Genomic DNA, 144,179 nt, shown 5'->3' with positions numbered 1-144,179 from the left:
CTGAAGCACACCTGGTTTGTGCAAGGGATTACTGGTTAACCACACACACCTAAGAATTGCCCTTGCTGATAACCAAACAGGAACTCTACTTATTACACTTCACTGCTCAGCCAACAGAACATCAATTTCTTTCCCTATAGTCCATGAATAATTTATTGGAAGCAGGAGGATCTTTGTTCTACCATTATTGATTGTAGGCTAGCTAAATAAAAGTAGTAGGATTCCTTAGATTGCTCGTTTATGGAAGATCAGGCTAGAAGAAGTCAGTGAGTTTTAAGAATGTTGGCAGCATGAAACATCCACTAGTGTATGCATGATATATTTTTTCATTATTTTTTATATGCTGTAATCGAGTATTTGGTGAATATATTACTTTTTGTCCACCATGTAGGGTTAACAGATTCTATGTGGAGTGCTTTGTGAGGTAAAACAAATCAGACAGGAAATAATAATAATAATAATAATAATAATAATAATAATAATAATTTGCCTCTAGTACCACCTGCCAGCGGTAAAGAACTGGTGGGATCACAAACCTGCAAAAGTATTGGAGATTGAGCACGCAAAGATACTGTGGGACTTCCGAATCCAGACTGACAAAGTTCTGGAACACAACACACCAGACATCACAGTTGTGGAGAAGAAAAAGGTTTGGATCATTGATGTTGCCATCCCAGGTGACAGTCGCATTGACGAAAAACAAAAGGAAAAACTCGGCCGCTATCAGGACCTCAAAATTGAACTTCAAAGACTCTAGCAGAAACCAGTGCAGGTGGTCCTGGTGGTGATCGGCACATTGGGTGCTGTGCCAAAAGATCTCAGCCGGCATTTGGAAACAATAGACATTGACAAAATTACAATCTGCCAACTGCAAAAGGCCACCCTACTGGGATCTGCGCACATCATCCAAAAATACATCACACAGTCCTAGACACTTGGGAAGTGTTCGACTTGTGATTTTGTGATACGAAATCCAGCATATCTATGTTGTTTGCTGTGTTATAATAAAATAACAACAACAACAACAACAACAATTTTATTTCTTGACACTACTTTAACTGCTATGATTCAGTGCTATGGAATCACCGAAGTTGTAGCCTGGTGAGGCATCAAATTTGACAGATAAGTTAAAGACCTTGTAAAATGACAACTATGCTTCCATAACATTGAAGTATAGTAGTTCTGAAATGTTGATACACCCTAAAACCCAGAGCCAAGTCACCATCTCACTGATGTGGAAGTGAACAGTCCTATGAGTTTTTATACCATGAGAGCAGCAGTTTTTCTGGTGCAATTTTCACAGCCCTAAACAGGTAATTTTAAACATTGCTATTGAACAGTCATCTCAAAAGAGAGAGGGGAAAAAGCTCTAGTTTCATATTAAATTATAAAGCAAGGTGGCAGTCTATAGATCAGCAGACAAAGAATTATTCAGCGATTAAATTTGCAAACAATTTAGTTTTGTTTACAGATGCTGCACAAACAGAAAGAGATTCAATTTGTTGAATAAATGATTCTGGTGAATTATTCACTTGACTGTAATCACAAGTAATAATATTAGGCTTGCCAAAAGTGGCAGTGGAGAGAGGAGGAAGAATCTACAAGCACAACTTGCAGAAATTTCATTAAGCACATTTCAAGGCAATTGAAAGAACAACAAGGCTTTGCTGAGGAATTCACTCGTGAAGAGCTGATTTGGCAAACAGATTATCAAGGGATCATTACAAATTGGCTGAATCAATAACACCAATACCAATGTGGGCCATGCTAATACTTCATTTCTGGTGTCACAACTATGTCACCATGGCAACTGTATATATCTTTTTCTCCAATCCTGTTATACCATACTTCTGTTTTATTCCTGAGTATTGTAGTATCAAATGTTAACATTTAGATTAATAATAATCTTAAATTAAATTAACTCAAACAGTGAGCTCTTTCATTACTTGTGTTCACAGCTTCAAAGTGTGGTATTGTCTCCAAAATGCTAGAAAAGTTCAGTTATTAATAAGCTAATTTGGGCAATATAGATATGGCATGCTACCTTATTCTGTGATTACTTCCAGCATCTCACTTTTTTTTTCGTGTCAGGAGCAACCGGAGTTGCTTCTGGAGTGAGAGAATTGGCCGTCTGCAAGGACATTGCCCAGGGGATGCCCGGATGTTTTGATGTTTTACCATCCTTGTGGGAGGCTTCTCTCATGTCCCCGCATGGAGCTGGAGCTGATAGAGGGAGCTCATCCGCGCTCTCCCCGGGTGGGATTCGAACCTGGCAGACTTCAGGTCAGCAACCCAACCTTCAAGTCACAAGGCTTTTATCCCCTAGGCCACCGGAGGCTCCAGCATCTCACTAACTTGGAGCTCAATGTTTGTGGTGGATTTAAGCAAGTAAAACACAAAAAGTCCTTTAAACATGTACAGAGTAATCTTTACAAATAAATCATCTGAATGCTTTGGTGGGTTTTTTTTGCATTAGAGTTTATACTTTCTATGCAAGCTTTTGATCCAATAGACCAGTAGTTCTCAACCTGTGGGTCCCCAGGTGTTTTGGCTTATAACTCCCAGAAATCCTAGCCAGTTTACCAGCTGTTAGGATTTCTGGGAGCTGAAGGCCAAAACATCTGGGGACCCACAGGTTGAGAACCCCACTGCAATAGACATTTATTTTTCTTTCAATAAGAGGAGGAAAAAAGAGGGATCACCCCCAACCTTTCCCCTCTCTCCTCTGAGTTGCACTGGCACTTTTTTGCAAGTGTTGGTAAAGGCAACAAATCGCTATGATGACACAAGATGACAACAGTAAGTGCTGTCCTCTGTCCCTGGGCTGCAGTGGTGGTTGGTTCCAGATCAGAATTGGTCTAACTTTTTACACTGCCTTAAAAGGGCATTCCCCAACTTCAGTTACCAAGGGACAAGTCTGTATTAAATATCCTTGGCCAGCATGGAGGGCAAATTGGCTGAATGCATCACATTGATGGATGCCCCGGTGATGAAGTGTGTTAAAGCACTGAGCTGCTGAACTTGCAGACTGAATGGTCCCAGGTTCAAATCCCAGGAGCGGAGTGAGCGCCCGCTGTTGCTCCAGCTTCTGCCAACCTAGCAGTTCGAAAACATGCCAATGTGAGTAGATGAATAGGTACCGCTCTGGCAGGAAGGTAACGGCGCTCCATGCAGTCATGCCGGCCACATGACCTTGGAGGTGTCTACAGACAATGCCGGCTCTTTGGCTTAGAAATGGAGATGAGCACCAACCCCCAGAGTCAGACATGACTGGACTTAACGTCAGGTGAAACCTTTACCTTTACCTTATCACATAGATGCCATAGAGTCCATTCACTCCTACCATAAATTGTTTGGCCCCAAGGAGACTTCATGATGGCAATTAGAATGTATAGCAACAGTTTATATATCCAGTAGTTTTAAGTCCTTTACATGCAAAGCCCTACCTAATTTCATCAAATGCATAACTTTTCACTCCTTAGCAAATTTTATTAAGATTGCAATGCTAAGGAGAGAGTCTGTATTCTAAGCCCTTACAGATTGTTTATATTTGATCACATATACATATAATCATGCAGCTTTTCAACCTATGGAATCTAAAATCTGAATTTTTTAATGTGCCATGAATTCAAAAATCATTTAAAACTTTCCCTCTGACTCATCTTTTTCATTTGCTTGTTCATTCTGCACTATTCAGAAACACAAACAGCTTGTATTAGATCATTGTTTGAGGATTATGGAAAGATAGCTTGATTATCAAAAACACAATTGACTAGGAAAACATTCATTGAACTTAAAAATGACCAAAGTAATTACTCAGAACTTTTAAATACCCCCTCCCCCAAAAAGCCATACTTAATTTTCAAAATTTGTGAAGCAAGAACAATTGGTGGATTGGAGTCAGTGAAGCACAGCAATTGCTTGAATTATTATGTGCTAGCAGTGCTAAAATTAATTTAAAATTATATTTTAATGAGCTGTCTTTCTTTTTCAGGCAATTTTTGTTTTTTACCTTGTTAACAACCAAGTGAAATAGTTTTAGAGCATGTACGAATAATCAAGGGGAGCAGATATATTCAAGGTCTTTCTCTAGAAGCCCAACCTTCCTGGAAGTACCAGTTATGGCAACATTACACTCCTTTCTTTCCCTTTCATCACCTCTCTTTGAAGAAAAGATTTGACTATCTATTTTTAGTGCATTGGGAAGGGTCTTGAAGAAAGAGTAAAGCTTACAAGCTTCTGAAGAACTTCATTTCCGGGATACATGATCAGTAACATTTATCTTAAGGAAATAAGCCTAGGTTAGACCCATCTTTAAGATCTGCAGTGTCTTCAGCTGTGTATCATTCAACTGTGTATTGACTAGGTGGGGGGGATAAAGACATTTGGTTTCTTAGTCTAAGTCAGTAGGAAAGGATTGGAAACCTAAATATTTGAATCTGTTTGGATTGCCTAATGTCTTATTGCAATCACATTAGTTAAAGGAACAGAAACATCCAGGGAAGATATGTTCATTATGGCACTGAATGAAAACATTCCAGGAGATATATCTCATTTTTTTCATGGTAGCCATATAGTACTAGTTTGGTGAGCTGTGGTCATGCTTTGTAGTCTGCACCACCTTTATAATCCCACCTTACTGCCCTATGCCCTATTCATTATGCATTTAAGTTTTTTATTTTTATTTTTAGTTCAGTTTTGTTGTTTTGGTAATACAGGGAGATTTTAAAAAACACAGAAAAATAGGAGAGTGGGAGGGGAGGTAACCAGTTTGGAACAGTGAAAAGATGGGAGAAAAGGGGGGAGAGGAGGATATCAGCACAGAATGGAAGGGATCTATCACAATGAGGTAAGTAATGGGAAGGCGGCATTATTAGGAGACACTGATGAGCTTTATCCAATATCCATCAGTGAAAAGGATTGCTACATTCACAAAAGGTTGTCAAATCATCAGAAACATGCAAATTATGTCAAAAAGTTGAGGAAATATGTTTCCCAATCTTGTTCAAGGTGGATGAGTTCTGTGATGTGATAGAAAGCAGTTCCTTATGTTCCCATAAGAAGTGGAAAACTAAATCTTCTCTAGTAATTGTAAAATTACAATTCTAATTTCTCCTGTAAAACTATGCTGCAAATGAACATCAATAAACATCTTCTGACTTTACCTTCTTCCTTTTTTAAAGGAAAACTAAAATGGCTATATGATGCAACATGTGACTGTAAGCTTCATTTCATGTTTAGATTGACCCTTTTATGTAGACATCATTCCTGAAGCAGATTTCTGGGCCCATTTGAAACATGGCTATTAAATCTATCAACTAATCTTGGCTGCCTAATCATCTGCCCTTGCCTAGCTGGTAATAAACCTGTCAGTACACACAACATTAAGCAGATTTAGGATCAAGGAAATGACCTATACTTTGCCAACATTGACAGACGCTTTGGACTCCCCCCCCCCTTTTTATTTTTATTAATTAGCTATTGGTTTATTGCTGTTCAGACAACATTCTTTCCTATTTTCTTTTTTAAAAATACTATCTTTTCTACCACCACTATTAACTACAGCAACAATTAGGACTAAGTTAATCTCTTCTACACTTTCTTCCCCTCTTCCTATAGCCTCTTCTACACTTGCAGAATGTTAGGGGTCCTCGAAAAGGCAGAATTCCCCTGAATTCTACTCTTTTTTCCCAGCCCTTTAGAAAACTGGGATTTTTTATTTCAGAGAGAGACAGGGATCAGCAATTATCAATGATAGTTCCCCCCCTTTTACAACCTTATCACATTGAAAAATTTACCAGTCGTAGGACACTTCAGCACATGAGTTAAACTACTTCTGGCTGTTATGCATAGCTCTCCATGGTTGAAAAGAAGAAGTGTCCATAAAGGAAGGAACTCTGGCAATCTGACCTCATCACATTGAGAATTTTTCCCATTGTAGGACACTTCAGCCTTTTTTCTAGCATGGAGTGGCATGGAGCTCATCACATGTTCCAGGGTTGAAAAGAGGCTAAAATGTCCTGAAAAGAGGGAACTCTGAACATGGTCTAGCTGTTGTGTTCAGAACTCCTATCTCTTATCTCACATTATTCCTATGTTTATACAGTAACTGAAAAAACAGGTGGGATGGGAACCAGCAAACTTTTCCCGCCCTGTTCATTGCCAAACTGCCAGCAGTCTCTTGTATCCTATGAGGTTTGATGCAGAACCATATGATCCCATGGAAAGCAATGGTTTTAATATGCATTATTGTCTCTTGTATCCTATGGAGTGTGATGCAGAACAATAGGATACCATAGAAAGCAATTGTTTTAACTTGGAGCACTGTCTCTTGTACCATATGGGATTTGGAGCAGAACAATAGGATCCCTTTGGAAATAAATAGTTTTAAACTGGTGTCAGTCTCCTCTAATGTAATGGGCTTTGGGCAGGGCAAGGATTCCTTTGGTTTTCAGATATTGTTAATCCTAATTTTTAAAAAGGAATACTGGTCTTGTGATGAATTTAAAAGATGAATGTATTACCAGCTCTTAAGTTTTCACAGGTGAGCATGAATGTGAAAGTGATGGTGAGGCAGAATTCGAAAAGGGACTGCTGACAACATGAGAGAGGTGATCCTCTACTCTTAAAGGGAAGGTCACCCATGCCTTACACCCTTAATGTGATGAGGTGGTAACATGAACAAATGATTTAAAGTGAAACTGAATTCATCCAGATGAAAACGAATTTATTCAGATGAGATATTTGACCACACCCAAATTCAAATACTACCGCAAAATTAATTAAGGAATTATCTGGTTTACATCTCCAGTACTGAACATGGAAAAGGGTAAAAACTTGAAGATGAGGTGGGAGGAGAAGTAAATCCAAGGTAACAAAGAGAGCTTCTTTTCCCCAACCACCATGTCTTCTACATTCCTCTGGTAAGTAGTTTGAAATGAATTATGTACATAAATTCCTGTACTGAAAGGTGCAGCGACATTCAAATCTACAAATGGTGCTGCATTTGGTTATTTTCTGGCTCATATATTTTTTGTATCAATCATGGGTAATGTGATTGCCCCATTCAATGATCTGGGGACATACCTACACCTACTGAGGATCATACTGAACCCTGTCTGTGTGTTAGGACTCAAGATCTTATGTCTTCTCTTTCAGAGAAGAACACAAAATTATTTTTATACAACAACAAACACCCCCTCCCTCCAGTGCCCCTATGTTCACAGAACTCCTGGCTTTCTTTTTTTGGCTAAGATGGCGGAGAGGTAGCAGGAACTATACAGCAGCTCGGTAAGAGAAAACATAATCCAAGTTAATCCTCCCATCTGAGTCTACCCTTGCTAGCTAGAGCTCTTGTTTGGTCATCCAGGGTCTTGGAGGAGGCCTTGGGGGCTAATTCGCGTGGCTCAGCAGGAAGAAAGGGGAAAGAGAAGATCGGGAGAGAAGAGGTAGAGGGCTACTGCAGCCGCCATTACAACAGGGCTGGAACGCTCTCCCTCATTCTGCCTCTCTATACTAAACAACTGCTGCTGCTGTTGCTGCTGTTTGGAACTGACTTTTCTGTTACTAGGGCCACTGCTGGTCTCTAACCTCTCCATCACTAATGACCAGCTTGGGAGGAGGGTTTACACTGCTCCCGCTGCTTTGAATTCTTCGGAGCCGATCATTGCTCTGCAGCTGGCCGCTGTGTTGCCTAACACTGCCTACCTGTTTGACTTGTGACAGCGAGCTTTCTTCCCGAGGCAGCTCTCCATCTGGGACTGGGACTGGCTGTTTCCGAAGCCATTAACACCCAATTATCAGTGCTAGCTGCTTCAAAGGCTCAAAGGCTGCAGAGACTTCTACTTCTGCTGCTGCTGTTGTTAGAGACCTTCCCCCCTGGAGGCATTCTTGTTATTGCAGCTGCTATTCACCATCCGCTGCAGTCACTGCTTATTCTCACTGCCCAGTGCTTCCCGGACTGCTCAGCTGTCTGCATCTCGGCATTGCTGCTGCCCCGACTGCCCTGGTACCCTCCAGCATTTCCACCTTGCTGCTGTGGGGAGTATTGTGACCACTGGAGCATTGCTATTGTCCACCATTGCAAGAATTTTGTTGTGGCCTTTAAGAACTACAGCTTACCATTGCTGTTGGCAGCACTGGGGTTTTCTACATTGCCTATCCTCCTAAAGGACACAGGAAGCAGCGCTGTGGAGTGTACCATCTTGCTCCTTGGGACTTGCCTGGGCTTGGCCGACCTCTCCATCTGCCCCTGCCCTGTTGGAATCAACAGCTAGGGCCAGTGCCGCGTGATGAAGGGTTTTCCTGTACCGAACTCCAGCTATATTAAGGCCGCCTAGCTGGATTGGGGGGGCAGCCTGTATTGAGCTGCATCCAATCTGCCATCTGTTTTTTTGACACCATCAAGCCTTTTCTTTTTTTTTTCTTTTTTTTCTTTTTTTTCTTTTTTAATTAGAGAGTTTAATTTTACTGGTTGAGACTGAATCAATGAGGAAGTTCTAGATAGGAATAGCTTGGATCATTTCTTCAGTGCTGCAGCCTGCCATCTATTTTATTTTATTTCTTTTTATTTTATTTTATTTTATTATTATTATTATTATTATTAATTTTTTTTCCTCTTTTCCTTTTGAGTGTGTATATGTGTGTGTGTGTGTATTATAGATAGGAGTGAGAAAGTCTTTATCTAATTTCAGGGAGACTCTGATAGGAAGCAGGTTTGAGAACCTGGTACTTAGGTCATAGGAAGTGATCACATAGGATTCGAGAGTTCGTGAGTTTTATCGATTGGTAAATTGATGGTCCCAGAATGTGAATGAAGGTATGTGTATGTTGGACGAGATACTGTTGAGCTGAAAGAGATAGTAGAAACGAGGGGTAATTTTGAAAGATTAGAGAGGTATATTATAGGAAGGTTTTTGAAAGGTAATAGGAATGAGTTGGCAGGAAACATCGAGGGAAAACGAACTCTTTTACTTATGTGATCTACTGGGAAAATCGTTCAGTACTGTTTTACAACAGTTGGAGACACTGAACATTGACCATCTTTTCAAAGGAATTTCCCTAATGGTGAAGAATCCCTCTCCTATAGACATTATATAAACTGTACCAACCAGCTTTATTAATATTAATGAGGAATTAAATGCTCTGGAAAGCCAGGGAAGAAAAAAGCTAGAGGTGCAGAAGGAAGGCAATAGGTCAGGCTTGGAAGGGGCCAGGGATGGGGTGGAGTCTTTATCTGGGGAAGAGAGTCAGAGTCAGGGGAGGGACGGCCGGAAGGAAACTAATAGAGTCTCTCAGAGGACAAACAACACGCTGTCCCCAGAACTGTTTGGACACTCCCTGGACACTTACTGCAATTCCCAACATCTGTTGCGAACTAATAAGGTGGCAGTGGAAGTGCAAGACTCACTATTGAACAGAGGAAGGTGGACATCTAAGCGAGCGGTCCGGACATCTCTCTCACAAATTCTATCTTTAAGCTGGTCGAAAGTGAAGATCAAGACTATCGACTGGCTTCGTAGAGACTATCAGTCCTGGAACCGCTCCATTTGTCTTCTCATTGGATTGGAAGACAGAACGCTGATGGAGGAATTGTTTTTGTATAGGCCCAAACTACAACAGTGGGGCATTACTCTCAGGAGGGTACTAGTAGACCCATTGATTCGCCCCCTGGACATCAGGCGGAATCTTGGTAGACAAGATCCCCCAGTTTTAGGCCATGTCTATGTTACCTCTCAGTCCCGTTCTCAGACATCATTAGTGCCTAGCCCCCTTCCCACGCTAGATGATGATCTGTTAGATTACTCCTTTCCTCCTACACCAGCAGAGATAGGCCCCTCCTTTAAACAACCAAGTATTGCTGGTGATTTTCTATCTCAGGACAGCTGACTATCCCCTTCAATGGGCAACCTCAATCAGTCATCTCTCCAGGGGGAAGAGGGTTTCCACGGGCAGGGTCTCATTGAGGTGGTTTGGGGGAGAAGGAAGAACGGTCACTTTCGACCCAGGGAGAAGCGCAACAGAGTTTTTGCGACCCTGGAGAGGAATAGGTGTGGTAGTCTTCAGGACAGACCTCCCAGCCTTAAGGTCCTGCTTTTGAACGCCAGATCCGTCAACGGTAAAACAGCTGTTATCCAGGATTTGATCCTGGATGAGGGGGCGGATCTGGCATGCATCACCGAGACGTGGTTGGACGAGCAGGGTGGAGTGAATCTCACTCAGCTGTGCCCACCAGGTTTCGGGGTGCATCAGCAGGCCAGGGCTGGGGGGCGGGGAGGAGGAGTCGCGATGATTGCTCGGCAGTCCATCGCCCTGATCAGATGCGCCGTTCCGCAGTCTTCGAGGTTTGAGTGTGTCTTCCTGAAGGTGGGAGCCCGAGACAGCTTGGGGATTCTGCTGGTGTACCGTCCACCCCGCGACCCAGCAGTCTCCCTGTCTGAGCTAGTAGAAGTGGTCTCCAATTCGGCCCTGGTTTCCCAACAACTCATAGTTTTGGGGGACTTTAATATTCATGCCGAGACCACTTTGACAGGTGCAGCTCAGGATTTCATGGTTGCCATGACGACCATGGGGCTGACTCAAGTTATATCTGGGCCCACACATCAAGCGGGACACACGCTGGACCTCGTCTTCATTGTGGACGGTGGGACAGTCAGAGTGGAAGAGCAAAATATTCTTCCATTGTCATGGTCTGACCATCATCTGATCTGTTTGAGTTTCGCCGTGTCTTCTAACCTCCGCAGGGGTGGTGGACCCATTAAGATGGTCCGCCCCAGGAGGCTGATGGATCCGGATGGACTCCTGAGGTCTCTTGGGGATCTTCCTGTTCTGGAGACTGGCGATCCTGTTGATGTCCTGGCTGATCGTTATAACAGCCAGTTGGCAAGGGCACTTGACACGATCGCTCCCGAACGTCCCCTTTCGCTGCGTAGAGTCATGTCGACTCCTTGGTTCACTGAGGAGCTGGCCGTGATGAAGCGTGCGAGGAGGGGACTAGAGTGCATCTGGAGGAAATCTCGGGATGTGTCTGACCAAGCACGGGCTAAAGCCGCTATTAAGGCTTACTCCGTGGCTCTGCGAGCAGCCAGGAAAGCTTTCACGACTGCCCGCATAGCGTCTGCGGCCAACAGGCCATCGGAGTTGTTCCGAGTTGTTGGGGAGCTCCTGCGGCCTCCTGAGACCCAGGGGCTTCCTGATGACTTGGCAACTAGGTGCAGCGATTTTGCGCACCACTTTGCAGGCAAAGTTGCTCAGATACGCCATGAGTTGGACTCCAGCTTAATTGTAGTTCCAGCGGAGGTAACCGAGGCACCTGTCTGTCCGATTTTGTGGGATTCTTTCCGGCTTGTTCTTCCGGATGACGTGGAGGGGATTCTTGGGTCTGTGAGGGCGACCACTTGTGCTCTGGATCCTTGTCCCTCTTGGCTGGTTAAGCAGGCCAAAGAGGGGTTGTTGGATTGGTTTGTGGCTATAATAAATGCCTCCCTGGGTCAGGGGTCATTTCCATCTTGTTTTAAGCAAGCGGTGGTAAAACCGTTACTAAAAAAGACCTCGCTAGACCCATCTGTATGTAACAACTACAGACCAATTTCCAACCTCCCGTTTTTGGGCAAGGTTCTGGAGCGGGTGGTGGCCACGCAGCTCCAGGAGTTCCTCGATGACACTGATTTTCTGGACCGCTCGCAGTCTGGCTTCAGGCCTGGGCACAGCACTGAGACGGCTTTAGTCGCCTTGGTGGATGACCTCCGCAGGGAACTGGACAGGGGGAGTGTGACCCTGCTGGTTCTCCTGGACATCTCTGCGGCTTTCGATACCATCGACCATGGTATCCTTCTGGGGAGGCTCTCCGGGATGGGACTCGGTGGCACTGTTTTGCAGTGGCTCCAGTCCTTCCTGGAGGGCCGTTCCCAGATGGTGAAGCTGGGGGACACCTGCTCGGACCCCTGGCCTTTGACCTGTGGGGTCCCACAAGGGTCTATTTTATCCCCCATGCTTTTTAACATCTACATGAAACCGCTGGGAGAGGTCATCCGGAGTTTTGGAGGGTGTTGCCATCTCTACGCAGATGACACACAAATCCACTACTCATTCCCACCTGACTCCAAGGAAGCCCCTCGGGTGCTGAACCAGTGCCTGGCCGCTGTGGCGGACTGGATGAGGAGAAACAAGCTGAGGATCAATCCTGACAAGACAGAGGCCCTCCTGGTCAGTCGCTCGTCGGATCGGGGTATTGGGTGGCAACCTGTGCTGCACGGGGTTGCACTCCCCCTGAAATCACAGGTCCGCAGTTTGGGGGTCCTCCTGGATTCAGCACTGACGCTTGAAGCGCAGGTGTCGGCGGTGGCCGGGAGGGCTTTTGCACAACTCAAACTTGTGCGCCAACTGCGACCATACCTCGTGAAGTCTGACTTGACCACGGTGGTGCATGCCTTAGTTACCTCTAGACTGGACTACTGTAATGCGCTCTACGTGGGGCTTCCCTTGAAGACGGCCCGGAAGTTACAGCTGGTCCAACGTTCGGCCGCCAGACTAATAACGGGGGCGAGTTACAGGGAGAGATCTACTCCCCTGTTTAAGGAGCTCCACTGGCTGCCGTTCATCTTCCGGTCCCAATTCAAGGTGCAGACCATCATTTATAAAGCCCTAAACGGTTTGGGACCCACCTACCTTCGTGACCGTATCTCCTACCATAAACCTGCCCGACCTCTCCGATCATCAGGGGAGGCCCTCCTGTCGCCACTACCTATATCTCAGGCTCGCCTTGTAGGAACAAGGGAGAGGGCCTTTTCTGCTGTGGCCCCTCGCTTGTGGAACTCGCTGCCCATTGAAATCAGGCAAGCCCCCACCCTTTTAGCCTTCAGGAAAGATTTAAAAACATGGCTCTTCCGGTGTGCTTTTGGAGAGTAAATGTTCTATGCTACTCCCCCCCGATATTTATCCTCTAGTTCACTATCTGATGTCCCGTCCCTCGAGGTTTTATTCTGATCCCTTTCTCACCCAGAGTTTTAATTTTTAATCTAGTTTTTAAATGTAGTATTCATGCGGCCCGCTCGTGTTATATTGCTGTTTTGATCTTATGTTGTACTGTTTATTTTATGTAATGTATTATTTTATTGTATTATGTTATGGTTTATTGTATTGTCTTGGGCATGGCCCCATGTAAGCCGCCCCGAGTCCCCATTGGGGAGATGGTGGCGGGGTATAAATAAAGTTTTTTTATTATTATTATTATTTCTTCTCATTCAGAAGATCAAGAACAATTTAATCTGTTTCAAGTCTGTTGCATTCAGAAGGCAAAGAGTCTAGTACTTGGAAGGGACAGCCAATCAGCCTGGCAGAATGCAACACCCCTTTTGAAACTTAGTCTAGATCTGAGCCCCTTCATGCTATACTTCTATAATTCCACTTTACCTGCCATGGTTCTATCCAATGGAATCCTGGGATTTGAATATTACATTTTCAGACAGTGACCTCTAAAACATCACCAAACTACAAACACCAGCATTCCATAGATTACAGTGGAATCACAGTGACAAATGGTCCATGGTCTATAGAGACAACTGATCTCAAGAGAAATTACTTTTTGTTGTTAATGAAATTGGCATTTTGTTAGCTGTCTCTTTGCCTTCAGTCCTAAGAAAAAGGGGCCAGTGAGGGGGATGGTCTATGCCTGTATCAAAATCCTTCAATCAATACCATCTTAACTGAAATCATATCATACACAATGAGCCTACTGACTATAACATCATCACCTTGTTTTTCCTGTAGGGTTTTTAACATATTTGCCAGATAAAGAAGTTAGTGATGTTATGACAGATGACATAACGTATTTTATGCTTTTTAATTGTGCCCCTCCCCAAATGTATAACTGCTTTTGGATCTTGTATTTATCATATTTTGATCTTTGATGGGCAACATATGATGCCTAGCTTTGAGACTCCATAACCACTTGGAGCTATCCAAGGTGTTGAACATTCTGTATCACTTCCCTGTAAACTCTGGCCTGACCTAAAATTGTCACAGACTTTGACACCTGGGTCAGTACAGATTGTTTAATATTGATGTGCTGTTGTATCTCCTCCAGAGAGAGGGAGGGAGGGAGAGAGAGAGATTGTAAGAGCTGAGACATACTTTTTGACTATAATGGTAAAGACTGGGATAAAACTCTGTGACTCAGATAAGTACAATGTGCTAAGCAGTTTTCAAGATGTGGCATCAGTTTCTATTGTAATGACACTAGGGGCCTTATAAAAAAAGAAGTAAGCATTTACCACAATTATGTGATTTTGAGATAAAAATAACAATAAGTATTATATTTTGATCAGTGCTTGTACTTTTCAGTAATACTGAAAACTGTGAGATACTTCTGGTGGGGTTAGGCAACATTGTATCTGTATTTATTTCTAGTTTAAAACTTTTTTCTTCCAGGGTGGTGATGGATCACACTGTGATTCTGTAAGGATCAGAAAACCATTCAGCAGGCTTCTATTACTGGTGACCAACCAGGAAAAACACAGCTCACCCGTTAATTTAGTAGCTTGAGTTTGCAATTTCCCAAAGAACAAAAATACACAATTCATAGAGTTCAGAAGAAGAGAACACTTTCCCTTTTTTCAGTAAACAGAGTGAAAATAACAGAGAAGGGAGAGAGAGAAAAACGACACTGCCATCTCATCTGATAGCTTCATTTTAGAATTACCTTTAGCATTGAGAGTATCTTTTTACCTTCTTTGAGACACTTTCTGATAAACAAAACAACTTTTTGATCAGAAAAGGAATCTATACTTTGCTATTTAGAGTGATTAATGGTGGGGAGAAGAAATTGTGAAATTATATTTTGTATTATGTCCCTTCAAGTTGATTATCACTAATAGAAATGCTGCCATAGGGATTTCACTGTATATACTTCTTCGAATGTAAAGAAAAAATAGATGCCAACATTTTTGTGAACTTTTTTTTTTTGCAAGTTAGAGCTCCCTCCCCTCAATTTCCCATAGTTAATACAATTAAGATCAAAAAATAAATAAGGCCTCCCACTACCAAACAGAGGACAATGAAGGGAAGCTGGCATGTGGTGATAAAACTGGTTTCAATTTGTGTTATTAAGACACAAAGTGTATTCTATGAATTTAGGAGTTTGAATCCCATTTGGCAGAACACAGTAATTGAAGTGGTCACAAGACACAACTTTTTTTGCTGTTAAGGAAATGTAGAGAAACACAATTTATTATATGATGAATGAAATGCTGTCATGTCTTCCATACCTCTGGAGCAGCTATCTCCTTCTCATCCATCAAGCCACCTCCCCATGCACTGAATATATTGTCTCAATCTATCTGCTACCTTTGCAATTGTTCGTGGATCATAGTGGTCAGAATATGATAAATTAATTCCCATACTGTTCTATACAGCAGTGACTTTGTCAAATCTTGTCAAGTCACTTTTCCAACTTTATCCTGCTCAACTTACTAGCAAGTGATTTAGGAATGGTACTTTCCCCAAAGAACTCACTATGTATTTTGGGTTAGAAATAACTCTCATGAAAAAATAATTTTTTGAATATTCATTTCATGCTTGTGAGAAGAAAATAGTTAGCAGTTATATAGTGCTGTGTGCTGATGAAGTCAAATGCATAGAATGGGGAAGATTGATGCAACAAAATTAGTTATCTGAGTAATATCTTAGTATCTTGGAAACAATGCACCTTGTCATTAGGATGCAACAGCCCATTACTCTGAAAAATAGCAGACAAATTAGGACTCTATCAAGAAACAATAGGAATGTTTATAGGACCAGCAGTGCTAGTCTGTTGCCAAAAGCAAGGAAGAGTCTTGAAATAGCTTAATAATATGTTTCACGTTGCATAGGATTTTTATCGCTATAAGCCTACTTCAGCAGGTGCAGAAAGTAATGTCTCAGTCCATTCTTTGACAAATGCTAAAATGGATGGACAAAAGTCTTAGGACTACAATCCCTGTAGAAGTTAAGAGCTAAAATGCATATAGCCTAATAGGCACTACATTATGATCCCCATAGCCATGAGGGATATATTCCCAAACTTTGTGTGGATATATGAAACTGCAAATAATAGTAAACATTATTATTTTCAATAGGATGAACAGGATGAAATGAATAACCAAATAAATGAAACTATAGATTAGTGAAACCATGTATATCAGACCCATGGATATAGGGATACAGGGGCCATAACTTAATAGGACTAGTCATTAAAAACTATGTAGTTGAGTGGTAATATTAATATCCTTGCATTGATGACCCCACACATATAATGCTGCTTCCAATGTCAGATTTGTGTCATCATTCTTTTATATAGAGCACGGTTGCAAAAGGTATAACCTTGAGCTACATAGAATCTCAGATTCTTTTTGTGCCTACAGGTTCCTCCTGAATCCTCCAAAATGTCACCAGGTTATCTTTAAGCACCCCAATCTCCAAAGTGTATTTATCTAATTTTTAGCTCAGAATGTGGTCAAAGGACTCTTTATGTAGGGGTAAACATTGGGTGTCATCTCTTCAATACTTGTCCACCTCTCACTGTTTGTCATGATTAAAATGTAGTAGGATATCAAGGGGAGATATGGCATACTTAAAATGAGACGTGATAATGAGCCAGTCAGTATTTTAGCCAGGAAAAACTGTGAATGACTGCACTGAAATTTTTAATCATCAGGCTTGGAATACCAATTTCTACAGTTTGTAATGCTTGATAGTGGTACAAATAAACCACTATTGGCCTCAGAAGTTCTCAACTGCCTTTTAATCCTGTCTTCCCTCCACATCCATGAATTTTGCATCCCCAGATTGCACCATCCACAGCTTAATTTGAAAAAAAGTAGTAAACTTTGCCATATTTATATAAGAGGTCCCATTTTACTACACCATTGTATATAATAGGACTTGAGCAACCAGAGATTTTGGTATCCATAGTGTGGTGGTGGTAGTCCTGAACTGAACGCCAGTGGACAGCAAAAGTCCACTGTATTACATAATAAGTTGCATTGCTGCAGTAATTTTTCAGAGACCCAATGTCAATCGAATGTAAGAAAAAGTACTTTCAAAAGAATAGCATTGGAAGAAAGGGCTTAACTTGATGTGGAACAAATAAATTAGTGGGTAGATAAACATCCTCCACCTACGATAAAGGCACCAGATCCCATTTGATTTTGGAAGCTAAACAGAGTCAGCTCTGGTTAGAACTTGAATGGGAGTGCGCCAACAAAATACCATATGCATGACAGAGAAATAAACTGGCAAAAACCACCTATGAGTATTCATTGCCTAAGAAAACCCAACAAAATTGATGAGGTCATTGTAAGTCAAGAAAACACTTGAAGGCATGTCCACAATTAAACACCCAAGAAATGTAATGATATTCATTCACATGACATCATTAATTGGCATTTAGCAGACAGATGAGATATCTCCAAATGCTTGCCTATAAATACTGAGCTAATTTTAAGTTAAGAAAGGAAAACTTATCCACTGTGTCATTTTGGCAAAGCAGATATATCTGTAGAAATAATGGACAAGGACCATACCTGCCTAATGTTATTTCAATATACTAAACTCTTTCTAAAGCATTGCTAAATAAATGCTAATAGTTTCAGTAATAGGACAAGGGAATGAATAATTGTTCTCTTCTATGCTTGAAGATACTGCAACCAGGGCCGGCCGGAGATAATTTAAAATATTAAGCGGGGGTGGGGAAAAGCGCCCCCCCCTGCCGGCGCCGCGGGAGGCGTGGCCATGTGCCGCAGGAGGCACATGGCCACGCCTCCCGCGGCGGCGCCGGGCCCCGCCTCCCGCACCCTGGCCCTGCCTCCCGCGCTGCTTGCCCTGACCCCGCCTCTCACGCAGCCACGATCACGGTCTGGAGGGACCTCCGCTGCAGTCTGGCCAGCTGGAAAAGGCCAGACGGGTGAGGGTGAGTAGCGCGGGAGGCGGGGCCAGGGTTGGGAGGCGGGGCCCGGCGCCGCCGCGGGCGCTGCTCGCCCTGACCCCGCCTCCCACGCTGCGTGAGAGGCAGGGCCAGGGCACGCTGGGCGGGAGGCGTGGCACCGCCCTGACGGTGCCCCGCCTCCCGCCCAGTGCACCCTGGCCTGGCTGGCCTTGCCCAGCCGGCAGCAGCCATGTGGAGCTTGCTCGTCGCTGAACAGGCCTTCCTGTTCACCGGCGAGTGAGCCCATGGTCCCCGCTGGGGCGGGGGAAGCCTGATGGCGCCCCCTGGGGACCTGCGCCCGAGGCGGGCGCCTCACGTGGCCTCTATGGTGGGGCCGGCCCTGACTGCAACCAATATCATAACTAAAGACTGAAGATATTTAGATAGTGCCCATTCATAACCAATCATTTCTAATTTCCAAATTATTTGACTTATTCACCCTCACAAGGCTGTTTCTCATATTTTATAAATGGGTTAATTGGGACAAGGGATCCATGGTTCAGATGGATCTTGAATATAATCTATTTAAAAAGCTTTGTCTCTTTATTGCACCAGCTTATGAAACAGAAAGGCATCAGTCATACATTGGCCTGCATTCTAACCAATGTCAAGGAAAGGGAGCTAACATCAGTGTTAACATGTTTGGAGGAGATCTAATATCTAGAAAGTAATTCTAAAAAGTAGGATGACCCAGAAACTCTGAACATGTATTTGAATATTATTGGAGTAGCCCAACACAATAGTAAAAAGTAAACTGTTCTAGACATGTTGGAGTCAACATGTATATGCCCCTTGAATATTCTCCTTGATAAAAACAGGAGGAGCAAGTGCATAAAAATTGCAGCACCCATCACACAAATGAGAGAAAAAGGGTATAAAAATGGATAAAGCACGATTGAAGTACTGATTGATTCCAGCTTTGGCTATATCAGCATCATGTTACAGCTGGTATGTCCTTTTGTTGTCTGATTATTCCAGTACAAACACAGGAATTTTGTACAACCTTTTATTTTTACTCTCTTCCAAGTTTTAAACATTCAAGACTATCTGATAGATCCTACTTCACTTTATGAGTCTGTTCAAACACTAATAACACTAGAAGTGTCTCTCCCATTATCTTCCTATGCACATTTGATAGGAATGAGGAGAGGGTTTGATGGCTGCTCCCAGATTTTGGAATTACCTGCTAAGGAAGTTTTGGATGAGTCCCCTCTTCAGCGGACAGAGGGAAACTTTGCCATTCCATCCAGGTTTCAGGAACTGACCACAATGGGCTGTTAATTGTGTGCTATTTTCTTGATTTTCATATTTTATCATCTAATGAATTTTAAATAGTTTCAACTCTAGAGAAAAAGAAAAAGGGAGAGGAGGAGGAAGAAGAAGCTCCTGTATCAATGCAGGATACATTATACACTTCAATACTGTGCATGGATATATGAAATCAAGGGTAATAGTGAAGTTTGCTGAAATGAAGGATTTCTTGTCAAGCACCACAGAATTGCACTGGAAGATTTAGAAAATGCCTAGAGATTACAAGTGCCACACCATAATAATAATATAAAAATAACCACCACAATAACAATAACAATGTGTTTTCCCAATGTATAATACCAAAGGCAGATAAATAGATATTATAAAGAACCACAGCTACCACATAAAATCACCCTGGGTTTCTCCATAATGTCTAGTCCTACAGCAGGTATGACGCTGTGGATCTTCTTCAAAATTATAACAGTAGAGCTCTGGGTTTACTGTTTTGGAGAAAAGCTCTCTCAGGCACTCACTTTCACAGAACCTTACAGTTTAGGTCCAAAAAGGAAAATAATTCAGGCTGAGTACAAGCTGAGTCTGAAGCAACTATTTATTTATGAAAATACAGTAGGAACTTAGCAGTACAAGGTTTTTTCCTCAAAGGAAGAAGGTGCTAAAAACCCTATTCCTGATCAATTTAAGGGGGCAACGAAGGGCACAGCTAATTTGAAAGGAATATAAATTACAGTATTTACCTGAGCCTAATTTGCCCCTTAATTTTCAAAACTCTGAAACCTAAAAAAAAAAAAAGTATTTACTGCTGAATGTAATGAGCAGTGGCAAAAAGTGCACTCTTTGGAATTTGGCCAAAAAAGTGTGCATTACAGTGGCTGCCTGCTTAGGATTCCTTCTTTAAAAACAAAAGTGTTGGGACACCAAAGCTTTCAGCAATGAAAAGGAAAACCTTAGGGTGCATCTATTCTGTTGAATGAATCCACTTTAACTGCTCTGGATCAATGCTATGGGTTCATGGGGGCTCTAGTTCAAGATCATGAGGGCTGCCTCACCAAATAACAAATTCCAGCATTGCACAGCATCCAGTCATGGCAAATAAATTAGAGAAAGGGCTACTCAAAAAGGAGCTCCATGTGCAGTTCCTAAAGTAGTGGCTTTGGCTCAGCACTCAGATTACCATATTACACAAACCTTATGTGCGCCCCAATTTTGGGAATGTAATTTAGTCAAAAAAGGTGAGCATTTGATTCGAGTAAATACAGTATCACACACAGAGACTTTTTAAGCTGGATCGCTGAAAATGCAGCAGCAGCACTATCAACTGAGGTAGCAAGGAAGTAGATTCTTGAGGAAGGGGACCATGTACAAAGCAGTTCCTCTGAAGGCTCTCTCTCTCCTCTCTCTTCTTCTTCCTCTCTCTCTCTCTCTGTCTCTTCCTTGAAATCCTTTGGAAACTTCTCTCTGTGTGTGTCTTTCTCAGAGGATTATCTTTTCCTCTAAGGACCCTTCTGGAGACTTTGCATCTCTCTGGGAAGTCTTAAAGATTCTTTCTTGCTTTTACTCTTTGGAAATTTCCTTGTGTGTCTGAGTGGGCCCTTTGGAGATTCTGCCTCTCTCTGTGGAATCTTTGCAAAATCCAGCCTTGCTTTCCCTTTGGAGCAGTGGTTCTCAAAATGTGGTTCCCCATGTGTTTTGGCCTATAACTCCCAGAAATCCCAGCCAGTTTGCCAGCTGGGAGCTGAAGGCCAAAACATCTGGGGACCCACTGCTTTAGAACCACTGCTTTGGAAGTTGTCTTGTCTTTCCTCCCTCTTGCTTATATTTAACTCATTTATAACTTTATAGCTCTCACCTGGAGTGAAGGACACTTCTGGAGGGAGCAAAAAATGACTTTAATGCTATTCTATGAGGAGTTAAAAACTAAAGACTCCACTTGCTTAAAAAATGGCAAGTACAAAGGTTATGCCTCATACAAAAAATAGATGTGAACATGGCTTCTGCCTGTCATCCTCTGGGCTCTGGAAATGGTTCTTTGATGGTCAGAAGAGATGGAAACAATGAAGTCGTATACAAGGGACAAAGCCAATCAAATACAGACCATTGCTCTCTTTCAAATACAAATATAATTGCTCAGCATCTGCAAACTTCACAATATCTTAGAATGGGAGAGAAGAGGAGGTGCACCAATCTGATCTAGTTTGTTTAGATCCCCATTCAGTAGAATAAACAAGGTAGTGAAACACAGGTTGTTTTCCTGAATACAGCAGTGAGACCATTTCCTTGTCAGCAAAAGCAAGGTGGGGGGGGAGGGGGGGTCAAGAAAAAAATCCAGTTTGTACTTTAAAATGAGGCTTGACTTCTTCCAAAATAAGCATGGATCCAGGATCTCATCCCAACCTGTCAGCATTCCTCTTACGCTGAATTAATATTCTGGCAAGGGACAACTCCCTGCCAAATACATCAAAGTCTGTTTACAATTCATATTTATTGAGCATAACACATAACAACATTAGCCAACAGCTGTGTAGTTGAGAAACCAGATCACAAAGACATAACCTGACCTGTTTGGTATAACAAGGTAGTATGACCATGTCAATGGTATCACTGGGCAAATGCATACTCCAGTAGGAGGCTAGTAGTATATCTCCAGAGTCTTTTGACTTTCCTTTTCTCACTCTTTTTCCTTGTTGCTCTTGCCTGTTTATTGTCTTACTTCAAGTGTTAGAACAGTTACAAGAACCAGAATTGCCTACAAAGAATCCTGATCTTAAACACAAGATACATTAGCAAGAAGATAACAGTAATTTGCACTACTTTGGCTTTTAAAATATTCAGTGATTTGAATCTTTTTCGATATTACCCTTTCCTGCTAATTCACTATAATTCCTCTTGTTGTATCTTGAGAAGAAGAGGTAGAATAGACCACCAATAAAATTAAATCAGGGAAAATGCTTACGGTGTTAAAACATAATGATAGTTTCCAATAGTGCAGTGAATTAAAGCCATTATGCATTTTCAGCTTCCTTTTTGATAATAAATGTAATGGAGATGAGAAGTGGTACAAATAAAATTGGTGCAGTGAAAAGTGTGAAAATTACCAGTGAAATTAAACTATGAATGTGTTAACTCCCTATGTGATAGAATTTCTCCTATGGGGCTGCTTCTCACATGTGAGTAGAGTGGGATGAGTAAAATGCCATTGCATGACTTTTTGTGGCTCCCAAGGTTCCCACTTTTACTTCTGTTGACATACCAACACTGCATGTGAAAGCATTGTCAAATATCGAAACTCAAAAAGGAATACTCTGGAATACTCGGAGAATAATCCTTCACCTTTGTCAGTCTCATGCACCAACAATTGAAACAAGATTATACATTTTACTCTGTTTGAAAAAGAGCTATACTGTGTTCCCTCACTACTTCATGGTTCACTTTTCGCGGATTCGCGGTTTTGCGGTTTTTCAATAAACTCTCAAATACTATTATAAATCATAAAAAATTACAATTTACAGCCTAAGGAAGGGAGGAAGGAGAAGCCAAAGGGAGAGAAAATGTGCCCAAGTAGCAATGGGAGGAGAAGGAGTAGATTTATCAATACATCAATTGGTTGATAAAGACTTAAAATAGTGTATAACTACTAAAATAATGTATAAATATTAAAATAAATATAGTGCCCCTACTTTGTGGATTTTCACTTATTGCGGGTGGTCCTGGAACCTAACTCCAGTGATAAGTGAGGGAACATTGTAGCCTGCTTTTGTAAGTCAGTGATTACATGAAGCTACACTGGGATTATTCTTATTCTTTGAATACAAGACATACATTGCAGAAAGATCTGAGACATGTAAACATAGACTGAAGTAGTAGCCCATTTGGATGTTTCCACCAGTAGAAGATGGTTATTTCAATGTCAGCAGGGCAGTAAGCCTGTTCAAGATTTTAATGAAAGTTTAAAGTAGCTACTAAATATACTAACCTGTTCTGAACAGGCTGGCTATGGGATTCTTTCCCATCTTAAATATTAAAAATACAAATATAATAGAATCAAATAGTTGGAAGAGACCACAATCTAGCCCAACTCCCTGCTGTGCAAGAACCCACAATCACTCTTAACAGGTGGCCATACAGTTTCTGTTTAAAAGCCTCCATAGAAAGGGACTCCACTATACTTTGAGGCAGCATATTAAACTATCTTGCTTTTGATCAATTTGGTGACGAGTTGGGGGGGGTGTACTTAGGCCATTAACACAGTAATATGTTTTATGGCTTCCCTTCCTATGTGCCCCAGACACCTTAAATTCTAAGGATTTATTGTAGTTCCTGAAAATATTTATTGTCATATGCTGTCAGGGAAATAAATATCAGAGTATACCACTGGATTCCTCTTACCTTTCCCCTATTCCCTAGCCAAAGAAAAAGTTACCAAGTCTTCTAGCATAATAATGGCCATATGGAGTAATTTATCAGGTTTTAAACTAGGGCAAAATAATTAGGAGTAGAAAAGCATTCAAGTTCATTTAAGCATGCAGTGTGATAGATATCAGATTTTATAGCTGTCATGGGGGCCTTCATTTTCATTCTGTCAGTCGATAATGAAAATCTGGTCTCATTATATAACCTTTTGATTGCACACTTTTCTCAGATGATGTGGATCACACAGAAAGGGGGTGGACCGGAATGGTTATTGGTAAAATAAATTGAAGAAATGTCCCAGAATACAGAATTATAGGTTATCTTGGATTATGGCCTTCTTAAGAGCATGTAGATCGTTAAACAAACTGATACCTTGACTTGCTGAAATGTAGATACTTTGGTAAACACAATCAAATAGATTCTGGTAACTGGTTAAGCTGGTCAAAATGTTGATATTTATGGAATGAAGGAAATCTCACAGTTACTTAATACTGTTTCTTTTAAGGGAGACAGACACTGATGTAACAATGAAAGCAGACAGACATCTAGTGAGAAATGGAAGAACCAGACTAGAGATTAATAAAGCAAAAGCATTTTTTCTTTTTCTTAAACGTAGGAAATTGTCTCATAGTGAGTTAGAGTATTTGTCCATCTGACTATGGACCTGATCACATGTAGACTTTCCCCTGTTTGTAGACACTTTGAAAACAGAGTCCCACGGAAGTAATCAAACAATGCAAGACTACTTCCAGAGGTTGCTCATTGAACTCTGGTTTTAAAATGTCTAGAAACTGTTGTTTTTGGAGTTGGATGCTTCTTGACTTTAATGTGTGATGACAATAGGCAGATGTCTCTGTTGTATCAGTTTATGACAACAAATGAAGCAGTGATTGCTGTTGAAATGGTACATATGATGGGGGAAACAGCAATTCTCCCTTCATTAGGCTTGTATATGTCGGGTGAATCCATTTCTCCTTGCCAGAATGGGTTTTTTTATTCAGCATCCACAAAAAACGGACATTTTCAGTCCATTTGGTTGCAATGGGGACCTTTAGAGGCTCCCCTTTCCCCTGGGAGCCTTCCATTTCTTCCTTTCAAGGGAGCCTGGGTGTCAGCAATGGGATTAAGAAAGCACCATATCCAGCCCTTTATGGGGGGGGGGGGACTTCCCGCAGGGTCCCCTTCCATATCTTTCATTAAGACTTGGACTTAATAAAGGGTCATAGTTACCACTCTTAAGTTTCTGGATCCTTTTCCTTCTGTTTGTAGAGGAGGAGAATGGGTTTACTGCTTCTTAAAGCTGTTCTACTCTAGAGGAGAGACAGATGCACATGCTTTCTTCTCTCTCAGAACCAGCAGCTTATCAAAGCATTTTAAGGAGGCCCAGGGAAGGAAGAGTGATAATCTGCAGCTCAGTAGAGCTATCCTGCAAGGCTGCAATCTCCTTTCTACTTGGGGTTTTGTTTTCTTAAAGCTGTTTCTACTTTCTACTCTAGAGGAGAGGTAGGTTTTTCTTTTTGTTTGCCAGGATTACTATTATTAATAATAATTTTAAGAAGTATTTCCTGAAGGAGAAAAGAAGTGAAAAGGGCAAAAGCTCCCAAACGTGTGTGCACGCACCCCACCCACCATTCCTCAGGTCCCAAACTCCCAGTCAGTCCTACTAAGTAAAATAATCAGGAAAATAAAGGAAATACAAAAAAGAGTAAACTGTGATGCTCCTGCTTGTTTTCGGGCAAGTTTTTGTACCTGGCGGGGGGGGGGGGGGCTTGCTGTTACGAGCTCCCAAATTACTGAAGGTACCGAAGGAAATTGAGGAAATGAAACTACGCACAAGCCTACCATACATGGAAAGGCACAAAAGGCAATGATAAAAGATGGCTCCCCTACTCACATTTTTTCTGGCCCCATCCATAAGATAATGTCCATAATATTGTCTATGCTGGCTGGTAACAGATCTTCACTCTTAGACTGCATCTACATTTACTAAAATAATTCAGAGTTCTGCGCTCAAGGAACTGCTTAGGATGCAGCAGGAGAGTTTTCTTTCCCATGAATATACTACCTACAGACCATAATCAACACTGTCATTCCCTCATAGCTGTACTTCTCTAGAACAAGTGCCAACATTGTAGAATTCATTCATCTAATGCAATCTGTAGTCCCCTCAGTCTATACATTTAAGTACTATGAGAAATTGCCTTTTCTGAGTCTTCTTCTCTATCCTCATCTTGGCTGATTGCAGTATTTTATGCTATTTATGTTTATGGTGTCGTGCTGCCATTTGAGTATTTCTGTTTTATCATTTATCATAGTCACACAACTGATGCTTTAAATTTTTTTAACCTGAGGTCAAGGTCAAGATCTGGGATATAAATAACTATGTAACTAATCAATGAATGACCCCATTGGAGTGGAGGGGTCATTCACATTGTTCAAACACGCTCAAGTCCAGCTGACATGAATCAAAACATAAAAGAAGCTCAACTTGGAGAATTTGGGGAGAATGAACAACTCAGCGATCCCTACTGGTTTAGGTAATTGGCTTCTACAGCTTACTATTGACCTCAGATGTTTGCTAGGTCAATGGAAAGAAATATTACACAATAATTTCTTTGCCTTTTTGTTGACCTAGTGCATAACACAGTTTAGCCAGGACCCTTTTTTGCACAATTCCTTCATGGATTAAGGAGCTTCAGAGTTTACGCAGGGTTATGCTGAAATCATATCAGGTGTTCCCTGTTTTAACATTATCTAGGTTGCAAATTGCAAAAAAGACCCTAAGCATATGGATTTTATGGACCCGGATTTTAAGCATATGTTTTATGTTTTATATTTTATACAGTATTTAACTGGTTGTAATACATTTTTATATGTTGTTTTAATGATTGTCGGCATTGAATTGTTGCCAATTGTATGCCGCCCTGAGTCCCTTCGGGTGAGAAGGGCAGGATAGAAATATTGGAAATAAATAAATAAGTTTAGAAATGATAAATTAAAAGATTATATTTGTGATATGGCCTAAGGGCTAAACAATAAAAAATATTAATTAAAAGATTAAAACACAAACATACCTATGTTTCTTAGATGGAAATGTTTGTATCCATTGGAAATGTGCCAAATGGAGAAAAGATTTTGGTGATTATGAAATGCTACCATCACCACCAACAAATGAAACCCTTCTCTGAAGTTTAATGTTGGATTATTTGCAAGTTTGTAGCTGTTTCTTAACTAGCTCATCACCTTTGTGCCACCCCCTCTTCTGACTTTTTACCTGCCCTTTTATGTCATGCTAAAAGTATTAACCTCTTTCTCTATTTACCATCTTTCTGCCATAAAGTCTCATTCTGATTTTAAACCCCTTCCCCAATGATTCTGCTACTCAGCTCACTCCTTCTGCTAGCACTCCATCTTTCCTTTCATGCCCTATGAAAAGTACCAGCCTCCCACACCATTTGTCACCATTTCACAATGCAAACTCTCATGATGCTGCCAAATTTTATACCACTTTTCCAAATGATCTACCCTTTTCCTTTTTTTCCCCTTCTGCTGCCCCTCTGCCTGTCCTTCCATGTCTTGCCAACAATGCCACTCACTCATTCACTACCCTTTCAGCTCCCTCCTACTGCTGCATAAAAAAGGTTTAAAATATGGCAACAGAAGGCATGAGGTGAGAAGGTGGCTTGTTGGGAAAGAGATTTAAAATCTGTCAGCAGAGGAAAATAGGCTGAAATGGATTGCTGGATCATTAGACGTACCTAGTTTCCCCGAAAATAAGACATCCCCTGAATATAAGAACTAGTAGAGGTTTTGCTGACTTGCTAAATATAAGGTAAGTAAGACCTAGAAATTTTTTTGTTTGGAAGCATGCCCACCAAACAGAACACCAGAGCATGCCGGATTGGTAAATGTATGTACCATAGACTGTATGAGCAGTACATGAAAATAATGGTAGTAACAAGAAATTCTTGATAGGATTCACAGTTTGTCTGGTTATGCTGGTTTGTGATGACAACTACTTTACAGTATATAGTAAATGTTTATTTATTTATTTACAACATTTATACCCCTCCCTTCTCACTTGAGGGGACTCAGGGCAGCTTACAAAAATTGGCAAAATTGAATGCCCCAAAATGCAATATAAAAACAAAACAATACATACAGATCCATTAATAACATTCTTAAAACACATTATAAAATTCACAAATGTGAATTCTTTTTCATGGAAAAATAAGACATCCCCTGAAAATATGACCTAGTACATCTTTGGGAACAAAAAATAATATAAGACACTGTCTTATTTTCAGGGAAACATGGTATCTTTCATTTGCAGGTTTTTATGAGTGGCTGAGTCCATTGGCTTTGAAATTTATTTCCATGGCCATTGGTATGGCACTAAATAGTGGACTCTGGCATATTTGCTTTCAAACCTCATGTTTTAGAGGTATTTTTCTCTATTGTTATAACTGTTCAGATTTGGTTGGATGGATTTGCTAACTCCTCTGTTCATTTCTGGTGTGATAATATAGCTACAGTCCAGGTTATTAACTCCATCTAGGTCCTCAAGGGTTATGTGGTTGTTCAGGGCATTTGTTCAGCAATTATTTTGTTCACAGATATCCATAAGGCTGAAATTGATAATGGGATAGTTGATAGTCTGTCGCACCAACACATAAGTATTTCAGACAAGTAGCCCAGGGGTAGATGTCTTCTTGTAGAGCTTGGAGGGTGTGATCAAAAGGACCATCAGTTGTTTTTTTTTGTTAGCTGCTGACACACCATGTTATGGAAAGGCAAACAGGGAGTTTGAGGATTTTGATCTGAACATGGATTTCAGTAGTTTGGATTGGGGAAGGAATATCCTGAGTTTGTTTTCTATTAAATGATTGATTGGGGCAAGCAAATGATAGCATTGAGGAGGAGGTGGTCATGGATTGGCATCTAGCCTCATTTAGACCAGCATCAAGTTGCTCCCTCTCCTGTGCTTCTGCCCAAGCAAATCATTTAAGTAGGTTATAGGTCAAATGTAGTGGCCTTCTATTAACTTAGTTCTCTGTGTCTAGTCTTGTTCTTTTTTGGTTAGTCATCAAATATACTATTCATTTCCTGCTGTAATATTTAATTAAACTCACTTGTTTTGTACGTGATCAGTCTATGGTCCAATAATTATTTATAGAACTACTCCAATAGCTCAAAAATACTACTACCTTCAGGTTACTTTCAGGATTGCCTTCTCCCATACAATCTGCCCCGAACACGTCTGCTTCAGCCTCCCAGAACATAACTGGTGACTACCACCCACAGGACCTTTTCATCGTCTGCCCCAAGACTCTGGAATGACCTGTTGGCAGAGCTCTGACAGCTATATCAGCTGATGGAATTAAAAAATCATCTAAAGACACAACTCTTCCGGCAAGCCTACCCAGACAGTTTTTAACTATGAATTTTAAACTCATGTCCCTTGTTTGATGTGTGTTTTGTGGACTTTAATTTGTTTTTTATATAAATGCATTTTATAAAATGCAGTTTTAATGTGGATCTTTTATAGAAATATGTATATTTGTTGAATTTTTGCAATGTTCATGTTTTTTAATTGTGTTGTAACCTGCCTCGAGCCACAGGGAGAAGCAGGTAAGAAGGAGGAGGAGGAAGAGGAAGAAGAGGAAGAAGAGGAAGAAATACAACATTAAAATAAGAACATTATACAAAAAATAACATGAAAACCAAACAATTCAAACTCAAATTAAAACATGCATAGATACTAGCACATCCACCCATGTAGTTCAGAAATAAACTAGGTTTAATGGTGATGGTCCATCTTGCCTGCTGTTGGAATAACAACATAGAAGGAGCCAATCCTGTCTCACTAAGCAGGGAGTTCCAGAGTTTGGGAGAGACAAGGGAGAAGATTTCATCAACAAATGAGCTTCTGATGGTGGCAGGTTCACAATGTATTTGCCGTGTTTGTTTTTTATCCTAATTTCTACATTTGTTATTTCCTGTGCCTTTTGCACATGCCAAATATTACATTGTAAGTCTCCAGTTTTTCTGAAACTAGAAGCTGTATATGTTTTGCTCAGTGGCTGCAAAATTGGGTGACTTGGATAAACTGCTTCACAGACACGACATTCATTTAGCGTGCACCACTTATTAAATTGGACTCTTGCTTCAAGGGTTTTGGCCCTTCTCTGCTATTGATATTGCAATATCCATATCTCAGGGCCATGTGAGGTCAATTTCTCTTGGAAAACATTTCTGCACAGTTTTATAGCTGAAGCTAAACATCCAATGATCCCATAAGGCATGATTCAGAACTGTTCATGGTTTGTGATGCTGTTTTAGCATCTTTGGTTGTGCCACATAGTCACTTATGGGCATGGCAGACTGCCAAAACAATACAGCCTGCAAGGAAAAATGTTTTTGTGAAATGGAAATAGTTCTGTAAACAAGATGCAGTGATTGTTCTTTCATTGGTGCAATGACTGAGTAGAAAAAAATGTTGTCTTTTTTCCACCGTAAAGCTTGACGAGTTTGCAATTGTGAAAGGAGAGTAAAACCAAAAAAGGGAAGTTTATACTTTCCCTTTATACAGTTCATAGCACAGTTTATAAAGGTTACCTTTTTGTGTTATGACTCTTAGACTCCCCCACTGGACTGGTGTTTTATTGGCCACTGATGTTGCTATTAAAAAGTGACTTTATCACACTATGGTTAATGGGAAGTTCCATGAATTTGGAACAGTAAGAAAGAGTTTGAGAAAATAACATTGATCACTGCTGTTAAATTCACCCAATACTTTTAAAGTTACAGGAGTGATTTTATTTCTCTTGCATCTTACCCATTTTACCATGTAAGGAAATATTTGGTCCTTCTGTTATCACGACCTGTGCAGGTGTAAGACTTGAAAGCTACAGATTTCAAGAGATGACACATATTTTTCTTTGATGAGATGTTAAGGCTCAAAATGTAAGGGAATATTGATTATATGAATTCCTTTCCATTAACATAAGTTGTTACTCTTCATAGTCAGAAAGATGCATCTATTACGGTACTGTTCCATTATTCAGGCAGAGACACTAGGGGTCACTAGAGAGAGAAGGATAGTCTATTTTATGGGATAGAGCAGGCATCCCCAAACTTTTTAAACAGAGTGCTGGGTCACAGTCCCTCAGATCGTTAAAGGGCGGGACTATAGTAAAAAAAAACACACCCTATAAACAAATTCTTATGCACACTGCACATCTCTTATTTTGAAGTAAAAAAAACAAAAGGCGACGAATACAGCCTCAATGTTAATAATAATAATCATAATAAAAATTATAAAGAGGGTTGAAAGAGACACCTTGGGCCATTTAGTCCAACCCCCTTCTACCTTTGTGCACCAAAAGCACAAGCAAAGGACCCCTGACAGATGGCCACCCAGCCTCAATGTTGATAATAATAATAATAATAATAATAATAATAATAATAATAATAATAATAATAATAATATATCACACAGTCCTAAACGCTGGGGAAGTGTTCAACTTGTGATTTTGTGATACGAAATCCAGCATATATATCTTGTTTGCTGTGTTATACTGAGTCTTTGTTTCAATAATAATAATAATACAGTAGAGTCTCACTTATCCAAGACTCACTTATCCAACGTTCTGGATTATCCAACGCATTTTTGTAGTCAATGTTTTCAATATATCGTGATATTTTGGTACTAAATTTGTAAATACAGTAATTACAACATAACATTACTGTGCATTGAACTACGTTTTCTGTCAAATTTGTTGTATAACATGATGTTTTGGTGCTTAATTTGTAAAATCATAACCTAATTTGATGTTTAAAAGGCTTTTCCTTAATCCCTCCTTATTATCCAACATATTTGCTTATCCAACATTCTGTCGGCCCGTTAATATTGGATAAGTCAGACTCTACTGTAATAATAATAATAATAATAATAATAATAATAATAATAATAATAATGGTTGAAAGAGACCCCTTGGGCCATTTAGTCCAACCCCCTTCTGCCTTTGTGCACCAAAAGCACTAGCAAAGCACCCCTTAATAATTAATTATTAATTAAATAATAATTAAAATACTATTATAAGCAAGCAAACCTTTGGAAGGCACGCAACAGGCAAGGGAGGTGGTGATATTCCAAAATGGCAAACCTTGGGGGTGGAAGTAGCTGATTTCCCCCTCTAAAATATTGAAGAGGAATGCTAACTTCTGTGCTGTTCTGTCACAATGATAATCTTTGTAGCAAATATTTAATATCTGTGTCACTTTCAACTGCAATATCGGAAATAGAGGTCTACAAACAATTTTAATTGTTTCTTAAAATCCCCCCACTCCACACACCGTATGATATCATTTTTCACCATCAAAAGATTCAGTAATCTCTGCAAATATACTAGATATGCCACTATTTGGCCCTCCAGAGGTTTTGGACTAGAACTCACATAATGCTTTATCATTAACAATGCCTCCGAATTTGATAAAGCTTCGGAAGTAAAGAAAAGTTCTGCTTTCTCTTGATAAACAAAAGGAGAACATAGGCCGCTTATAGTGCCAAGGCTATCTTTGACAGATCACAAAGCTCACTTAAAAATCAATGAACTTCCACATCAAATTGTGTTTGTGAATTTCAGTGGGAGATTGCTAAAAGCCATCAAAGGATAATTCATAGTTTATCATTAAAATTCAATAATAAAATTATTCCTTATTTTTAAAGTGTTTTTGTTGTTGTTTTGCTTCTGATTTTTTATGGGAGAAATTTCAGCTCAACCTTGGATACCAGGGGTTGAGAGAAGACGGTAAGAGCAAGGGATATTGCAGGAGAACAGACATAGGGACTCTCAGAAAAGACACTATTCAAGCATCCTACAGACGAGATAAAAGATACTTCTCAAGCTAGAAAGATGAAGAATCATATTGATTTTCTCCTGACAATAGAGAAGTGTACTTGAAATGCACAGAACACTTAATATTTGTTTCAGCCTTCCTAAGAGTACCTGCAGCAGTTTGTTTTTCTACTGCATCTACAATTCTGTTCATGAGAGGTTTGAAGTGTCAAATCATGATGATATTTTTGCGTGAGATAATATAGATATATATAGAGGGGGGATGGAGAGAGACTGACATGTTGAACCTATGGTTAGATTGCTGCCTAGGCACATGTTTTGAAGTAGCAATAGAAAATGAGATTATTTCAAGGAAGACACAACTTTATTGAATCATAGAGCTGGAAGAGACTGCATGGGCCATCCAGTTCAACCTCCTGCCATGCGAGAAAAGCACAATCAAAGTACTCCTGACAGATTGCCATCCAGCTTCTATTTAAAAGCTTATACCACAGTCCAAAGCAATAAGTTCCATTTTTGAACAATCTTTACAATCAGGAAGTTCTTCCTAATATTCAGGTGGAATTTCCTTTCCTGTAATTTGAAACCATTTTTCCAAGTCCTAGTTTCACTTCTGCTACTTATCTTTTACCAGAAAAGAAGTATGTTTCGGAGCCTGGAAGTAACTGTTTTACAAGTAATGATATTATCTGTAATATAATACTGGGGTGGAGTACATGGATTATTGCATTATTGCAAACATTTTCTTTTGGAAATAATACATAGTTACTCTTATTTCTAATGAGTAATGATTCTATGCATTCACTTTTGATGGTTCTTTGGAGCATTTGGTGGGACTTAGTTTTTAGATAGTTTTTAAGTTTTTTTTTTTACTTTTTCAGGAGAATTATTTTTTTATTACATTACTATTAATTTGGTTACAAAAAAAGGAAAAATCTTTACAATTCATATAATTAAGTCTTTTCCTTCCCTCAGTGTTCTACCCGTTGTGCTTCCCATCACCGGAGTCCATTTCTTTATAATACAACCAGAACCTCATTTCTTCTGGTGGGGGTTGATTCCCATCTTCTCTCCTTGATGTTTCTTCAATAAATTTCTTCCATATACTTTCAAAGACATTTTTCTTTCTTAGGCCGTTTTTGACATTTAAATTGCATGTTAATTTGTCATTTATTGCTAATTTCCAAATTTCCTTGTACCAATCTTCTATTTTAATTTCCACCTCCCCTTTCCAATTCCTTGCTATTAATAACCTTGCGGCTGTTAGCAACATTGTTACCAAATTCTTTTCATTTTCTTTCCATTCATCTGTATTATAAATAGATAATAGTATAATCGCTGGGTTTGTATTAATTTTTTTCTTAATGATACTCTCTATTTCTACTATGACCTTTCCCCAAAAACTCTGTACATACTTACATTCCCACCACATATGAATATATGTCCCCCTTTCTTGACAACCCCTCCAACGTTTTTCTGAACAACTCTTATCCATATTATATATCTTTATTGGGGTCAAATACCACTTCCATTCTATCTTGTAGTAGTTTTCTTTTATTGTAATTGATACATTTTTGAGATGCCTTGCTTTACATAATTTTTCCCAATTTCTTTCTCCTACTTTTATTCCCAGTTCTTCCTCCCATATTTCCCTTGTTAATATCCCTTTCCTCCCACCTTTAATCTCTATTAATATTTTATATATCATACTGGTTATCCCTTTCGGATATTCATTTCCCTCTTTAGTCTGTTCTTTTAATACTATATTTTCAAATTTTGTTGGCTCTCTTTCCTCCCAGCTCTTTCTTTGCCAATTTTGAAACCATTTATCTAATTGGACCCAATAAAGCCATGATATATTTAAATCACTAGGATTCCCTTTATGTTGTTTTTCTCCTTTATTTGTTCCCTCCAACTTCCAATTTTGTCTAATTTCTTCCTTTTCAATTCCTTATCTATCACATTTTTTAAGTTTTTAGGAAATTTCTTCTCCGTTATCACTGCGATTATTTTAGAATTCTCTTTAATGAAGTGGTTTTTATATTTATTCCATATTATTAATATGTTTTTAATGATACATTTCCCATTTGGTTGATTTCCTTTTTTGAATGTTCCTTAAAAAATATATTTTCTAATCTCATTTCTATATCTTTCAGGATATAGCACTACCTAGGAAAATTATTTTTAATGGGACAAAAAGATAACTAGTAAGAAGTGTGACACATTAAACTAATTACAGTCCTATAGTTACTAGGCTTGTGTGATCAATTTAAAAAGTTTCAATACTCATTACTAATTGGGGGGCTTCTAAAGTGTTTCTAAATTATTGTTAGGGGTCTGTATCATAACTATAAAAAGTAACCACTTTTAAAAACTTTTTTGTTAAGTAATTGTGCCAATAGGGAAACTTCATGGGCTCCTTTCTCCCTCATTCTTAGAGCTATCGGGATGAAACTTGCCAAAATTGAATAAAACATTTACCACTGTTACTCCTCTCTAGTTTCAGAACATCCTCTCATCCACTAATTTGGGGGGATTTAAAAACTTTTTACCAACAAGATGTTTTTAAAAAAACTATAAGAGCTATCACCTTGATTTGTCTACAATGACACAAGATAATTAAGGTATAATTCCCTCTAAGTTTCTGAAAGATTTGCACATCTCCTGATTTTCAGGGAATTTTAAAAGTTTTGATAAAAAAAAACTTTTATGTTGTTTGTCGCTATATGACACACAACATACCATATAACTACAACTTAGGGTTTTTCCTCCCAGTCCAGCACAGATTTACTAACAGTTCTCTTTGCAGATTCAATAATTCATTGAAACTCTAAACTATGTGGCTGGCTGCTGTTACAGATGAAGAATAGCTCTCCCCTACTTCATTGGGGCTTTCTAATGCAAACAGGATTCTGGGAAATTTAGTTTAGCACAGGGTCTTTTCAATTCTCTACCACAGAGGTACTCGCCTTCCCTAACTACATTTCCCAGAATTCTGTTCACATCAGAAGAAAGGGGCTTCTGGCTTTCAAGCCCTATTGTGTCTCTCTCAATCTCCCTCCCAGCTCGCTTGGCCCTCCCACAAGTATCCTGACTCTCCTTAATTTAAAGGACTATTTGGTTTTGCCCCACTGGTTGTACTGAAATGAAACTTTGGGAGACTTACAAGAATTAATGAACTCCAACAAAAAGTCATAAGTGAGTGCTTTGATTCTTACATTTTTTGCATGGGTGCCTCTTGTTTTTCTTAATATCACCTCGTATGTAAAAATCTTACGAAATAGATCCAACATATGAGGCACAAACAACTTTTGCACAGCCCTAATAATTACCATGAATGAACTGCTTCCCACTCATGACTTATATAAAATAACATTCCAGGCTCTGATACATGAATAGTCTTTCTCTCTCTCTCTCTCCCCCCCCCCCGGTCTTTCTGTCTGTCTGTCTGTCTCTCATAGAAACACACACAGCATATACTACTTCACAGAGAGAGCAACAGAACAAATGAGTTGTGAAGTGCTTCCATAACTCCTATATTCTTTTTTCATGTGACCTCATGGATATTTTTCTGCCCTGAATTTCAATAAAACCTGAAAGGATGTGGAAATAGATATTTAATTAAAGATCCTAGCCAGACCTTTGAATCCAACTCATCTGAGATCTAAAGCAACTTTCATATACCTAGTATTCCCCTGACAGAGAGAACAGTCTTCAAAGTACAAATCTGCCAATTCGTTGCCAAGTGAGAGAACATCAAGTGGATGCACCAGGAATAGCACACTCTAATAATTCAATAGAGAATTGAGGTTTAATGCTTTAAAAAAGAACACCCAGCTGGCTAGAATACAAGGGCCAAAACAACTAAAACAACTAAAATCAGTATCTAAAAGAAATGCTTCAAGAATAATGGTACTGTTTTTGTAAAGAATGATAGTTTCTGTTTTATGGTTTTTTTTGTTTTTAAATCACTCTTTTAAGTAAGAATCAGATGATTTTCTTTTTTATAAACCCAGCAAACACACATTTTAACATATTGAAATTTGTCCAGGTGATAAAGGCTACCTTGAGGACAAGGGATTGGGAATAGTCAAAGAAATTGACTTGTATGTATGGCAGAGTCTAGAAAAAGAAGTTCTGGGATTAATTTTGGACAGAATCCCTCAGTCAATATGAGTTCAAGGTATCATCTGAATCCTATTATTTTCACTATTTCTATCCAATGGAATGAAATTGTCAGAAATTCTACTCATCATATGTGCCAGGTTCAGAATGGAGAAATGCCTATATTGATTTCTATTTCTGTATCAAATATCTCCTTACACAATCTAGGACAGTGGTTCCCACACTTATTTGGCCTACCGCACCCTTTCCAGAAAAAATATTACTCAGCGCCCCCTGGAAATTAATAGCAATTAAACAGAAAGTTATATGTATTAATGCATATGGCAAATGCACCTGTGGCCATCACTGGCCCCCTGGATCTCTGCAGCACCCACCAGGGGGCGGTAGCTCCCACTTTGGGAATCACTGATCTAGGAAATATGAACACTAGTTCAAGACACAGGGCATTACTACATGCTTGCTGCTATCTTGTGCTTTTCCTGAGATATGAGGTAGCAGCAATTTACCACCATAGTGATGGGTGGTTTTGCACATTTGCTGGCATCATGTGATTGCACCACTTAACTGTGCAAAACTGAACTTCTGGGTGGGTAGCATAATTCCACTTCCACTTTCTGCTATTCTGTCTGTTGCAACCCAGCCACCTGTTTGATCCCTTTTCACCCAGACCCCAAACAGTTCAACAATAATAATGAGTTTATTAAGAAAGGACTATGTAAAAAGTAACAGCTTCAAAATAGTTTAAGCAATTCTCAAAAGTCATTTAAAATAAGCAAACTAAGCATACAAGAAAGTAAAATCAAAGGCCAGATTGTAAAAGCAGTATCCAATTTACGTCCATGAGATAGATATCAAGAGCTTGACAAAAGGCAAAGGGAAACTCTGAACATGAATCCAAAAATCACAGAAAATAAAACAAGAAACGAATCCCAAGGTGGTGGCACTCAAAACTTGACTATAATTCTAAAATCTTGAAAATTTGAAACAAGATTTGTAATCCAAACCAGAGACATGAAGCTTAAACAGGAAAAAAAAGATCCAAAAACCAAGAACCAGGACTCCTGAGTCGGACCTTCATAGACAGGTGACTTGATACATGAAATTCCAAGGTTGATCTCCACATTGAACAAAGCCTCAGATTCCTTTAAAAGTCCCTCTTACCTAAACATCATTCTTTCCCACACCTGGGCTCCCTTTGTTTATCTTTTAGTCTCCGAGAACAACTAATCTGTCTCTGCATCACACCCTCCCATATGAGCAATAAACAATGGGTTATCGGTAACCCTCCAATCTTCTCTACATTCCTTTCACAGTCAATCTCTGGGAGATTGTCATGATAAACACAGTCTGGTTACCAATTTTTTTCCGGAAATGTTCTGTAACATTTGGATGTCTCTCAAGGTCAGTCTTATTTTCACTATAACCATTAAACAACATTGGCAAAGCCAAGGTAACTTAAAGTGCTTTTAAAATCATCTTTTGGGCACATTTTCACTGGAACTGCCAGAAGGGAGGCGGTGGCTGTTGCTAATCACAGCCATCATAGTTGTAGTTTTGGGAAGGCCAGGCCCCAATGGTAGAGATTGCAAAAAGCCCTGCCATAAACTACATTTCCCAGGATGCAAAACTCCTCTGTAGCTAAATGATGGCTGAAGAACCCAAATAGCTGGCTGAAGCAGTCACCATTTATAGTTAGTCTAAATATAAAATAAATAAACTGATTGAATCTGCAAAGAGGTCTAAAGTATGCAAGCATTTGCAAAGCCAAGAGAGCCTAAACTGCTTAAAAACCAATGCCTTTACTTTGGCCTGATTGCCATGAGGAAGGCATTGTGGGGGCAGCATTTTTTTTTGGGGGGGGGATAATTGATTGATTTGCTCTAAGCAAATCTCTGTGATAGGCTGTAAAAAGTAATAACCTATATGGATGTGTCTTGAGGGTCTTCTCCAACTCAACAGGAGAAGCAAATGGATGTCAGGAGAGTTTGGATGGTGGCTTTCTGCCTGGAAGAAGGGGGTCAGCCTAGAAGTCCCTTGATGATGTCTGTACTATGATTTTCATTCTTGGGTTATAAATGTCATTTCCTAATTGGTTCTGTCATAAAACATGGTAAAAGTTTATTACACAGTAAAAACTGTGTCTTTGCACAAGGGACATATCTTCCTATAGATAGCACATTTTGCTTTGTTGAGTCTCCATTAATTTAACAAAGTTTCTGGAATAGAACAACCAATTTCTAAGTAAAGACCACACCATGAAACAGAAAATAACACTTTCAAACCAGGAACAGATTTTCTTTATTGTTAAAAAATGTTTATTATAGAAATTTTGAAAATTTGCCAAAAATCCACGGATAAGTCAAATGTTTTGATACTTGGTGAGGTAACAGTGATAAATGTGTTCTATTACTGCATCAAATTTCATTGGAATAACTCAAAAAAATGAGAGAGAGGGAAGCTCCTGAATTTTCCTAACTGCCAGTGATGTTTTCCCTTTTGCGCATACATGACTGCCATTAACGAAGTACTTATGAAGATTCGAAGTTTCATTAGAGTTCTAAAACTTTTACCCCCAAAATTCAGAAAGAACTTTAGAAATGAAGCACCAGTGTGCCCACTACTTTCGAACACAGTTTAGAATATTTTTTATGGATCGCACATGCCTAGTAGCCAGGATTTCCATCACGATATGCTTTGAATTTTAAAAATCTAGCTTGAGACAAATTGCATATGACAGTTTCCATTTGATGTTGGAATAATAAATAAATACTTCCCAAGGAGTTCCCTTTCAAAAATGACTTTGAAAGTCCATCTTTTATACTTGAGACTAATACAAGCCATATCCCAAAAACACAAAACTGTGCTGCAACATTTTTTCCAAATTCAATCTGCAGTCTAGGCAGACACCTGAAGACTTCTATTAATCTCTTTCACATTTTCACACAAAATGCCATACATTGCACATTTATAAGACTTTCTCTTCCATTCTTGTGGTAGTATGATCATTTTCTCTTGCTTATCAGACAAAAGCAGGAGGTGGAAGGCAGAGTGATCAAGCAGTCAACTTCGTCTGAAAAGGTAAACTATGGGAAACATTACTAAAAGCTTACACTTTTTCTTGGACCGAAAGTTTACAATTCTTACAGGAGACTCCCTCAAAATTAATGGTCAATTTAGTTATGATATCCATAGCCTAAGTCTGATGAATTTGACAGATCTGTTGAAATGTAAATAAGCATTTTAAGTACTCACAAGAAATAGCGAAGACTTAATGGTTTAAGTGATCCTTTTGTTAGATCGTACAACCCCATGAACATACTACCATCATCCCTTCACTCAGCTTACTTGGTGGCAGAATGTGGCAACTTCCAAAGTTTTACTCCTTTCCTCCCTTCAGTTTTCCTCACATGAATAGAATATATTTTGTCCATTTAAAAATCAAGATCAGATATTTTTATGATATTCAGTGGCCCTCAGTAGTGGCCTGATCTATCCTGCTGCTTTGGTCTATGAATTCACTGTCATAGCTCATCATATCTCTTCTTCTTCTTCTTCTTCTTCTTCTTCTTCTTCTTCTTCTTCTTCTTCTTCTTCTTCTTCTTCTTCTTCTTCTTCTTCTTCTTCCCTTTTGACCCATTTTGCATCTCTCACTATTGCCTCCCTGTGGCTCTCACCTTAGCCACTTGTCAGGAAAAGTGGCCTGCAAAGTTTACCATCTTGATACCTGATGCTGAGATATGATGAGAACAATGTGGATTTCCCTTGACACCCTTAGAATCTTTCAGCACTGGTTTTCTGAAATCTGGCTTACTCTGCAGAAAGAGGCTATCAGGAGCAATGTGTATGGAGGAGAAGCAGTGACTTCGATGCTCTTGGTGATTCATTACCTAATATCCAACTCCATATAATAGGCAGGAGAACTTTGGTCATTGAATGAAGAAATTATCCTAAGGCTATGGACAAATTCACATCAAAGTGAGACTGTAGGTATATTGGGTGCTTATGGTCCTATCTTCCCATTAATAAAATAAAAGATATTCGTATGACTTTAATTCTATCCACTCGCAGACTGAAATGAGAATGGATGATGAGAATACTCCCAGAGCTACGCTAATCTGTTATGAATTGTGTTATGTCTTAGTAACTTTTTGTGTATCATGATAATTACTACCACTTCCACCATCAGAATAATCATCATATAACAAAGTCAAGTATGCTTTATTGAATTGGAGAATTTAGCTTTACTGAAATATCACAAAGTCATGCTTTTCAAGGAAATAATACAGGATCCAGGCTGAATGGTGTTTTCATTGCCCTTTCTCTTTCACAAAGAAGAAAAAATGATAAGTGTGTGTGTGTGTGTGTGTGTGTGTGTGTGTGTATGTATAGTGTGTGTGTGTGTGTGTGTGTGTGTATTTGGGAGAGGGCATAATGAATGTTTATGTATTTTTGAGAGAGGGAATAATGAACATTTGTATTGACTTTCAGACAGAATTGTATTTTGTGTTATATCATTACTATTGGATATTACAACATTCATCTTAGATGAATCTACACACTTTTGACATTTGTTCACAATTTCTCACTTCATTGTTTAACTTAACAAGGTATGGTTTATAACACTTGCTGAAAAATTGACTTATTATTCTAAATTTTCAAGAGGTGAGATAAATGAAGATGAATTTGAGACAGCTTGATTTCTTTTTCCTTTACTCATTTCAAATTTCAGTTCATCACAATGATCTCCTGAATACCAATGGAGCTTTTTTGAGGAACATCTTTTAATTTAATGTAATAATGTATTTTTTAGTTGTTCTTAACTTTGTGTCAAAAAAGGTCATAATAACAAGTTGTGCAAGAATAGTCTGAACTACATATTGCCATTTTGGGGAGTTCTGGGAGGGTGATGATTTACAATACTGTCTGTGTTTTTAAAATAAAGAACTGTGTTTCTAAAATAATATCTGTCACAAGTCATGTGTCAATGCATGATGACTACACATTCCACAGGGTTTTCATGGGCAAAGAATACTGAAGGGTAGTCTTACTAGCTCCTTCATTAGAGATAAAGCATACAGCATCTGGTATTCATTCCAATCTCCCATCCAAGTATTAACCAAGGTTGATCCTCCTCAGTTTCCAAAATCAGAGAGGATCTAGTAGTACCTTTAGGGAATTTAAACCAAACTCCATATACTAAAGAATAGACACATGCTGAGAAAATTTACATTGCTAAAAATTGAACAATATATGGTCATACCAAAAGAGAAGTCTACAATTTCTTTCTAATTATTATTTCAGAAGGCATTGCAAAGTAAATCTGAACTAATTAGCAGGTATTCTCTCAGAAGAATGGAAGAATTCTGAAGACTGCAGTAAAAAGTGACTAAATACCTTTTTTTTTTGTTTTAAAAATTATAAACCAGAAATGGCATCATACACCTTTGTAAAGTATTGATCTATAAAGGGGAACAACAAAGAGTATGCTTGACAGTAAAAATTCATGTGTAGAGTGTGGTTTTCAGCTTGGAAAGCAAAGGTGTGTTAAAGATGTCTTCCTTACCCCCTGCTGTGAAGCAAATATACTGCCCTACATTTTCCAATCATTTATTTTTGTATCATTCACTTGAACTGTGTCCAGAAATGGTTAACATGCTCCTTTCTTTCCTGTCATGACACTATTAGATTGCTGTATCCATTTTTTTTTTGTGTGTCAGGAGCAACTGGAGTTGCTTCTGGAGTGAGAGAATTGGCTGTCTGCAAGGACGTTGCCCAGGGGACGCCCGGATGTTTTGATGTTTTACCATCCTTGTGGGAGGCTTCTCTCATATCCTCGCATGGAGCTGGAGCTGATAGAGGGAACTCATCCGCACTCTCCCTGGGTGGGATTCGAACCTGGCAGCTTTCAGGTCAGCAACCCAACCTTCAAGTCACGAGGCTTTTATCCCCTAGGCCATCAGAGGCTCCGCTGTATCCATTAGAATCAGTTCATTTTAACACAATACTGCAAGTTTCCCAAAAGACTATATAAATGTATCACTGCTTCCTTTTTGAGAATCAGAGAGCTTTGGACAAATCCAATAGCACAGTTTTTCTCAACTGTGAACAGCATCTGAAAGCAATTACCAAAATGCCCAGTCCAGTGAAGCCAATGACCATGCCATTTGGAAGATGACAAGAGTTGCAAACCTAAAGTTTAAAAAACACACATAACAAAGTATAATATTAGCTACAACAAATTACTTAGAGGTGATGAAGGTTACATTTCAGGAGTAACATGACAAATGGGGATCAATTTATTTCACTGAATAATGGATAATAATTTAAAATAGCATTTGAAGATGTGATTTGACAAGAATTGGAGCAATTAAAAATCCTGAAGGCTTTCCTAAAAATGAAGGCAAGCAAAATAATAAAATAAAATAATAAAGACATCATAAATAATGCAATAATTAAATATATATACAGTAGAATCTCACTTATCCAAGCTAAATGGGCTAGCAGAAGCTTGGATAAGCGAATATGTTGGATAATAAGGAGGGATTAAGGAAAAGCCTATTAAACATCAAATTAGGTTATGATTTTACAAATTAAGCACCAAAACATCATGTTATACAACAAATTTGACAGAAAAAGTAGTTCAATATGCAGTCATGTTATGTTGTAATTACTGCATTTACGAATTTAGCACCAAAATATCACGATATATTGAAAACATTGACTACAAAAATGGCTTGGATTATCCAGAGGCTTGGATAAGCGAGGCTTGGATTAGTGAGACTCTACTGTATATTGCTGCGAATAATGAATTACTGTCAAACATTATAAAGAGTTATGAAAGTAAACTACTTTTATAAAGTAACTTCGAAAGCTTTGGCTGTTATGACACATTATTCAAAAAGATAGACATGGCATGCAGCCAATGCCCATTCCTGGTTGTTGATGAATGGAATCTAGTATCAAGAGCTAAAGTAAATATCCATATTTCATCACATAATGGTTGCCATTGCATAATAGTTGCACCCCCCCTTTTGGGGGGGCTGGTTTTGGGATTTTGCGATCCATCACAGTTGCACAGGTGAGAGAAGGTGTGAGAACTAGGAGGCCTCCCTCAGCTGCTGTCAGCTGAGGAAAACTTCCCAATTCTACCTGGCAAGAGGCCCCATAGCTCATGCTGGTGCATGAGCAGGTGAAGGCTAACCTGCTGGTGCTCCTGTCAGGGAAAGTTAAAAAGCCTCCCAGTAGGCCTCACCCATGCCAGCGGTGAAGGCCTATGGGATCTCTCTTAGCTGTTAGAAGACAAGGTAGAGAGGGAACATGAGAACCATGTTTCAAGATTTAAAAGTGTGTCCCATTGAGGAGGACGGAGGGGGAAAACTGACTTTCTACTGCTCTAGACACCAGGGCACAAGGGAACAATGGAGAGTGGCAGAGGCTGCCTCGGAGTGTAGTCGAGTCTCCTTCTCTGGAGGCTTTTCCTCAAAGGCTGTCTATCAGGAATGCTTTGATTGTGCCTTCTTGCATGCCAGGTGGTTGGACTAGATGGCCCTTGGGGGCCTCTTCCAGCTCTAGGGTTCTATATCTGGAGTAGACAATATGGGGTCCAATGGATATACAGTAGAGTCTCACTTATCCAACGTTATGGATTATCCAACGCATTTTTGTAGTCGATGTTTTCAATACATCATGATATTTTGGTGCTAAATTCGTAAATACAGTAATTACTACGTAGCATTACTGCGTATTGAACTACTTTTTCTGTCAAATTTGTTGTATAACATGATGTTGTGGTGCTTAATTTGTAAAATCATAACCTAATTTGATGTTCAATAGGCTTCTCCTTAATCTCTCCTTATTATCCAACATATTCACTTATCCAATATTCTGCCGGCCCATTTATGTTGGATAAGTGACTCTACTGTACTGAAAATCCCAGGTTTCCATGAGACATTACATGGCAGTTCAAAGGGAATCACAAAGTTGTAAATGTGCGGGGTGACTTATTTCAGCAAGTTATTCTAATTATGATGTAGGCCTGGATCTAAGCTTTTGCATCTTAGACATGCATATTTAAAATTCCCATTCGAATGTACATTTTTATAGAGATTGTTGTTTGTTTTTTAAATGTTAATTAAAGTGAGTACAGTTTCTCAGACTTGACCATAAACATGTACAAAAGTGATATTTAATAGAAATATAGTAAGACTAAAACCCTAATTGGTCCTTCATGTATTCTCATTGGCTTCAGTATGACCACCTGGCTTTGCTTATTCCTTTGAAACCATAGGCATTTGTGTCCAATAAAAAGGAACTCTTTCATATCATCCAGAAAAAATGACTTTCTATGTGTCATGTGGCTGTTTGTTTTTTTAAGAGTTCCTAATTAGGATATAAAAATAGCTATACTGATATTTGGAATGATTTAACTAGCATACAAGTATTTTCAAAAATAATCATTTTCTCACAAACCAGATGTTAGTGTTTTTGATGTCTCACCCATTTCCCCGACATCTCCCTTTCCCTCAGTGATAATGATTGTTGTAACTTATTTTCTTGTATAAATACTCTCAATAAAAATTCATTTATTTAGAAAAATAATCATTTCCTCCACTTCTGTAGAAATTATGTAAAATTGAAGAGATCATGTTTCTGTTTTTATAAAATAAATTTTAGATGTAAACAATTTTACATATAAATTATTGTTTATTTCACAAAAGAAGAAATATAGAATGCCTAGCAGTTGTTTAAAACACATATTTACCTTGATGTGAAAGAATTCTCAATGACCTATGAGAAAGGGTTCCTAAGTTTAGTGCTAGAAACATTCTCTTCATTTTCATAAATAAATAATGTCTTAAAGATTGTCTGAACATAAAGAAAAAAGTTTTTAAATATCAAATTGATAAGGATCCATGAGAAATTTAAATCTTGAAATGGGTGCTTTTCATTAGTTTCACTGGTGCTATGAAAATTGCATTGTTTTATCGCAAAGAATCCATTTTTACTAAGTTTTACTTTGCCAGGAAGTAAATGAATGCTGACATTTCGTTAAAATGTATTTTGACTTGAATTGCTTCTGCATTTGCTGTATTAAAATAATCTTTAAAGGTGAACATTGACTCCTGATAATGGCCATCTACCTTTAGCTCACACTCCAGTTTATGATAAACATAAGTAGAATCATCTGCTGGCAGAAAGATAAGGCTGATACTAATAATTACATTTCTATGTAATAAAATAAACAAGGAAAAATCCATCTGTAGAGCAGTATATTGATAAAATGTGTGAGACCATGATTATGCACAAACTTTATCCACAAGTTTAAAAATCCCACTATTATGGTCTAAATATTAATTCAAGTTTCAGCTAAAGTAAAACCTTTCAATCAATGGGATTTCATTGTATTTTTTTTTACTATTAATCAACTGAGTCAATGAGGCTAGCTGAAAATAACCAATAGGATTCATGCCATTTTTAGTATGCTTTCTCCTTATAGTCTATATGGAAGACTTCATCCCATCATGCCAATTGCAATAGATAAATCAATCGATAGCTGATCTACTTTAACTTAATACAGTGCTAGGAATTGTGCAGCCCTCCACATTCTGATGAACCATATCTCCTAGTTCTTATCATCCTCAGCTAAGATGCTAGGGCGGTTGAGAGTTACAGTTCAACAACATTTGGATGGTCATATGATTTATACCCTTGGTTTAGCATGCATTAGAGCATGTTAGTATATAGTCACATCTCAAGCATAATCACTCAGCATGCAAGATAGCAAATCCTGAAAATTGCATGCAGCCATATTATTCCATATGAATAAACGTGTTCCTAATGTTTTCATCTTCACCCTCAAGCAATCTTTTTTTATAAAGCTAGTTGATTTTAATGACCCATTCCCATGAACTTCATAATATTTACTTCTCTTGAACTCACATTTCTTCAGATTTTGTATGCAGTCCTCTCAACAAAGAACAAAATCTAAATACATTGGGAAAAGAAAAATAACAAAAACAATACAAAGGGATACAGCTTGCAAAAATGTGTACATTTGTCAAAATGAATACAAACGTATGGATATTGGAGAAATGCATCGAAAAAAATCATAGGAATTCTGGGTTGTTGTATGTCTTTCGGGCTGTGTGGCCATGTTCCAGAAGCATTCTCTCCTGACGTTTCGCCCACATCTGTGGCAGGCATCCTCAGAGGTTGTGAGGTATACCTGCCATAGATGTGGGCGAAACGTCAGGAGAGAATGCTTCTGGAACATGGCCACACAGCCCGAAAGACATACAACAACCCTGTGATCCCGGCCATGAAAGCCTTCGACAACACATAGGAATTCTTCCAATTTTTTTAAAGCCTGAAGTTCCTGTGGAAGTTGGGGGGAAAGAAAAATAATGAAAAATCAAAACTGACAAACTTACCCTTCCATAACTGCTATATAATTAAAGACAGAGCTCAAACTAAAGACATGGAATGCAACAACCAAGAAATATAGTTGTTGTATGTTTTTCGGGTTGTATGGCCATGTTCCAGAAGTATTCTCTCCTGACGGTTTGCCCACATCTATGGCAGGCATGATGCCTGCCATAGATGTGGGCGAAACATCAGGTGAGAATACTTCTGAAGCATGGCCATACAGCCCGAAAAACATACAGCAACCCTGTGATCCCAGCCATGAAAGCCTTCGACAACACATTAAACCAAGAAATAATTGCTGACAAACGTTAGATTTTTAGTAGTGCTTCTAACATTCTGGATATTTTTCTGTTTAATGGTGATTATTGATTATTTTTAAAGCTGTTATGCTGTTTTCCCCCTCCCAGGTAGATATGAAGTGTTTCATGTAGTGTTTCCTACATCTTTCCCAGCTTTTATAGATTGCATTCAGTCTGTGAAAAGTACTGCCAATAAGCATCTTCCTTGCCAAAATGCCAGGAAATCAATATATTGAAACATCTAGGATTGCTCGAATCCATCCACACTCTAAAAGCCTCTACTAATATTCATCTATCTCACTTTCAGAGCTGCTTCTCTATAGCAGTTCAAGCCCAAAATAAGTGTAAAATCTAACCATGTTTCCTTTTTTAAAAAATTCCCAAGGTCTTATTTGCTAGCATCCATTCTCTGAAAAGCCCATGTCTGTATTTTCCACAGCAGAAAAAACTGACATTTTAAACTTCCCAACCATATAAATCTGACAAGGATTTGACCTATATCTAGAACAGTTTTGCTGTATTTCATTGCATAATAGTTGCTATCACATACAAGTTGCACCCCCAATTTTGGAGTGCCAGATTTGTTACTTTTTCTGTTCCTTGTGTAATAGTTGCACCCTTTATTCACTCACCCGCACACTTGCCAGGGTGAGAGAATGAAGGGTGCCTGCCCTTTGCGGCTACTGAGCTTCCTTTAACTGGGAGCTCACAGCTGAGAGAACCCTTGTAGCTCCAAAGAGTGTAGGCATGCAGGCGCGTGAGGCTTCACCCAGCCATGTGTCTGTGACCCTTAAAGCTATGGAAGTTTCATCAGCTAGCAGCTGGCAGCTGGGAGAACCCCCATGGCTACAAAGGGTAGACATCTTTCATTCACTCGCAAGGATGGGATACTTCAAAAAGTAAAAATGTTCTGTGTCTAAGAAACCCCAAGGCAAAACTAAGATTAAAAAATATCCCCCCATCAAAATTGGAAGTGATTAAATGTCCTCTTCTCGTTTTTCTATTAATTTTTGTAATAATGGGAACTTGAGGACCTGTGACCAGTTTAAGGTGTGCCACTCCAAAAGGGGTGAAGGCGAAAAATACATTTTGTTCCAATTATGTTAGTGCATGGAAGGCACAAGGGAAATCCTTTAAAGAGTTGGGACTGTTATGGTTGTCTTGGTGGATTATCTCTGTCTTGGCACTGACAAGGGGATGTGTGTACCTGTCGCTGCTTTTAGATTTCTCAGTGGCTTTCAATACCATTAGAGGGCTTAGCACAGAAGGCTAAACTGCTGTGCTACAGAAAGATACTGCTGATTGAAAGGTCAGCAGTTCAAGCCCGGGTTGGGTATGAGCACCCAACATTAGCCCCAGCTCACCTGGCCACCTAGCAGGTTGAAAGCAGGAACCCCAGGGAGTTGGTGATCATTGTTAATATGCTATAGGTAATTTTATTTTTTGCGTTGTCGAAGACTTTCATGGCTGGAATCACAGGGATGTATGGCCCAGAAGCATTCTCTCTTGACGTTTTGCCCACATCTATGTTAGGCATCCTCAGAGATTGTGAGGTATAAAATTTCATTTTTTTATTGTCACAATTAAGTGAGGAAGCAGAAAACAGTATTTTCCTTTTCCCACCAATGACTGACCAAGAGGCTTCAAGCATATACCCACTTATCTGAGAATAGGTTTCATTGAATTCAGTATATAGATATTTGCATGTCAGCTGTAAGTCAGGCGATGTAGGGTGTGAGGTGATGGGTTCTTCGTGTCCTCTAATGGGAACTCACAGATTCACCACGATGCATGGCAACTCTATATGCTAATGTGATAATGTCCAGTTCTATGCCAGAAACAGCCTGAGACACAAGTGAAAAAAAAAAACAAAATGAGCTTTACTTCAGCCAAAATAAAGCTAATGCAATTTAGAAAACAGAAAGTACTATCACGATGTTAATCTTCAAGCCAACACAAAACCAAAGTCTTTACAGCACACATCAAATAAAGTCTTTGATATACAGGCTTACGAGTTGCAAACAACAGGAGGTTTTAGAGAGTCCACGCTAAACACAATTGTGGTGTCTTTCTTGAATGTATGATGGTTACAGCCAGCACTGGCCTCTAGCCTTGCTGCTAATTTATAGCCCTGAGCTTTCCAGCACAGCTGATTCTAGTGTGAAGTCTGATTGCTCAGTGTTTTCTCTGCTAGCCTAACTGACCTTTTTCTGCCTTTCTCCCTTTGTCACTCCAAAAAAGTAGGGATCTCTGCCAAATCTGTTCTCTCTCTTCCCTTGTCTTCTTTCTCACATTAGCCCTAAATCTCCAAATGCTGTCTCTTCAACCACCTGTCCTCCTTCTCCCTCAGAATCAGAACAGCAATCCACAACAATAAGTCCCTATTTTAATACTAGTTCCAGTATGTTTCTCAGTACCAGTTACTAGGAAACATGAATTCCTCAGGTCATGATCATGCCTGTGATCTATCTATGGGGTTCTCATTGACATCTGGTCAATCGCTGTGGGAAGAGAATGCTGAATTAGATAAGTGTTTGTTTTGATGCATCTTTCTCAGTTTTTGTGCTTCCAGCTTCAAACTATGACTGTACTAGAGAGGAAGTACCTTTCATGGATATTGATGTCTATACACAAATACATATATATAGCAGGAACTTTGGGAAAACTGTTCCTTTTCACCCCAGGAATAACCCCAGATTTGTAAAGTAAGTTGATGCAAAAATGGAGATCAACGAACTCTTACGAAAGAAACACATCTCAAGATTTAATGCAGTGATTTTATTTTTAAAATGCTCAACACATTTCACCCCATAAACATTCTGAAACCTTCTTCAGCAAACTATAAAAGATAAAGAACAACTCGTAAATCCATATATTGTAAACATCATAAAGGGTTTAATTATTCAAATGATTGCACACAATTCTACATTGCAATCTAACTTGTACATACTTAAAGAAAGCAGCTCACTAAAATTTTTGTCAAAGGTGTTTCAGATAAAACCAACTAGTTGTCACTAAAATGTATATCAATAGACAGCTGTGGCTTACATTCTGTCGATCTTGCTGTAATATGTTTATTGCATTCAAGGACATTCAGATCCGGAGGTGACCAAGAAGAAAGATGAAAAGAGACATCTGCAAACTCCATATTTTTATCAGTATTTTCTGCAGACAACTCTTTTGCATACTAGGTGAAAACAATCTGAAAGATTATTAACATTGTATATTATACATACTGGGCAGTTACAGATTGCTGTAAAGTCAGCCAATGTAGACTGACTATCCAGCTTTAAATTGTTGCCTGTGAGTTCAGGTACAGCTGAATACAGAAATTATTTTATAACAAATGGAGGATTCTGCCTGAAGGCAGTTAAGATAGTTTGTGAATGGGGTTTTAAGAAATAGAAATTAAAGTGCAATCGTAATTGCTTGTTGATACGGATACTTCCTTTTTCAATTGGCCATTATCAGCTTTAATTTAAGGAAGGAATCACTTTTTCCTTACTTATGTTTTAATTCTCATTCTTACTGCTATTAATTGCTTCAGCCTCTGGTATCCATGTGAATGAGAGATCTTATTGAGAGACACTACCACCAAGAGCTTGTTCAGGCCTTGCAGTTCTGGGCTGTGGCATCCTTGACTGAATCTATTTCTATCCGTTCCTACTGAATCTATCTACTTTCTTCTGTTCCTAGTGTTTCCTACTTTATCAAGGTGTATTGTCTTTTCTAATGAGGCATGTTGTTCTATGATATGTCCAAATTAGTGTGTGAACAACTGAGATATGTGATCTCATCCATACTTCCTCATCACCTTCCTCTGGGCAAAATATCTGAGTTCCAAGAAGAATCCAAAAGCATTTGTTCCCAGGCCAGACTGTCACTAGAAGGCTAATCAAAGAATTCCTCCCCCAAGTTGTATGATTTCAAGTGAGTGATCAGTTCCGAGACCAACACCAAGGAACATCTCCTCTCCCCCGCTTTTAGGTTTTGTCACCTAAAAGGAAGATCCAGAGCCCTTGCCGTCACCAAATGTGTGCCATAGGTGCTTACCAAAATGTTACTCCCCCCTCCCGCTACTTGCCACAGATGAGGGACAATCTTCATGGCCCCTATCCCTGACTAGGCTGGCCAAAAGAGCCTTCACACCATGTTACAGATGTTCTAGAAATAACAGATTTCTAGCCCCTGATAAATTAACACCATCAGCTCTGTAGAGCTCAGGTTTATGAAAACGTATCTTGAGAATGTGACAAAAACTGCACCAATCCCTTCAGTAATGCATTTTAAATTTCACTATTTCTTATTGATCTTTAACAAAACTAGGCTATTGCTCCCTAGGTGAATGACCAAAATGTTTGGTGGAAGTCCGACATGCTCCCCAAACAACACTGGCAGCAAGATATGCTACCAATAGATTATTCCATCCCAGATTGGATCCAAAATGGTAATTGCAGATGTGATGTGCCAACCAACAAAGAAATGCTATGGCTACAGATTAGGACTTAATACTTCTAAACCAAGTTAGAATCTGAAAAAACAACAAACACAATAGCACAACACATTCATATTTTAAAGGACAATCATAAAGACTTCCAGCACTCAGTCCTCTGGATGGGTTCTTTGCGCAATCCGATTATTGATACAGTTGAAAAAGCCACAATATGAAATCAGTGAGTACCAAATTTAACCCCTTTAAAACATAATGATCTGTTGATCATAATACATTATTCATTCATTCAGCAAGGATGAATCCCAGGAGGTGTCAGACCAAAACTGGTATTTAGTCAAGAATTGCAAATCACCACATAAAACAGAAGGTCAGGATGGCACTCTCTGACTCAAATGTAATCTTGCAAAGCTCACACCAGGCATAGAATCCAATTGATGCATGTCTGAAGCTGTAAAATTGACTCTACCTCCATTAATCCATTTTGGATGAGTGCATAGTAAGAACCACATGCTGCTTTCTGAAGCTAAGGTCCTGGAACTTCAAAGTCTTCCTTGTGTCTTCACTGAACCACAGCTCATTTATTCTCAGAGCATGGAAGGGTAAAAGATCTAGCTGACTTCATAACACCAGGAGAGTTGGGTGACCAAAATTAATAACTAATACTCTGGCCAAGTTTTCACATTTCACATTCATTGACATTCTCTGTCAATGGAATCCCATCTCCTATGAGAAAGAACAGGAAACTGACAAAAGAAAGCATATTGTCCTAGCCCAAACTGCCCAGTGAATAAAAATAATCTACATAATGTATCACTCCCTTTTACATTATTATTAATAATAATAATAATAATAATAATAATAATAATAATAATAATAATAATCCTATACCCATCCTAATTAACTTATTCCAGAAATTATAGTACTGAACTTCTCAGATGTTGTATATGATACTGAGCTGGTCCATGTAAACCCTGCCAGCAATTGAGAACTCCAACAATTCAAAATAATCAGAATGCACCAGGAAAAGGCAAAATACATGATTAATGTCACAAGTTCAACCCCTGACTGATGCCTATGGACCTCCATTACTTCTGCAACGAGTGAAATGTAGGTAATAGGACTGTGCAATCTATAAAAAATGTTTCAAAACTCATTACAAAATTAAAGGGTACCAGTGTTTCATTTCTAAAGTGTTTCTAAAGTATCATTCCTGAAAATTTTGTTATTATAATGAGAGTAAAGAAATTTTGTTACTTTTTCATTATAGTAATTGCACAAATGGGGACATGTCAGGGGCTCCATTCACCCTGATTTTTACAGCTATTGGGATGAAAATTGCTACAATGGTAGGGCAAAATTACCGCTCTTAGTCCATCAAGTTTCTGAATGTTTACCTTATTTTTGGGGAAATTTCAAAGTTTTTATAAACAACATTTTTTTTCAAGAACTATTTATTTGAATTTTCTGTAGATTGACACAAGATCACAGGGGGTCATTCTCTCCAACTTTCTGAAACATTCATACATTTACTGGTTTTAGGGATTTTTTTTGACAAAAACATTTTTAAAAAAGCCATAACAGCTATGTCATTGAATGTCTCTCATATTAACCAATATAATTTCCTTTTAGGGATTTCTTCCTAGCCCAGCACAGAGATTTATTTACTAAAAGTATCAGTCAGTCCTCCTCTATACAGATTCAACAATTTATTGAAACTCTGGCTGGCTGTTGTTATGGAGGGGTAAATCTCTCCCCTACCCTGGTCAGGTTTTTTTGATGATGTGCAGAATTCTGGGAAAAGTAGTTCAGGGCAGGACCTTTTAATTCTCTGGCATAGCACTCCTCCCATTCCCAAATTACATTTCCCAGAATTCTGTGCTTTCTGTTTCTTTCGCAGTGAACTCTGCTTTCTCCCTGCTGCTCCCCTCTCCTAATGGAAAAAGGCTAATAATTTAAAAAAGGAATTTCAGCCTTTTTGGCTTTGCTTTATTTGCTTGTGCTGAAAATAAAACTGCCTTCAGGAGGCTTCTGAGGTTTACAAAATTCAAATGAAAAAGTATTGAGTAAGTTTCAATTTTTATGTTTTTGGTGCAAGCCATACCCACATGTCAGACATCGCATCATAAATATGAATTTAATGAATTTGACCCAACTTCCGAGGACTAACCATAATTTTGCTCAGCCCTAGTATGTAATATATACAGTTCAGTGTCATTACCTGGCCCATCTCTAGGATATGACAGATAATGAATTACCCTGTATTCAGCTGGAACTTTAATTGACACTACACCAAAAGGAGACACCCTCAAATTGGGAACAGGAATCTCTTCTAAATCTCTTTTCCCTAACTCCAAATGTACATTTGTGTGACTTTAAATTCCTAGCCATATAAGGATGATTAATACCTTGAAATGGAATCCTAAAACATATTCCAAATCCCCTTCCTCAAATAATGTGCTGCTATTGATCAGGATATAACTGCAACACAGCCAATAAATTCTGGATATTCATTTTAAAAAAATTATGGAAGTATTAAAACGAATGGACTGTTCTGTGTTATCCTTTTGTCCTCTTGAATAATATCTCCTTTGCCCAAATAACTTAGTTTAAAGCAAATAAATAGTTTGTTTAATAGTGGCAAAGCAGCCTAGAAACTTTAGTATCGCTAGATCATGAACTGCTCTTTTCACCACAAGAACTGACTTGTCATTCCTTTGAAGCTGAAGACATGTCTTCACTATATAAAAAACATAATGAAACAATGCTGAATGTTCTATATGCAACATTTAAATCATAATCTTTCCCATAGTTGGGAACTTTTCCACCATGCTCCTGTCTATCATAGTGAAAGGGTTTCACCACAGTGCCAACAGAGATGCCAAGATGAAGCTGGCAAGAGCATGACCCTGTCATTTTTATACTTCTTTTTTATCATCTTACCACCACAGCCAAGGTTGACAATATCTACTGAATTTCATTGACTTTTCTTTACAAGCGCAAAGCTAATTTACAAAACCACGATGCTGTAGAATAAGGTATCTAAGGAAGCTCTGTCATTTATTCTTAATAAAAAACAATGTGTGTGCATCAAGACTAAATTGTTTAAAGTGAACATCCCTGAACTATTTTTTCAATTTTTCTTGCAATTAGAATGTTTTGATTTTGTTTTCTGCATGCTAATTTGAGATCTTATGAAATAGAGCAGGATATTAATATTTAAAATAAATAGAGCAGTTGGGATTCTGACAAAAGCTATAAAAACAAAACAGACAGATTAGGAAGACTTCCTTGTGGGTTTTGCTCAGTGATAAAACCAGGCCTGCTACCACATGAATGGTGAACTAGCTCCCAAATTATTCTACATAGGAAATATTGAATAAAATCAATTCCAAAGACAGAAAGCATTATTACTATAGACTTTGAAATACTACTATGAAAATAGTACACAAAGATGAAATATTTTAACACAAAAGTTGTTATGAGTATGACAATAAATTCAAACACACATTGGCTGATAACACACAACCATGCCACACCAATCCTGGACCCACTGGGACTCTTGTAACCAAATAGAACTGAAAAAATATACTCAGAAAAATAGATGTGGAAACAAAATATAAAGGCCATTCAAACTTGATTAAGCCATAGTGCCAGTAACCCAATACTAGAGATGTGCAATTCAGCAAAAACTCATGCTATTTTCTGTGTCCAGGTTTTGACTGCCCTCCTGTTCGGTTTCTAAGGAACATCCCGAATTTGGGAGAAGTTGCTGTTTTCATGCCTGAAAGATTCAGTCCATTGGTGCCAATGGAGAAACTTAAGAGGCTCATTTCAATGTCATTTTAGGCCTATTAGCATGAAACTCACCTCGCTTGTAGGCCACATGTAGTCTTGCAAGCCTGTCAAGTTTCAGAACATTTCAGCAATCCACTAAGTTTTTGAAATTTTTAAAAGTTTTTACCATAATATTTTAAAAAAATACACAAGAGGATTTTTTTTTTGGAATTGAAGTCCCAAACTCATGCCACAAGAGGGGAGGAGAAAGAACAGTGTACAAAGTAAACCAGGCCTCTTTGAGAAAGAAATTGAGAAACACACAGAGAAAAACCTCAACTCCCATTATGCCCTGAGAGGGAGCACAAGGTTCCTTCAATACTTGAACCACACAAACTGCTGCTGAGAAAATGAGTTCCCACTTGCCTCAAGTGGGATGTGGGGCTTAAAAAGGAATGGAGGAGGCTGCTGGAGAAGAAAGCAAAGGAGAAGTTGCAGTTTTCCTGATTTGCAAGGCTGCTCTGCCCACATACCACTACCTCCACCTGAGGTAGAGTGCTGCTAAGCCCCATTGATCCCCATTAGCCAAAAAGTTACAGCTGCTAAGGGTTTGGCTACCCCCACCTGGCTCATTTTAATAGATTTGGCAAAGAAATCTGCTGAATCCGTCAAATCCAGTACACAAAAACAAAATTGTGCACACCCCTATCTAATACTATCCTGTGACCAGTCCCACTCTTTTATTATTATTATTATTATTAAACTTTATTTGTACCCCGCTAGCATCTCCAGAAGGACTCGATGCGGCTTACAAAGGCCAAGGCCTCAACACAAAATATAACAATACAAAACAAAGGCAAATTAAAAGAATTAAAACAGTATAAACCACAAGCAATAACAATACGCTAAAACACAATAGAACTGGGCCGGGCCAGAGTAATGGGTACAAGATTAAAAGTGCTGATGTGACAGGTGATATATATGGCTTATAGGGCAAGTGCAGAGTGCGATATGCGATCTTAATTCTAATAACGTGCTTATGGGACTTGGTATTGGAGATTTCCTATTAATCTGGGAAGGCACATTGGAACAGCCAGGTCTTCAAGTTCTTTCTGAAGACTGTCAATGTAGGGGCCTGTCTGAGATCCTTGGGGAGGGTGTTCCAGAGTCGGGGGGCCACCACGGAGAAGGCCCTGTCTCGTGTCCCCACCAACCACGCTTGTGACGCAGGCGGGATCACGAGTAGGGCCTCTCCAGATGACCGCAGTGAACGCGTGGGTTCGTAGACAGAGATGCGGTCACGGAGGTAGGATGGTTCCAAACCGTTCAGGGCTTTTTAGGTAAGCACCTGCACCTTAATTTGGGCTCGGAAAATAAATGGCAGCCAGTGGAGCTCCTTGAACAGGAGGGTTGACCTCTCTCTGTAAGGGGCCCCAGTTAACATCCTGGCTGCCGCTCGTTGGACCAGTTGGAACTTCCGAGCCGTTTTCAATGGCAGCCCCACATAGAGCGCATTACAGTAGTCCAGTCTGGAGGTGACCAAGGCATGGACCACCCCGGCCAGATCAGCCTTCGCGAGGTACGGTCGCAGTTGGCGCACGAGTCTCAATTGTGCGAAGGCCCTCCCAGACACCGCCGACCCCTGGGCCTCGAGTGTAAGCGATGAATCCAAGAGGACTCCCAAACTGCGGACCTGTAGCTTCAGGGGGAGTGTAACCCCATCCAGCACAGGTTGCCACCCTATACCCCGTTCAGGCTTACGATCGACCAGGAGGACCTCTGTCTTGTCGGGATTGATCTTCAGCTTGTTCCTCCTCATCCAGATAGACACAGCGGCCAGGCACTCGTCCAGCACCAGAGAGGCCTCCTTGGAATTAGGTGGAAAAGAGTAGTAGAGTTGTGCGTCATCTGCATAGAGGTGACACCCAACTCCAAAACTCCGGATGACCTCTCCCAGCGGTTTCATGTAGATGTTAAAGAGCATGGGAGACAGAGTAGAACCTTGCGGGACCCCACAGCTCAAAGGCCAGGGGTCCGAGCAGGCGTCTCCCAGCTTCACCATCTGGGATCGACCCTCCAGGAAGGATCGGAGCCACGACAAAACCGTGCCCCCGAGACCCATCCCAGAGAGTCGTCCCAGAAGGATACCATGATCGATGGTATCGAAAGCCGCTGAGATGTCCAAGAGAACCAACAGGGTCACACTCCCCCTGTCCAGCTCTCTACGGAGGTCATCCACCAAGGCGACCAAGGCTGTCTCGGTGCTGTGACCAGGCCTGAAACCAGACTGTGACTGATCTAGGTAGTTGATGTCATCTAGAAAGCCCTGGAGCAACCACCCGCTCCAGCACCTTACCCAAGAAAGGGAGGTTGGAGATTGGTCTGAAATTGTTCAGCACCGTGGAGTCAAGGGAAACCTTTTTAAGGAATGGACGAACCATGGCTTCTTTCAGATAAGATGGAAAACCCCCCTGCTCCAACGATGCATTAATGATCAACACAAACCAATCAACCAGCCCCTCCCTGGCCGATTTAATTAGCCAAGACGGGCAAGGGTCCAGAGCCGACGTGTTTGCCCTCACAGCCCCAAGGACCTCTACCACGGTCTCAGGAAGAACAAGCCTAAAAGAATCCCACAAAATTGGACAAGCAGATGCCTCAATCACCTCCCCTGGCACTGTGGTGGAGTTGGAGTCGAGCTCAAGGCGTATCTGAGCGACTTTGTCTGCAAAATGGTGTGCGAAATCGTGACACCGAGTTGCTGGGTCGTCCAATGCCTCCTCCACCACAGGTGGCTGAAGGAGTTCCCCAACGACCCGAAACAACTGCTCAAACCACTCCAGTGCTCGTATTGCTGTTCACCAGGATGCTTCACTGAGATGTGCTTTCTTGGACAGAATTCAGAAAAGAGAAAATGGCAGCAAGAGTTTCTGCCTGCTCGTGTTCCACCTGCATTTTTGGTACAATATAAGGAGGAATCCAAATCCCCAACTTTAGAGTGACCCTTTCTGCATGAAATGAGGAGAGATCCAAATTTCTAACTTTAGAGTGAGCCAACATTAGCTCTAACATAGAGATTTATTGAGAGGATTTATTGAGTCAAGGGTCTCATTGTCTTCTTCTGGAGCTCAGAGTGTGTGAACCATTCCAAGTCATTCAGTGGGTTTCCATGGGTAAGTACAGATTCAAACCCTTGTTTCCCATAGTCCTAATCCAGTACTCAAAACACGATGCTATTTCTTTCCATCTTGTTCCTTGTTTGGAACTCAAAGCAGCTTGCAAATAAATTGAAATTTTCCAATTCCAAAAAGTAGGAAAATTTAAACAACCAAAACTCAACTTAAAACATATATCACTCTCACACACAGAGCAATTAATAATTATATAAATAAATATTTATTGAATAATACATTATACTATGTATGAATATACTAGGCATGTGCGATCCATGAAAAAGTTCTAAACTATGTTCAAAAGTAAGGGGCACTGACGCTTTGTTTCTAAAGTCCTTTCTGAATGTTTGTGGTAAAAGTTTCAGAACTCTAATGAGATTTATGAATCTTCATAAGTACTTTGTTAATGGTGGTCATGCATGCGCAAAAGGGAAAATATCACTGGCATTGGGGAAACTTCAGGGGCTTCTCTCTCCCTCTTTTTTGAGTTATTCTGGTGAAACTTGCTACAGTGGTGGAACACATTTATCACGGTTAGCTCACCACATTTCAAAACATTTGGCTTATCCATGGATTTTTGGCAAATTTTCAAGGTTTTAATAATAAACATTTTTAATAATAAAGAAAATCTGTTCCTGGTTTGAAAGTGTTATTTCCTGTTTCATTGTGTAGTCTTTACTTTGAAAGTAGTTGTTCTACTCCAGAAACTTTGTTTTTGTGGCAGAAACTGGTGGAGACTCAACAAAGCAAAATGTGCTATCTATAGGATGATGTCCCTTGAGCAAAGACATAGTTTTTACAGTGTAATAAACTTTGGCCATATTTTTATGACAGAACCAAATAGGAAATGACATTTATAACCCAGGAACAGAAATCATATTACAGGCACCATCAAGGGACTTCTAGACTGACCCCCTTCTTCCAAGCAGAAAGCCACCATCCAAACTCTCGTGACATCCATTGCTTCCCCTATTGAGTTGGAGATGACACTCAAGACACATCCATAAAGGTCATTACTTTTTGACAGCACAGCACAGAGATTTGCTTAGAGTAAATCAGTCAATTATCCACCCCCTTCCAAAAAAGAAGCTACCTCCCACAATGCCTTCCTCATGGCAATCGGGCCAAAGTAAAAGTATTGGCTTTTTAAAAAGCAGTTTATGTTTTCTTGGCTTTGCAAATGCTCGAATGCTTTAGTCCTCTTTGCAGATTCAATCAGTTTATTTTATATTTAGACTAACTAAAAACGGTGACTGCTCCACCCAGCTATTTGGGTCCTTCAGCCAAGCAGCTTTGCATTCTTGGATGTGTAGTTTATGGTAGGGCTTTTCACAATTTCTACCATTGGGGGCCTGGCCTTCCCAAGCTACAGTTCAGATGGCTGTGATTAGCCACACCCACTGCCTCCCTTCTGGCAGTGCCAGCAAAAATGTGGCCAAAAGAAGGAGATTTTAAAAGCACCTTAAGTTCCCTTGGCTCCACCAAATGGTTATAGTGAGAATTAAACTGACCTTGTGAAACATCCGAACGTTACAGAACATTTCTGAAAAAATAGGTAAGTGATTCAAATTCTAACCCCCTCCCACCTTTCCTGCATGCCTTGGAACTCACCTTCGTATTCCCATATGTAACTTATCAGGTCCAAGTTCAGATCTAATCCAAAATTATGCTCAAGCCTAGTATATACAAGATGGTTATAACACAAGAATGGTCATCAGATTGGAAAAAATCAATTTATATCCCCATATCAAAAAGGGAAACGCTAAAGAATGCTCAAACTTTCATACTGTGGCACTTATTTCACATGCCAGTAAGGTAATGCTCAAGTTCCTGCAACATGGACTCCAGCAATACATGGAGCAAGATTTGCCAGATGTACAAGCTGGGCTTAGAAAAGGCAGAGGAACGAGAGACCAAATTGCCAATATCCGCTGGATAATGGAGGAAGGCAGGGAGTTTCAGAAAAACATCTATTTCTGTTTTATTGACTACTCTAAAGCCTTTGACTGTGTGGATCACAGTAAATCATGGACAGTTCTTGGTGGTATGGGGATACCAAGTCACCTTGTCTCTCTCCTGAGGAATCTGTATAACAACCAAGTAGCAGCAGGGTTGCTGTGTGTTTTCTAGACTGTATGGCCATGTTCCAGAAGCATTCACTCCTGACATTTTGCCCACATCTATGATAGGCATCCTCAAAAGTTGTGGCATATATTGGAAAAAACTAAGCAAGGAAGGTTATATATCTGTGGAAGGTCCCGGATGAGAGAAGGAACTCTTGTCTGTTGGAGGCCAGTGTGAATGTTGTAATTAATCACCTTGATTAGCATTAATGGCCTTGCCAGATTCATGTCATGGCTTCTTCCTACCTGGGGGAATCTTCTGTTCAGAGGTGTTAGCTGCTGCTGATTGATTCCCATCTGGAATTCCTTTTTTCAGAGTGATGTTCCTTATTTACTATTCTGATTTTAGAGTTTTTTAAATACTGGTAGCCAAATTTTGTTCATTTTCATGGTTTCCTTCTTTCTGTTGAAATTGTCGACATGCTTGAGGATTTCAGTGGCTTCTCTGTGTACTCTGACATGGTAGTTTTTAGAGTGGTTCCAGCATTTCTGTGTTCTCAAATAATATACTGTGTCCAGACTGGTTCATCAAGTGCTCTGCTATGGCTGACTTCTCCGGCTGAATTATTCTGCAGTACCTTTCATGTTCCTTGATTCGTGTTAGGGCAGGGCCCGACTCACCGGCCCTGCAGGTTGCTGGGAAGGGCGCTCCCTCCTTCCCAACATGGCGGCGACCAGGGGGCTTCTTCTTCCCAGGAGCCCCCTCGGCGCGGCGGGAAAGTTTCCCGCCGTCAGGGCCCTCCGTGGGCGGGGCCGCACCAGGCTCCGCCCCCAACAAGGTCTTCAGCAGCCATTCTGAGGCTGCAGCCAACCCTTTATTCTGTAACCAATAAAATGTTGTGGCCAGTTTTACCCAAAGCTATGGTTGTCAGTGTGTTTATTGTTAACCAGCATACGGCGGGGACAGTCGACCATGCCCACGCAATGGGCGCTGTGTTTGGTGGTCCCTATGTAGACTTGTCCACAGCTGCACGGTATACGGTAGACTCTTACAGAGGTGAGAGGATCCCTCTTGTCCTTCACTGAACATAGCATTTGTTGGATTTTCTTGGTGGGCCTGTAGATAGTTTGTAGGTTGTGTTTCTTCATCAGCTTGCCTATGCAGTCAGTAGTTCCCTTGATGTATGATAAGAATACTTTTCCTCTGGGTGGGTCTTTGTCTTTACTCTCATGGCTTGTTCTTGGCCTAACAGCTCTTCTGATGTTCATGGTGGAGTATCTATTAGCCTGTAGTGCCCAGTTTAGTTCACCTTGGAGGAGGTGAGATTCACAGATTCTTGTTACATGGGCTGCCAGGTCTTTGATTGTGTTTCTTTTTTGACTTGGTGATGTTTGGAGTTTTTATGAAGGTATCGATACATGTGTATAGGTTTTCTGTAAATTGTGTTGCCCAATTGTTGATTGGGTTTGCAGATGACTGGAACATCTAGAAATGGCAGTTTTCCTTCATTTTCTTTTTCCATGGTGAATTGGTAGCAACAATAAGAACAGACCATGGAACAACAGACTGGTTCAAGACTGGGAAAAGATACGGCAGGGCTATATATTCTCACCCTACCTATTCAACTTGTATGCAGAATACATCATGATGCGGGACTTGATGAATGCAAGGCTGGAGTTAAAATTGCTGGAAGAAACATTAACAGCCTTAGATATGCAGATTATACCACTTTGATGGCTGAAAGCATGGAGGAATTGAGGAGCCTTATAACCAAGGTGAAAGAAGAAAGTGCAAAAGGTGGGTTGCAGTCAAACATCAAGAAAACCAAGATTATGGCAACCAGACTGATTGATAACTGGCAAATAAAGTTAGAAAACATGGAATCAGTGAAAGACTTTGTATTTCTAGACGGGAAGATTACTGCAGATGCAGACTGCAGTCAGGAAATTAGAAGATGTTTACTTCTTGGGAGGAGAGCAATGACCAACTTTGATAAAATAGTGAAGAATAGAAACATCACACTCGCAATGAAGGTCCACATAGTTAAAGCAATGGTATTCCCCAAAGTAACCTATGGATGTTAGAGCTGAACCATAAGGAAGGCTGAGTGAAGGAAGAGAGATGCTTTTGAACTTTGGTGTTGGATGAAAATTCTGAGAGTGCCTTGCACTGCAAGAAGATCCAACTAGTCCATACTCCAGGAAATAATGTACAGCTGCTCACTGAAGGGAAGGATATTAGAGGCAAAGATGAAGGACTTTGGCCACATCATGAAAAGGCAGGAAAGCTTAGAGAAGAGGATGATGCTGGGGAAAATAGAAGGAAAAAGAAAGATGGGTCAACCAAGGGCAAGATGGATGAATGGGTGGTATCCTTGAAGTGACTGGGTTGACCTTGAAGGAGCTGGGAGTGACAACAGCTGATAGGGATCTCTGGCGTGGGCTAGTCTATGAGGTCATGAAGAGTCTGAAGCAAATGAATGAATAAACAACTAGTATATACTGTTAAATAATTATGCACAGATCAAAATACATTAATATAATATTTAATACATTTTTGTCTAGAGAGCAAGTTGTGTGTATATATCCCTTAACAACAATTATAATAATTGCCCCTTGAAACTAATGAATGTTATGACTATATTTATTTTTCTAATTTACCCCTTAATACATTATGCTATCCCAAATATATTTATTTTATGATGATTTCTTGTTGCTTCAGAGAGAAAAAAGAAAAACAAAAACCACAAGGCATGAAAATATAGGATTACCTAGATTAACTCTAACTAAGGATCCTTCTCTGCAGAAAATAAATCATTAAGCACTCAATCTGAAGCTCGTCAATAAAAAGTTTTGGGAGTTACACTGTGGTCATATGACATTTAACGTCCTTTTTTCAGGACTCACTATTTTGTGACATCCTTTTTAAAATAACATTTCACTGTGCTGAAATTTGATGAAATAATGTCAATCTTCTTCTCATATTTCATGTTTCACTTATTTTCTTTTTGACAAGGTTAACAGAAGCTGTATTAAACTTGGATGATAGTTAAAACTGCTGTAATTTTGCCAACAAGCTTTTTAAGAATAAACAAAAGGAAGTATAAAGTTCAAGGTTTGTTTAAGAAATTTGTCAGCTACAGATTGTTTAGCACAGACATTGGCTTAATAGCTTTTAAAGAAGAATTTGATTTATTTTTCATCAATGATTGTTAGATTGCAACAGAGACACCTGTGAATGTGTTAGGCATATAGGGGAAGAGACCTATGGTTTCATGTTTTTTCTCCTTGGCTTCTAAGAAGTAAGTCATTGGCTTTAACTCTAAGAATTATGGTGGACTGGATAAATCTTCATTAACTTTTGACCCAAGAGCTCTTCCAGTTCATTCTCTCCCTGTCTTGTAATGCAGCCACATTGAACACCATAGAAATCTCTATTTTCTTGTAACCAGTTTGATATACTGATTATGGACTTATTAGGATGGCTTCACTTCCAATTGTAACATGCCTTTAAACCAACAACCTCTGAAATAAGCAGAATGAAGTGTGGATAGCTGGGACCAAGAAACGGATCACTCTACTTGAGAGATCTATTATTATCTCTCATATTTCCTAAAACTGATGGAGGTAGGCTGAAACTACATTCATGATATCATAACAATCTACATCAATGTCTATACATTTACCACAAATCACATACACTGAATTCATGAAGGTCCTGATTCACCTACACACTGATTTCCATACATACATACTCTTTAGCAATATAATAATAAAAAGGAGTATTAGCTTGAAGAGGCCAGACTTGGGGCTTCTTCACCTACATGTTAATGTGGCCTAATTAAAACAATTAACTCAACAGAACAGATCAATAATATCAATAGAATGTCTGTAACTGTTTTCTTAAGAATATCCCATTGATGTGGCAACTATAATCCAGTTGGCACTAGCATCTGAATGTAGATATAAAGTTGCAAAGGCAGTATAAAAGGTTCAGAGTCTTCAGTACTCTCAACCAAGTGTTCTTGACAAGTTTAAAAACCAGATATTTTTCTTCTTTTAATCTCATTTATTTTTCTGCAAATTCACAAGAAAAAGCCATTCTCCTTCCCCACCCACTCACATTTGTTTAGGCTTTCTGTAGCTCTGCATTATGTCCCTTTGGCCAATTTATCATGACATGAAGCACACAGATAAAAAATGACCACTCTGCTACATATTGTTTAACAATTCAGAAGTGCTATGCATACAAAGCAGTCACTTAGCAGTAATTTAGTAAATTGCAAATATCTAAACACCTGGTGCATAGCTGCATTTCCATCAATTCTATAATTTATAAGACAAAAAATATTATTCATATAGTGAATTGCCTGAAACAATATTGCTTTTTCTTAGCAGGCATCACTCCCCATGTTGGCTCTTCAATAGTCACCTCTCTGTTTATCTGAAGTGGAATTTGTAGGAAGCCACTTCACATAAAATCATCTAGAAGTCATTCCCTGCTAAATATTTAACATTTGTAACTTGTACCAAGATTTTAACCAGCTAAGTCTTTTCTACAGATATATAGAACTACATTGCATTGAGGTAGCATACTGGTCAAAACAATAATCAATACCAACACCTTGGTGACAGTTCCTTTTCATTATTGGCAGCTGGAAAAGGGAGAGAGACTGTCAGTTCTACCTTCTGGTGTCACTACTGCAATGCGTTTGCTAGATTTGTTGAAGAAAGGTGGTGGTCTGGCAATGGGTAGAATTAGGACTAGTTTTAGACAAAGATGAGCTTCAATCATCCCTGAAGCTAGGAGAGAGACTAATGACCTCTCTATATAGATTAAATGATATGGGACAGGGATGAATTGACTCTATGGCATCCTTACGATGCAGAGAGTCAATTCACCCTACAAGCTTGGCACTGCTACTGAAGCTCCAGAGCTTTTCTGTAATCTGGACATTTGTAAATAGCTGGACTGTTTCCAATTTGAAACTAGTTGCCAGTGTTTACAAGGTCATTCTGTTTGGAAACCCAACTGTATTTGAACTAAAAGGGATTTTTCACAATGTGGGGTGCTTAGAAAAAAGTCTGGGTCTCAGAACATACCTTCCATCATAAATTACACATGAGAGCAAAGTTTTATTGATATATGTGTCTCATTGCTTGAAATACTTTATGTAAACCACTCTGATGGAAGCCACTTCAAATACTGGGCCTACAACTTTAATGGAATAATACCACCCAATGTGTGGTTTCTTAGTGGAAATCCAAAATGAAAAATGTAATCCATTTTTATCAAGAGTGCAAAAGCAGTGAAACTGTCTTACACTGACTAAAACCAGTGGTCCATATTGTTCAATAATACCTACACTAACGTACAGTCTTTCTGTTGTGATTTCAGGTAGGAGTAAGGATGAAAATAATATTCAAAAATATGTGAGATTTAGCCTTTATGAATAGAAACTATAATGACAAATGTTGGAGAGGGTGTCAAGAAGCTTGAACTTATATGCATATATGGTGGGATTGTAAATATGTACACGGTTTTTTGGAAATGGTTATAATAGAAAATATTATGAATATAGAAATTAGAAGGAATAAAGCAGATATATTGCTATCAATTAAAAGAGATGAAGAGAAAGATAAGAGGGAAAAACTTAATAGACATGCTATTAACAGCAGCTAGATTATTAATAGCAAAATATTGGAAAGGGGAAATGTCAATATAAATTGATGAATGGTATAAAGAAGTCTAGAGAATGGTGTTGAATGATAAAATAACATCAAATTTAAAAGTAAAGAAGGGACTATGAAATAATGACTTTAAATGTATTTGGAGAAGATTTTTAGAACAAGTATTGGAAAAAGAAGATGTAAATTTACTTCCACGTGGAAAACTGAACTTTTGGTGGGATTTTAGAAGAAGAGATGGGTCTGGAGAAGGGGAGCATAGAGATGAAAGAAAATAAAAGAGGGGGGAAATGTATAGTCATAAGAAAGATAAACTTATGTTTCATATATCTATACACATAAAAAAATGAAAATGTGTATGTGGCAGGGGTGTCCCCTTACACAGACAGCCCCCGGCCTCCACAAACAGCTTTAACCCACAGTGCTGGGGAGTCACCAAAGCCCTCCCTCCACTGACATTGCAGGTTACAGTGAGCACATCCCAGTGTTCCTTTCTCTCTCCACTGAACTTATCTGATGATGGATCTGGACCAAACACAAATTCAACATGGCCAACTGGGAATACTGGTGGACTTTGAGGGTGGTTGACCTTTAGCTATGGGAGTTATAGTTCACCTGTTCTATGAGCATTGGGCAAACAGACCCAATGCTGCCAACTTTGCATACTGGTGCATTTTGGGGTGATTGACCTTGGCTTCAGAGAGTTATAGCTTACTCATATTCAGAGAACACTGAACCCAGCAAGTGATGGATTTAGACCAAACTTAGCACACAAACCCAAGATGGCCAACTGTGAATATTGGCAGGATTTTGGGGTTATTGACCTTAGCTCTGGGAGTTACCCAGAGAGCACTGAACCCAGCTGACAACTGATCTGGATCAAACTTGGCACACAGACTCGTCATGACCAACTGCACATACAGGCGGGGTTGGGGGTGAATCTCCTTGAATCTGAGAGTTGTAGTTCACCGTTATCCAGAGAGCACAGAACCCAGCCAACACTGGCTCTACACCAAACGTGGCACACAGACGCAAGATGGCCAACTGTGAGTGCTAGCAGGGTTTGGGGGTGATTGCTCTGGGAATCAGGGAGATATCATTCACCCTTATCCAGAGATGGATCTGGATCAAACTTGGCACACAGACCCAACATATCCAACTGTGAATACTGGGTTTGGGGGAGATTGCCCTGGGAATCTGGGAGTTGTAGTTCACCCTTATCCAGAGAGCACAGAACCCAGCCGACTTTGGGTCTACACCAAACTTGGCATACAGACCCAATGCAGCCAACTTTGCATGCTGCCGGGGTTTGGGGGCGATTGGCATTGGCATCAGGAAGTTCACCTGTATTCAGAGAACACTGACTCCAGCAGATGACGGATCTTGATCAAACTTGGCACACAGATCCAACATAGCCAACTGTCTATACAAGCGGGGTTTCTGGAAGATTGACCAAATATTTTTAGGAATTGTAGTTCACCCACATTTCAATGCATTTTCCAAAGTAAGCATTTATAAAAAAAAACAAGCAAAGATTGAGTTTTTTCTAAGAAATTGTGTAACATATGACCACACTAATATTACCTAACACCCAAAAACAAACAATGCCCTTTTCAAATAACCCAGGAATCACCAGGTATCCAAGCTAGTGTTTATATAATTGGCAACATTTTTAAAAAATAAAATAAATAGGATAAATATGTGAGGAAGTCGCAATGAAGAGAATTCTAGTTCTCATCTCACCTTCTCATTACATGCACAACCAGGAGAAAGGAGAGAGATTGCCTAGTCCCACAGGTGCCTGAGCCAATGTCATAACAAGGTGGGCCACACTATAAGGAAAAAGAAAGAGAAATTCCTTTTCTTTGAGCTAGTCACCCAGACATTATGCTCTGATGTCAGTAGAGGAGCTCAAAGCAATGCCAATGGCAACACAAGCACAATCCTTTCATTTTCCAAATACTGGGGGGAAAAGGTGATGGTGCTGTTGTCCAGTCTAGACAATGGATCTGGCTGAATCAGACAATCCCAAGTTGTGGTCACAGTTTCCACCAAACTTTGGAGAATCCACTAACTTTGGTCAAAGTGGTGCAAAATTGGTTTAAAGCAAAAACCTTCAGAATATTCACTAGAAGATATGGTGTATCATGACTAATTCATCATTTTGGGGTGAATTAGTTTTTTTGGGGAAGCCCTTCCATTCGGTGTCCTCAAAACCTGAACCTCTAGCTATTGGGCCTCCATCCCCCAACATTCCTGACCACTGAATAAGCTGGCTAGGGTTATTAGAAGTTAGAAGCCCTCCAGCTGGAGTGCTGGAGTTTAAGGATGCCTGCCTTAGAGAGGTGGTATTATTCACAGTTTAAGGTATATAATGCACAAAAAATCACATATATTTTGCTTTTGTTGTCTTTATAAAAAATAGCATTTTCTGCACAGAAAACAATTTTTTCTTTATGCAGAATACACTATACCTTTTTGCATAGAATAGTTCCAAGATGGTGAATAGTACTTTCTTAAAAAAAACAAAAACCTGAATAGACTTTCTCCCCATAAGAGGAAAATGGTATCCTCATTCTTTCTTGTCAGCAAGAAAAAACATCATGAAGTGTTACATCCCTGAATAGGAGTCCTTTCCAAACTTGAGATGCCATGGATTTAACTTGTAACTTTCTGCAGGATAATCACATCCCCTTTCATTGAGAGGCCATCCCAAATCAGCCAATAAATCCAAGGATCACTATCCAGCACAAAGTTAAGAATGTTTAAACCCACTAAAGTTAATGTATCATGTCCTCCCCATCCTCCTCTTCATCATAGCTATCAGAAAAAATACAAAAATAAGGGAAAGACAATAAAATGCATGAGTCTTATCATGGTGAGAAATAGTGTGATTCAATAGCATTCCGTCACTGGCTCCTTTTATAGCCATGCTCAGTTTCTATCTTTCTTTTAATGTTCACATTTAGTATCTCCTTCCTTCCTCCACCTCATACATGATGACTATGTCTATTAAAAACCACCCTTATAATTTATGATTCCTTTTTATCTGCTGTTCCCCTAATATATTTTCACCAGAAGATTAATAAAATCAGACTCAGACTTCAGAGGGTGACAAAGCATGAGTCAGTTCAGATGATTTATATTTCAAGGGAAGAGCAGAAATGCCTCTTTAGATAAATATGCCAATCAAGGTAAAAGTCATTTCCTAATGAGGTGGGTGAACAAAAGTGATAACAGCATATCACCTTGTATTTTGCAACACCTAAGTGTTAAAATAACCAGCAAAGAGGCCATGAAACAGAAAATATTGATAACGGATTCTTCCTGAGCATGAAAATTTTGTAATCCCACTCCTCAAGTAAATGGGAATGTTAAGGTTTCTTTAGTTGCAAAACTCAGGAATCTTCCAGAGCAGGATTTAAAAATCCAGGTTTCTATCAGCAACAAATGTTAATTACCTATTTAGATGACATGCATTTCTGGTTCATTTTTCTTTTCATGCCTATAAGAGGAGTGAGTTGGCTGTGTGCATCTCCAGAAAATCCATATGAGCCAGTTTGCCTAGAAATCAAATTCTTTATACCATGTGACCAGACCACTGCATTTAGCAATCTTCTTGTTGATCTTCTGATTTACACCTTTCGATGGCCCTCATTTGGCAGGGACAGTCCTGTTTAATCTCAGCAGACTGAAAGCCAAAACCAAGGTCACCACAAAATCTGTTATATAGAACTCCAATATGCCAATGACAACGTAGTCTGTGCGCATTTAGAAGAAGACCTACAAGCCACTCTAAACATCTTCGCAGAAGCATACGAGAAGCTCGGCCTCTCACTGAACATCAAGAAAACCAAAGTGCTCTTCCAACAGGCACCAGCTAATCCCTCTGCAATGCCAGGAATACAGCTTAATGGTGTAACATTAGAAAATGTTGACCATTTCCGCTACCTTGGCAGCCACCTCTCCACAAAAGTCAACATCAACACTGAAATACAACACCGCCTGAGCTCTGTGAGTGCAGCATTTTTCAGAATGAAGCAGAAAGTGTTTGATGACCGGGACATCCGTAGAGATACCAAGGCGCTTGTTTATAAAGCCATTGTCCTCCCAATCCTGCTCTACGCCTGCGAAACGTGGACGGTCTACAGACATCACACCCAACTCCTGGAGCGTTTCCATCAGCGTTGCCTCAGAAAAATCCTGCAAATCTCTTAGGAAGACAGGTAGACAAATGTCAGCGTGCTTGAGGAAGCAAAGACCACCAGCATTGAAGCAATGCTCCTACACCATCAACTCTGCTGGACTGGCCACGTTGTCCGAATGCCCGATCACCATCTCCCAAAGCAGCTACTCTACTCCGAACTCAAGAACGGGAAACGGAATGTTGGTGGGCAGGAAAAGAGATTTAAAGATGGGCTCAAAGCCAACCTTAAAAACTGTGGCATAGACACTGAGAACTGGGAAGCCCTGGCCCTTGAGCGCTCTAATTGGAGGTCAGCTGTGACCAGCAGTGCTGCGGAGTTCGAAGAGGCACGAATGGAGGGCTTAAGGGAGAAAAGTGCCAAGAGGAAGGCCCATCAAAACAACCCTGACCGGGACCGCCTTCCACCTGGAAACCGATGTCCTCACTGCGGGAGAACATGCAGATCAAGAATAGGTCTCTTCAGCCATCTACGGATCCATCCCCAAGATAGCGAAGACAGAGGACCATCATCCTCGAACTACAAGGGATTGCCTAAGTAACTAAGCAATCCTCCACTCTCCCACTTTCTCAGCTGCTTAAAATGTCTCCATTTCTCTCCCCTTCCCACTTTTCCACTTCATACTCACCTTAGTCTAATTATGCAAATTGAGTTCAAAGTGTAAAAATAATTTCTACTAATCAATTTGGAAAGATAAATGAAGTTATCGAGCCATGGCAACCCTTCTCCTCCAAAGAAATAAAGACAATAAAGAGACTTCAAGCAAGTTATATGATTTTTTTCTTTATTTTTAAACATTTTCCATGGGTACAAAGTTGTGAAAAGTCAAAGTGTGTCATGATCACTCACTCATGCCATCGAAATATCAGCCCTAACATAGAACACATGGCCTTTGGCCAAAAGGGAGGACATGATCCTGCAAGGACATATGAAATGGTCATAAAAGTCAGTTACTCTGAGATGGGAGAAGGTGGGCTCTGGTATGTGGGAAAGGTGCTAGGCCCTTTGGGTGATTTATGATGCAGCTTAGGCCCTATATACATGGGCAATAGTGCTATGTTCTTGTATTCTGAACAATAAAGATGTATGGTATCTTTAGCCGCTGTGCATCTTGGCATATTCCTTCCAGTGAAGACTAAAACCTCTCTAACCAAGGTCCTAGCTGAAATCACTACAATGAGGTGAAGAGCCCATGTCCTTTTCTTTCTAACAGTTTTCCCAAGATGAAGCAACCTACTAGGGGCCCTATATCCCAGAATATCATGGCAGAAAATCCCACATTATCCGAGTGTGGGCTCAGATAACCCAGTTCAAAGCAGATATTGAGAGATTTTCTGCCTTGATATTCTCGGATATAGGATTGTGTGGAAGGACCCTGGAAGTCCTCTAAGTTGTGGAACCAATCTCTTGAATTATAGCACCATCCAAATGTTGCACCTGGTGGTCTCTCATTTTTTCTTTCTTACAGACACATGGATTCCCTTACATTTAATTTCCCTAAAACAAGATCAACATTGCAAACATGCATTCCTGATTTTTTTTACTGTGTTTTTACAATTCTTCCATCCCCTTTTCTTCAAAGAAAAGCCCTATGAAGTAACTTAGGTTGAAAAATTATGATTGTCTTGAGGAGACTTTGTTGTTGGTTGTCTTAAGGAGACTGTTGTTGGCAAGATTTGTTCAAAGTTGGTATGCCTTTGCCTTCCTCTGAGTGTAAGACTTGCTCAAGGCCATCCAGTGAGTTTCCATAATAGAGCACAGATTTGAAATCTGGTCTCCAATGTCATAGTTCTGAGATCTATATTGGTTGTTACCTCAAAGAGATTGCATGAGTATTACACGATGTAACAAGATTTTTGTTCCCCGGCTATAAATGTCATTTCCTAATTGGTTCTTTCATAAAAACATGGAAAAGGTTAATTAAACTGCAAAAACTTTTTTGTGGGACGTTCTGCAGCACATTTTGCTATATTTTCTCAATGAATATCTCATTGAGTCTCTACCAATTCAACATAGTTTGTGGCAGCCACAAAAAAGAGGCTTCTTTAAAAAATAAATACCACACAATTAAACAGGAACATCATGTTTAATCTAGGAAGAGAAAAAATTACAAATTTTGTTACCTAATATGTTCTGGGAATGCCAAGATTTGACTTATTCTATAATGTGCATTAGATAGATGTTTTCAATCTGATCATAAAGTTCACACTGTGGCTCTAATTAAGTTTGATTTCAGAATAATGCATTTTATAATGTTATATGTTGGATAGTCATATTGTACACAAACTTGCACACACACAAAGTATTTTGTTTATTGATTGGAGATTGTTAACTGTACCCATACCACAGTCATATGAACATTTTCCTTTTGTTCCCAAATGTTCTTCAGGAAGCACTTTTCATTCCACTTTTTATTCCAAGCTGTTTCAAACCCAGTACTTACTATTTTACAACAGAAAGTCACCCAGTTCACTTCCTGTTTAAAAAATATCTTTGCTCAGACACACATTGGCCTATAGATTAAAAAAAATGTGGCAAATTTTCCCCATGTGTCTTACAACTTGTTTTGAGGGGGGAAATGGAAAAATTTAGGGCTCATTAAAATGGCCATAGATGCTGCATATTGCTTGTGTCCCTACCATGAATGATACTTTTGCACAGTTTCTTAATGACACTTAATTCATGTGATATATTTAAATCTCATATTCACTTTAAGAGCACATGATAATATACAAAATCTTCTCCTAATTTTAGTTGACAAGTATCATCTGACATAGGTAAAGGTTTCCCCCTGACATTAAGTCTAGTCGTGTCTGACTCTGGGGGTTGGTGCTCATCTCCATTTATAAACTGAAGAGTCTGCATTATCCATAGACAATTCCAAGGTCATGTGGCCAGCATGACTGCATGATGTGCCATTACCTTCCTGCAGGAGTGGTACCTATTGATCTACTCACATTTGCATGTTTTTGTCCTGCTAGGTTGGCAGAAGTTGGGGCTAACAGCAGGAGATCACCCTGCTCTCCAGATTCGAACCACTGACCTTTCAGTCAACAAGTTCAGCAGCTCAGCGGCTTAATCTGCTCCATCCTTTAATATAAACTGGGTATAAAGAGTATGACTGATCTATGGTTAACCAGTGTCCTTTGAGAATGAGATCTTTCTGTCTCCCTCCTCCTTCCCAATTTTTAGTCTGACTCTATAAACTCGGACACGTAACCTTTAGTCCTTCAGATATTTGGGACTAAATACCCTAATCCTTTATCATTTTGGAAACCATTGTCTAAACCAGGGTTTCTTAAACGTTTCCACTTTGGATCCCTTTTGGCCCATGAATTGTTTACAACTTGACCTAAGTTATATAATAATAATAATAATAATAATAATAATAATAATAATAATAATAATAATACCTCAAGATTGAACTTCAAAGACTCTGGCAGAAACCAGTACAGGTGGTCCCGGTGGTGATGGGCACACTGGGTGCTGTGCCAAAAGATCTCAGCCGGCATTTGGAAACAATAGACATTGACAAAATCACCATCTGCCAACTGCAAAAGGCCACCCTACTGGGATCTGCACACATCATCAGAAAATACATCACACAGTCCTAGACACTTGGGAAGTGTTCGACTTGTGGTTTTGTGAAACGAAATCCAGCATATCTATCTTGTTTGCTGTGCCATACAACGTCGTTGTGTTGATAATAATAATACTTTTCTTACCCACTTCTCCTCATGGCTCAAGGTGGGTTACAACATAACTAAAACACATAGTCACTATAAACACTATATAAAATAGATATATGAAAATGTATTTCTTTCAAATATACATTTTAAAATACACAGAACAAAGATTCAAATATAGTACCTTATATAGTGAGGCCTAGGACCTCTCTGACTAAGCAGTTTAAAGGCTCATTCCATAGAATTCTGCAGTAGACAGCCACAGGATCGCAGACGGGATGCACATTTTTTTGCGTACTTTTTTAGCTGGTGAACACAAGTTTGAACTTCATGATTAAAACTGGCAGGTAGATATAACAATATAACATTTGCTGATAATACATCAGCATTTACAAGGCTTGCTAAATAGTCTGATTCACCTTTTGAGGAATATACAAACTATCAGAAGGGGACAAAGATTTTTCTAAATTAGCTGTTTTGGCTTCCAACTCCCAGAAGTCCTTTCCAGCTAGTCCAACAGCCATGAGTCTAAGAACTGGAAGCCAAAAAAAACAGCTGAAGGGCCAAAGGTTGTGCAAGCTTGCTCTAAATACTACATATATCAGTCTGAATGTCTGAATCATCCCCAAATGTTTTAATATTTTTGATTATAACCATATTATTTTAATTGATTTTTCTACTTTACGAGAGTGTGCTACTTGATCTTGTTTTCACTTTTCATGCTTTTTCCCATGTCAAGCTCAATTCCATGGAGAAAAAAATCATGAAGAAAGAGAAAGAAAAGGAGGAATTAACAACAGCTGCTTCTGAGCCAAGACAGTGGGTTCTGCAAAGCAAGGAAACACAATAAAATTATTGTTAGCTCTTCTGGATGCACAGGGTCTGTTTCTGTAGATTTGAAACCTGGCTACCTGTTGCATTTGAAAATTAATTTCACACATTTGAATCATAACAAGCATTACAGACAGGTCTGGGTTGTGAACAGAACACAGTTGTAATAAAAATTCAGGAGCAAAGAAGTCCATTATTACAAAATGAAGGTATAAGAATGCAAACCAGGAACATTATATTAAGAATAATGCTTTTCAGCTTGAGTACTTCTTGCTGTAGGTGGTTTCCCATAAGTAGTTTAGGAATATTTAAGAATTAACCTCTCTTCTTGAAAGTTTAAAAGAAGCTCCAAACCAAAGTGTTTTTAACCCAGGGAATTTATTTTGAAAAACAACAACAACAAAAAAACAGTGTTGCCAGTCTGCAAATCAGAGAATGAACTTAAATGTAGTGATGCAATGGAAAGTGTCCATTCATCATTGAGAACATTTGGAAAGGTCAACTAAAATGCAGATAAAAGTGTACATGTGTGGGAGGAGAAATTATTTCCCCAATATTAAGGGGATGGCTTGTAGGAATTGGCTTTCCTAGAAACATTAGGATCCTTTTCATTTTATTAAAAGTAGGTATATCAAAGTACTCGTATTTAACATTAGAATATTCAAAACTAGGAACAAAAGCCTCCATGTCCTCAGAAGAAGTGTGCACAATTTCCTTTTTGTTTATTTTCATACATTTGTATCCCATTCTTCTAACCCGGTTGAGCTGGTCATTGACCGTAAATAAAGTTTACTTAGTTACTTAATTCTAACCCGGGGGGTGGGGACTCAGGGCGGCTTCAAAACCAGCAGTCATTAGATGTCAAAAACAAATAGTTATAAAAGCAATCAAATTAAAAACAGATAATTAAAATATCAGTTATAAAACATCATTTAAAAATTATACAAGTCTAAATCATAGTCCAGGGTCAGCTGTCACATAAATCATTCTTCTTATTATTATTGCTTTTGCTGCTCGAATGCCTGGTCCCACAGCCATGTTTTGTTTTGTTTTTGAAAGGATAAAAGGGAGGGGGATGACCTGATTTCATTAGGGAGGGAGTTCCATAGACGAGGAGCAACCACTGAGAAGGCCCTGTCTCTCGTCCCCACAAATTGTGCTTGCAAGGGTGATGGGATTGAGAGCAGGGCCTTCCCAATGATCTTAATTTCTAAGGTGGATCATAGAGGGAGATATGTTTCCACAAGTATGCTGGGCCAGAACCATTTAGGACTTTATAGGCTAAAATCAGCACTTTGAATTGTGCTCGGTAGCAGACTGGCAGCCAGTGGAGCTGGCATAACAGAGGGGTGGTATACTCTCTGTACACCACTCCGGTGAACAATCTGGTTGCCGCCCATTGAATTAATTGAAACTTCTGAACAGTCTTCAAAGGCAACCTCATGTAGAGCCCATTGTAGTAGTCTATTCTGGGTGTAACAAGAGCCCACCGTGGCCAAGTCAGGCTTCCCAAGGTACAAGTGCAACTGGCGCACAAGTTTTAATTGTGCATAAGCTCCCCTAGCCACCACTGAGACCTGGGGTTTCAGGCTCAGCTATGAATCTAGGATCACTCCCAAGCAGCAAACATGCACCTTCAGGGGAAGTGTAACCCCATCCAACACAGGCTACAACCCTATGCCCTGTTCAACCTTACAACTGACCAGGAGGACCTCTGTCTTATCTGGATTCAATTTCAATTTGTTCGCCCTCATCCAGTTCAACACAGCTACCAAGCACTGGTTCAGGACCTGCACAGCCTCCTTAGTGACAGGTGGAAAAGAGTGACAGAGTTGAACATCATCTGTGTACAGATGACATCGTACTCTGAAACTCCTGATGATCTCTCCCAATGGCTTCATGTAAATGTTAAACAACATGGGGGACATTACCGAGCCCTACGGGACCCCACAAGACAATGGTTGCAGGGTCGAGCAGGTGTCCCCCAGTAACACCTTTTGGGACTGAACCTCCAGGAAGGCCTGGAGACACTGCAGAACAGTACCCGCAAGCCCCATTCCTGCGAGGCATCCCAGAAGGATACCATGGTCAACAGTATCAAAGGCCACTGAGAGGTCCAGCAGAACCAACAGGGACACACTCCCCCTGTCCAGTTCCCAGCATAGATTATCTACTAAGATGACCAAGGCTGTTGTAGTTCCATGTCCCGGCTTGAAGCCAGACTGTTCCGGATTGGGAAAATCAGTGTCTACTCAGAATCCCCAGCACTATGAGCCATTAGGACTTCCAATGCCAGGCCTGATACCACCCCGGCTAGCTCAGGCAGGGAGACTGTAGTGCAGTGGGGTGGTTGGTACACTAACAGGATCCCTATCATGTCCCAGTCACATACCCTCAGGTGGATACATTCAAAAGTGGTTGGCTGCGGGATGGGGCACCTGGTCAGGGAGATGGAATCCTTATAGACCACTATGACCCCACCTCCCTGCCCTGCAGATCTTGGTTGGTGCTGCAAAGCTGAGTGAGATTACCCCCCCCCCCCCAGCCTCATCCAATCAGGTCTCTGTAATGCATGCCAGGTTTGCATGTTCCTCAAGGATTAGATCCTGAATAATAGATTTTCCTGTTTACCGACCTGGCATTCAACAGCACCACCCTTAATCTAGAGGGCCCACCATCCTAAGTACTCAGATTAACTATGTTTTAGGGATTCCTCATCTTCAGAAGAGGAAGGGGAGCAGGAAAGTGTTCAGGAATTAGTGGGGGTGGAATCTGAGGAGGAGATTTTGCAAGTACCCACATTTCAGGAAAGGTGAAAGGAAACAGAGCAGAGACACCATTCAGCTAGAATAGCTGCCAGAAACGCTAAAGTAACTTGGAACCACATCTGCAGGTTTGGGAACTCAGGGCTATAAATCAGAAGCAGGAGTAGTCAACTTTTGCTGGTAACAAACTGACTCTAATGCCTAAGACTTCTCTCCCATTGTGCCTGTTTCGAGTCTGCTCCTAAGGATTTATTGCTGTTTCTTTGTCTGAAGTAAGACTCCTGCTTGATCTGGAAATTTATCAGAGACTTAAGAACAGTGTTTGCATTAAAACTTCTTTGCTTTCTTTTGCATTATCCAACTGAGTGTGCTCTTCTTTATGTTGCTGAAGTAAAGCAGTTTTCATTTATAGAATCATAGAATCGTAGAGTTGGAAGAGACCTCACGGGCCATGCAGTTCAATCCTCTGCCAAGAAGCAGGAAAATCTCATTCAAGCACCCTCGACAGATGGCCATCCAGCCTCTGCTTAAAAGCCTCCAAAGAAGGAGCCTCCACCACACCCGGGACAGAGAGTTCCACTGCCGAACAGCTCTCAGAGTGAGGGTTTGGAGGATTCGTAGTTATTCCCATGTCCTCAAATCTCAAACTGATCTGTGCAGGTGGTTTCATGTAGATTTTAAAAATATCAAACATGGTTAAATAAATAAAACTTGTGATGAAAACTCTTCATAACTTTACATCCATGAAAATTGAAATAACCCCACAGATTAAGAATATCTAATCAGAAAATACTCTTGAGCATTACTCTAACCTTCCTCATAAACAAAACATTTTAATAACTTGTTTATTTATTCATCAATACACTTTGCAAGGAGGAAAAAAACACACCACTGTACGTTCTCCTAAGCAAGGGAGAAATTCTAATTGTACTGAGAGGTTTGCCAGACTAGATACTTTAATTCAACAGATTAAAAACTTATTATATTTCCGCACCATAAAGGGATATTAATTGTGCTGTTATTAAAGAATGTCTTCTATTTAACTGTGTTTAATGCCTTTGCAGGAATAAATGTAATGCAGTAATATTTACAACAAAATTAAAGGTTGCTGGACAGCAAATGTCATGTTCCAGCATTATACAACACAAAAAAGGTTTCTGTTTATAGATTTCATTATCAACCGGATTTATGTTCAGAATGCCTAATCTGTCCTTTTTATGGGAAACCCCACATTGACCTTCATTATCTGAAGGCGGATTTAAACTGTGTACAATGCTGTTGTTTAATCAGCTTTATTTTTACCTTCTCTGAAAGCAGTACAGGGGCTTAGTGAGCCACTGTTAAAAATAAAATTAAACCAAAGCAAATGTCCTACAAATTTCTGTTCTACACTTACAAGTCTGGCCAGAGTGCCAGAGCTCAGTTAATAAAAGATGCAATACCTAGACTGTCTTTGAACAAATACTAATAAAAAATGGTTCAATCATCTTGATGGGAAGAAAAAAGAAATATTTTAGATACCCTGTGTGTTTCAAATATATTCATCAGAAAACTTTGTACTTTTAGTAGGAATGAAAGGCAATAGGTGAGATTTATCATGCATTCCCTTTATCAAAATACGACTTTTATATGGCTGCTTTTATACAGTAATTGTTGCATACTATTACACATATTGATATGCTGACAAAAATAACTTCATTGAGCAGAATATATTTAGGCATCCTTCAGTTATTTAATTACCTGATAAATAGCCCAAACCAATGAAAATCACTAAAGGATTTCTTTAAAATATATTATTTTCCAAAATATTGTCGCTGAGAAGTTGTTTTACCAAGATTTAAACAAAGCATTAACTAAAGGTAAAGGTTTCCCCTGACATTAAGTCCAGTCATGTTTGACTCTGGGGGGTTGGTGCTCATCTCCATTTCTAAGCCAAAGAGCCGGCGTTGTCCGTAGGCACCTCCAAGGTCATGTGGCTGGCATGACTGCATGGAGCGCCGTTACCTTCCCGCTGGAGTGGTATCTATTGATCTACTCATATTGGCATGTTTTTGAACTGCTAGGTTGGCAGAAGCTGGAGCAACAGCAGGCGCTCACTCCGCTCCCGGGATTTGAACCTGGGACCTTCCGGTCTGCAAGTTCAGCAGCTCAGTGCTTTAACACACTTCACTACCGGGGCTCCCTAAAGAAAGCATTAGACTCGGATATATACAAATTACATTTGTAATGCAGACTAATGCATATGTTCTGGCACACCTTTAAAATGGTAGGAAGCTAGGTGTCATATTCAAAATAGAAAGTTTTGTATTTTCAGCAGTCAAATTCAATAGGTATAATTATTCTCTACATAGGTAGAAGCATGTTGCACATGAATGACAGAGAGCTGTTGCATCTTAAGAGACTCTCACCAAAATGTGGGCTGTCTAACCCCCAGATCATTGGTGACTATGCCATATGACTCTAATCTATTTGACTATCACTCATCTGTGACATATGTGAACCCTGTTTGATTATATTATACAGCATTATGACAGTTAGTACAACATAATATTCAGATCTGTGGCTTAATTCAGCCCTAAACAGTTCTGGCCCGATTTATTTGTCTGAACGTATCTCCTCCTATGAGCCATCAAGAACCCTAAGATCATCTGGAGAGGCCCTGCTCTCGTTCCCACCAGCCTTGCAAGCGTGGCTAGTGGGAACGAGGAACAGGGCCTTCTCAATGGTGGCTCCCCGGCTGTGAAACACCCTCCCTAGTAACATCCGACAAGCCCCAAATCTTCTGGGCTTTAGAAAAGCGTTAAAGATATGGCTTTGTGCCCAACCATTTAATGAATAAACATCTGAGTTGACATGGTCTGAATTAAGGTTTACGCATGAGGTTCTGGATGAATGGATTTAATTTTATATATATGTTTTTACATTTTATAAGGTATTTTAATAGTATTATTAACTGATTTGTATGTATTGTTTTAATTTTAATTATTGTGTTTTGGGCATTAAATTTTGCCAATTTCTGTGAGCTACCCTGAGTCCCCTCGGGTGAGAAGGGCGGGGTATAAATAATGTAAATAAATAAATACTAGTTTGGTTAGACAGATAGGGTTCAAATCCATACACTGATGAGTTAATATGGAAATCTCAAAGTTCAAAAGAATATATTTGTCAATTTTGATTCCTCCTAGATTTGAAATTCTAAAAATCCAGATTATTTTCATTTTGAACATGAAGGAATTTGCTGGGTTTCTTATACTGATACGCAAAGAAGCTGTCTCTCTAACTTTGGAATTCACTTATTGCCATGCTTGTACCCATCTTACTACAAGCTGCAGCAAGTAGTTGAGGGGCAAGTGTACCAGAATCATGTAATGTAGTCAGGTCTGTAGTTAACAGAAGAACAGATGAACAATATCTGGGGGCATTGAGAAGAAACCTGGCTGTTGGATGGGAAGCAAAATATGGATTGCTGTTTATTGAGATATATTGCTCAACCTGCAGATATGGCTTGGCAGATGTATATCTTTTGATCTGTGAAATTGCCTGATCTACTGCAAGGTTTTCAGGTCAGAAATTTGATCAAATTCAATGTGATCCTATAGGTCTAGTTTGTCAGTAAGAAACCCAGTATATTACGTTATCTTCAGTCACCTTTCCAACCAGTCATCTTGAACCTTGGGCTGTTGTACAAGCCGCATTGGAGCACCATGTGCTCCAGAGTATCAACAATTGTCAGCCCAAAAGACCAACAGCATTTTTTTCAAGGAAACCGTTCCATTATCCAGGTGGAGGCCACTAGGAGTCACTAGGAGAGAGAGACTTCATTTTATTGGTGGAGGGAGTTGACGGAGAAAAATGGGGGGAATAACAGGAAAACAGGAAATGGTTTTACTCCTTCAAACCCCCATCCACCATCATAAAAATGAAGTACCCTTCTCTTTTTAGCACCCCCTGGTGGCCTCCATCCAGAGAATGAAACAGTACATTTTCAAGGGAATCCTTCTGGTAAATCTTCCTAATGTAACTGAAGAAGGATAAAATAATTCATTATTGCCAAATCCGTTAATCTCTTTAGATGGCTAGGTAAGTATATATGGCTAAGTTTGTGGAGATAGATAGATAGACAGATGATAGATAGACAGAACTGAGGAGGCAAGAAGTCAGTTTTGCTCCTTTGCTTTAGTTTTCTCAGCCAGAGGCTGGACTCAAGTGGCAGTTGGGTTCACACAGAAGTGAGGAGGCAAGAAGTCAGCTTGAGAGGCAGTAACTCCAAAGTTTACCTAGTAGGTTCCCTGTTGTTGTTGTGGTTGTGCTTGTTGTTTCAAAGGCTGGATAGACATCTCTTGGGGGTGGTTTGACTGTACATTTCCTGCCTGGCAGAATAAAGGGAGTTAGATTCCCTCCCTCCCCCCACTTAATTATTTAACTAAAAATAACATTGTATCATTATTGTTATGATACAGACCCCTAACAATATTTAGAAACACTTTAGAAATGATTCTCCACCCCCCCCCTCCAATTTAGTAATGAGTATTGAAACATTTTTTTCATTGATCGCACAGGCTATCATCTATCTATCTATATCTATCTATCTATCTATCTATCTATCTATCTATCTATCTATCTATCTAATAGAAATAGAACTATTAAAATCAATTCTTGGGTAAATTGGGATGCTCTTTGTATATCGATTTCAGTCAATTTCAGAATGCTCAATAAAGCTGGTTTAGAAACCTTCTGCCCCAGCCTAATACAATACATTAGCATCATACTGTTATTTATCAATGATGTTGATTTTGGTGTATCGGTTTCAGATTGCAACTAGCATGATAGTGAGCTCATTGGTACCTAAATTGGCTACACCTGTATAGAAAGTAAATGTAGATGTGTGAATAGATCTATGAATTTATTTGCAGTGGATCAACAGGGATATTTGACTACCAGCTGCATAACAAAAGCAGCAAAGGTATATACCCTAAATCAGGATTAGGAAAGTTTTGCCCTCAGATATGTTGGATTACAACTCCCATACGACCTTAATACCAGTGCCTGGTTGGAGGCTGAAGTCCAAAATAACTGGAAAATCATATTTTCCCAGCTCTGCTCTAAGTTATATATCAGAAGTGAGAAAGGTTAATGAGATATGGAATGGTTTTGGAGACCCATTACATTCTTGCACTGTAAACAAAATACTGTACTCAGTATATGTACTGTCAGCCCTCTATGCTTACAGATTATATATCCATGGATTCATCTACCCATATCTTGAAAATATTTTTAAAACTCCCACTAGCAAATATTGGTTTTGCCATTTTATATAAGGGACACTACTTTACAATGCCATTGCATATAACGGGACCTGAGCATCCATGGATTTTGTTATCCACAAGAGTTCCTGGAACTAAGGCACAGCAGATATTAAGGGCCCACTGTAATTCTAGGTGTACATCTTTTGTACTAGGTTAGATCTTAGAAATCTAATACAATCACAAATAGATCCCACAATCTCGATGTTTGTCTCTTATTATTAAAATATATGCATTGACATTTATGCTAGAGAGAAGATACGAGGGCTATCCACAAAGTAGGTTACGTTTTGAAATTTAAAATGAACAAAGTATAGGAGAAAACATTTACCATATGCAGTTGAAAGCCACACCCAAATACCACATCTCACATAGTCGCCATTCAAATCTAGGCACTTACCATAGCGATGAATGAGCTTTGCAAATCCTTCCCCACTAAATTCTGCCACTTGCTCCCTCAACCACTTGTTTCCAACAATGGGGGCATGGCTGACAACACAGTGTTTTGGTGATCCTGCGCAGCTGCGGGTAGGGCTGACCAGCTAGTTGAGGGCGGGTGAGTTGGGTGTGGCTTTCAACTGCATATGGTAAATGTTTTCTCCTATACTTTGTTCATTTTTAATTCCAAAACGTAACCTACTTTGTGGATAACCCTTGTACATCTTTTCAAAACTGAGATTTAGCAACAGAACCCTGATGCTTACCTTCAATGGGCATGTTTAAATTATAAAAAAATTGGCTATGGGGGAAATGATCATTTCATTTTGTTTTCTTAGTTTTTGCTTAATGCTATATCAAATTAATTAAATTTCTAGAGAGAACTTGAGACTTTTTTCAGTGTTCATATTCAAAGCATACTTTGAGGCCTGTATATCAAATTATGTGCATCAATCTCATGCCTCAAATTATGAGTGAGGGTTGCCACTTCATTTTTTCCATGGCATGGAGGTAGATCATGCATCTTGCACCAGACATATTTATACTGAAGGAATGTGGCTGGTACAGACAGGTGAGAATTTTCTCATCTCCTGTTTAATAATGACTGAAAAATACACCTTTTTTCATTAAATAATTTGAGGTTTTAAAAAAGTGAATCTGGGGAGAGTGAAACTGCCAATTCCCTTTCATTCTGAGATGTGGTATGTTTTGTTCTTTCGGGGCACTCCATGAAAAGTCGGTATATTGTTGTTTTGTTTGGATATACTGTTGTGGGCCTGCTAATTAATCTATTTAAACCATCTGAAAAAGTGGTGCAGTAACTCTAATGTTATATGTAAAATCCTTTGTTTAAATCTCCTCCCAAAACAAAACATGGGTGCAATGAGGACAGGAATGGAACAAGAAAAATCAAAATCAAATAGAGATTAGAAAACATCTGTATTTTACCAACCTGATGTCCAAAGAAGTTTTCCTGAAATACGGTGACATTCCAGCACTGCATTTGCAGCTTATTTATTTTCTTCACTAGAGGTCAGAGTTGTGCTGGTAGATTCATAGTAACCCAGTCAGACTAACTTATGTTAATTAATCACATCCTGACATGGAGATAGAAAACACAAAGTGATCGTTTAGAAATAGACTAAAAATACTGCAATTACTTAGCATATTTGGTGGAGTGTGAAGCTTAGGTATTAAGTGTCTCCTGCAACATAGTTTTCTCATAGGCCAGTGTCATAAGTGGTAGATATGAAGAACACAAAAGGAAGCCCATAATAGGGAGATAGATAGAAATTTTAGATCCACTGATTGAGTTCACCACAAATATTTCACTGTTCATTAGTTGTATTATAAAAAAAATTATGTCTATCTAACTATGAAACTCATAGGACCACAATAAATCAACAGATGAGTTGAAGGCATGCATGCACACACACACTATTATCCTGGATACTATTTCAGCACCATTTTTTCCTTCATTGGCATGATTTAAAAACTTGTTTTTTCAGCAGTCCTCTGATAATGTTTAAACAGTAGCCAAATAGGGTTGGCAATTACTTAGCACTTAGTAGAAGCTCTGACCTTACCACAGTATGTGATTCATTCCTATGCCATTCCACCAGTTCTAAGGAGCTAAGAATTATGGGAATTTCCTCTCAGGAAGCTTTTTAGGACTTGGTAGGTCAAAATCAAGATGGAATTTGGAAGCAAACTGGAAGGCAGTGCAACACATCTAAGTTTGGTGCTATGTGGTGTCTAGAATGCACATCTGACACCAGTCTGGCTGCTAAGCTTTACACTAGCTGCAGCTTCTGAATGTTTTTCACATAGAGAATGTGTTACACTAGACTATGCTAGGTTTGTTTTCCTACTGAGAGATAGCACTTTAATCTTGCCTCAGTTTATTCACCCATATCCAGTCATTCAGTGCATCTAGACAATGTACCAGTACTTCCACAAGACACCTTGGCATTGGTTATAAAAGAGAGATAGAACTGGGTATTGGCATACAAATGATACCCAACCTCTGGATGACCTTTCACAAAGGCTTAATGTAAATGTTAAAAAATGTAGAGAACAATATACATTCCTATGTAACTCTATGGTCTAAATGTCAAAAAAAAGCTGAACAATTGTTCCCCAGTACCATTGCTGAACAGGTTCAGCCTAAACTAACTGAAACCATCACAGAACAATGCCCCAAGTCCTATATTGGACAAATGACCCAGAAACATGATCCTTGATCCATTGAGCAAAGGCTGCTGTGTAATCCAGAAGAAGCATCAGAGATGGACTGTCCCTGTTTTGCTGCCAGTATGTCATCCACCAAGGTGATTAGGGCTCTTTCTTTTCTATAACTCAACCTGGAACCAGTTTGGATGGTTTCATGTCATCTATTTCATCAAAGAATGCCTGTATTTTTCCTGCCACCACTTGCTTTAGGGATTTGTTTAAAAGGGGAAGATTACAAACTGGCCAATAAATGTTTCTTAAACAAAAACTATACATTTGTTTCATTTGGAAAGGTTGGAACATGGCCTTCATTTGAACAAGCAATTAAAGCTACCAACATGCAATTGGTTGCTCGCTACTCACCAGAAACCCAATGGGCATAACTGGCCCAAATTGGCACCCCCTTCCTCCATCAGTCAGGCTTCAGCTTGGTTTCTCTCTTCTTGTCCATTAAAACTAAACTATCTGCGTGCTTGTGTAATATACAAAGAAGTGGCATGTAGATGGGCATTGGAGTTGGAGAAGATAGTCCTATATGGGAAATGTGGAGATTAGGGGGACTGTGTGAATCTTTACATTATCCACTGTACGTTGCCACTTCCACAAGACTACATATTGGCACATTTGTCTTGGAAGCATTTTAGGACAGATTGGTGTAGCGTATTAGGGACAAGCCAAGGCAACTTATGCTTCATATCATCAGCTTCATATGTTAGGTAATTATTAATAACTTGCTGCTATGTAACACTGTGGCCTGTTTTACATTTAATTTAGTATTCTAAATGAAACGTACAGATTGTTGTAGTTTTAAGATCATTTCAGGGGAAAATCCTTCTACAAATAAATTTGGGGAAAAATTGATAGCAAAAACATACATTTTTAGGAATGTAGGAACAGTGCCCTTTATGAGAGTATGCTGTGAGATAAGAGAACATATCTTATCTCTTCTTTAAAAACACTCAAATCAAATAGCCACTGGGAAGATTAGAATGATACGAATGAGTAAATTTTGAAAAGTTGTGAAGGTCAACATTTTTACATAGCTTTTTGAAGATTCTGTGAACCTCTATTCTCTTACCTAGAGCAAAATGGTATTTCTGTCACTTCTCTCTTCCACAAATACCCAGGACAGCTCCTGGGTAATTTTTTTCCATCTGAAAGAAGAGTAGCAATATTGTGAATGCAGAATGTGAGGCTTATAATGGCAAATACTGATATTCTGAGTTGCTGGAAATATTGTAATGTCTTCAAATAAAATTACTAGGTATTATCTGAAATTAATCATACTTAATGTGTTGGATCTGGTCAAGCTTAGAAAACAATATATGCCTTTGGCTGCTCTTGCTGACCCACTGAAATAAATGTGTCTTTTGTTAGCCATGACTAAATTATTGTATATACTCATGTATAAATCTAGAAATGTTAGTTAAAAAATCAACCCCCCAAATCAGGAACGACTTCTCCAAAGGCAAGCACTGTACCTTAACTCTTATTTTAAAAGGAATCACCCCCTTCTCTGAATTGAGTAGCATAATGCAAGATTTTAATCTGTCCTGTGAGAACCTAAAAGATGCACCAACTACTTCTATTTTCTCCTCCACAGTGTCATTCTTCCCTTTTTGAATGCCTGGGGAAATAAGAGTAGATGGGAATGGCTGTTTCTTTAGCAATACTGGAATTTTCCTCGCTCCATAGAATGATCCTCAGTTTATCCACAGAGCATATAAAAATCCATAATTTTGGCTCCCAACCTTGCTTTCAACCATACATTAAGTCAAATTATACATGAATGTATGCATAATTCAACCTCACGGTTTTGTAATATATAAATTATATATATTATTTTAGAACTCTATAATAATAAAAGAGTTTCTCTGTGTCTTTCATTCACATTCACTTTCTTTCTATCCCTCCATATTTCTGTGGCAGCATAACTCATTCAAGTATTCCTTTAAATCCTTCAAAGTTTGATAGTATGTTTTTGATTATCATACAAGTGGCAGAACCCAGGTCCAAGTGAAAAGGCTAAATTGCTTTCTAGAAACAACAAAAGGATGCCTTCTCACTGGGGAAAAAACTAACGGGACTAGAAGTAAAATAGGTAGGAATTTCTGCGGTACTGCTGCTAATATTCCTGAGACATGAAAAAGTGGGATCTAATATTCTTGAGGTTATAAAAATATATAATTATTGTTTTATAGAAATGCTAGTTTGTTATAATGTTTATCCTTTAAAATAATAGTCCAAGGTCCATATCAAGATTCTTGATGTGGCACAGGGTTATGTCTCTCGACGTTATGATCCCAATTTAGAATAGTGTCTGCTTGTTATATTTGAACAGGTAAAGCATTTTTGGGTTAAAGCCATTAATGACTTTTCTCTTTAGCTGGGTGAAACATCGTGAAATGTCTCAATTCTCATAGTTAACTCTTCATATACACAGTGGCATCACATTTGAAAACACTTATTCAGACAAGTGTATCAAGTTTGCAATGCAAACTTGTTTCACATAAACATTACTAAATGCATTAGTCAAAAAGTTTTTTCTTATGGCTCAGTCATATGAAAGTGTACACTGTGGAGAAAGGGTTCTTTACTGTCCCCAAAGTGCACAGAATTTTGCACAGAATGAGTTCTAAAATGCAAATTGTTCTTGAAAACTGTCTAGTTATTATCGACATCATTGGATTGGGAAGAAAATTGTTAAAATTACAAATTGCTTCCTTTGAGAATGAATTTAGAGTGGAATTACTCTATTGTCCATCCTACTGAGTACAGAGGCACTTGATCATAGATAATTGGCTTGTAGCCTAAGAGGCAGTCAAGTGTGCCTTCTCTGAATAACAAATGTTTGATGTCAAAAGGTTTGGAATAGCTCATTTCCCAAGGTTCACAAAATGTCAGACTTTCAATAAATATATATTTAATACAAAGTATGGCACCATAGCTGCCAAATACAGATCAGAGTCATGATTCACAGAAGACATGACCTTTTCAAACGGAAGTAAGAGGGACATGTCATGAAAAATGTAACAGGTTGTCTGCACCTGATCTATATGGTTTTGTTGTCATAAACAAGCATTCCTGTTTCATATAGCTACAACTAAATATCCCTGCAACTGGACATGTCTCTGAGACCAGTGTAGAAACCTTTGTCATACATATATTGAACAGTTGAAGATGACCTCCATGAATTTTGGCTATAGTTTACTTAACCATCTTTTCACAGAAAACTGGCATCTAGGTTGGAATGTATCTGTATCGAGAAAGCCTTTCTGGCTGCCTCCATTGCCGCAGAGTAGGCCTTAAGTGAGGCTCTAGCCTCGGTCAAACACCCTCCGAGTCTTCCTCCAGCGGCATTCTAGTCCCCGTCATTATCACCAGCTCCTCAGTGTACCAAGGAGCTAACATTAGTCTGCGGGATGAGAGGGGATGTTCGAGGACGATGGTGTCTACTGCCCTGGCTGCCTCTGAGATATAGAAGTCAACCAGGACATCGACAGGATTGTCTGCCATCAGGAAAACCCCCAAAATACATCAGGAATCCATCCAAATCCGCAAGTCTACTGGGGCAGACCATCTTAATGGGCCCCCCATCTCTGCAGAGGTTAGAGGCTACAGTTAGTCTAAAACTGATCAGATGATGGTTGGTCCATGGCAATGGAATTTTTTTTAGTTCTTCCACACCAACGTTTCCTCCATCTGCATTTAAGACCAGGTCCAAAGTGTGTCCAGCTACATGAGTGGACCCAGATATCACTTAGGACAGCCCCATCATTGTCATTTTACATTGGGCTACCTTTATACCAAGTTTGGAAACTCCAGCTGGTTCAAAATATGGCAGCCAGATTGGTTACATGAACATCCAGGAGTGAGCATATCACAACTATCTTAAAGTCACTCCACTGGCTGACAATTAGTTTCTGGTAAAAGTACAATGTGTTGGTTTTGACCTTAAAAGCCTTACATGGTTTGAGTCCAGGTTACCTAAAGGAGCACCTTCTCCGATACAATCCGCCCCATACACTGAGGTCTTCTGGGGGTCAGTTGCTCCAGCCTGCTAGAACCTGACTGGCAACTGTAATCCAGAGGACCTCTTCATCGGCCACCCCAAGGCTGTGGAATGATCTGTTGGTAGAGCTCCAACAGCTAGATCAGCTTTCAGAATTGAAAAACCATGTAAATACCTATCTCTTCCAGAAAGCCTACCAAGCCAGTCTTTGAACATGAATTTTAAACTCATGTCATGTGTTTTGGTCTCTGTCCTGTGTGATTAATGTGTATCTTACAGAAATTCTTTGATCTGTATCTTTTATAGAACTGAATTTCAATGTGTGTTAGTAGATTTTTTTATAGTATTTGTGTGTGTTTTAACTGTGCTGTGACCCACCTTGAGCCATGGGAAAAGGCAGGTAAGAAGTAATAATAATAATAATAATAATAATAATAATAATAATAATAATAATAATTACAAGTATAGTATTATATGCCATTTTAATGCAGCCAGCATTGTGTAGTCATTTAAATGTTATACTGGGATACCAGGAGATCACGTTTCAAATCCCCACTCAAGCAGAAAAGGTCACTGGTTGTCCTTGGGCAAGTCATGTTCTCTCAACCTCAGAAAAAGTCAATAGCAAATCTCCTCTGAATAGAGCTCGCCAAGAAAATGCTATGGCCTATTTGGTATAAGTTGGAGTTGACTTAAAGGTGAACAACAACATCTGTGATTCCAATTTTTTTTTTTACCATAGTATATCGTATGGAATCCTGGGATCTGTAGTTTTGGAAGGCATATACACAAGTGCCTCATTCAACTGGAAAATCCAGGATTTAATTAGATATTTCCAATGAGGTTGAAGTGCTATACTTGCGTAGAGCTATAATTATAGTGCTATAATGATGTAAAGAACCCTATGATTACACCCGCACTGGGATAATTTATACAATCTGTCAGATATATTTCTATAATTCACACAGTAAATCTATAAAATAGATCAGTATTATGATTTCTATCTTGAAAGTAGAGGAAAAAGTACAAACCCTGCCACAACCCCAAGCACTACAAATTCAATCAAGATTTGAATTGATCAGAAAAAATGAGCAATTCAGAAACCATCTATACTGCAGAATTATATCAGTTTGAGACAAATTTAATAGTCAAAGCTCCATTCTATGGAATCCTGGAATTTGTAGAGTTCTCTGACAGAGAAGGGCAAATATCTCACAAAACTACAAATCTCAAAATTGAACCATGACAGTTAATGTAGTACAAAACTACTATAACTGTGTTGTGACTATATCTTGGTCTCTTAGCCACTATGCAAGCATTCATATTTCATGGTGGGATATGATCTTCAGATCCTATGTCTTCTGTGATATCCCTCAGCAATTTAGAGAGCAGTGGGGCAGGGAGGCATAATTTTTCACCCTGCTTCCATTCAAGAGCCCCACTGCTTCATATGCCTCTAGGAATTAAATAAAAAATGTTGTTTACATTTGTTTTTAAAACAAAAATTCACCAACATCCACAAAATTCTCAAATGGGGAAAAAAGAAGATAAGGGATGGTCATGAAACTAATCTTTCACAAACTCTACCATATTTATCTTCACCCTTTTGTGGATTCAGGGTGTTTCTTCAGATATACTGATCACCACTATTTGAATTATTGAAAAGTTGGATCACAGTGATTCAACTGTCCAAATAGAAGAGGTTCAACACAGTGGTTTGACTATTCAAATAGAAGAGGTGGATCACTGTGGTTCGACTAATCAGATAGAAGAGCTGGATCACAGTGGTTCGACTATCCAAATTTCCTATTTTGAGAAGACAAAAGGGTGTAATGCTTTGGCTAAGATTTGGAGGACTTCTGGTGGGATCTCTGTAATATTTTCATATAATTCTGGCACTACAGTATGTTTAATACTGGAGACCGCTTTGTTAACATCACACTGCTGAATCCTATTTTACAGGTATTGCTAATAAAGGGTGTTGGCATATATTGTGCAGTATTAGCAAAAGAGGATGAAAAATGTCCTACCAAAGCTATAGCTGTTAGCTTGAGGCAATTAACTTCAGAGATTCACTTATTTAAAATGTAATCTCTATATCCACTCTCAAATGCAATAAGAGAAAATTAAAATATACCCACAGAGTTTATTGCAGATTCCACTCAAAGGCCACCCTTGCTAAATTAGTCACCCAACATGACCTCAAGCTTAATCTAGGCTAGCAGATGTCTTACTGGATCACCAGTCTACAAATAATAAGAATTCACACACACACACACATACACACACATACATACACACACAGTGTGAGTTCTTGCTGTGAATGGCATTGATGTCTGAATCCTATAATCTTCAGTCATATATAATACGTGTTCATTTTTTTCTTTAAATAATTGCTTTCCCATACTTGTTAATGCACAAAGCCGTATGGGTTTATCATCTCTATGCCACTTTCTTAATAATACACTCATTTAAAATGAACTCCTTAACTAAAAGCTGGGGTTTTTTTGGCCTAGTGGTGTCCATCCACAAACAGAATAGCTAACCTCTTCTCCTTTTGGTAATCCCATCCCTGAATCTCTAAATATTTGCTTCCAGACCAGGTGGGAGTATTGAGACTCCAAAAAGTAAAGGAAGATTTGTGGAAATTTGTTCCTGAAATGATCATTTCTGAAATATAGGACATATGCCTTTTAAAACTTAAAATATGTTCTGTAATTTAATATAATTGCAACCATGACTCCATTTCAGAGCAAGTGAATGTGGAACTGTGGAGGTTCGAGTTTAGAAGGCATTCAAACTTTAGGTAGATGTTTAGGTACAATGTCAACTCGAAGTATATACATTGTGCAGTAGAACGTGCCTTACATCACAGTCCACTGTCATTACTGTAACTCTCTATGCATATTGACAGTGGTATATAGAATGCATCTGGGCTGAACTTCAGGCATTGTATTATCAGAAAACCCTGCATCTTGAGGTTGAAACTATCAAACCATATAGGGGTGTGTGCTATCAGACCTCAGTATCATCTTCAGGCACAGAAGTTATACAATATTGTCTCTGTGGTTAGGTTATCAGCCAATAAGCAGCCAAGACCTGGAGTAGGAACCACAGATCTGACCTTCTTCTAGTCAGTGTAGTATTTTCCTCTATTCAACACAGTACATTATTGTAGTTTTGCTTCTATCATTGTTCATTAACCCCAAATACTTAGAATTGGTGAATTTGAACATGGCTTTTTTTTCTTATATACCATTTTCATGATTCTTACTTTCCTATGTCACATTTTGCCATTCCTGGACCACAGGAAACCTTTTACTCCTTAGAGGAGGGTCTTATAGCCTGTCCTAAACTATATGGTGCTCAAGGGGAATCAATCCAGATACTAAACTGACACATTACTAGACCTGGCAATTATGGCCCTGTTTGGGTAGTTTGCAGATCTGGGAGACCCAATGTTAATTGACAAACCCTTTTCCTACCTTCATATCATCCAGAATACCACTTTGTTGAGCCTAGACAGTACTCTATGCATCAATGGTTTCCATTTAACAGCACAACGCTTCCAATCCTTCATCCTTATACAATAAGGAAAAGCATGAATAACCATAAACTTTGGATCAGAACCAGGTGAGAGCAACTGTACACAAAGCTTTATATTAGATGTTTAGCAGCTGTTGACCAAATATATTTCCTGGCTTAGCTATGTATTTGTGTTCCTGTTCAACTCAGACACCTTGGTCAGCTCCTTAGCTAATCTTTTGGAAAGCTTCCCAGGCTAGTTGATAAAAATCTAAGCCATGTAAGATAACACTATCAACTCCATCCCTAGCTAAACCGAATGCCTAATTCTATCACTAGCTCTGACTTCAGTTCTATCCTCTGTTCAAGCTTCCTTCTCCATCAAATGATAGTAGAGATTTTGAATGATGAATCTGGCTATACAATGAAGGAGGAAAACACTGGTGTTACTATTTCCTTTATGTGTATCTTATAGCTGGTCATTTTTTGGTACCAGTGTATCAGATGCAGTAGCATCCAAAATAATGCTAAGTTGTGTACATGACCTATATGCATGCATCTCTCTCTTGTATTGGCTGGAAGACTGCCCAGGTCTAGGCATTCCATGACTAAATCCATTTTTATTCTTGTTGTATTTCTTTAAATCAATTCGGAATTGTGACAACCCTATAATATAGGTTTCTTGGCAGGATTTATTCTGAAGAAGTTTGTAATAGCTTTTCTTTAAGGCTTAGAGAGTGCGATTTTACCAGTGAGTTTCCATGGCATTGATTAAAAGCCTGTGTTCATAGACTACGCCTTTTTTCTTAGGCAATCCCTCATTGTCCAAGTATGATGGCCCTCCAAGTGTAATGTCTTGGCAGTGGATATGTAGGTGGCAGTGAAGCCTTATTCTTGATCTGCATATTCTTCTACTGTGAGGACATTGGTTTCCAGATGAAGGACGGTCCCAGTCAGGGTTGGCTTGATGCGCCTTCCTCTTGGCACATTTTTTCCTTTCACCATCAATTCATTCCTCTTCCAATTCTATAGCACTGCTGGTCACACCTGACCTCCAGTTAGAGTGGTCAAGGACCAGGGCTTCCTTGTTCTCAGTTTCTATGTCACAGTTTTTAAAGTTAGCTTTAAGCACATCTTTAAATCTCTTTTCCTGTCCACCAACATTTCATCTTCCATTCTTGAGTTGGGAGTATAGTAACTGCTTTGGGAGATGGTGATCAGGCATTTGGACAACATGGCCAGTGGAGTTGATGGCATAGGAGCATTGCTTCAGTGCTGGTGGTCTTTGCTTCTTCCAGCATGTTGACATTTGTCCGATTGTCTTCCCAAGAGATTTGCGGGATGTTTTGGATGCAATGCTGATGGACTCATTCTAGGAGTTGAGTGTGACGTCTGTAGACAGTCCATGTTTTGCAGGCGTATAGCAGGATTGGGAGGCCAATAGCTTTATAAACAAGCACCTTGGTATCCCTACAGATGTCCTGGTCCTCAAACACTTCCTGCTTCATTCGGGGAAATGCTGCACTCACAGAGCTCAGGCGGTGTTGTATTTCAGCATTAGTGTTGACTTTTGTGGAGAAGTGGCTGCCAAGGTAGCGGAAATTGTCAACATATACCTGGCATTGCAGAGGGATTGGCTGGTGACTGCTGGAAGAGTACTTTGATTTTCTCGATGTTCAATGAGGGGCCGAGCTTCTCATATGCTTCTGCAAAGGTGTTTAGAGTGGCTTGTAGGTCTTCTTCTGAATATGCACAGACTACAATTCATCAGAATATTGGAGTTCTATAACAGATGTTGTGTCCTTGATTTTGGCTTTCAGTCTGCGTACGTTAAATAGCTGGCTATCTGTCTGATAGATGATTTCCACTCGGGTGGGAAGCTTCCCATCAACAAGATGAAGCATCATAGCAATGAAGATGAAAAACAAAGTTGGTGCAACAAACGCATCCCTTTTTGACACCTGATTAAATGGGTCACTTTGGGAGCCATTGCTGTCCAAGATTGTTGCCATCATGGCATCATGGAGGAGCTGCAGGATGTTCACAAATTTGTCAGGGCACCCTATTTTTTGGAAGCTGGTCCAGAGAGCACTGCAATTCAATGTGTCTAAAGCCTTTGCAAGGTTGATAAGTGCCAAGTACAGTGGTTGATTTTGTTCCCTGCATTTATCTTGGAGCTGTTGTGCAGTGAAGATCGTGTTCATGCTTTGCTATTTTTTTATTGGGTGATGACATTGCTAACTACCTCAACACTAGACAGTGGTGCAAGCTCATCCTTCGTTTATTGTTGTGGGTTTTGTGAGAGAACTCCTTTGACCATGGTGGTGCTGTGATTCAGGAGGTTGTGGTAGTGCTCTTTCCAACATAATGTGATTGATTTTTTGTCCTTCAGAAGTTTGGTTCCATTTGATGAGCATTTGATGAGCATATCTGCAAAATGTTGGATTTCTTTAGCCTTCTTTGTATGTTCAAGATGTTCTTGAGTTCTCTGGTCCTTTTTTGGACCTTAGCTTTGCACTACAGTAGATATTTTTCTTGGCAGCCTAGTTGGTGTCTCTCTGCCATGTTTGGAAGGCTTTCCATTTCTTATCAATTAACTGTTGGGTCTCTTTGTCATTTTTGTCAAACCAATCCTGACGTTTAGCAGTTTAATATATAATGGTTTCTTATTAGGCTGTGTTTATGAAGGTCTTCAGTTTGTTCCAATGTTCCTCAACATTTTCAGGGTGTTCTATGTGTAGATAATCCTTGAGTGTTGTTATGCTGGCTCTCATAGTGTTCTTTTACCTTTTCCATATTAAGAGTAAAAAATAAACCTGAGATTTTTTGCTAAATATTTCTATGAAGGTTTATGATTATAATGATACTTGGACCCAGCTTCAAGCCGTAACAGCTCTTAGATCTTAAATTATGAGTATACCCATTATACTTGTATTTGTTCAAAGCATGGTCTTGAATTCACAACAGGAAGGAAATCAATGAGACAAGCAAGTTTAGCCTTAAGGGGAAGACATTGGTTGCCAAGACTGCAACATTTCTTGGGACATGAAGTTTGATGAGCTCTGAGTCCCTATTATCAATGTCTCCTTGTTCCATTCAATTAACCACAGTGCTTTTGTTCTGCCTCCAAGGCTACAAGATCACTAAGAATCTGTGATCAGAATCAGGGTTGAAGAAAGAGACTCCTATTCATCTTTTAAGACTGCTATGGATAAAGCTGGACATGTGGGAACAAATATAACCTATACCACACTGGCAACAAACTGATCTGGGCATGGAAAAAGAAAAAAGAAAATGAATCTTCTTAGAAATGATGCTATGGGTTATGCTTGATGTACCAAGAGAAATAATCATGGCACTAACAACTATAAGTATATTCCATGATACAGATGATTAAAAATCTCTATGTATGCAATCCAGATTCTGTGACAAGAAATGACAGTTTTTGTGACCTATGTGCACTATGCAAATTGAGCAAGTCTTCAAACATTTCACATCTATTATTGCTTTGCATAATTCATTCAAGGTTTATTAGCTATGGGAAGAAGTAGTAAGCCAAACTAGGTAAAATGCTTCGCCTTCAAGCCTAAAAAATATTTTATGACCAACAATTCTGGATTGTTGCATTTAAGCTATCACTGCCCGTGCACGTTTAAGACATGTTCTTATCACTAGAAGCATGGAAGCTTCTTCCACTAAACTTTTCCAAATAAATGTTTGTCAAATCATGTTGGCAGTTTTGAATTCTTAACTACTATAGTAATGGAACTGTGCCATAAATTCTGTCCTCTCACATCCCCACTTACCAGGAATAGCCACTGCAATAGATAAGGTCCAGTTCACAGTCATTCAGGAAGAAGCTAACTATTGCTCCAACATGTGCAGAATTTCTATTGTGACAGGTAGAAGTGAGATCAGTGTTATAATTCCCCCTCTTCTAGAAATCGATCACTTGAAGGGAGAAGAAAACATCAGTCATCTGCTTCCTGGTAACTAAGGACTGGGGGACTTTTATGGTCCCCATGCACTAGGGGCTATGTAGGAATTCTGAGTATCAAACACTGATGAAGTCCAACTATAGGTTCTACAATTCTAATTCAGATAGATTATAGGATTATGTATTCACAATCCTGATTATGTTGAATTAGGAAGCAATCCTATGTATACCAAATTAGGAACAACATTTACTCAATACAACTGAGCATGCTTCTAAGTAAACATGAGCAGGATTTTGCTGAATATTTTTTTTGTTCAAATCTCTAAAAATACCAATTGGACACTGTAAAAGAGGGTAGCGTAGAAGACCCAATTAATAACGAATAGATGTCCCAAATAATAACTGCCACCGATTAGTGGAAATGCAGCCATCACTGTGTGGAGAGACACCTTTAGATTATAAAAGTGCTTAACTACCCAATAGCTCAGAGGAAGCCTTTTACTTTATTCGATGTTAAAATGGTAGCGCAATTGTGCTGAGGGAGTCTATAGACGACAGACGCTTTGATGTAAAAAGAACAATATCAAGTTTATTCAGGCACAAGCTTGGTGGTTACAAAAGATGTTTCACTTAGAGGTATTCTTATTAACAGTTACAATACTAGAATGAGATGAAACAAACTTTCTAAAGTATCAGTTCTTTTACTTAAAGTAGTTAAAACTTCTTCCTCTGCTCCTTTTTAAACTTCAAAGGATCTCTGTGAGACCAGCTGGGATTGATTCCCAAAGTTTGAAACTTGGACTATCCAGTGACTTCAAACCACAGTCACCCCTTTGATATACTATCACAGAATCTCTGTGCCTTTCCAGGACACAAACTACATTAAATAAGTCACCAAATTTATTTGAAACCAACTCAAAATGAACACTTGAGTCTCCTTGATCCCATCAACCTGGAATCAATCTTCCCTGTGCCTCATCAGAGCACAGACTGAGGCTTCAATTTTAAAAACCTCTTCACTTCTCCTCCCCTCGGCAGATGGCTCCACCCACATCTCCATGGCAACTGCCTCAGAGGAGAGCCACTAAATGGCTGCCGCCATCTCACACCTACCCAACCAAACCACAAGCACATAGTTAAACGCAACAAACATGAATACAAAACTCATATTTCATTACAGACACCTCAGGTTTATCCTAGGGGTGTGCACGATATCATTTTGAGATACTGTTTTGGGGGGATTTGGGCAATCTGGCAACCATATCCCCAGAATGGGATGGGGGGAAGAGAAGGTTGGCTGTCATGAGCCACGTGGTGGTTAATCTCTGGTTGAATTGGCTGCCACATGAGAAGAGAAGCTGCATGCATGGTGGGGGGGGGGGGTGTTTTCCATTAACCTTGTCAGAGTCAATCAGAAGAATAAAGTGGTTCATGTGTCTTTTTGCAAAGTTGGTATATATATATATATATATATATATATATATATATATATATATACCAGGGCAAGCTCCTCAATTTTTCTGTGGTGTTCTAACATTTGAGAGAGAGAGAGACTGTGTGCTAGCTAGCTCTGTGTTCTACATTTCAGTGCCATCACTGCTTCTTAGTGCTCAGGGATAACTTTTTAAGAATTTCAACCTTTTTCTTCTGCCTGTTCTTAGTTAATATCTTTATTATAGCCTTTCTTTTATTTTACTAGTAATTCTGCTAGGGAGGAGTGGGTGGGCTTGCGTTTAGGGGGGATAAGAGTTTTAAAAGAGCTTTCTGTGTGTTTGTTTAAACTTTTTTTTTACGTTTTTAAACTTTAATTTGACTGATTGGGGGATAGGTTTAGGGAATAGCCTGGCCCTTTTGAGTCATCATGGGGAGAATTTCCCCAGCCCTATCTTCTGGCTTCTATACTCTGTTCTGCACCAGCAGCCTAAGTCCCCTCCCCCCCCAAAAAAAACCCTTTCTTCTAGTTCACCTCTTTGATTCTCTGCTATTCCCTCCCCAGCCCTACCTTCTGGCTTGTGTGTGAGTACTCTTACACCAGTCCACCAACCTTCCTTCTTTTGTAGAAACTTAAAAAATGTCCTAAAAATCAGTGGATGCCCCAAATATTTTGAAACTCAGGAGGTGCATGCAATAGTAAACGTGTCTTCCAAGTGAATTAAAGATCAATTAGAATACATGCAAACTTCTCAAGGCTTATTTGATGTACAAAAAATGGGAGATGATGATTGCTAATGAACCAGTTTAATCACCTTTGCTAACCTCACTTTATGTATGTATGTATGTATGTATGTATGTATGTATGTATTTATTTCTAAGCCTGAAAGTCTGTCAGATAGACTGATAGATGTTATCCAAATAATAATAATAAATCAGTTTCTGTTGCTTCTACACCCATTTATTCTTTTTCACATGCTGGTTAATCCAAATGAACATGTGCAATGAAAGCAGTCCCCATAAAATTGAATCAAAGGGTATGTCCCAATGTCAATTCAGGCTATTTCTCCCTTGTAGAATGTAACAGGAAGCTGGACTTAAAAAAGGCAACGTTATACAACAATCCTCTGACAGCCACCTATTGATCATCGGTGGAGGCCTATTACTTTTCAGACACTGACCTACTGCCGACATCAATCCAGGAACAACATCAAAATGTTCTTGGCACCATTTACTCTTTGGAAGACAAGTGTTTTGCAGGTGGAAATAAATCCATGAAATCATGATAATACATGCCATGAAAGAATAAAGGGGGAGAGAGAGGGGGAGGGGGGGAAAGATTTTAAAATGTGAAGCTCCATGTTTCATTTTTTATCTAGTAATAAATCAAGGTCAAACTCCAGATGCAAATCCCAGCTAGACCCATTCAGTCAATGGAATCTGACAAATGACGAAAACAACTGAATTCAAACTAAGATTTTTTTATGACATAAGCTAATACAATTCTTACATATACAAATTGCTATTTTAATAACCATATACTGTTTATATACATATTCAGATATATTCATTCTTGCAGTTATATCCTATGCATGTTTCATGCATGAAATCTGAGATAGAGGACATTGGGTTGAAATGGGAACTGAATCTCTCTGAGGCCCCTTCTACACTGTTCCTATATCCCAGGATCTGATACCAGATTATCTGGCAGTGAGGACTTTTATAATCCAGTTTAAAGCAAATAATCTGGGATCTGAGTAACTTTTCGATAAATTTACGAGTTGGGTCGATACAGGGAACGCCGTGGATGTAGTGTACCTGGATTTCAGCAAGGCCTTCAACAAAGTCCCCCGCGACCCTCTGGCAAACAATCTAGTATAATGTGGGCTAGACAAAACTACAGTTAGATGGATCTGTAATTGGCTAAGAGAAAGAAACCAAAGGGTGCTCACCAATGCATCTTCTTCATCCTGGAAAGAAGTGACAAGTGGAATGCCGCAGGGTTCTGTCCTGGGCCTGGTTCTGTTCAACATCTTTATTAACGACTTAGACGAAGGGTTAGAAGGCGCAATCATCAAGTTAAAACTGTTTTACTTCAGCAACATAAAGAACAGCACACTCAGTTGTATAATGCTAAAGAAAGCAAAGAAGTCAATGCAAACACAGTTCTTAAGTCTCTGATAAATTCCCAAATCAAGCAGCCATCTTACTTCAGACAAAGAAACAGCAATAAATCCTTAGGAGCAAATTTCCAAATGCAGATTCGAGGCAGGCACAAGGGGAACGAAGGCTTAGGCATTAGATTCAGTTTGTTACCAGCAAAAGTTGACTTCTCCTGCTTCTGATTTATAGCCCTGTGTTCTCACACCTGCAGCTGCTAGGGCCAATTACTTTAGTATTTCCGGCAGCTATTCTAGCTGAAGGGTGTCTCTGCTCTGTTTCCTTTCACCTTTCCTGAAATGTGGGTACTTGCAAAATCTCCTCCTCAGATTCCATCTCCCCCTCTAATTCCTAAACACTTTCCTGCTCCCCTTCCTCTTCTGAAGATAAGTAATCCCTAACAAGGTGTCCTTTAACATCTTCTTAGGGATCTGAACTTCTAACCAATAGCAAGGTTAACATAAAACTATTTTCCTACCTCACCTTAGCATTAGGGGCTTTTTTTTCCAATACTTTTGTGGGACAATGTTTAGCCACCACTATTTGAAGCTAGCTTTGAACTGCATTAAATGATTAATGTAGATGGGGCCTATGTTACCCAGAAGTATTCCATTTGTTTGTTCGTTAACATAAATCATCTACCAGGAAACAAGGCCAGACTGAATAGGAATTCATCCAAATAAGTGTCATGAACCAAAAAAATGCCTAGAGCTATATGATTTGGGAACTTGAAGGTATAAAAGCATAACTTTAAAAGACATAATTCCCAGTACTTTATTTACTTGGTTTTTAAAAAATCCTTTGTCTGCATGCTCTACCTTTAAAAAGAGATAGTAATATTGAAAGTTCAAATCAAGCAACATATTAAAATCAAGCTGGCTAGAGAGATATGCTGTGAAAACTTCCCCAAAGGTTACCTGGACAAGTACCACAAACATCCCCGACTTTCTTAATATTCTGATGCAGATTTAATGAAATCTGGTAGGATATGGGTTTTGGGTAGCATGATTAAAGTGCTTGTGAAACATATTTGTTCCTTCCAGTGTGTTTGAGTTGTGAAGGCAATAAAGTTTATATGACAATTATGTCAAAGAAAGAACAGGCATATGAAATATGCTTCCAACAGAAATGTGCTGCAATGAACTAAAACTTTAGAAGTATTGTTTTAATAATGTAAGATATTCAGTGGACTAGAACACAAATAAAAGACCCTTTCCCCCTTGAGGAACTGTGTGTAATCCTTAATGTCTGGATTTAAGTAGCAGTATATTATTCATTTCCATCATTTTGCCAAATATTTGTCTAAGCAAAGAAAATGGTAAAATTCCTTTGCAGAGTGTAAAGGTTGGGAATGCCAAACCTGTAGCAGTAGTTAAAAATCACAAATACATTTTTTCATGAACTATACTACACTATAAATGTTTAGCCTTAGGGTATCTAAAAAAATGACAGCCCAGACTTCACAGTGCCTGAATTGCAATTTTTCTCAACTATTCCCACCCACAACTTTGAATGAAAGGCATATACAACAATGGTACACAGAAAACAGTATCACAAATAGTCCTAGTAATACAAAGAATTTTTTTTTCTTTTATGGGTAAAGGTGATTTGCATTCTAATAGAAAAAAAGCTTCTCCACATCTCATAGTGAATATTCAGTTTACATGATCATGGAAAATAATAGTTTAATAATGGCCACTGTGAGCTTAAAATATGACCCTCAGAGCAATGAGTTCAAATTACAGAAAAGAGAAATCCACCTGGACATTAGGTTCAATGCTATGGAATCATTGGATTTATAGCTTATGAGGCACCAGTCCTTTTTAGCACAGAAAGCTATAGACCTCGTAAAACTACAACACCCAGGATTCTGTAGCATTGAGCTATGGCATTTAAAATGTTATGAAACTGCATGAATTTTATATTGTAGATGCACTCATTGATGTTTCAGACACAATTAAAATTGAAGCATCTTCCTTAAAAATGCCAAATACCTCCCAATCACAATGCTTTTGTGTAAAAAGATGTTACCTATCAGAAGTTGTTCCAATAATGAATTTTGTGTTTCAGTGGGTGGCTGCTAATATTAATGCCTCAACAGGAATGAGTTGTCCACATTGTCAACAGTGAGTTACTCCAACACTTCCTTTCTGGCTTCCTGATAAAACAGGGAACAAAGTATTATCCCCTGTTAAAGGGAATATTTGCCAGGAACTACAATAGCAAAGAGAAAATAATATTTGAGCATATTTGATAAATAGTTAAAATGTGTTTCTCAAACAACAGCATGTGTGAATTTTGCACAAAAAAGACCTGAACTTTCAAAATAGTTTTCAGGTCAAAATACTTCTGATGAGAAGAATCCTGTATTGACTAAAATTCTGAAAGCTCAAGATGTATTATGTGGAAAATTCATACATTTATTCATTCAAAAATCACATGCAATTTTTGTACAGAAATAAGCTCTGATTGACAGATAGTCTTCAATAAATTTTTGTTCAGAATTCAGCTTGCTTGTGATTACATTTAAAGCCCTGAACAGCTTGGGGGAGGGCATTCTTAGCTGCGGCACCTCAACTGTTGTATGCCTTTCACTTGAGGCCCAACAGGCAGCAATATTAATGTCATTTAGGAACCAAGTTAAAACTTGACAACAATTATGAGCCTCATTAATTTAACCCAACTTTTTATTTATAATTTTTTTTAAAATGATTTAACTCATATTATTTAAAATGCATTTAGTGTATGTATACAGTATATAAATACTATACATAAATAAATAAATAAAATATAATTTCCTAGTGTTTTAAACCTGTTTTAATCTATTATAATGCTATTTGTAAATGGCCCTGAAATTTCCTGGTATAGGATGGGACATTTTTAAAATCAAACAATAAAATCAATATTAGTCCTCTAATTGAATTTGAGGCCCAGATTTGCAGTGTAACCTTGGTTTTGTGTTGATAGAATCTGTTCTGAATCTATGATTTTGGCTGTCTTCTGTTTTATGTGCCTTCAGTCATCTTCACCCAGATGATGTATACTTTTTGGTTGTTACATAAAAGCCTCCAAGGCATTTGACCTGCCAATTTTAGTACACAGTGGATAAAGATTCAACATTCTATAAATAGGACTTATAATCATTAAACTTCTCAGGGATTTCGTATACAATTTCTTTACTTATAACAAGGACTTGTAATTGGCAGTTTTAATCAAAATCACAAGAAATTTACAAACTGGAATTCTGCCACATTGTATTCCAAAAAAGTATCTCCTTAAGACTCTTAGTTTTTTGGTTTCCAACAGATCATCAGATGTATCAGATATCACGTGTAAAGCTGCTGATACCTAGCTCAACAGCAGTATGTGTGAAAAAGATTTTGAAGTCCTTGTGTACAACAAGTTAAGCATGAGCCAAAAATGTGATGTGGCAGCTAAAAAAACCAATGGGATTTTCACCTGTGTAAATAGGAGTATAGTGTCTAGATCCAGGGAAGTCATGCTACCCCTCTATTCCGCCTTGGTCAAACCACACCTGGAATACTGTGTCCAATTCTGTGCACCGCAATTGAAGGAAGATGTTGACAAGCTGGAAAGTGTCCAGAGGAGGGTGATTAAAATGGTCAAGTGTCAGGAGAAGAGGCCCTATGAGGAGCAGCTTAAAGAGCTGGGCATGTTTAGCTTGCAGAAGAGAAAGCTGAAAGGAGACATGATAGCCATGTATAAATATGTGAAGGGAAGTCATAGGGAGGAGGGAGAAAACTTGTCTTTTGCTTCCCTGGAGACTAGCATGCGGAACAATGGCTTCAAACTACAGGAAAGGAAATTTCACCTGAACATTAGGAAGAACTTTCTAACTGTGAGAGCTGTTCAACAGTGGAACTCTCTGCCCCGGAGTGTGGTGGAGGCTCCTTCTTTGGAGGCTTTTAAACAGAGGCTGGATGGCCATCTGTCAGAGATGCTTTGAATGCGATTGCCCTGCTTCTTGTCAGGGGGTTGGACTGGATGACCCACAAGCTCTCTTCCAACTCTATAAATCTATCATTCTATGATTCTATGCATCTGACTGGGCAACTTCCACATATTGTACCCTCTGGGGTGCTTAAAGATTCCCTTTTTCTACAGGTTGTAGCTGTAGGAAAAATACACATTTTTCCAACTTACTAAATGCTGGAATATAATTACTCAATAGAAATACTTTTTAATAGAAGAAATCAATAAATAAAATAAATGAATGTGTTTTCAATATCTTTTTTCCTTATTGGGTCCCAACCCAGAAGTGGAGCACGATATAAAATGCTATGGAATATCCTGACCTCAACATTCAATGATATATCTTCAATTATAAAGATATATAGTTGAATATGAAAGTCAGGATTGTCTGTGCCATTTTATTTCCAGTTTCTATGAAAAGAGACAGTGAAAAGGATGGACAGAAAAGAATCCACTTATGTGAGATATGGTGCTCAAGGAGAGTTCAGCAGGTATCCTGGACTACTAACCAACAAACAAACAAATAAATGACAAGTGAAAACCCTGTCAAAAATATTATTGCTCTTCCAATCACTGGCTGAAAATAATCAGTCAAAATTGAAATGAAATTTTGTTGGAGTCATATACACCTCTGAGTTTCCTTGTACAGTAGAGTCTCACTTATCCAACACTCGCTTATCCAACATTCTGGATTATCCAATGCATTTTTTTAATCAATGTTTTCAATACATTGTGATATTTTAGTGCTACATTTGTAAATACAGTAATTACTACATAGCATTACTGCATATTGAACTACTTTTTCTGTCAAATTTGTTGTATAACATGAAGTTTTGGTGCTTAATTTGTAAAATCATAGTCTAATTTGATGTGTAATAGGCTTTTCCTTAATCCCTCCTTATTATCCAACATATTCGCTTATCCAATGTTCTGCCGGCCCGTTTATGTTCGATAAGTGAGACTCTACTGTACTTAGATTTATACACAATTGCTTTAGCAGAATTCCACAAGCATATCCATTTCACAGTATACCTATTATTATTCCCAGCTAGAATAGAGCTGTTTAAAGTACATTTCTCTATTGAATAATTAATTTGGTGCACCTACTCTGATTGAAACTAACAAGAGGCTATCCATTCAGTTGCACAACCTTGGATGATGAATACCTATTTGTTAGTATACTATATTTAGTGGAATTGCAGAACTAGACAATGTGTATTCCTCATTGTACATTGGGGATATTAGCTGATGAATACTCCATTGCACAATGCTAGCATTCAAGCGGAAGGGTAGTATAGCATGATCAACATGTAACCACAATTAGGTTTCCCCTTTTGACAATGCCTGGCAGAGGAGGGCTATTTGTACCCCCTCCCAAAGGAATTGAGACTAGATGATAAAGAAAGTAATCCCTGTTGGAACTAGCTGCATGGGATAGAGCACAGTATTTAAAGATGTTGCCCCCCCCCTTTAGCTCCAGGATTGGAGCCAAGAACATCGACCCATCCTTCCCTCTCTAAAACAGTGTACCAAGGGCAGTGCCGGCTGGAGATATTTTTGAATGTGAAGCGGGGGTGCTGAAAAGCGCCCCCGCCACCGGCCCCGCCTCCCGCGCCCTGGCCCCGCCTCCCACGCTGCGTGGGAGGCGGGGCCAGGGTGAATAGTGAGGGAGGCGGGGCCAGAGTTGGCCCCGCCCCCCGCCCAGCGTGCCCTGGCCCCGCCTCCCACGCAACGTGGGAGGCGGGGCCAGGGCACGCTGGGCGGGCGGGCGGTGCCAGAGTTGGCCCCGCCTCCCACGCTACTCCCGCTCGCCCGTCTGGCCTTTTCTAGCTGGCCAGACTGCAGCGGAGGTCCCTGCAGGCCGTGATTGCGGCCTGGAGGGACCTCCGCTGCAGTCTGGCCAGCTAGAAAAGGCCAGACGGGCCAGGGCGCACTGGGCGGGAGGCGGGGCACCGTCAGGGCGGTGCCCCGCCTCCCGCCCAGCCTGACGGCGCCCCCCCGGGCCTGCGCCCGAGGCGGCGGCGTCAGGTGCCTCTATAGTGGGGCCGGCCCTGACCAAGGGTTGCTTCAAGGCCAGTCAGGAATTCTTTCACCTACCCTACACTGTTGAAGTTCTGGATAATTAGCATCTGATGGAGCCATAAATTGCCATGCGGGAAACGCTAATGCAATTTAACATCTTGGTGTGCACATAAGTTACCCATTTTGATGAAGGCCAGGAGCGGAAACCCCCACTTGTGCATTTGGTCGGAGCTGAAATGACCTTGGAACTGCGGGAGAATTCTAATCCCACCACAGTTTTTAAGCTTGAGGTTGGAATACTCTATGCAGCTTTCCTATGCAGTTGCCCTGAATATGACTCAAGTGGAGTTATTCTCAGGGAATTCAGATGTCTCATTCAAGTTATCTGAGGAATGTGTCTGAAATGGCCACTGTCTCAGCTTATCCAGCATCAAGTTCAACTCCCACTAAGAGTTTGTTGCAGTTCATGAAGAAAGTTAATTAGGTAAAAATGAATTAAAGTTGCTCATAGTTATCCCAACAGAGTTGTCTTGTCACATTATTTCATTGTGGGTGGACAATGAAATTAGCCAATACTGTCAATTTTTTAAAAAGAATAACATTAAGCTGCTGTAAAAACCACCAGGTAAAGAAGGTCTTTTCAATCACATAGTTGATATTAGCTAGCTATACACATTTCAAAACCATAAAAGATTGTAACTTGTTTTTGACAGCACATAGAATCTCAGAAAGCAGAATTTTTCACCTAGTACTATACCTTGATCAGCCTGGAAGACAGTAATCCCATCTTAAGTTTCCTTTAAATAACCACTATTGAAATAAATGGATTTTTGTATTAACATTATTACAAAGGAGCCCTCAAAGGACTGCAGCAGGACCTTTAAAAATATCACTACAGAAACATCTTGACCAAATACCAGTCTGGATAAGACCTGAGTTCAGCAATGGAACAGGTGGCTTGAAAGGGAATGCTTGTTTTAAGAAAAAAATATTTGGAAAACATTATTCTTGGTTAAAATATTCTCTCTTTAAATGTTTGTGTGTGCTTCATTCTGCAGAACATTGCAAAAAATAAGATGGATAGCACACACAGACTGGGGAAAATATTCAAGGGCAAGGCCAACAAGATCAGTCCTCTGTGAACAGGTTGGCATAGAGGATCATCGCTCAATAGACCTATTGTGCACCTGTGTTATAAGATTAAGCAGAACAAAACCAAAAAGAGGAAATGAGTAGAAGGGATGTACAAAAATTGTTGCTTAAAGAATTCAATACTTTTATTTTTATGTTAAATCAATTCTCCTTTTATAAACCTAACCTATGGGGCACTAAGTCTGGGAAAAAGTATATGTAGCTTTTCTTGCTATTGGATAATAAAAAAAGGCCAATTACCGAGCAGAGAGATCCAGATTAACCATATTGCATGTTCCAGTCTGTATAACCAGAAATAGCCTGCATTTCAAATGGATCCCATTTCAAGGTAAATAAAGTGCCATTTAGAAACCTTGGTCTTGGGCGGGTTTTACAATTCACTTCTCTGCAGGTTACAGCTTCTGTGTTATAATACAGAATAATAGTTTATCCAGACTGTTTCCCTTCCATAAAAATGGTAGTTTAGATTGAACAGAAGTCAAAAGAACTTCATCCAAGCAATGACTAGAAGCTAGAAAGCTTACTATTAATGTTATAAAGAATACAAATTTCAAGGCAGAAGAAAATACTCTTACATTTTTAATGCAACTGCAGGAGGCCAATAAAAATTGGCAGCATCCATTCCATCCATTCTCCTATGAAAAGACACAAAGATCTGAAAAAGATAGAAAGAATCACTCAGAAACTGCTGATTGTCATTAATTGAGAAAGTGAACTAGTACAGTGTTACCAAGTGGACAATGTTATAGTTCAAGAATATACACAATGAAAAATATTGTTGTTTATTTTACCATTCCATATTATTTGGTTGCTTTGTTTCTTGTGTACCAGGCTGTGATTTTTCTAAGAATGTGCTACTAGAACTGAGGAATCTTCAGTTCAAATCCCTAGTCTGTCAAGCCAATGAGTGATCTTGGATGATGCTTCTCTCCATATAACCTACTACACGAAGTTGTTGTGAAGATAAGTGGTGACAATATGTTCCTCCTTCACACCTTTTCTTCCATTTTGTTTTAATAAGAAAATTAGAAATCTGCAATACTGAGCATTAAAACTATGGGGTACATCATAAGGGGGAAGGCTTGTACAAATGAGTTCCAGATTTAGTCTTCAGTAGAGAGGGGAGATAAATTAATCTAGTTTTCATTTCATTCAGAAGTTACCCAAGAAACCCAGTCCAATATATTAACTGGAAGGGCTTCCACACTACACTTAAACACGTGCTGAAATGGGTTTTAAAAAAACCTCACTTTGGGATGTCTAGATGCCATTTCAGTAACTACCGGGACGGCATCCAACCACCATGAAGTTTCCCGAAACAAACCTTAAACTTACTGGGTCACCATTAAGGTGATCCTTCAGTCATCCTGGCATTTAGAAATGTCATGCCATGAGATTGGGGGTGGTACATCATCTCCTGGCACATCATTTCAACATGCCAGGGTGACTGAAGGACCTCCTTAATGGTGGCCCAGCATTTTTTTTTATTTCAAGGGTTGTTTTGGGGGGCTTGGGGAGAGGTCTGGGTGCCATCCTGCACCTTTGGACACCAGGAGGCCAAACGTTGCAGGACGGCCATGGGGACTCACCCACGGGAAGTTCTGGTTAGTCCTGGAACTACCTGGGTTGAGTCCCCACTGGCCCTATATTCCATTAGACCTGGGCCTTTTAAGAAGGCCCGGACCTAATGGTGTATCTAATTAATTCGGTGCAGTTTGATGTCATTTTAATAGCCATCATTCAATGCTATTCATTCAATGGAGTTGTAATTACAAAGTATTTAGTCTTTTTTGCCAAAGAATTCTATAGTGTTGAGCCATGGCAGTTAAAGTGAATCAAACTGCATTCATTCTATGGTATAGATGCCCCCTTGAAGAATAGGGAACCATGACTTCACTTAGGTTGGGAACCAACATGCCGAAATCTGACAGATGTATAGTCATCCTTGAAAATTTGAATGTATCCCATGAAAAGCTATTTCAGCCCACATGAAAACTCTTAGGTCTCTTCCAGACAGGCCCTTTATTCCAGGATCTGATCCCAGGTTTTCTGCTTTAAACTGGATTATATGAGTCCACACTGCCAGATAATCTGAGATAAACAGAAAACCTGGGATCAGATTCTGGGATTAAGGGCCAGTGTGGAAAGGCCTTTTGTTTTGTGGTAATTTGTCACTCTTTTACTATTATTTTATAACAACAACTAGTCAATGTTACTATTTAAAATGATGTGTTACCTGCACATCATTTTAGTTTTGATTTTAATTCCAAGGGAAAGGTAAAGGTTTTCCCCTGACATTGAGTCTAGTCGAATCTGACTCTGGGAGTTGGTGCTAATCTCCATTTCTAAGCCAAAGAGCTGGTGTTGTCTGTAGGTCTGTATTGTCCAAGGTCATGTGGCCAGCAAAGAGTGCCATTACCTTTCCACTGGAGTGGTGCCTATTGATCAACTCACATTTGCATGTTTTCAAACTGCTATCACATTTAAAAATATGAAAAATGCAGAATCCCCACATAACCCTCCTCCAACAGAATTTTAGGAAGAACAAATTCATTTTACTTTTAACAGGGAAAAAACCCAGTACAGGTAGTTGCAAACATCTGATTTACAAACAACTCATAATAATGGGGCCGAGACAACAGGAAGTGAGATAAATTTACCCCCCCCCCCCGAAGGGAAATTCACTCCTGTATGAGTTATCATGGGGAAAAGGTGTCCCCACTGAAGCTTTATCACCAACCTTGTTTCCATAACTAGACTTTTTTTTTCAAAATCCAATTGTCACAGGGACAGAATGTGAGATGAAATCTTCTGAACAGGGACAGAGACAGCAAAACAAACACTACAGGCGTGTTCACCTTTCCATGTGCTATCCAAAGCTAAAATAATTATACACATTTGGCTGGGTTTACACTTAACTAAAGAACAAACCTACATAACCTTTCTTGTTCGTAACTTGGGGACTATATAGCCCACTTTTTGAATCCTAATTCTGTTAACTCAGGTCCCATTTACACTGCCATATAGCATCCAGATTATCTGCTTTGAACTGGATTATATGAGTCTACACTGCCATGTAATCTGGTCCAAAGCAGATAATCTGGATTTTATATGGTAATGTGGAAGGGGCCACAGTGCTCATGGGAAACTCACCAGAGGACCAGAATACAATATCACTCTCCATCTCATCTCCCACAGTAACTGGCATACAGAAACTTATTGCATTTGACACTGTAGATTATATATAGCTCTCCTGATTAGTAGCCAACTGATGTCATTACCTTGTAATGTGTTACTTCCAAGCTTTGAATATTAATTGACTTTAAAACTGTGAAACAAAAGGCCACAGATTCAAGTAATGGTATTCAAACAAATGCAGCCTCATCATAGGAGGCCAATGGATTGGGAAAGATGATCTGCTGGTTTATTTAAAAATTTAGCTATTTTTGTGGGCAACAATGATATGCATATTTAAACAAAACAGAATGTCTTGGGTGTGGTATATTGAAAAAGATTGCAACCAGGCTGGTGTGAGGAGAAAGCAAAAATCCACAGATGCCATAAGAAACAAATGGCTTGATATGAACTGGAAAAATGTCCTGTTAGTTGTCCTAATCTAATGCTCATTCTGAACTCAGAGTGATGAAGGAATTTCTTAGATATTTAGCCACTTAATTTTTTGCATCCCATTTTATGATCAAGTATAAGATGAGATAAACATCCCCTGGGGACAAGGGAATTAGACTATTCCTTCCTTTCCTAAACCTATCCCATACTTAGTCAAGTTAAAGCAAAAACAGGTAAAAATATTTAAACAAACACACAAAAATGCCCTTTTAAAGCTCACTGCCCCCCCCCCCCAAATGCATGCCCACCCACACCTCCCTAGTGAAATTAGTAATATAAAAGAACTATAAGGAAGATATTAAAATTATTGAGGGGGAAAAATCCAACCTGGCCCTCACATGACCAGTTTTAAACTCGCACTGACCAGAGTCATACTGAAAGAAAGAGGCAAGCACCCTTATATAGAGTGCTGCCACCCCTCCTCACATGACAAGGGGAAGAGGCTACAAGGCAGCCTTTCCCCACAGATCCCCACTAGCCCAATCTGTCTTTATTCATGTGGGGTCCTCAACCTCCCCCGGGCCTTTGAGGCTTTGGGTGGGACTATACTCTGTCAAAGTGCTTTTACTCTGTTAAGTTTAAGCATTACCCTTAAATCTAGAAATACCGTTGCCTCAGAGACTCAATTTGTGATGAAAAGGGAACTAGTACATAAGTCTAAATCCAGCATTTGGTCCCAACTAAAATAGACTTACTGAATCAATTAAGATGTCAATATTTATGTAGATTACATTGATGCAAAGTCTTGCATCTAGCAATTAGATTTAGGCTTCAGATTATAATTGTTGTAGTTTATCAAACCACAGCAATTCTTTATTATAATCCATCCATAGACCAACACATTCACATTAACAATATACAACATAGGCTGAAAAAAACAAGGACCAATTGAAAGCCTCTGAAACAAACAAGGCTAATTTCAGATGTCTTTTACTAGCACTGAAGTCTACTGTTCTCTAATCCTGCCAACGTAAGACAAAAATGTAACAATGAACAAGATCACACAAGAGTCTTATTTTCTAGTAGTAATAAAATTGGGCCAGCAGATTACACAATTCAACTTACTTGAAGATTCCACAAAACAAAAGAATGTGCTTTATGTCTTCTACTGCCTGATTACTGTTGGAAAATATTTTTATAGTATAGTGTTTCCTCACTTATTGTGGGGGTTACGTTCCAGGACCACCCGCAATAAGTGAAAATCCGCGAAGTAGAAGCACTATATTTATTTTAATATTTACACATTATATTAGTAGTTAGGTGGCCTTTCTCCCCTTCGCAAGCCTTCTTCCAGTGCTTCTTCTTGGTGGCCTCCTCTCTGGTGCCTGCCAGTTTCCCTTTTGCGCATGCACCTCCCTTTTGTTGGCATCCAGAGTGGCCCAGCTGGACGCCGATGAGAGGGAGGCGCATGAGCAAAAGGGAAACTGGCACCTTTTGTGCATGCGGCACCACTCAGAAAAAAAAATGCAAAGCATTGAGGGAGTGAAAAGCGAACCGCAAAGTAGGGAGGGAACACTGTATAAGAGGCACCAGAAAATGTGCTTACAATGCCAAAATAATTTGGCAATTTATTTATTTTATTTATTTATTACAATATTTATATCCCGCCCTTCTCACCCAATAGGGGACTCAGGGCGGCTTACAATAAAACACATATATAAAATTGTACAATACATTGTGAATCAATTAAAAAGTTATTAAATTATGCCTGGGCTTTATCCGCTTGGAATTCAGGGCAGGTGATATGGAGTAGGATCTCTCTCACTGCCTGAGTCATGAAAATAGCTGTGACTTTTTATGTTTTTGGAAAACATGTTTCAGCTAGCATTTGTTTGGAAATAGGGCATTTCAAATGTTTTTGCAGTACTGTGCCTTCTTAGTTCTCAACTGTTTTACTCTTTGCTCTCTTGTGTACTTGTTTCCTGTTATTTTCTGAATGCTTTTGTGTTAAATCCTTGTAAGCTGTGTTATTTGTGTAGTGCAGAGAAATGTAGAAAGTAAACATTTGAATTGAGGAATTAAAAAAACCCATCACACTAGAATTTGAGAGGACAAAATGGTAAGCCGGCCTCAATTTCCTTGAGAAATAGGAGTGGGTGGAAAAGGGAGAAAACAAATATGATAAATGAGTGTTAATGAAGGAAAGCTTTGTATCAGCTGCAGCATGTGAAATTTCACTGTCTTCTTATACCAAGTCAGATGTCACTAATATTATGACAGTGTATCTTCGGAAGCCTTTCAGTGGTAAGTGATTGTTTTATGATTAAGCTTCCTGCTGGCTTGCTAAAAATGAAAAAGAAGCAATATCCCATGCATATTATAAAAGCCAGTGGGAGATTAAACCCTGCTCATCACAGATATGTAAAAGAAATCTCTGCCTGTCACTGCCAAGACATTCTATTTTGCACAGAACTCTGCCCCCTCCTTATTTTTGTTCATCACACTGGATTGTTCTGAGTGAAGTTGGCCACTTACATGAAATATGAAATGTAAGCACTAAAAATAGCCTCATTAAAATGGCTTGTTCAATAGTTTCACTGTATTAAGAATGCTCTTGTTAGAAAAAAAAAACTTTTCATGGTTCATCACCAAAAGCTATGGATCACAACACATTTTGGCTATGGCGTGATTAAAATATCATCACAGAATCACAGAGTTGGAAGGGACCTCAAGAACCATCTAGTTTAAATTCCTGCCTTTCAGGAATATACTGCTAAACCACTGCTGAGATATAGTCAATCAACCCATTCAAAAAGCTCTAAAGAAAGAGATTCCACTCACAGTATAAGTCACTACTGAACAGACCTTACTATCAAGAAGTTTGTCTTGCCATTTAAGGAATTTGAATCAATTGGTTCCTATTCTTGTTTTTGGACATCACATCCCTTTACTGCTTTTATCATCATGAGAAGGATATCTCTTGTTTTTAATGACACATATATTTTAACTGTTTAACATTGATGTGTTTGATGTTCATGAGTTGACATTTATGTTGGTCTTATTTTAATTATTGTGATTGGTTTTTAAATTTAATTTGTGATTGTTACTGTGTATATTTTTTGTGTGTGTTGTGAGCCACCCCAAATCCCTTTGGGGAGAGGGGGTGGGATATTTCACTTACTGGTCAACGAGTTCTGATATCAGACTTGCTTGTCAGCAGTGGATAGTTACTTTAATTTTCTATAATGCTATGTGGACCACAATGTCGAGAGGGAGCACTATGAGAAAATGAAATTGTTATTGAGTGCTGCCAGTACAATCTACAAATGACACTTTTCCAGAAAGAGATGCAGATGGGCTTCTCATCACCTTCCCTCTACTGTCCTCTCTTTAGCCAGAAATGGTATTTGGGAAGCAAGTGTGCTTTCTCATGATCACACATTAATAGTTAACATAAACAATCCAACAGTTCAATTGGATGGATTCAAATATGTCTACATAAACCCCACTCATTTTTCCATTCTCATTTAAGTTACTGCTAAGCAAATTCCTCAGGTGTAGGGTAGTTGTGCTTTCCTCCCATAAAAAGCAAAACAATACTATCACATAGGCTAATATTGGGAGACATCCTTCCAGCTCTTTGTAAAAAGCTTGAGGTAGAAACTGTACTTTCTAAACTATTGGATGATGTTTTCACCTTTATAAGAAGTTTGTGTGTATGTATGTGTTTATTAAGCATATAAAATTGAGGAGACCCACATTAGCATGAAAGTAATGATGTTCATATCCTCTGGAATTAAGTATCTGTTTTAATTAAAATCAATCTTCTCCCACAAGATATTGGTGAGTAGTGTTTAAGGGAAACAAAGGGCTCTTTCACACGGGCAATTAATTCAAAGAAGAATGTGGACTGCTGACACAGGCACCACATGAATCGACTGCAAGTTGCAAAGGAGTCCACAGAGAGCTACCAGATCTCTATAATACACTTTCTGGTGGCTCAGTCAAAATTCTAGTGGCTCAATCAAAATCAATGTTTGTTTTCTTTGTTCTTTACCTCCTGCATGAGACAAACAGCTTCCCCAGTGCTTGCTTCAGAGGCTGAAAAAGGCTGTAATTCAGAGACATTTAACTTTCTTTTAAAAAAGCATTGCAAGTTTCTGTTAGTATAGTTACTTTTCAATACTGCAGAGACCATTCACTATTTTTGATGAAGCATGAGGTGGGGCAACTTAGATTTTAGCAAACAATATTTTGAATATTGTGTCCTTCTGTCCTTCCTTTCTTCTAGGTTCTGAAGTTTCTTTCCCATGGTGGCAATGATCCTCAGGAACTATTTCTCCCTTGCTGCTCCAGAATATATCTGTAAGGAATAGCATCCTTCCTTCAAAGTATTGCAGCTCAAGTTATTTCACCAGGAATAACTGCTGCTAATGTAAGATAACAATGGCAAATACTCTCTAACTCTTTTCTTCTCTTCCTCGTCATTTCCATAAAGAAATGGAGTAAAAAAAATCTTTCTCAAGACTAGGATATATACCCAAGCATATTTAAAGTGTTCAGGTGTCTAAACTGTTCTACAGTGAAATGCACAATTGATCACAATGTAAACCATTGCAATATTTGGAAAGTTACTAGGACTTCTGAATGAGGAAGATGAAGTCATAGTATAAAGCATTAGCTAATCCTGACCATGAAAGCTGTGTAATAACCCCACAGCATAAGAATCTCAAATTTGCAAATTCCTACACATGCAGGAAGCATAGCCCATCATTATACAATGTGGAAACTGCCCTGCAACTTAAACAGTCTATTTCAGTCATGCTTATTTAAATACAGTGATGTAGCAATAAGATTTTATGAAGTAGACTCCATTTTATGAAAGTGGTGTTCTGACAAATTGAATTTATGGCTAATGTTCTAGCGTTTATGTATCAAATCACTTTATGGGCATTATTCATTGAGCCCATTATCCTGCTGGTACAAAGTAGAAGGGGCCACCATTTTATATAACACACAAATTTTCTATGCACTGTGTAAACAATGGGGGCAAACCTATTAAAAACTCCAAATTCTCTACTCATCTCATATTTCATCATCTTTTTATGTATGTCGGATTCACCTGTAATGATTAATATGCCCTTAAAATGTAGTGTGGGAAGGGCCTTGGCTATTTATCTCTTTGTAAATTTCCTAACACTCCTGGCAGTTTATCTGAAGCTTTCTGGGTGATTCCCAGCTAAAACGACTCCATGGATGCAAAAAAGAGGAAAAAAGAAAGGATTTGGTAGTTTCAAGTTTCAAGTTCTCTTTATTACGGTCAATGACCTGCTCAGAATAACAGGATTTGGTAGGTCACTTGATCAAAAGCATCCCTTTTACTCTAAATAAGATGAGAGAATACCATCCAGACACACCTTTAAAGATGTCTCATTTCATTAAGGACAAGCTCAGCCCTAATATATAAATATAAGACTGTTGTTGCCTTTCTTTTTTTCTTTCTTGTGAGCCAGATTAATTTCAATGTTTATGTGATGATTTTCTCTTTGAAAGGGGAAAACTGCCAGCTAAGTCCCTAGTCATGACTGCTTGCATTCAGACTGTTTCAATTTATCCATCCCTTGATCACAATGCTTATTATAAAAGTATGGTCTGACACACATATTCTCCAAAATTAATGAGTTTAAGATGGCAGTCAAAATATTGTTGAAGGCTTTGACGGCCAGAATCACTGGTGTGTTCTGTGGTTTCCGGGTAGTATGGCTGTGTTCTACCGGCATTTTCTCCTGATGTTTCACCTGCATCTGTGGCTAGCATTTTCAGAGGATCTGATGGTATTAAAGCAAGTGGAGTATACGTATATAACTGTGGAATGTCCAGGATTGGAGCAAAACCCAATGTCAAGTGTAAAGGGTGCAATTAGCCATCTATATTTGTGTATGTTGAGTGGGATCCACCCATTAGCATGTGAGTAACCAGGAGATAGCACTTGTTTTTTACAGACAATTTTTTATACCACCCTGGACATTCCACAGATATATATATACTCCACTTCCTTTACTATCAACAGAACCTCTGAAGATGCTAGCCACAGATGCAGGCAAAACATCAGGAGGAAATGTTGCTAGAGCATGGCCATACAGCCTGGAAATCACACAACACCTCACTAAACCAATTTACCTGGAACAAAAGAACATGTTTTTGCAGGAAAACACCCCAATATTTGATCTCCTGTGATCTCCAGTTATTAATATTATCTAGTTATTCATGACTATTTGGGCATTGGTGCAGTTTTAAGAACAAATTAAAACTTGGGCCACATCACTACTAAATGTGATATCTAGATTGGGAAGATGGAGAGAGAATCTCTCAAATTCTTGGAGTCCTTCCTTTCACAGATGGGAGAGCCTGGATCTAATTCAGACTGTGTTTTTAAAAGGAAGTAGTAAAATGAAGCAATTCCTAATCCAGACCACCAGTCCAATTAAAGGCAAACAGTAACACAATCTGGAAAAGAAGGATTTCAGCTTAACTGTTTAAAGCCAAGCTATCATCCATCTGAAGGCCAATAAAATAGATAGGTTTTTAAAGCCTGCTTACAGATAGGAAGGGAGTCAGCTATACCTTCTTTGGTTGACATATGGATATACATTCCTGCTACTTTAAATCTCAAAGAAATCAATTATTTTTAGAAACGTTATTCTTATTGCAGGGTGTTTTTCCAGAATTGCAGGCTTTGAAGTTTTATTTGTGGAAACCACACTTTTATTTGAATCAGAAAACAGCACTTTCTCCATGAGATTTTGGCACAAATTGCTGTTTCCCACAATGACATTTGTAACTGGGGACTTATTCTGCAAAAAACAATGTTTCATTTTTTTTTACAAATAAAAAGATTGAGACTGAAGTGGCTTATAGTGAAGTACTTATGTCTGAAATTTCATAAGTAATTTATTAATAAATGCCTATGAAGCAAATTAGGAGCCCTGGGTGGATTAAATTTAATCCCAGTGGATTAAACTGCTGAGCTGCTGAACTTGCTGACCAAAAGGTCGGCAGTTCAAATCCAGGAGCAGGGTTAGCTCCCAGTGTTAGCCCCAGCTTCTGCCAATCTAGCAGTTCAAAAACATGTAAATGTGAGTAGATTAATAGTTACCGCTCCGGCGGGAAGGTAACGGTGCCCTATACAGTCATGTCGGCCACATGACCTTGATGGTGTCTACAGACAATGCCAGCTTTTTGGATTAGAAATAGAGATGAGCACCAGCCCCCCAGAGTTGGACACAACTAGACTTAACTTTAGGGGAAAACCTTTACCTTTACTATGAAGCAAATTGCCTTTTCCTGTTGTTTTTTTCCCTTAGTACCACAACTAGAAAATAAGTTCCTTTTTCATGGTAATTCCAGAAAATGTGTTGTCGAAGGCTTTCATGGCCAGGATCACAGGGTTGTTGTATGTCTTTCGGGCTGTGTGGCCATGTTCCAGAAGTATTCTCTCCTGACGTTTCGCCCACATCTATGACAGCCTCTGAGGATGCCTACCATAGATGTGGGTGAAATGTCAGGAGAGAATACTCCTGGAACATGGCCACACAGCTCGAAAGACATACAACAACAATTCCAGAAAATGTATTTATCCTTGGGGTAGGCTAGGTGGATTCAAGCCGTATATCTAGAAGAAAGGCTACCAAACCCATCAAACTGTTAATTGTTCTTTGATATGTTTCCTGTGCATCTAAAACACAGTGAATCTAACACATGCAAAATCCACAGACTCCTACCTATGATAACAAGGTGAATACAATATGAAAGACTGCAACCAAACTCTGAATTAGTAAGGAATCAGCTTCATAAAGCTGTCATTGAATTGGGATTCATGTAGCCAGAGGAAATCTATATTCCAATCCTTTTGCTGCTGAACTGTTGACCTGAAGGTTGGCTGAACTAGTGATCTGAAGTTTGGCAGTTCGAATTCATGAGACGCATTGAGCTTCCATCTGTAAGATCCATCTCCTGTCAACCTAGCAGTTCAAAAACATGCAAATATGGGTAGATAAATAGGTACCGCTTCAGGTGGGAAAAGGCAAAGAGACACTCTAAGCAATCTTGCTGGCCACACAACTAGGAGGTAACAATGCAGGCTCCTTGCCTTGAAAATGGAGAAAAAGCACCACCCAGAGCCAGAGATTGGTACTGCCTCCAGAAGCTAGAAATGAAAGAAGCCTCTGCCTTTGTTTGTGTTTATTTGTCTCATTTCATATGATTGTAAAGATATTGAAGGTTTGCCTATGTGTGTAAATGCTGTAATCCACTCTGAGTCCCCTAGAGGAGAAAGGCAGAATATAAATAAAATGTGTTGCTGTTGTTGTTGAACTGATATTTGGTTCTTATAATGTAGGGGTTTCATTCTGGGATAAAGAATATACACAATGCAACAAATGAATAAATAAAATTTAAGAATAGGGGAAGAAGCCATTGCTTAATGGGAGAACATACATTTTACAGCAGGAAAAACCAAACTGAGACCTCAGAATATCCAAGTAAAATATATATTTTTTTTGCCTAATATCTTCTGGAATAATTCTCCACAGGCAGCAGTGAGCAAGAAAAATCTGTCCTGGAATAAGGGAAGTTCTTGTGCTCTCATGTTGCTTGTTTTCTCAGACTTGGGGTCTATCTACACTGCAGAACTGATGTTGTTTGACACAAATGTAAGTGCCATGATTCAATGCTACAGAATCATGGGAGTTGTCATTTCACAAGGTCTTTAGCCTTCTCTGCCCAAGAAGGCTGCTGCTTCACTAAACTACAAATCCCAGGATTCTATAGCATTGGGTCATGAGAGTTAAAGTAGTATAAAATTGCATTAGTTCTATAGTATCGATGCACCCTTAGATGTGCCAGAAAATCATGCTTATTTAGATTTCAGTATCACTATTTTAATTTAAATGTTATTATTGTCATTGGGATTATTCTAATAATGACTGAGCCTGGATGCAATTGTGTGTGTTTTGTAATATTGAAGCCATTTCAACCAATATGCAAAAGGCAAGATTTGAATAGCTATTATTGTATTTAGGGAGTGATTAGAAATTGAGATAGTTCATAATGATTATGATTGCTGCTTTGAATACAAACACAGAATGGTATGTTATAAAATGTTAAAGCCGAATCAAACTAACTATAACACTATTGTAGTAATATATAGCCAAGGGGTTGGGGTTTTTTTTTTGCCAAATATTCCAGATGTTAGCATACATCTCCAAAATTATATATGCCAGCACCCAGGCAAACCAGTTCCTACCACTTTTGTTCTAACTGACTTTGAAATATACTCTCAACAAAATGCTTTCTATTCTTTGGGGGGGGGGGGGTGGAGAGAGCTGTATAAATTGTAGTTCTTTTGGACTGTTTCAATATTACTGCTACACTTTGCCCAACATTTGGTGAATATTTGGTACTAATTTGTAAACTTCCAGCCAGAAGTTTGCATTACAGCATTTTTTTTTGTTAATATGAATTCGCAATTTCCCCTATCTACATGTATGCAGTTACAGATAAAACTCCCTAGCTGACTATCTAGGTCACAAGAGTCATATACTCACAATTTTTTTTGCAATTTATTTCTGATTTTCCCCCAGCAGTTCTCACATCAAGGAATACTATCTATGATCTCCGCATGCTGTCTTTTCTTGCTATAGACTGAATTTATTTACTCCACAATATTGTGTTCTACATTAGAATAGGATCTTTACTACCTTAAAGGAAGAATAACATAATGTTTTCTAGTATATTCCTAGAAACACATTTTAAATGATGCATTTTATTCAAGATAGAGAGGTTTACTTAAAAATAAAACTGCACAAGATCTTGTTGTTAATTTCTTTTTAAAATATTGACAAGAATATAACAGGGAAAAATTACAAACATTGCTGTTATTAATTACCTTCAAATTTACTTTGGTTTATGGTGGACCTATGAAAGAGAGATTTCCATGTCCCCCTGTTATCAACAGCCCTGCCCAGATTTTACAAACTCAGAGTGTGGCTTCCTTAGTTGAGTCTACCATAATGTGATCTCCCTCTTTTCCTAATGTCTTCCATTTTACCAAACATGATTGTTCTTTTCTAATGAGTCTTGCTTTCTCATGATGTGTCCAAAGTATAAAAGTCATCTTGACTTCTGGGGATTTTTTAGGACTGATTTTCTCTAATACCCATTCATTTTTCATTTTGGCAGCCATATGATAAGAATTAATAACAACACTCCTAATGAAAATGACAAGAATACCACTCCCATATATGTAGCTACTCAACTCTTGTAGTCACACAAATTTTAAGAACTGATTTAGGGACCCTTTTATAAAAAATAAGGAGAAGTTGATGGCTAGCAGAGAAATGTGCCTACTTCTTGGTAGCACCTCAATACTGGAAAATGTCACTGGTGGCTCTCACTTGGTGCTTTCTTGGGAATAATTTCAGTACCATATGACCTTTTTATTTTCTAAGGCCTTTACAATTGTGAATAAGGCTATGTATTTTTATCCACCATTTATATAGCTCATGATATTTTATAAATTATGTGGAGTAACCTATATTTAGATGTCCTTATCCTGTCCTGTCCTGCCTTTGAGGCTCTAGGAAAACAGATTTCACTAAGCTCGACTGAGTCACATCAGAAAAAAATAAGGCAGTGTTTTGCAAAGCAGCAACAATCAGGACTTTGGACAGCAGAGTGCAGAAGATATTGGCAATAATATTCTTAACAATGAAAATTGTCTGTGTAAACTTTCTAAGATTCAGTCAGCCTTATTCTCCTGTTCATTCTTTTAAAAAAATATCAGTCATTATCTTGTTGTGGCCTGAATCCTTTTGGTAGTAGTGCCTACTATTAACTATTGCTTGAGTATGTTTTAATGTAGTACTGTATATGTTTTATGTTTTATGTTTATATGTTTTAAATATATTTATGTGATTGTATTTTATTGTGTATTGCTGGGCTTGGTCCCCATGTGAGCCTCCCCAAGTCCCTTCGGGGAGATGGGGCAGGATATAAGAATAAAGTTGTTGTTGTTATTACGACTACTACTACTACTACTACTACTACACTAGAATCTTTGAATCTGTAGTATTTAAATATATGTCAACCATGGATTTGATGGTAGAGAATTACCAGGATTTGGAATTGTACAGTCTTGGGCTGCTTTGAGTCTCCTTTGTGGAGAGAAAAAGCAGAGTATAAATCCTCCTCCTCATCATCATCATCATCATTGTAGTGAAGTGAGGTTCAATTCTGGCCTGTAAGGTCCCAGAGTATCAAATGATGGTGCCTCAAATGATGCCTTTTCTCCATAGAAGGATGAGTTGATGACTTATGACCTCATCACACAGATAAAAATTAGCATCCTAGCATGTTGCCAGGAGTCCTCCTCTTTGGAGCCCACTGGACACCATCACATGACACCAGGCAGCTTCTGGGGGGGGGGGGGCTCCATGGAGGAAATGTCCTGACAGCATGGTAGGATGCTTCGGTTGGAACACAGGAGGCTTTGTAGACAACAATGAGGGGAAGCCAGGAAGTGAAGCTTCCCCCCATGGAATGGACTAAGGGGTGCAGCGAATGATCCAGGGTGCCTGGCAACTGTTTTTCCCCACAGATTTGCCACACTGCATGGTGAATCCCCCCACTGCCCCATGGATTATGACCTCATTGTGATGAGGTACCTAAACTATGACAATATTAATTTTAAAAAATATTTTTATGTATCAATTTGTTGATTTGGTTACTGTATTTTACTATTTTTTATGATAATCCCAGAAAGCTGAATTGGGAAGTTCATATAAATGTATGGACAGGATCCAGGAACTGCCTTTTGATAGTGGGAATTCTGTATTTGTGTCACAAAAATATGATGTGCAGATTTGATAAAAGTGGATTTAATATGTATAGTTTGAATGAACTGTATGAAGGAATGAGTGAGAGCTAATAATTTTGGAGACACCATTCTAAAATATTAAGGCCTGCAATGACTAACTGCCTTCTTGCTGAATTGTAATTAAAAGTTGCTAATGAGAACTGAAATAGTTGACCTGTCTAGTAAACTGTGAGAAGAACTGTAATAGTGATAAAAGATATGTTTACATCAAGTTAAAGAAATGTTTACAATATTAATAAGGACGTCAACACAAGGCCAACACCAATCAAGAAGAATCAATATCTGGCCAGGAAACTGAAATGGAGCCAGGATGGGAGTTGTCTATCATTCATTTGCAATTTGGAGACAACATTAACTATATAAGTGACCTTATGACAATCCAGAAATTGTGGCAAACCAGAGGAATCTAGTTCACCTGCCATGCTCTGTGGAGGTGGTGTATAGGAAAGTGGCAGATCTGCAATAGAATGCAGAATCTGGTCACTCTTTGTTCAAGGGAAGAAGAAGGAGTGCATTTTGGCGTCATTATATGTGTTGCAGTGAGTCAGTTCTGCTGTATGTAAACAGGATTCTGATCCTTGGTATTGTTCTTAGGAAAAAAGGATGCATTTTGGAGTTTTGAAGTTTTGGTGTTTTGACGTTTTGAAACGTTGTGTTGGCAGGCTGCAGGGGAAGCAGGGTCTGGCCTAAGCAGGTGCTTCTCTAAGGAGGGAGAAAGGATATGGTAATATTTAGATGCATGAGGATGAATGCATGTACATGTGTGTGAATGCTAAGTAAAAATGTAAAAACCCCTCTTTGTCTGTTTGTTAACCAATGTAAGTAGGTTGTTGTGGAATCCAATGTAATTATGTAAAATCTGTATGTCCAATGTCATTCTTTGTTGTTCTGTAAAAGTTCTGATACACCCTCTCACACTGAAATTGCAATTAAAAACCTGTACCTTAAAGTTATTGAAAAGTTATTCATAACGTTTGCAGTAAGTTCCTCCAACCAATTTTCATTCCTCCTTACTACCACCGTTCATCTTATTTAGAAAGAAAGAGATTCTTTTATCATTTTTAGAGGGATAATTGCACAGGGGCTGCTACAGAAAGAAGAATGTAGCAGAACGTTGAATCACAGCAGCCCAGTTGCATGTGGTTGAGTCAGAAGCCAATATATTGTAAATAAAACTTTAATAGCAAAACCCAAATCTTGTGTAACAGACACAAATAGTGGCAATCAGAAATAAAAACAGTGAGAAATGTTTAGATGCAACAATCAACTGAACACTGTGCTTCAAGCAATGAGTGATAAGAACATTTAATTTGTCTGCTTTAACCTATTGTCTTTATAGATGAGCTGTAACTCTCGTGCATTCAGTCACATTTACAATTTATGTAACTCATTATGGGATATGGAAGATTATCCTGGGGTGAGTTTTTTGTACATCAATATGCTTTTCGGAATCACTAGCATGGTGTTCCACACTCTTATAAAAGTCATCAGAAGCACATTAAATATATGTACAAGAAAATTAATACTGCCAGACACAGGTTGTTGAGAACATATTATAACAATACCAACACAGGATCCAAAAGGCCACCCAAAATAATGGCACGGCATTGTATTCTTATAAATCCTATATATGAATAGCATGAGTCCAGGATAACTGAGACAATCTCCATGTAACCCAGAAAGTTAAAATATACTTATCTGTGCACTAAGACAAGAGGGCAAGGATATATTCAGAGGTGTTCATGATGGCTGCCTAATACCTTTTGAATTTCCTTTCCTTTATCAACCAATAAAAATACATGTCTCTGAATGACCTGGAAGTTGCATAAGGCATTCAAAAATAAAAATAAAAATAAAATTCATTTTCATGGACATAGTTACAGATAAGGTAGAAGAATAGTTACTGAATTATTATTTATTAGAGATCTTGTAAATACAAGGTGCATCTATTTGGGAAATAAAGATTGGGCAATTAATATGGCTAGAGATATCCCTTCTGTTGTGATATTGATAGTTCTATCTTTTGCAAGGCAATTATGCAAGGGCTGGATGAGCCTCTGGCCCTCCATTTCCCCCCTACTACTCACTCAGCATCAACGACAGCTTAGAATTATGTGAATTGGAGCCCAAATCCAAAACCCTAGGTGATGACTAGGTTTTTGTTTCATAGTGATTTAATTTTAGCTTTCCTCTTTTGCTTATAAAATGTATTTATAATTATGAAGATAAAGGGAATGTTTTTATATATACCCTGCTTTTCTCATCCATCTATCTTAAGTCATGATCTTAAGTCCTAGCATTCCTGTTTATCCCTTATCAATTAGTCATTTCTATTTTCCTGATACCATTTCCCCCTTACCATTGAAAGTAAACCATTAAAGCAGATTCTGCCGAAGTCAGTGCTTAGCATTCAAGATAAAACTAGTCAACGGCATGCAAGACTAACACTTTCCTGCATGAATTCCCAAGCTTTCCTGGCACCAAATTGACATTGTTCATGGCACCGAATATAAACTGTGGTGCTTAAAATCAACAGCTGCCAGTTGATCAAACAACGAGTGAAACAAATAAGGCAAGAGGAAAGTGAGTCAGTTCTTTGGGTCTTTTCTAAAGTTAATTCAGGGTAGAAATTTCATTTGTTCATCAGCTTGTTGGTTAAGGACCTAAGAGCCTAAGAGTCCATTAAAAGGACAACTACATAGGACAGGGAAACATTGATTGTGCTTGGGGGAGCTACTTTTTAAATTATAGTTTCCAGAATCTCTGAGCCATTGTGGCCATGCTTGCTACAGGATTCTAGGAATTGTAGAAAAAAAGGAGAACAGAATTGCCACATGAAAGTCAGCATACCCTTTTTTACCATAAAATACTTGACAACCTCTCTTTGAGATGTTCAATAGAAACTAGCCTGACTTGCATAGTTTAATATGAAGACTGAAACTTACTTATCAACTGAGGACACTTCATTTTTCATTTAAACGATTTAGAATCTAAATCTAAATTATAGGGCAGATAAAGCACCCAATAGATAACAGAACATTTTCTTGTTCTGCTCTTGGACCTTATCTACATTGCGTTTGTATTGCTGGGATATTTCTAGGTACTAGGTAGCTTGATTTAATCATATTATTCGCATTATAAATATAGTGATGTTGTTGCTGCTGATCGTGATGATAACAATTGTATATTGTGAAGAAGTGTATAATTATATTTTGTTTATAGATGACATGTTTATTTGATTTTGTTTAAACAGTCAGGTTTGGCTAAGTTTAAAATGGTGAGTATTAGAGTGGATGATGTATGGGGGAAGGTAGTCATCTTAAGGCGGGTTACCATAGCAATAGGGGCGGAGCCAACCGCCGCTTGGGAAGGAAAAGGGGGAAGGTTTTAAAACCCAGCAGGTGTCTGTGATTTCCAGTCACAGTGAAGGAACTGATTCTTGTGTAGAGGATCAGCGTGGCTCAAATAGAAGAATTTGAGTTAGATCTAAAATAAAGAGAATTATTTTAGACAGACTGTGATTTTAAATCACAGGGAACAGTCTGGTTTCAGGTGAAGGGAACCAGGAAGAACAGACCTCTATTAGGCCAGACTAAGCAAGTTAGGGGACTTGTTTAGGGTCATTTATAGAGTCTGTGGATTAGGGAAGTTAATCCCAGTGGATCCAGGAGGATCAAGTTTTAGTGTAATTTGGAAGAAGAAATATTTTGAAAGTTTGACCACCTCATATCTGTTTGTAACCATTAAGCTAAGTGCCTTTAACAAGTTATAAGAAACCATCAAGCTCTGTACACGCAATAAACTTGTTTTGATTTTATTCCAACTAAGCCTCTGTCATACTCTTATATTAAGTTAAGCAACATCAACATCTGAAGTAAAATAAATAGAGAAAGCTAAAAAAGAACCAGTGCCATCTGCCTGACGTCTCCTCCATTGGTGGCAGCGAAAAAGATAATCAAATAAATAATTAATTAACATCATCCTCCATAAGACATCTTATTAATTGGTGGTATCTGTGTGTTTGGTAAGATCAAAAGGATTCAATTCCTGTCAGACACCTCATTACATATATCCCTATACAAAGCTGTTAGATTCTAAAGTTTTATTAAAGAGGGCTTTCTCTCAGCCATGCCACTTTCACAAACTCATTTATGACCTCATCAGACTGTGTTGATTTTGGCGGCCATCTCCGGTTCCTCACTAGTATAGCCACGGAGCCTACCAGTTTCCATCCCATGACATACAGCTACTTCTGGCAGGGCCCCATGACTACATTAAAGCATGATGCCACTGACGTAACATGAGAGGCTTCCTGAGTTGCAAAGAGATCAATGGAGATACGTTAGGTATCAGGTGCTTCCCCCCCATGGGATGGGGTCTGGGGTATGGGACGGGGCATGGGGCGAAAGATTCTCCACACCCCCACCAGATTTGCCATGATCCATGGCAATTCTGGCAGCACATATGATGAGGTCCTCCTAAGTGAGGACATGAGAGAAAAACTTTTCAGTGGCTGCTCCCATCTTCTGGAATTCCTTACCATGGGAGGCTAGATTGGCCTCCTTCCTGCCCTCCTATGCACAAGCAGGCAAATACTTTTTTGTTCAAACAGGCTTTTAATTTCTAATTGCTTTCAGGGATACATTTTAGCAATACAGATTATTTCTTTTTAACTCTTGTGTATTTTAATGATTTTATACTATATGAATCTGTGGGTTTTAATTGTGTTTCCTTTTAGTTGATTCTGGGAGCTAACTGGAATCCCACTCTAAAAGAAAAATGACCTATAAACTAGCTAACTGGCTAGCTAACTAACTAAAAAGGCTGGTATTCAATCATGCATTATTTCTTGATCTCAATGAATTGCAATGTCACACCAATGGTGAAAAAGTGTATTACCCTTGAATAGAACCTTCCTCCAGACAAACACAGTACATCACTTCTGCTTTGCCACATCATGGTTTATAAAAATAAATAAATAATGACATGGCTTGTTGGCGGAGACAAAAAGTACCCAATTTTAAAATGAATATATGCATTGAGACATGTTGTCCTACCTGTGTTCTGTTTGTAGAAACTGCATGTGACAGGTAGCTGAAATGTTGAGAAATTGTTTATAATTGTGTAGATGACTATGCCAAAGAATGCCTACATCGTAAGTCTGTTTATTTGTGGAGTTTACAAGAAAATGAGCCCAGAGGACTAAAATATCATCTCCAATTCTCAAGGGCTAAATCCTTTAAATGGACTGGAACAAAATATGAGGCAAATATTTTGCTTTAATTAGATTGTAGATTGGCCAGTTAGGCTATAAAGTGATAAATTGCATGAACCAAAAATTGTGTTCATAAAAGAGTGCCTCCCTCACTATCATATAAGTATCTATTGCTCTAAAATGTTCTTTCTGAATTTAGGTTACAAAATCTAATTTCACAGTGCAAGTAAATCATCCCACTACTCTATACACCAAGTGCCTGAGAAAAAACAGTTGGCATGTAATAATCTTTGCATGACAAAGACAAAGAGCACTAGCCATCTGTTGGCTCCTTGGAAACTCGCCTAACAATGTGAAAACTGGATCGAAACACTAGACCTTCTTCCAACAATTCCAATAAAATAATAAAATAATAAAAGTAATAAAAATCAGAAATAAAATAATAATAGTATACTTCACACGCCCTGCAAGATGTACTTGTAATTTGAATATTAAGCCTTTAAAAGATTAGAAATTTGGGAACAATAAAATTGGATTTTGAATGCAGTGACAGAAATAAATTCAGTTGAATGGAGTCATCTTGAAGCTTTTAATATATATATATATATATATATATATATATATATATATATATATATATAGTCCTCTTGCTTTTGTAGTCATGGCAGATGGGATGAATTGTTTTACTCAATAGCCAAAAGACAAACCAAGATATGCTTTATGTGCTGAGATATGATGCTAATGCTGCTTTGGTTGTTTCCCTTTGTATAGGGATACTGATGCTCAGTTAGCATTTTGTATGAGCATGAATATCTGAATGCAAAACTAACTTGATTCCCATCAAGAGTCATGAATGAATAATACACATACTTTTAGCCACAAGGGCACACTCAGATGCATTGCACTTTTTTGCATTTAAGCAAATCTGATCTATCAAACAGCATCACTCACTCTATGCCTATGACAATTATCATCATAACCAGCAGCAACATCAGAGCAGAGAATATCTCATGCAAGTATTGTTGTACCTTTCTATACTTCCAACAGGGAAAAACCAAAATGTGGTTCATCAGGATGGCTCAGGGGATATTTTTTAAAAAATTGAATAATAACTATTAAGCTTGGGCACAAATCAGTTTGAATGAAAATGATTTGTAGTTTTCGGTGTGCCGTTTTATATAATATCCAAAAATAGAGTGGAGAGGAGGGAGACAAAAAGTCTGGCAAAATGAATTAAGAGAGCCAGATTTTATCAGTTCTGGAAAGGAAGGAGTTAAGTCTGCAACATACCTGAGGCAGGGATCTGCTGTGTTCCCCAGCAGAAGCTGCATCCTCAATTTTTTCTTGTAAAGTTCCCTCCTCCTCCAGAGAACTCACTTTCTCAGCAGCATTTGCATTGGGGGGGGGGCATTGAAAAGTTCCTCTCGGAGCATGATGGGAGTTGAAGTTTTCTCTCTCTGAGTTTCTCAGCCAATAAAAAGCCTGTTGGTGTCCATGCTCTGATTGGCTGAGAATGGACACAACCAGTGACTACAATTCTCAGAACCCTCCCTTGCGATTTGTATTATTTAAAAAAATGTTATGGTTTAAACTTGAAATAATTCTGAAAAATTAGTAGAGTGAATTGTTTTGAAACTTGGCAGGCCTGAAATTATAAATGGGGTCTAAAACTGAGCTAGGTTTCATTCAGATAGGTCTTAAAATGGCTGAGGATTGAGCCTTTAAAGTTTCCCAGTGTAGCCAGTGGGTCGTATCTTTGCCAAATGAAAATGGCAAAACCCCTCCCCATTCGAGTATCTTCCTGGTAAATAGAATGAGGGGTCAGTAAACAATGGACTCCAAAATTGTATGTCTTTTGGCCAAATTGCACACCTCTAGTAACTCTTAGGGCCCCTGGTGATGGTGCAGTGTGTTAAAGCACTGAGCTGCTGAACTTGCAGACCGAAAGGTCCCAGGTTCAAATCCCAGGAGCGGAATGAGCGCCCGCTGTTAGCCCCAGCTCCTGTCAACCTAGCAGTTCGAAAACATGCAAATGTGAGTAGATCAATAGGTACCACTCCGGCGGGAAGGTAACAGCGCTCCATGTAGTCATGCCGGCCACATGACCTTGGAGGTGTCTACGAATAACACCGGCTCTTTGGCTTAGAAATGGAGATGAGCGCCAACCCCCAGAGTCGGTCACAACTGGACTTAATGTCAGGGGAAAACCTTTACCTTTACCTAGTAACTATTAGGAAGTGGTGGACTGATCATTATCAGGATGTTAGATGTCAATGAAAAGTTGCTTTTTAGCTCAAGTTTTGCTAAAAGTTGTTCCCTAGAAACAGTATTTTGCATTGGGATGAATGTTCCCATTGATAGTAATTTTAATTGAAAAATAGCACAGTTTTTTGTCAGAATAGCAGCATGGAGCAAACAGTTAAGGTCTCTTTGATCCATTGCATTTCCAAGAATTATCATGCCCACACGCTTCTCAAGTGGTTTATGTTGGTATTTTATGATATGTTAAACACAAAGACACAGTTAACACTTCATATATTTAAATTGCCTACTATTAAACAAAGTACTGTGAGGTGAGAAAATTGAGCAGGTAGTTTGGTTGATGATATTGTGTCACACATCTGCTAGAATATGGTCAAATACCGCTTCTAATTTCCAGAAGAATTATGTTCTGATATTTACATTTATAATATGCTTTTACTATCACTGTCTATTTTTCTGTACATGATTCATTAAGTGCTAGGGTTGCTCTGCCATTTTCTTCAAAGCATTCTCATTTTTTAAAGTTTGAACAAGGAAAAACATAGTGAAATAGCGCTGTTAGTACTCAAACAGTATAGTAGTTCACCAAAACCAGAGGTGTTCAATCATGTTTTGGAAATATTTCTAAGATAAATATAATCATCAGGATTTTCAGCAATGGCTTGCTACAGTGTTAATGTTTGGGGACAAATGAGTGGAAATGCATCTACTGATAAAACGAGGCTGAGCAAATGTCACTCGCATATAATGAATAAAACAAAATAAAAATAGCCTGGATTTTGAATGAAATGTTTAAACCCCATGGAGAAATGCAGTAATTGAAACAAAATCCATTTCCAACTTACAGATTTGAATTGTGGAATGAAATTATGCTAATCTAATGTATCTGCCCTATTGTGCTTTTCTGTTCCTTCTGCTGCATGCATAAATATGAGGAAGTTATTATCCCTTTGATAATATTCCTTACTTAACTGCTTCAAATTGGGATGCTCTACTTATGCAGTGCAAATACACTCTTTTGAAGGATTTTGTTTACTAAAGGACATTTCTTGGCTTATTATATTGTATTTTAATTTACTTTTGTTTATGGCATGTACTATGTAATACCATTTACATGTATTAAATTATAGGTTCTGCTATGCTTATATTACATTACCAGATCCTTTTCCTTTATTTTCTGCCCCACTGGGTCACTCTATAGTAGCTAAGCCAGGATGCTGGCACAAAAATTTAGATTGTGAATCAAATTTCACATGTGGAGAGTTGTAACTCAGCCTGCAGAAAGTTTGGTCCTTAGCATCTTCAGGGATCATTGAGTGATCACAAATGATAAAGAAATTCTGTCACTCACTGCCTCCCCTTACATTTGGAAAGGAAGGTAGCACATGAAGTCCCATCTTTGGTTGATTCAAAAGGAAAACATAAGATTAGTCTCATGGAATGGTTACAGTCCCATCTTAAAAGATGGTGGCATTTTAATCCTTGTCTGGGTACATTTGAATTCTCCTGCCTGTGTGGTATGGTTTCTATATTTGTTATTAGGGAAGCAATTAACTTTCCAAGGAGCCATGTGACATTCCTTATTATTTCTAATTTCTAGGCTGCCATCAAGTTTCATGTATCTTGGCACTAACACAACCAAAATAGACAGTTTTTGAACTCAGTGATAATGAATCGAAAGTCAGACCCCAGGGAAAATAGAAGGACGAGGGCCAAATGGATTGCAATTATATGTACTTAGACTTGATTTTGGATCATTTAAAAATGCCCAACATCAGATTACATTATCATGAGAAAAACAAAAACAAAGAAGCAAAAGAAGCAAAGAAAACAGGAAGGTTATATTTAAAGGTGTATCTTAGAAATAATAGTGTATGGTTTTATCTTAGTCCCACTACCACCTAAGCTATGCTCAATGATGACATATAATAAAGCTTTCGTAGCTGCTGAGGCATGACGCCTATGGGGGAACTGGTTTTACACTGACTATATAATGCAGTTTAAACAGTTTGAACTGCTTTATATGGTCAGTGTAGAACTATATAATGCAATTTAAAGCAGTTCAAACTGTATTATATGATCAATGTAAAACCAGCTTTAGTTGCAAACAAAGACATTTTTGTTTAGGCCTTTGGCTTCTAAATAATTGTGGCTGAAAATTCTTCCATATATTTTAATTGTGCTGAAACTGGTTGAAACTAGCCTTTTATAAAACAAATAAGCTATTAGGTTTTTAGCTATAAGGCTGTGTGGGTTTTTAAAGTTCTAATTTATATTGTAACCCACCTTGGTCTCTTCTCAAGAAAAAGACTGAATATAAACTGGATGAATTGATAAATAAATAAACATTATAAATGATGATGCCATGGATAACATTGCATGGAATTACCTAGGACATACACACACATTTTCTTTGTTGAAGATCTACATGGATTATTCAGGAGGGGATTACATTAAAGAACCTTTCTCCTGCTGTATACAGTAAATTTTAAAGCATGTTATTGTGCAAGATGCCCCCTCCCCTTTGTGTGTATGTGTGTGTATATGTTTATGTAATGTGGCATTGTCTAGAGTAGGCATGGGTGAACTTCAGTCCTCCAGGCGTTTGGGACTTCAACTCCCACAATTCCTAACAGATGATAAGCTGGCTGGGATTTCTGGGAGTTGAAGTCCAAAACACCTGGAAGACCAAAGTTTGCCCATGCCTGATCTAGAGTCAAAACAACACAGTTGAAGGTACAAGAAATTGATTTAAATAATATAAAATCCTTTATGTTTTGACACAAGAATGCACATTCTATTACAATTAAAACCAAAAATCCACTGGTATTAAAAGGTTATAATTAGTCTTATTATCAATTTTCTTATTCATACCCAATTACTTATTTGAGGATGTGAGGTTTACCATTCAGTGATGCCACTACCAACAAAGTTATGCTTTTCTTGGCAGCTGTTTTCTGGTAGGTACCATTTTAGTTAGGCCCTAGGTACTATAAAAGCACCAGATACTTTCTTGGTTAGTAGACTTGTGTATTAATATAGAATTGCTATCTGATTCTGTTTGTTTAATTCGTAAGGCCCCTGTTTTTGAGTGCCCTCCAAAAATGGATGCCTTTCCGAATGGGCGTTTTGCTCCGTAGCCAGAAATACGAAACTTTTCATCCCATTGTTGGCAATGAGTGGCCTTCCCCAGGCTATGCTTCCTCTCAGTTTTCGGGCTAGAGGAGTGAAAATCACCACACATTGAGGGCACATCTACCACACTTAGCCCACCAAGTTTTATAAAGTTTGAGTCATCCCCCAATTTTTAGGGATTGTTTTCTTTCTATAAATAAAATCTCCTTAAAACATTCCCTCTTTCCCCCTGTTTGCCCCACCCTCTAACTTCTCCAGGAGCCAACAGCAGGAGGGAGGCAAGGCAGGGCACTATTCATTCCTGCCAAATGTCAAAGATGCTCCACACACTACACACACAACCCAGTGCCCAGCCCTACTATTTCCCTTCTTCTTTAAGTGGCTGCAATTTAACCTCACCCATTCCCATCATTTTTCGCAATGGTATGGTTTCTCCTTAAATCCTTATTTACAACCTGAATTAAAAGCATCAGAATTACTTCAGATACCACTATTTCTGTGATGTTTCCCCCTCCATCTGCAGAAGAGAACTGAGTTTAAAGACAGGGCTTACGATAGCACTCCTCCTGTGACACTTTCCGTTCAGTCTGCAGAGGAGATGAGTGGCAGGCGAGGTGAGACAGCAGCAGGCAAGGTGGACAGTGTTCTTCTCCTCTGATTGGCCCAGCAGGCATGGCTTAGAGGGAAATAGCAGGTGACAATTCTCTGTGGGCTGCATAAGGAGCCATGTGGGTCGAAAAGCAGGCAAGGAAACTGTACCCACTCCCACTTTCTTTCATTTCGAGCTTATTTTTGTTCTGTGAGAGGGTTTCCCTTTTCGTGCTCCATTCTGAAATGAAATGAATGAAAGAGTGGATGAAAAGGGAGAAAAGGGTGCCACACACACCATTTAACTCTGGTCTCTGGTCTTTAGCTCAGCACTAAAACCACCACACTATGCTGGTTGCAGTAGTAGTAGTAGTAGTAGTAGTAGTAGTAGTAGTAGTAGTATTGGGAAAGCATGCATACAACACATTTGATTGATCCCTGTTGCTTTACAGACTGGAGACATGAGATGTTCAGCCTTGCTAATCTGGTTATTTACTGAAATCATTTACAATAATGTTAAACAACTAGGTGGCAAGGGAATAATAAAACCATTAAATCAATAAACATGAAGGCCAATAAAACCACAATTATCCTAATCACATGCTTGCATATTTTCCCTAGATTACAGAATTATACTAGTCTAAACTAATACTTCTGGAACACCCTCTCCGTAAGATAGGAAATAATCTTCTCTCTTTTTCCTGACAGTCATAGCAACATAGTAATAGAGACTGAAGTAGTCAATTATTTACTGAGTTAAAGGAAATTTCCTGTTCTACTTCTTTGTTCTTTGGAAACAAGCAGGATTTCATTAGGTTCCTTTCTGAAATTTGCAATGTATTATTTGGCACAGCTGGAACTCACAGTGACTTTTCAACATCAAAACCTAACTGTGTTGCTACCATGCTCCCCATGAAATCTTTTATTTTTTTTTAATGCTAGTTAGAAATAAAGGAAACATGCACATTACCCAGTTTTTTCTTTACTCAAAGTCATATGGAATTTTTCAAAATTACTTTTAAAATTCCCCCCGGTTTGTGTAATTACACAGTTTAGGTCTGCTTTACTAAGGGAAGCTTGGATTCAGATTCAGTTACATTTTATTTGCTTTCAGATAACTATGTTATATACTGGATGCCTCACTGCGGTTATTGAGGTTTTCCCTCTTTCCTAGTAAAGTGTATTTTAAAGCTATTTACCTTGTACTTTTTTGGAACCCATTTGGGAATCAATGAGGAGAGAGAAATTTATAAAACAAAGAGAAAAGGGTATTGAGAGGGAAACCCATACATAACTCAAATTAACATTTTCTTCCAGGCCACCACAAATGAGAAAATGCACATTATATACATTATAGAGGGAGAAAATGTGGAGATAGTGACAGATTTGGTATTTCTAGGTGCAAAGATTACTGCAGACGCAGACTGCAGCAAGGAAATCAGAAGACGTTTGCTTCTTGGGAGGAGAGCAATGACCAACTTCGATAAAATAGTGAAGAGTAGAGACATCTCACTGGCAATGAAGGTCCGCATAGTTAAAGCAATGGTTTTCCTCGTAGTAACCTATGGATGCGAGAGCTGGAGAATAAGGAAGGCTGAGTCAAGGAGGATAGATGCTTTTGAACTGTGGTGTTGGAGGAAAATTCTGAGAGTGCCTTGGACCACAAGAAGATCCAACCAGTTCATACTCCAGGAAATAAAGCCCAACTGCTCACTGGAGGGAAGAATACTGGAGGCAAAAATGAAGTACTTTGGCCACATAATGAGAAGACAAGAAACTTTGGAGAAGACAATGAAGCTGGGGAAAATGGAAGGAAAAGGAAGAGGGGCCGACCAAGGGCAAGATGGATGGATGGTATCCTTGAAGTGACTGGCTTGACCTTGAAGGAGCTGGGGGTGGCCACGTCCGACTGGGAGCTCTGGAGTGGGCTGGCCCATGAGGTCACGAAGAGTCAGAAGTGACTGAACAAATAAACAACAACAAAAATACATTATAAAATTACATTATAAATTAGCTAATATAAGAGTAAAGCCAATACCATGAAAATGAATATCAAACAAAAAGAAAATAAATATTGACTCATTTTGTTTCTCTTAAAGAAGAGACTTTAGTTTAAATCCAACTGCTAATCCCAAATAGAGCAATAGGAATAATCTTTGAATTTTTCAGGTAAAACTAGGAAAAATGCAATTAAATCCCAGACATGGGTCTGATTTAATTTGAACTAGCTGTTGATGTAAACCTTTATATCATCGTCGTCGTCCTTTAAAAAATGCACAAATGACTCATATGTGAAATTTAAAGAAAAGACATATTTTACAACAAACAGTGGGAATACGGCTGCAACTAATTCACAGAACATATACTCAGGGCCGTAGCCAGAAAAAAAATTCGGGGGGGGGGGGGAGGGGGGTTTGAAAATTTCGGGGGGGGGGTTGAACACCTAACACCCCCCACACCCGCTACAAACCTGTCAATACCTGCTTGAGTTAGTGCCTGGAAGGACTCTTAATGTTTTGTGTCTCATAGATTTAGCATGGGGATTTGGTTAACCAGTTAAAATTCATGAGTAAACCAGTTTTTTTTTATAACCTGAAAAATTTCGGGGGGGGGGGGGGGGGTTGAACCCCTAACCCCCCCCCCCCCCCTCGCTACAGGCCTGCATATACTTACATGCAAAATGCCTTATGTTCAGTCCCTTACATGACAATTTACAGCTCAAAATAATAGTAGACTATATGCTTGCAAAAGCAAACCCTTTTATACTAATATAGCATTGTTCTGCCCCCACACTATCTTAACTACTTGGAAGGTGAACTGGCTATGCAGGGAACAGATCAGAGACAATATAGTTGAATCAAACTATAATTTATTGCCTTTCTCTCCTACCCAGTCTCACCACAAAGTCTTTTTGAGAAGAGGTAAAGTCTTTGAGAGACAGACACAGTTCTGGCCGAACTTAGGCTCTTGAATCTTTATTTCTTCTTATTGTCTCTTTCTTGTATGGTGTTCAACTGTCTCTCAGATGGTCTCAATATTTAATTCTGACTGAACTTGAATACAGCTCATACAGCTCTGATTAGATGTTCTACTTTGTAGACCATCCGTCCTTCCTCTCTCTTCACCTTCCCGTCACGAAAAAGCTAAAGCTTCCAATAACCAGAATTGCCTTGCTTAAGGCTCCACCCCTGAGGGGATTCTTAAAGGCCAGAGTTATGGAAGCTTCAGATGCAAAGAGGCTATCTAGACCAACCCCCCCCCCCCCCCAGAAACTGTATATAAAATATTAATCTCTCTAACTAAAAAGGGCTTAACTTGTGGTAAACAGTGAGGGTCTTCATGGAGCACAACAAGCATCCCTCTTGTAGTTGGGTGAGTCTCAGTAGAACCCTACTATTCCTTTTACACTGAGGACTAACGGCTCCCACCTTTAATCTCTCATTAGCATTTTTTGTTACAGACAACTCCACTATCCCCCCAAATAATTTGTCAGTGTTGTTAGCAGGCTGTTCAGTGAAATTATGGTAGGTGTAGAGCCAGACCAGCTCCATAGTATCCAAATACTGTACAGAGGGGGAGGGAGACTTGTTTCTTCCAAGTTATGTTGCTAAATCACAGTACCCCCTGGCAGGGGTACTGACCCCATTCCTAGCTGTGCTGAACTAGCTTTGGCATGGCTGGCTGTTGCCCAGTGTCTTGATGTGAAGGTGGTTAACAGTGGCCTTCTGGTCATAATGCAGGCCCATCATGTTCAAAGTGACATGATGTGAATGTGTAGAACTGTCCTAAGGTCACTCAGGGTTTCCATGTCTGTGTCATGTTTGTGCCTTGGTCTCCATAAGTCATAAGTGATCAAACCATTGTATCACTCTTACTTTCAAATATATCTATGAAATAAGTTAAATATGTCCTCCCAACACTTTCCACATCCCCTAAGACAGTATTCAGATTATTAACCCCTTCAGAGGATCAAGTTTTCCTGGATTTTTTCTTCACAGAAGTTTACAAAACATTCACAAATATCCATCCAGGGAGGAAATAAAATTAGTTCAATGAAATCAGGACAGTTGTGCCAATGGGATCTATGAAACCAATTGAAAACTATAGATGTCCATTCCACATCCACTCATTAGCCAAGGGAAGAATCTAAATGTAACTTGGATCTGCTTCCAATAGATAACACTGGGAACCTTCCCCAGCTTAAATCACTGCCTGCTGTCTTATTCAAATGCTGAGTATGCCAGCCCCTTCTGGCATAAATCTGCTCACACAAAGAAGGTGAATATAGCACTGAATGAGACATGTAGAATAACCACAGGATGTCTTAAACCTACACCTATTGATAGACTCTAGGCTAGCTGACATTGCCCCCTCCCCAATGTGTGACAGGAAGTTGCTGCCAATTGCAAGAGAAATAAAGTTGAACACTGTGAAAGCCACCCACTATATGACTATCAATCTTCTCCCAGTATACTTAAATAAAGGAAAAGTTTCATGAGAAACACCACTCCTCTAAATGTTCCTCCAGCAGCAACAAGACTATCTTTGTGGGCAATTCCAACTGGACAGCTCCCCACGAGGGTCTTCCTCCAGGGGCAAAACAAGAACTAGGGCAACTTGCCAACTTGGAGTTGGCAGATCAAATGACAACATGGCTAAATGGTACTACCTAGAAGAATCTTCCACCTTGTGCAAACAAATCAGCATCTGTATGCTTGCCCACAATGCCCTGCCTCATGCACAGAGGAAGAACTGTTTAAAGCTACTGACAATGCAGTCACTGTTGCCTGTTTTTGGTCTAAAACTATTTAGCTGCCTGTGATATTTTTTTTATCAGTTTTAAACTTATTTATGCAATGCTTTTGACCTGGAATAAAAATAAACTGCCTACACCAAACAATGTATAACTGGTAAAAACTGTTCCCATTTAAAATGCATTTCAGCCTGGTTATCATAATTGCTTCCTTGCCCGCCATGCTACTGGTGCAATGCGCACTGATTTCGGTAGAACCAACATTTCAGTGTCACATGCTTCATGTCATTCACTGTAGCTATTTGAAATGTTTCTCTATAAAGTGAGAACTTTTGAGGGCAAGCAGTACAGATCATAAGTAATGTGATTAAAATCTTCCTTCTGCAGTCATCATTTATGTTTACAAGGCCATGTGGCAAGAACTTCTAATCACTCACATTGCTTTTGAGTAGCCATAAAGGTCAGAATTCAACAACGAAGAGAAGCAGCATGTGTCCCAGTCATCTTCCTTCATTAAAGGCTGGCGGTACCTTCTCCACCATTCTGTATGTCCTAGAAATGTCAGCATGTGCTAGAAGGAAGTCATTGTTTACAGTCAGATAAATTAGATTTGTGACTGCATTTTTCCCCAGTCGTGGTATGCTGAGAATCCTCATGTAGTATTATAGGAAATAACCTATTTTTCACTATAAACCCCAGATGAGCCCTATTATTCAACTCATGTCCCATCAACCATGCCATATAGAGGAAATAATGCAAACCTTTTCACCACACATATTGCAGAGACATTTCATTGTGAAAAAGAGGTCCCATATTCCCATATCAGGCATGTATAACTTGTAACCCACTGACAAATGCAGCTATGAACTCACAATCTATCTATTCTAGTACTATCCACTCAGATCAACTTGCCCATCTGATGTTTTTCTTTCCTCAATAGGCAGTGAATATTTCTAATTTGATATATCGGGGGGTAACTCTGGATGTGTTTGTTCACCCAATATGTTCCAAAAACTATTATTCTTTCCTTCAAGTATCATTTCACTTGTTTTGAATGTTTGGACTTATTTAGAGAAGGTGTGGCATGCAATCTATGTTTTCAGCATAATCTGAGTCCAGTCTTGGCACACAGCCTGTTACCCAAGGCTGCTACTCAATGGCTTAACTAGTATGAAATGAAGTCGGCATCTTTGATCTCCAAACTGTTTCAGGCTTACCCCCTGCTCCCCCTGGCCAAAAAATCCCCTACTACTTGTTCACTTGTGTGGGAGATGGCCTGAATGATCTAAAGTAATGGTGCACAGTGTTTTGGACTTCAGCTCCCAGAATTCCTGACAACTGGGCAAGCGGCTAAGGCTTCTGTGAGTTGGAATTCCAAACACCTGGAGGGCCACAGGCTGTGCAGGTGTGATGTAGAGTGTGAAGTCCTTTTACTGAGGTGCAGCAATTTTGAATTGCTTTGGCAACATTGACTAAACTTTCACATGATGCAGTGTGATATTTTGCCATATCCAATCTTGAGAAGTGTTGTAGATCTCTGTTGTCTTATGACCTCATCAGATGGCGTGTCTTTTGGCCACATGCACTGCTTCCTCCACAGTTTTACAACATAACATGTTGGCTTTCATCCCACAACATCAAACTACTTCTGGTGGGACTTTGTCATAGAACCGTAAGGAATCAGTGCATGATGCTGCAGTGGCAATACAGGAGAAGTCATATGTTCTATGACAATCAATGTGGTTAGCCAGGTGGCTGAAACTTCCTCCCGTGGGATGGGGAAAACAAGTGAGTCAGGTGATGTAGGGCATAATGCAACAGGTTCCCCATACCCCCTGCTGGGCACCACTGGATTTGCCTTTTTGTGTGTGTCAGGAGCAACTTGAGTCGCTTCTGGAGTGGATTTACCATGATGCATGGTGATTCTGGTGGCACATGTGAAGAGGTCCTTAATAGGGCAAGATAGAAGTCAATAGGGAAATGCATTTGCCCTGCTTCAGTTGCTTCAGCTGCCAAAGTTCACTTGAGCATTACCCAGATTTTTGTATTCCAGTTTCATTTTAAAGAGCTATTATAGACAATTGTCCAAGATAAAAAAAACAAATTGTTTTTAACTGATCTGCAAACAGAATATTCTTTTATGCATGTAGTGGAAGAGGTATTCAGGTCCTCTTCCTCCTTTCTGAGATAGAAATATTTGGAGATCTGGGGGCAAAGCCTTCCGGAGGCACCACAATTGAATAAAAACATGAATGGCACTATGCAATCTCCATTTATATCCATCCAAAGCTATCAAACTCAGGGTGGGGTCACCTCCCCAACCTGAGAGGTAGACAGTAGGCTTGTCCGATCGATGGAAAAAAATGTTTCAATTCTCGTTTCTAAAGTAGGGGGTGCCGGCTCTTCGATATAGAAATTATTTCTTAATGTTTCACCCAAAATTTTCAGATATTTCCGAAAATTCGTAATGTTTCTAAAATGTTTCTAAAATGGCGGACGCGCATGCGCAATCGCCAAAAAACAGGAAACTGGGGGGGACTTTTCTGAGGGTCTCCCGCCCTCATTTCTTGAGCTATTCTCATCAAATTTGGTACAGTGGGAGAACACATTCCACATTCTTTGCTTAACAAATTGCAGAATGTTTCCTGTCTCCTATGATTTTTGGCAAATTTTCATAACTTTTTATAATACACTATTTTTCAATATTTGAAGAAACCTGTTCCTGGTTTGAAAGTCTTATTTCCTGTTCAATTGGGTTCTCATCACTGTAAAAGTCCCTCTTCTACTTGTGTAGACTTTGGATTAGAAATGCAGCACACGCGGGAGGGAAGCAATGCACTTGCAGGAATGCAGATGTCCTTTGGAAACTATTTCTTCCAATGTACCCTTTAGGTTTGAAAACAATGTGTGTCTTTGTGATTGCTGCAATAACACTCAGCCCGGGGGCTTGGGATTACAAACGGAGCAGGAGGGAAGCAATGCACTTGCAGGAACGCAGACGTCCTTTGGAAACTATTATTTTCAAGTCCCCCCCCTTTCAGGATTGCAAAGAAGGGTTGATGTGGTGATTGCTAAATTCCAAAAAAGAAAACAGAAAGGCAAAAGGTCTCCCACAGGAGTAGATGGAAAGCACCCCAAGCTCAGCACTAGCAGGGATGCAGATGTCCTTTGGGAAAAAAAAGTTCCCTAAAGCCAGCCACAGCAAGGACTCTGCCCCAAGCCCCCAGCCAATTTCCCCCCCAAAAAACACAATATCGAACCAGCAACAACAGAAACACTCTACCCCCAGTTAGCCCTCTCTCCCCCAAACAAGCAAGCAGCAGCTTCCCTGCGCACGCCAAACACCCTCTCTACTCGGTATCCCAACCCAGAATGGCTTGGGTCGGCTGCGGTTGGGGATTTTCATAGAGATCCTCCACGTGGACATGGAGGACGCTAGCCCCCACCTTTGGCAGCCATCGTGGAAGACTCTGATTGGCCAGGGAGCGGCCATGTTAGGCTGCGCTAGGCTCCCATTCATGTTAGGTTGCAGAAACAAAAAAATAAATAAATAATAATTTTTAAAAAATATTTTTAAAAAAATTTGGAAGGAAAAAAATTAACGAAAATTTTAAGAAACAATTAGAGAATGGGCCAATGATGGTTCGAATTACATTGCCAGTTGCGCCCAGGGAAAACGTTTCAATACTCGTTTCAAAAAATGAGAACAATCCGAAATAATTACGAAACGAGAAACATAACGAATATTTGGACAACCCTAGTAGACAGATACCAGTTTCCTTCACTGGCCTCCCTGGAGTCATCCAGCCTAAGAATTTGGTTAGGTTTCCTGCATATTCAATCCTTTGCAGATGTTAACATTTATGTTAAAAAATAAAGTGACCCTAGTTCAATCCCACTCTCTTGTCTTACTGTTTTATTTCTGCCTTCACAAAGTTGAGCACTATAAGACAGTGAAAGTAAGTGCTATAGCTCTGGGAGCTACAAATTTTACAAGTAGTAGCTGTAGCACATGCTTTTACTGGCTTATAGTGCTCTGTTTTTGTGACTGGAAAAAGAAATAAAAGAAGAGACAAGGAAATGGGACAGAACTAATCACAGTCTGAACACTGCCATTTGCACATTAAACAGGAATTCAAAGCAATATTTCAACTTTGTTTTATATTCTGTTAAGTCCTAAAAACGTATTTTAAAAAGCCAGTGGAAAATGGAAGAAACCTCTAACAGTCTGTTCTGCAAATCTTCTGTAGATCTTTCTGGGGATTTTGCAGTAAGATATTGAGCCTGGGAAAAAAAATTTGAGCGTACTTTTGGGAAAGAATATGAACTGCCTCCACTTATATTATTAAATGAGATTTACAAGAAACAAATGCAATTATCTTTCAGTGAAGTGTGAATAGCCTTAGAGATTATTTGCACAATGCCAGTGACTATGACAGAAGCTGAAATAGGTTTCAACAACTAGCACTCATGAAACACTGCAGGTGCTCTAGAATGGGAAAGGAATGGTTCAGCCACTTAGCCTGACTGAGA

Source organism: Anolis carolinensis, chromosome 4 (assembly GCF_035594765.1).
Source record: "Anolis carolinensis isolate JA03-04 chromosome 4, rAnoCar3.1.pri, whole genome shotgun sequence".
NCBI lineage: Eukaryota > Metazoa > Chordata > Lepidosauria > Squamata > Dactyloidae > Anolis > Anolis carolinensis.
The sequence above is the reverse complement of the archived record's forward strand: the minus strand, read 5'-3'. Positions refer to the sequence as shown.